A 144,179-nucleotide genomic window follows, 5' to 3' on the forward strand; every position below is an offset into this window, starting at 1 on the left:
AGGACTACATTTTAAGGGGACTAATTAGGCAATTATACATTTTGGGTGTTGACAGCTGTGTTCATCAAAGATTTTTAGGGTGGCTGAGATGAAAATTGCCTTTAGTTAGCATGTGTAAACTGCACAAAAATTGATGAACAGCACAGAAATGGCTTTTATGTGCATTCCTGTTGGGTGCTCTATTGGCTATGTTGATTTATGGCTGTGCGAATGTGCTATTATATACAAGTATGATGTCAAGGCCACTGCAATTCAGTTCATAGGTCAACCCGACCCTCATAACTGGCAAGATAAGCCCTGTTTGTGATGACAAACAGATATGGGGATGAGAGAGAAGACATCACAAGTCAAAGGCCATTTTCCTGCTCGTATGCGTTTTTATGATAGGCTACTTGAAAATGCTTCATGTAGGCTTAGTTCTTCACAGACTCTTTATGGTGTGGAACATGTGACATCTATTAAAGAACAATATATTTAAGGTTGATTTGGACAGCTCCAGCTGCGGTTTTCTAATTCTGGATAGCTGGATTTTGTGACTGTGTAGAAATGTGTCAACATATAGATTATATTACATTTCTAGTACAATAATTATACCATGGTATATACATTATATGCACTGTTAGAGTGATATAAATTCATTCAAACTGTAAAGTAAGATTTTGGTCATATTGTATTACTGAATGTATATACATCACTCTGTCTGAGACACACACACGCACACACACTATAGAAGACAGATGAAACACTAATGAGCTGTCTTTCCTGTAATTTTCAATCTTTATCTTCTCCTCCTAGCCTGGTCTCCAAAGGTTTATGGAACTGAGAATACTCAATTGCTCTTCTCATTTACTATAAGATGAATGAACCACAGCCAAACATAGAGACCACTGCAGACTGGGTCCAAGATCCTCTGAAGGATGAAAAACAGATGCTAAGGGAAGAAAATCTATAATGAGAGACCTGATAAACTGACATTTTACAGTCTTCCTAACACTTCAGAGCCCTTCCACCAGATTGCTTTCGACAAGTCCCCAGCTAAAAAAGCATCTTATGCCTGGTTCATATTACACGATTTTAGCCCAATCCGTTTGACGTAGGGTGTTGTGGGGATTCATAAATGACAACGGGCGTCGGGACGCAAGATTCGATCGTATCATCTCGTATAGTGTCATAGACATATACACTAGACGTCACCTTGGCTACGGCAGTTCATTGGAACGAATGCGTCAATAGAGCCGCCATCTTGAAACAGGGGAGCCCCTCCACTTTAATGCATCAGCGTCGTAGTAGACACAGGTCTAACGGAAATAAAATCACCATAAATCATCATGAATGCGATTTTTCTTGTTTTTTTTTTTTGGTTTGTTCCAACGGTCAGACAGGTATTTATCATTGATTCCAGAAAGAATTTTTTTTTTTTTCAAAAACATTCTTCCTAGTTCAGATTTCATCCGTGAACATCATACACTGCACAAAAGTCCGCCACCATCAATGAATTCGACGTAAAGGCAGAGATAGCAGCGTTACCTAGCTACTTCCTATGACAAGACCCCTGTTCCAAGATGGCGGCGGTTTTGACGCATGCTTAGAATCCCAAGGTGAGGTCTAGTGAAATCGACGTTGCGTCTGCGATAGCCTATTTCACGACATCACGACAAAAAGACTAGCATGTTTATTTTTTTTAACGGTCGCCCACGGCGGTTCTGTCACTTGTATGAGGTTGACCAATAGGAGAACAGAAGCTTCTACGTACACAACTTTCAAAAATGGCGAAACGAAAGAGAGATGATGGTGCTAACGTTAAAATTAAAAGTTAAAATAGGCTAAAAGAAAGCAATATTTTACCTCAAGTTCTCTTTGGAGAATTGACAGCCCATACTGTCCTCTTCGAGCAATCCAGGAACGTGTCCATCGTCGGGTTTTCTTTCTTTTTTTACTTTTTTTTTTCATCCATTGTTTGTTTACGTTCGTTTCCGGAAGTCACTCCGCCTTTATCTCGATGACATCACGCGCGCCGTTATAAAGACGGCACGCGATGACTGGTCAGGAATTCAACGTGTAGTCTGACATATGTCTTGTCCACGACGACACGACAATATTTTAGGAGTCAAAATCGAGTAGGCTAATCTGACACAGTGACTATCTAACCGACAAAAAAAAAAACAAAAAAAAAAACGTGTAATCAGAACCAGGCATTATGTCTTACCTGGTATAAGCTGGTCTCCCAACCTGACCAGATGACAAACGCCCTAGGCTGGTTTAATACTTAGCCTACTTATTTGTATACACAATATACACAATTATCTTAAGTGCAATTTTTTTATTGGTATGTTAACCACTGCATTTCATGAAATGTATTCCTCCAAATTATGGGTTTTGGAAAGCAATTCTGAAGAAGAGAAAAGTCAAAGACTGAGATCATTTTCATAAAGAAAATTTGATTAGAACTGCCGGATTAGTTTGCTGTTTATTATTACACATTTCACAATGGCTCCAGACAATGTCAGACATCCTCAAGGCTTTTGTTTAAACTGCACATAAAGCATCATACTAAAATATAATCGGCTATTCATGACAGAACATCGGAATAAGCTTGGATGATTTTGTTGTTGTTGTTGATCTGAATGTCTTTAAATACTGACAGTTTGGTCAACACTTGATGACCGAAGACACAAAGTTATGTATAATACCATTTAGCAAGCTTGCACACCTATGGCACATAACATAACATTTGGCACCATATCTTGGAATGTTTAGGCAATTTTCTTTGTTTCACAAGGCTTCTATTGTAAGGAAAGAGCCCTCATTGTTTAGTGAATGCCAATATAAAGCTGCCATGATTCAGTGCTGTGGTTTTACAAATAATAGATGAGTAACTCCAGTTTTAACTGGCTTTAAATGGATCTATAAGGCGTTCTGGTACTTATATATCTGCGGTATTTATCAAGATTAAATATTCCATATTTTTTGCTATTTAAATAGATATATTGACGCATTCTTAAATTAGATTTACTTACTACCACAGTATTTGTATAGCAAACTTTTCTTTGGACTGCACCATACATAAAAAGAACAGGTCACCATAAATAATATCACTAACACAGTCAGACAATAACGTCATAATTTCTTGGTGTCAGGATTTTTTTTTTAAATAGCTCATAAGGAGAAGTGCTCCGCACTCTGTCGCAGTGCATACTTTGAAGTTTCATTTGCTACCAGAGATGAAGAGTTCAATATTCTTCCCTCGGGTTTAAGTCCGTCCAGCGTCACCAAATGCTCAATGAGAGTCCTTGGTCACTTCTTGGTCCCTTTGAGTTGTCAATGATGTGATGGACTCACAAAACAGAAGCAGGATGGACACAACAACAAGACAGAAAGCTGGAGTGTACTACATAAGACGGAGACATCACGTTTGGACTGAGTGCTTATAGTTCACACAAATACAATGCTTCTTTGGACGCAAGAAGTCAAAGCTGGCTTCCAGAGGATTATGAGAAGGTGCTCATGGTTTTATTATGACCGTTTACCTCGCTTTCTTTGTCTCTTTCAGTTTCACACTTCCTGATTTTACACCCTTTTCCAGTCCACCCTTCTGAGTATCTTGCTATCGACAGCCGCAGCCCTCCACCACCATGTCTTGATAGTTTTTCAACACCACACGTTCCTCCTGGTCCAAGTAGAGGAGGGCGATAGGGCTAAGGGCCGTCGGCACACAGCAAGCCCGCGGCACGGCCCCGTTTACAGAGTTGACCAGCGTCTGAACCATGGCATGGCTAGATGAATTCATATGGTCAGCCAATGGGAAGCGGCACTCCCCAAGGCAAAAGAAAGCATCGTAACCGGATGGGGCTACGATCCATTTATTCCAGCCCACGTCTTTGAAGTCCACGTACAGCGGGTGCCGACGGCAGCGAGAGCGGGAGAGTCGTTTGAGCTTGGCGGCCCTCCCACCATTTCGTTTCACTCTCCTGTCGTTCCGTCCCACCCGCCAGCCTTCGTCAGAGCCCTGACCCCTATCACCCTTAAACCTGCCCCTGCCCCTGCCCTTGCCTCGCCTGCCGGCAGGGGTCCAATTTCTGAGGGGCACAAAGGGCTCGCTGCGTCCATCATGGTTGTAAGTCACCAGTAATGGCCTCTGCCTCGCCCAGCTGGGCTCATCTTGCCCCGAGTACCTGCGCACCCTCAGATGTCGCTCTTTAGGAAGACTGCTGTTATTATCAGCAATAACATCCAGAATAAAAGCCAGGCTCCCTGACCTCTTGGGTAGATTGTGAAACACTTCTCCATCCAGGGGAAAGGTTTCCCAAAGTTCTGCACCTTTTCTATCTCTAGTCAACCGGCGTGAATGGAGCAGTGTGGGTTTTGACGCTGGGTCATCGTCGGAAAGATAAAGTCTGGCCACGTGAGACCCTCCACTAAACCCGTCACGAAGGAAACGAAGCTCTGCCGACACCACACTCTCTTCTGACGGAATGGAGGACAGATTGAAGCCAATGTGAATGTTGTTCGGCTCTTCTGGAAGACTCAGCGCTGTAGACTCTGCAGAAGAAAAAAGAGAAAGAAAAAGTACTTTCTTTCCATCGTGATCAAACACTCGATCTCTACATAATGGCATAATTGTCCAACTAAATAATAATTGCACATCATTTGCTAGGAGCACTTATGAAAATTAGCCATGTTCTTCTTAACTTATTCCAAGGTGTCTACGCTAATGCCAAGACTTGAGTGAAAAATATCAGAATCCACAGGTAGCTTTTTCAGCGGGCATGTTGGCACCTAAGGCAGGTTAATTGAATTGTGTTTGCGGCAAAGTTAGCTTTTCATCACTGCCAAGGGAATTGGTGTTCTCTGTGATCTAGTACAATAGACGCTCATACCTGTGTGGTGAAAGCATCGAACTGTGTTGGCTCCTTGCACATGCTGGGAGGGGTAGGTAAACTCTGGGTCTTCAATGAGATGGTACTGTTGAGTGTGGAATCGATACAGGTCGAGAAGATACTGGGGCACCTGTGCCTCCTCACTGGGGTTGGGGTGTGACTGAAGGCCCAGACGGTTCAGCAGGAGGTTCTGAATGGTGTGGGCCAAACTAGGCTCTAGAGGGCTGGCCAGGTTTCCATGAGTCTGACTGGGATCCTCCTGGTGTCCTGATGAGGCTTGAGGTAGCAGCAGGATCATCAGAACCAGTAGGCTAGCAGGGAACATGTTGGACCTATGAAGAGAGCGGTAAAAAGATGAGCCATTTTGAGACTGCTGAAGATTATGTTTGTTTTTCTTTTCTGTTGTGGACCTCATTGACTTTCATTAAATGAGAAAATTTTGGGGTGAACTATCCACAAAACCTGTCTTGAAAATAATGTAATGTAGTGAAACCCATTTACCATGGTAGTTGACCATTTTAGCGTTAGCCCTTAAGTCTTTGATTTCCCTTATATGGCAGGTGATTTAATGCAGGTACTTTGGTTTGTGGCATGGCAAGGAACTTTCACTCTGTGTTTTTGTTGTTGATTTACTGGTTTTTGTTGTTTTGGAGACGGTAATCGCAGAAACAGCACCATAAGGAAACTACAGTAAAGTAGTTTTACAGAGATCATGGCCTGTGGTGTTTGATTTAGAGGTCTACAATAGGCCTGTTAGACCAATTCATTAGGCCTGTGTCTCTCAAGTTAATTTACCTGACAAATGAGAATAACCTAGGACATCCATCATTGATGCACTGTGTTCTTGAAAAGCACATGCCTAACTTACAGTACATTCAAATCGATATTGCATTATGCTAGGCTTTGTTATGCTACGTTATATTAAATTGCATTATTTAATTTACTGTTTCTAAAACGGTCGCGGTCATTTTAGGATGGTCGTGACTCGTGAGGCATATGTTCAATCTAACGTTGATGAAAGCAGATTTAAATTTTGCAGTTTGATTATGTGTCTTTGTTGACGCCATGCCGGTGACCCAAAGAGAGGGACTGGTTGTCATTTGTGTGTCTAAAACAGTTGCTTGAAAATAATCACTAGGCTAAAAGTTTACAGATTGTGTCTGCACTCTAATGGTTGTGACCAACTTAAAGTAAATCACCTTTCAAAAGTAATTTGAGACTGGGAGGTTTAGTGTTGCGATGGTTTATTGCTTGTTTTTTTTTTTCTTCATAGATTTATCCCAGTCATTTTGTGAGGTTTTGAAGAATAAAATAAAGCAACAAGCTTTTATTCATCAAGTTATTCTCTGATATAGTATGCAATATAGAACTCAAAACGGAAGTAGTCAGAATTTTTACAACTTTCATTTGGAAAGTTTCCTAGCAAACAAATTTAGGTTCTGGGAACATTCTTGGAACATTAGTTTTTGGTTCCCAGAACGTTCCTAGAACTTTCCCTGAAGGTTAGGGGAACATTCCCGGAACATTCTCCTTACCTTATAAAAATGGAAACTAAAGACAGAACTCAAAGAGGAAGCAGTAAGAAGTTTTATAACTTTCATTTGGAAAGTTTCCCAGCAAACAAATTTAGGTTCTGGGATTGTTCTGGGAACATTAGTTTTTGGTTCCCAGAACGTTCCTAGAACTTTCCCTGAAGATTAGGGGAACGTTCCCGGAACATTCTCCTTACGTTATAAAAATGGAAACTAAAGACAGAACTCAAAGAGGAAGCAGTAAGAAGTTTTACAACTTTCATTTGGAAAGTTTCCCAGCAAACAAATTTAGGTTCTGGGATTGTTCTGGGAACATTAGTTTTTGGTTCCCAGAACGTTCCTAGAACTTTCCCTGAAGATTAGGGGAACGTTCCCGGAACATTCTCCTTACGTTATAAAAATGGAAACTAAAGACAGAACTCAAAGAGGAAGCAGTCAGAATTTTTACAACTTTCATTTGGAAAGTTTCCCAGCAAACAAATTTTGGTTCTGGGAACATTAGTTTTTGGTTCCCAGAACGTTCCTAGAACATAAAAATAACCTACATGGAACGTTTCGTGGACAATTCGGGAACGTTGGGGGAACGTTCTGTGTTTGCTGGGTTAACATAACTTGTAAAGTCTGAATCTGGGCCTTGTCTATGTCACTGTCAGCCGCTCTGTTACCTGAAAGGAAAGACTGGCACACACATCTCCATCGTTTCAGTAAAATCTAATTTTTACATTCACATTTAGCTGACGCTTTTATCCAAAGCGACTTACAATTGCTATTTATGTCAGAGGTCGCACGCCTCTGGAGCAACTGGGGGTTAAGTGTCTTGCTCAGGGACACATTGGTGTCTCACAGTGGATTCGAACCCGGGTTTATTACACCGAAGGCATGTGTCTTATCCACTGCTCCATCACCACCCATAATTTTAACCATACCTGTAACCATAATTGTTAATAGCTGTCATCCATTAGTGGCAAAATCTTCATAAAAGGGAACTTTTCTTTCAACGCTAAGCCTACTTAAGCCTTCAAAGGGTCCTTTACAAATATGGTGGAGTTTGCAGGAGGTGTTTGGAAGACAAACAGCTTTGACTTTGAATCTAAGCCTGGCCTGTAGTCCTCCCTTATCACTGTAAACACACATTTTGTCTGATCTTACAAACTGAGGGATGAGTGGTTTTAAATGTATCTAAGGTTTTATCCAAGAAGACTCTTCGACAAGGTGCTGGGTGGTCTCACCGGGGCCAGACACACTTACATCTGAGTCAAACTAAGTGTTCTTTTGATGTAGAATCTGCTCAAGTCAGGACTTGCTGAGCAGCGACTCCTTTGGGAGTCTAGGATAACCCTCAACTACAGGTGTTAAAACGCACCGGAGAAGCGGATGAATACCGTCCTCTCGCTGTCCTCTGTCCCCTCCCACTTGCTCACACTCATTCACCAAAGTCCAGCCAAATCCTCTAAGGACACACAGGATAAGACAGTCCCCCACGCCCACAGCATCCGGCAGTAAAGTAGATTAAGTGGCTTTTACTCATCCACCCGATTGTCCCGCCCAATGGGACCCCTTCCCCTCTAAAACTTCATTAGACTCCTTCGCTTCTGTCTTCCCCGCAGTCCCTCCCACCCCATGCTGCATGCGTGTCATTGTTTCTGTTGTGATTGGATTCCACACTTAATAACTTCCTCTACAGGGAGAGCGCTAATCAGATGGAGGAGGCGGAAAGGGGCGTTTTTTAGACCCCAGAACAGACGGCAAGGGGTGACCCCGGCAGAGGAAAGGTCGGCCAGACTCGTGCCATTACCAGAGCGATGTGACTTCTGACCTCAGAGTGGAGGGCAGGGTGTCCTTGCATCCACTTATCTCGTTCAGCTTTGGTTCCACATTTTTTCCCCTATTTTTATTCTTCTTATCAGTTTTCTTCCTGTAAAGCAGGACTTCCAGAATTGATATATTGTTACATAGTTCTAGGAAAGGCCAGTTCTCTCTCTCTCCCTCATGTTTCCCCCCGTTGGATTTACCCAGAAGTCAGCAGTGAAGGGCCATAGGGGTCAATGGTGCCTCTGCTTGTTGCTGATTTATCCTCCACCGCTGTCTTCGTGTTTCACATTTCACTCCGTACCCCGATCCCTCCGCTCTCCTTTCCTGTTGTTCTTCCTTTCGTTCATTCCCTAGACTGCTTCTCCCCAGATCGCCCCTCCCAACACATTTTATCATTCTGTTCAAGAGGGAGCACTTTACTTTTTTTTGGATGCAAAGGGCACCCACATTAAGTTTGAGCACCTAAGGTATGGGAGAAGTCACAAATGGTCGAGCTGCGCCTCTGTTTGGCTGAATTAAAGAGATGAAATCATTAGAATAATATTGCAGGTAGGCCGTAGAGCGGTTTTATTGGGGGTAAATTAGCACAGACCTGTAATTTATCCCAGCTGGACCGATTAAGAGATAATGACAGCGGTCCAGACCTCAGATTGTGCCCCATAACATTCACTGGAACGGACACACAACAGACTGAAAGACACACTCCAGAAGTCACTGATACTGCTATAGAAACATACACAAACACACACCGTGAGCAGCTTGCCAAAAGTTCAGCTAAGAACAGACTCAAGTGGTCTCCAAGGATGAGTAGAGTAGACCAGACAAGACGAGACATTTCCTCCCAGAATCCTCCCCTAACCCCCACATAACTTTCTGTTATCAATTTGACCATTTTGGCGGTCCTGAAACCCTCAGACAGTTTGGATTATTATCTGGCAAACGCTGAATGATCTATTTTAGTGAACCCAACATTGTAACCTCCTTAAAAACGTACTTTTTAAAGCTCTGAACGTCCCCTTTTCTGCCAGATTGTGTCTTTTTGATTTATCCAGTTATCCAGTATTGGTTATATATTTTATCCCCCAAGCCAAGGCATCTACATCTACTCTCTATCTCTTCTTCTGAAAGCTCCAGCAAGGAGATTTTCGCAGCTTTTGCATGCTTTTTGCTTTTCATGGAAACACTGATCTGCCTGTTTCACATGTTCTGAGGAAGCATCTCCGCTATGAATCTGTCATTGGGTTTGGAGAGCAATGCATGTGAATTTTTAGCTCAGAGCAGGGGAACGTTAAATGAGTGGTTGGTTGACGTTCGAGTGAGTTTAATCAGATTTGAGTCACACATTGCAGAACTTGGCATCTTGTCTAGTATCTAAAAATCCTTAAAACAAGATAAATTGACTCGAGAAGACGAATTGTATAAGATAAGACTTATTTGTATGATTTGTGCTTAAGACACAAAGTAATATGCTACGTGTAAGAAAATAAACTTAAAGGAATAGTTCACCCAACTAAGAAATGAAATGAAACCTGTATGAATCACAAAATAAAGATATTTTGAAGAATGTCAGTAACCTTGATGGGCCCCCTCAACTTCTATAGTATTTATTTTCTTCTTCTTTTTTAACAGTCACACTGTAAAACATATTTTCAAGATTTGTAATCACAACATGTTTTCTTTTCTAAAATCACCATAATTTATTTAGTTCAGATAACTTATTATTTCCTTCATTGTAGTTCAATCAACTTAAAATTTTAAGGCAACCAGGTTACTTAATTTTTTAAGTTAAACCAACAATATTTTTTCCAGACATACAAAATAAAATAGTACAGTAGCGAACAGTAGTGTACGCGTAAACAAAGTAACCATTTATTATTTATTACCATATTCATTACCAACACCCCTACCACTCCTCACTACCATACTGCCAATATTGTATAGCTCAATTTTTATTGTCAGCACTCTCCAAAAATAAAAGATACCATGTTAAAATATTAGGTATTAAGGTATTTTTTTCCTCTTCTATTTACAAGTGAAGTCAATGGGCCCCATCAACTGTTTAATTACCCATATTGTGTTTAACAGAACAGAACTTGAGGGTGACAGAACTATCCCTTTCATTCAAGATATACATTTTTAAATGTCCTTAGCTGCTGCAAAGTCAATTTACATTCTATAAACCACGTTTAAACTGGAAAACAAGACCCGTGAGCCAAGATATAAGTGACGTTGCAAGCATCAAGGGTAGTACTCACGTCCAGGTGAAGTGGGAGGTGTGCAGAGTCCATGGTTTGTCCTTGAGCTCCAGCGTTACAGACCCTCTCCTCTCATTCGCTCCTGAGGACGGAGTGGACGGCGTCTGCCTCTGCTGGATTCACCTCTCCAGCTTGTCCTCAGGCACTCATCCTGAAGTGCACTCTTTAAAAACATCCACTGGTTTTCTTGTGGCTGACTGGATGCCGTTCTTATACCAGGACTAGGATGCAAAATAGCAGCTAAGTTTGTGCCGGCTAGTTTTCCTCTGACTTTCTCCCTTTCTCTCTGAATCTGTCTGTACTTCTCTTTTGTGCTCTCCTCCCCTTTTTCCTCTCTCGCTCTTGCTCTCTCTCTCTCTCTCTTTTACCAGCTGGTAAACTCAGTTAAACTCTAATTGACTTTCCTGTCCATTTGGATCCTCCCTGATAGTGATGTCACCAATGCCCCCTCCCTCCACCCACCCACCTCTTCAAACGTACAACACACACACACACAAACAAAGATAAGGTCAGGGCTGCTTTGGATACACAGTATAGGTCAGACTGCCATTTGCAACTTTGCATTCGGGTCTAAATGTTATTTCTTTTGCAGGAAACGAGAAAAAAAAAACATGAAAGATAAAGTCGAGCACACAATGGGCGGCACAGCCAGTTGATCTGACATTATCTGAGCGAGTGTTTACTCTGGAGTGAGTCACGAAAGGTGAAGGAGAACTAATGATGATACAAGATTAATTCACTGTCACTGGTGCTAATGAACAGCCAGAGGGTGCCAGGAAAACACATCGATCACCACGAATTGAGAGAGAGGGACGATGATAAGTGCGAAAGGAACTAGGAACGAGAGGGAGCAAGGTGCACTCGTCCTTCCGGTGGGGTGGACGGCATTGGTATGCATCTGGCAGGGCAATGAGAAAATGTCTGTAACCTCACAAGCATCGTCTGACAGATTGGATTGCATCTGTTGAATCAGTTGAAACACCCCCTTCTCAACACACACACACACACTCGTACACTCGTACAAGGACACTGCTTTCCAGAATCTTCTGTGGCATAGGAGTTTCGTGTCGGACGTCAAGTGCAAGTCAGAGTGAAAATCAGACATTGAAATTCATTAAGATGTATGTGCTGGACACTGTTATGACGTTTGTTTGTGGTGACTGACTTTTAGAATTTAGAATTTGTTGTTAATCTGAATTGTAAAATTCTCTAATTTGAATTGCACCTCGACTTTTTAGATTAAGTTCAAAATAGCAAACAGCCTAAAACTGAAAATTTTTGTCATTTTTATAACTCCATATGTAAACTGCACAGGCACGACAATACGCAATTTTTTTTTTTAACACAACAGCCTGAAAAACAGCCAACAAAACCCCAGAAATTGTCTTCACTGCAGGTTAAACCACAGTTAATGATGAAGTCAGGGTCATATTTTCTTTTATATTGTGTAGTTATAGTTTAATGTCATGCAACCTATAGTTCTCCAGACAGATTAATCTGCTGTAAAATGTCAAAGTTCGATTGGTCTCACGGCCTAGATACGGGACGAGTTTTCTCCTCCCTTCCTAAATGCATTTTGCTTCGTTTTTGCCCTTTCAAAAGTTTAATGTTCACTGTAAAAATGAATATGCTTTATCTTGTTGAATCAATGCTATTAACAATTAAGGCAGTTTTGAAGGCAAAAGGAGGTTCCATTCGGTACTAAGAAGGTGTCCGGTGAGTGTATTTTTACTATATATGCCTCACTATTCCCCTGTAATCACGGCAATCATAGATGTATTTATTTATTTTATTTATTGTGGCAACAGATTACAAGCAAAATTGAACAAATTAATACTTAATCAAAATATTCCTTAAAAGTTAACCATTTATAATGAGTAAAGTTTACACCAAAAATTAAACAAAAATATCTGAATATCAGAAAGATTAATTATTTTATATTATCTGCATTTTTATATTGCCAACATTGAAGACACCCGATGTTAAGCAGAATCACTGAAAGTGAAAACCGTCATTTTAAAGCAACACTGATCACTATAATGGTGACTTAAACAGACTTTCTAAAAAATGGTTAACTTTCAATGCATTCATTTGATTAATTATTACTCAATTTTATTGTTAAATTTAATTAATATTATTGCTTGTAATCTGTTTTTTTTTTTTATTAGAGAAAGTGCATTCATTTTTACAGTGTTGGAAAGACTCACCCAAAAGTTTGCTGTTGAGTGAGTGGGTTTGTCTAGAAATAAAAAGTGACTACTGTTGAATGATAAAAGTGAGGATCTTCCAGTAGACTTGCTCTGTTTGAAACAGAGAGAGATGTCATCGGAGTTGGGAGAGTCTTCTGCATTCCGGCATGGGTGGGGCATCCTGAATTAATTCATTTATTTATTGGCTGCGGTGTGCCTGTACTGATCTGTGAGAATTTATTCACAAACTATTCTTCTCTGTTGTGGCGTGCTGTTTCTGGCTTGTGGCCGGCACGAAAAAAATGACATATAACCGAATGCAACCCTCAAATGTCACTGGAAATATTTCTTCTTAATCCCTTGAATCTTTGTTGTTTGACTGTCACCATCTGCTCGCTCAATAAACTTTTCTTTTACTTGTATTTTCAGTTTTAGCACATACTGGCACACTTTCCCAATCCATTGAATTACTTAGCATAGGCATTTAGGGAAACCACGGGAGATTTATTGTTTAACTAATCGGAATTTTGAATTTGTCCAAATATGGTTATCAATATATGACTAATAATTTAATACGAACGGCTCTGTTTGGTGTCAGGTTGCCAAAACGGTCAAACAGCGCTCGTCAATTTCAAAAATAGCCGTTATCATCACTATAAAAAATGATTTATAATCACAACATTTTTTCTTTCGTCAAATCAACTTAGATAATTTATGTGGTTCAGATAACATAATATTTTGAGTTTCTGATGATTAAATCAATCTCCTTCATTGTATTAACTCAATTTTTCCTTTTCAATGAACTTAACATTTTAAGGCAACCAGGTTACTTATTTTTTTAAGTTAAACCAATATTTTTTTTACAGTGTAGTAATCACAACATTTTTTCTTTTGTCAAATCAACTTACATAATTTATTTAGTTCAGATAACATAATATTTTGAGTTTCTGATAATTAAATCATTCTCCTTCATTGTATTAACTCAATTTTTCCATTTCAATGAACTTAAAATTTTAAGGCAACCAGGTTACTTATTTTTTTAAGTTGAACCAACAATTTTTTTTGCAGTGTACATGACTCATGTCATGTATTTTGAAATTGACAACAAATTAAGCCCTTTTCGGCATATTAGACAGTGTACAATTTAGATTGAATGTGTGCGAATTTTAAAATAGAAATATTTGGAAGTAGTTCAAATGTTCAAAATTACTATTTTAACTATTTTCTCAGATTCATTCTAGGTTTTAGTAGTATTTGCAGACCTTCATCTGAAAACTGAACCATTTGAAAACAGACAAAACTACAATTGCAATTAAATGAGCTGGTGCATGCTGGGAGTTAATCCGAGTTATATACAGGTGAGCAACTTTCTCTCTCTACCTTCTGACAAACATATAGGGTACTTTGCATTTGATAGAAATTCCAAAGTACGTTCTGAGATAAGATTCCTTTCTTTTAAGGTCATTGTCTGTTGAGAGAGAGAGAGAGAGAGAGAGAGAGAGAGAAGGACAGAGAGAGGGATGAGATTAGGATAGGGGCGTCCCATACCTCATTCCCGTACGCGCTCATGAGCGAGACGATGAGAGTGTTAATCGCTGTTCTGCCAGCATATGCTTGGCTTCGCTACATTACATTACATGATAAAACACGGCTGGCCATTGTAGATATATAAACACACACAAACACACACTTACACATTGAATTGTCCTGATACTCCACCTCTCCCTCCTCCACAACACATTCCAATGATGTCATCAGTGTAAGTGTGTCGTCACATGGGTAAATGTGCACCAGGGTGTGTTTGTTTGTGTAAATTTGTGTTCGGGTTTGTAATCATTGCCTGTGATTTTGTCAATAATCAGAAGCTAGACAGAGAGAACAAAGTGCATTTGGCCCTTCGGCCTTCACCTTGACCCTTACAGGCCCTGATAGACAGATGGTGAAATTCATTTTTCACTTTCCCGCCAGAACGACCCCCCTCAGCCTGACTGAGTGGCAAAAGATGACTGGATTTAATAGGGGAAACTGCGAAAATGCGACTAAAACGAACAATTTGATCAATTTAAACTAAATGTTGGACTCAATATAGTGTTCCTTACAACTCCATGGATATTGACATGCAGCCAGGAATCGTGTCGCCTGACATTTATGTTTGCCTGATTTCGACACCGGGGAAATAAAAGCAATATAGACCTAAACATAAAGCAAATTTGACTGTGAACGCTTTATATAAATACAATATAGGTCTAAATCCGGGTGATCACTTGTATCAGCGTTATATATAGCCTATATATATATCATCATATTGTCCAGCCATAAAACTTTATAGTGTTTTTGGTCAGTGTTTATTAAAAAAACATCCAATAATGCAGAATATGCAATGATAAATATATAATTGATGAGTTGTTAATATATAAACCAATACATAATATATGGGTGTGGTTTTACAGCTAAATTCAGCATATTGACACAAAATGATCCACCTTTCGCAGACTGGAGTCCAGTTGTGAATCGCAGCGATCCATTTGCTCCTCTTTCTATAGCAGTCTGTAAAAATATACCTCGTCAAATCTAGTTGTACAGTCAATCGCAAAGCCCTTTCCCACTTTATATGTGTTGTGTTTGTTTTTCCCGGCATTCACACTAATAACAAATACAGCCGCTCAGTCTTTTTTGCCACTCACTGTGAGGAACTGCAGGCCGACGGTGACGTCACGCGCATCCCTCTATATGGACTAGAATCTCTGAGGAATGTTTCCAGCATCTTGTTGAATCAATGCTATTAACAATTAAAGGATTAGTTCACCCAAAAATGAAAATTCTGTCAGTATTTACTCACCCTCATGTTGTTCCAACCCCGTAAGACCTTCGTTCATCTTCGCAACACAAATTAAGATATTTAAGATATTAAGATCGCTCCTGCATATTAGTCCATAGGCTTCTTGAGGGATTGACTTGCTGTCCTTGAAAAGTCATTAAAGACATCGTTAAAATAGTCCAAGTGACTACAAGGGCTCAATCTTAACTTCATCAAACAACGAGAACACTTTTGTGCGCAAAAAAACAATGAAAATAACGACTTTATTTCAACTATTGGTTTATTTCCCCCTCTGCGCGAGTCAGGTTACTAGTTTAATAGCGTAAACTTCTGTTATTGTACGTCACACGCATCACACACATGACCAGCGTCGGCCAATAGTGAGCCTTCGTGTGACGTAGCTTTATGCAATCACACTACGTTAACTGACTACAGGCCCATGGAGAAGGAAGTGAATAGTTGAAATAAAGTCGTTATTTTTGTTTGTTTTTGCACACAAAATGTATTCTCGTCATTTGATAAAGTTAAAATTGAGCCGCTGTAGTCACTTGGACTATTTTAACGATGTCTTTAATGACTTTTCGAGGCCATCAAGTGTCATTCCCTCAAGAAGCCTATGGACTAGTATGCAGGAGCGATCTTAATATCTTAAATATCTTAATTTGTGTTGCGAAGATGAACGAAGGTCTTACGGGGTTGGAACAACATGAGGGTGAGTAAATACTGACAGAATTTTCACTTTTTGGGTGAACTAACCCTTTAAGGCAGTTTTGAAGGCAAAAAGAGGTCCCATCCGGTACTAAGAAGGTGTACCTAATAAAGTGTCTGGTGAGTGTATTTTTAATATATATGCCTCACTATTCCCCTGTAATCACGGCAATCAGATATGTAACAGAGCTGAAACGGTGTTGAAAACACACGCTCGCACTGTAATCACATATTCTTATCTCAACAGCCTCTACTGATGTGATCAACATTCTCAACACTCAGATAATATGGAAATAAATCTGCTCATTTCATCATATAGCATTGCTGTGAAAACGATTAAACTACTGTTAAACTGTCTCACTGTTTATCCTTCTGATAAGAACTCCAGTCAGGTGCCTTTTCTTGTAATTACCTGTCGTTTTTATAGTGATACGAGCTGTCATTCTAACACTCAATACATGACGATATAATCTAAAACTGTGTGCTCGGGCTGATATGCAGCCGTTTAGTCTAACCTTGTTGATTGCACAACCTCTACTTCTCGTTCTTCGGTGTTTGTGCGTGTGGCACGCGGCTGCAAAAGCCTAAGCTGTCAGTTTGTGCTCATAAACGCTAATCCTGCAATTAGCCGTTATCTAGTGGTCTTGTTTATCAGCGGTGGAGGCAGGAGGAGCATAAAGCATGGGCCGGCCCCGGGGGCGAGGAGGGTCGCAAAACGAGACGGATGGTTTTTCAGAAGAAGAGGAAGATTAGAACTAACAGGAAGAGCGCTCTCCTCTGTTCATGTAAACGTGTCTGGGTGACTGGACGGCTGAAATAAATAAATCGGCCTTGAGGGAGATGTCCGAGCAGCGGTGGAATTTTTCCCCCCCAAAAAAGAAAAAGTTCCGTAACACACACGCATACACACACAAACCCATGAGAATCCAAACAGGAACACCTGTGATTCCCTCCACCACATCCATGATCCGTCTCCATGACGACCATCCATATTGTGTGTAAACAGTTTACAGAAGACAACAGGACTGAACGAGGGAAGATAAAGAGAATTCACTTGTCTGAGGCAATCTATTGTTATTCTACCCATTCGTCCATTCATGCATCCATCCATATTGAACTTATTCCACCTTTGATGATCTTTACACAATTATTGAATCGAACTGAATCAACACTGAACTGATTTCAACTGTTTAATGACTGTTTACTATTGCCTTTTTAGAGCTGCTGGTAACACTTTACAATACGGGTGCACTAATATCCATTAATTCATGCTTAACTAATGCACAGATAATCATGAGTTAATGCATAACTAATGAAGAACTAAACCATTAATTAATGATTACTGCATCAACAACTAATAAAGAGTCTATATGATTAATAGATTAAGTAATATATGAATTGCTATTAATTCAATGTGTCATTGTGTATTAATTCCTTAATAACATATTTTATTAACTAATAGTGTAAATTAATGTGTTAATTACGACAATTAGTCAAAGCTGTGCACTTCAACTTCCAGTTGTCTGCTTTAATTAATCATTAGCTAATGATTTGCAAATGTATCATTATGTTATGACTTTACTTGATGGGGCACATCATTATTAACTAGTCATTTAGTAATTGTAGTAATTTGCACATGAATTTGCACTAACAATGAAGTAATTAATCATGTATTAATGCATATTAGTGTACCTGTCATATTATCTGTAGGTTGAAATACAAGGCTTTGGCTCATTCTGGTAATTAACATATTAATTAACACTATTAGTTAAAAAATTAGTTATTATGGAATTAATCCACAATTACATATTTAATACAAAACAATTCATGTATGAACTAATACATTAACCTTACAGACTCTTAATTAGTTCCTAATGTGGTAATCATTAATGAATAGCTTAGATAATCATTAGTTACACATTAATTCAGTATTAACTGTGCATTAGTTAAGCATGAATTAATGTTTATTATTGCACCCGCATTGTAAAGTGTTACCGAGCTTCTTTACAGCAGAATTGAATTCTGTTTGCATCATTGAATCATTATTTACCTGTTTATCACTGTAAAGGCCCTTGCCCATTGAGTCCGAAATTCGCGTCCGAAATTTTCGCACGTTTGAAAATAAATACGACCTCATGTTATGTCAATCATGCCTGCACACTGCTTCCGAAACTTTCATCCATCATAAAAAATTGAATCGATTTTCTACGATTTTCGCATCCGTAGTAAACAGTTTAAATAGTGTTTTGACAATTCCGAGCCACTGAATCACGAATACGAAAAAAAAAAACGCATACGAAAATTTCGGACTCCTTCCTTTGCAATGGCCTTAAAGCTGCTTTGAAACAATCTGTATTGTTCATAAAGATAGTGAAGTTCCAGCCCGTTCTCATCCCAAGACATCATCTAACTGAGGCTTTTGACCATACGTTAACATTCGACGTTTTAGGGTACCCTTTAACGTCAGTTAGATGATGCTATCTAATCCTAACCCTACCCCAGACCTAAACCTACCAACGTCATCAAGCTGACGGTAAAGGTAAAGCTTCAGTTGGATGACGCCCTAGGATCGTCATCTAACTGACGTTAAAACGTTGGAAATTGACGTATGGTCAAAAGCCTCAGTTAGATGACGTCTTGGGATGAGAATATGTTGTAAGTTCACAACGTAACCCTAATCTAATCGTTCAATTAACTGGCGGAGCAATAAAGCAGCCGCTCGCGTCCCTCCACCTCCCCAACTCTGCCAACACACTTTAGGCATCTTGTAACCATACTCCTCATCCGAGCATTAGTAGTCCCACTGAGGGGTTTATCTAAGGGTGCTTGCCCACCTGGATCGATTTGTTTTGTTCCGGAACAGATCCGAAACAGATCCGATACTTTGTTCAGAATCAATTTATTACGTCACTCTGTTCACACCACACTGTTGTAAAGTGGTCCAAATCGTACCTCCTTCCAGGGCTTTCCTTACGTCATTACGTCACTACCTTATGCGTGCAGGTCACGCATTCCATTGTGGGACATCACCATGACAACAGTAGCCTAACACAAAATGAATCGCGGGTTGACTTGGTGCTATTAAGAGGTGAAAAAGCGAGCAGTGCCGACCAAATGTGAAAAAACTCCGTCAGCATTACATAAAGGTACGAGACCACCTTGCCAAAAGTGGAGGTGCTTGTTCCAGTTCGTGGGTCGGTTGTGTTCTCACCGGAATCAAGCCGAGACCACCTCTTCTAGGCGGTTTCGGCTCATTGTTTTGTTCCGATTTAGAGTGCGATTGATGTGTTCACATATGACCAAACGAACCGGGCCAAAAGGGAAACGCCCCTTTGTTTCGGAACAACGTCTCCAATTGATCCAGGTGTGAAGCTGCTTCCTTGAGCCCCTCCATTGCGTACAGCAAGCCAAATACGCTTAACCTTATTAGCTCAAAGATTATATGGGCAAAGGAACTCATGAAATATTAATAATAATCAGAACGAACAATTATTCTGCCAGTTAAGTTAATTTATTGGCAATTTATGCTGGCGAATGCACACCATTCTGTATAATATGTGGGTACGAGCTCATCCAATCAGAATTCAGAGCTGTGCTAATGATATTGTAAATAACACAACAGTGTGCAACAGAATCTCACTTTCCTTCTGTAAGCTGGGATATGTTATGATAACTCTATAGAGACTGTAGACTCTCTTGCTGAAAAGTGTAAATCATCAGTCTCTCTTTTGTCCTCATGGGTGGCCTCTGGATTTAATGCACATTGCCAGAATCTGCCATTGGATATCGGATGGATATAGATTGCTCTCTAAACACATGGAAATTCAGCATAGTTTGGACATAGTTTCCAAAAGAAAGTTGGGTAGAACTCGTTATAGAAGTAAGAAATACTAAAAATCAACTGGCGATTGAAGTTTTCTTGGAAACTGTGTCCTTGTTCATGCAGGCGTGCCAGAGAGCCGATGGAATATGAAACACTGCAGCGTTTCAGTCTCAGATCTCCAATGCTGAATCCCATTGAAAGGATGTCAGTCTAATCCAATATCACTGGGATCAGGCGGCTTGTGAAAAACATCTCAAGTCGAGAAGATGATGTTTCATCTTCACAGATGGGGGGATAAAACACGAACAACCGAGATAAAAATGACAGAAGGCAGATCGAGGGGAATGACAGAGAGGGAGAGAGAGAAACAGCAGGTCGTAATTCACAGCGGAGCAGGACAGAGGGGTCCACATTGCTGGATGTGTTATTTATGTCTGGTGTGGAGGCAGGGCCTTGATCCGGGCCAGATGTGGACGGGTTATAGAGGAAAAAGGCCTGCAGGTGTTCAGATGCACATTCACAACACCTGTGCCCAGCCGACCTCCATGCATCCACAGGTCACATACGGGGCCTCCGAAAGGTCAAGATGAGAGCCTGTCCCATGCAAGACACACGGACCACAGTCCTAAAACAGGTGCCTGTGTGTTAAAGTAACACAATGTAGTTTTTCAACCTTCATAATATATTTCCAAGACCCTTGTGATGGTGCATCGACTTACATTAGGTTAAGTGACACGTTTGCCATAGCCTGGCGTGGTCTGTATCGCTTTTACTGGCACTATGTAACTTCGGATTTCGGGTTGTAACCGGAGCACAAAAAGAACTACAAAATTCGAATGCTTTATGGCATATGTCACATCCCCCACCTCTTTCCTCAAATTGTCTGTGGCCATTGCAGACATCTCCCAAGGGAGTCTCCCGCATATTGATAGCATCTCCCTGATGCCTGCAAATTAGTTCTCCCCGAATCTAGATCGCGCATGCGAGACAGAACTTGCGAGTGTGCCTCACGAAAGCTAGTCAACCCTGATCCACCGCCACCTCCCCCGGTCAACAATCCAGTCACCAAGATATCCCTCCCTGAAATGACTTCTTGCAGGTTGGGATGTCTGCCATTGTTGATTCCAAAGTTGTTGCTGGGATAATCAGTGCGACAGTAGGCTGCGGTAGGCTAAATTATTTACAACAGCGGAAATGGACAATTCCACTTCCAACCTGTAGGGCGACCGCAGAGGAAAAGTTCCTTGGTGTTGCTTTAAAGTCCAGTTCTTAGTTTTTAAAGCATTCTGGAATAACAAGTTTTCTTTCGACAGATTAAAATTCCCAGCAAGCAATTTTGCGTTTAAAAGACGTCTAATAGCCATCCAAACACAACCCTGATGTTTAAGCAAAAACAAGGCAAAATTTAGGCTGTCAGTGACGTCTAAACCATCGCCCAAGTCTATTGTCATCAATTAGATAACAAAGAAATGACAAGAGTGAAGAAATGAAACTAAACACCTGTTTACTTTGCTTACAGGATGGAATATCAAACATCCCGCAAATTAAAACGACAGGTAACCAAATTCAAGGTAATTTTGGCTAGAAGTGGGTTACTCAAAGGTGGAGTATATCGGATCTATAGTTACGTAACTTAGGTGAAAGGATGGCTATTGCTTGCTGGGTTGCATCACAGATGCTGCACAACAGAGCAAACTCATCATCTGTCAGAAGACCAAGGGACTCGCGTAAGTCCATTATTTTGAGGTCTTGCATCACTCGGGTTCATTTCGTGACAATGATCGGCTGACTGTACATTCTCTAAATTGTATGTGCAATTGCCTACGTTGTTACACAACATATCTGCAAAATGTAGAACCTCCCCCAAATGTTTTCATGGCCCTGATCACAAGTGGACAATGCTAAATACATGTTTAAACAGGGTCTAAGAGGCTGTTTACACGACACCGTTTTCAACTAAAAACATAAATCTTTCTGTTTTGGCCATTCGGCATTTTTGGAGCCTGAAAACACACTTTTGAAAATGGGTATCAAAGTGCAAGTTTCTGAAAACTGTCTCTGTGTAAACAACAAAATGCTAATCTCTGAAGACGATAATGTCTACTCTCCGTCTACTGACCTCATGCGTGAACATTATGGGAAGCATTCTTAGCCAGACGGGATCGGCTGAAGACCCAACATGACATCATGACTTTTGCATAAACGTACTCGCCACTTTCAATTCAAGTGGCGTGTTATCTATACGCATTTTGAGCTAAACGCTTTTATGCGTGTATGTCTACACCGTTAAATGTCCAAGTGATTCCGCGTGTATGTACACGCCGTTAAATGTCTGAGCAAAATGAAGAAAAATGTACATCTACATCTGGGGAGCGATATTTTTTTACTAGGATGGTAGGGGAACACTCATAAATGGTATTAACCCCAGTGATGGGTAGGTTTAGGGACAGGTTGGGGTAGTTCATGTATTTATATATACAGTAATGTGACGTTAAGTCAACGGCGTTCACAAACACGCTGAAATGCGATTATGCGTGTTGATAGCACGCCAAAAATGGAAATACGAATTGGAGTGTCATACATCAGTCTGGAAGACCGTTTTGTTTGAAGATGAAAAACATACCAATCACAATGTTCTCTCACCATTCCTGATCAGAAAGCAGATCAGAAATTAAAGCTGCTGCTCTTTACGCGTTCATAAGTAAATTGCGCTAGCTTATTTTGTCCATTAGATCGAAAGATCTGAAAGAGCCCATTCATTTACCCGCTCATAGACCCTCCCCTAGAAGAAATCAGGACAGAAGTGGTTGAAAGTGGACAAAAGAGACAGTGTGTCCCCCTCGTTTACTTGTGATCCTTAGTTATTGTGCAAATTATTGTACTTTGTTTTTTGCTCTCCTAATTTGGTAAGTATGAAAAGAAAGCAACCGTGGATTGACATGACAGTAATATGTTGCCTGTGGCTTATAGTGTTTATTATTTACAAATATTTGATCGATTGACCAATCAGACTCAAGTATTCCAGAGAGCGCATGATTTACATGGAAGGGATGCAGTGTTTCTTTTCCGTCAACCACCCACAATCCAGTTCAAGTAGACACTTTAAAAGAGCAGAAATAGCAATTTATTGGAATTAAGCCGTTACATAATTTGCAAAATTAGGTGCTAAAATAAACACAGACAGCATTCCTCCCTCCAAATCTAGAGTCTCATTCGACTGGATGAATATGAGTGTACGTGTGTATGCGTATCTGTATATGTCTTCAGTTCCTTATCTAGACCGGGTGTTTATTCAGATTCAGACTCACTGATAGGATCAGTAAATACGCTGGTCGAGAGAGAGACGTGTCCTGGGACCCTGCCAGCCCATCCCTTTACCTCTCCATCTTCCCTTATTTTGTCTCCTTCCCATCTCCCCCTTAATCATCCTCCGGAGTGCAGACAGATCCAGTCCCTAATCACGAATCCCGCCGCTCTTCCTCTTCTCCCCACCCGAGAGTGATTTGACAGCTCAGAACAGACAATGTCAGGTCGACCCTACTTAATTTGGGATGGAGACGGAAGTGCCGGTGTCCCACGGTGACTCTACTGTGAGCCGGCCTGATCATGACTCACACGCTTTGGCTGATGAAGGTCGGTGACCCCAATTTGCGAGAGGGGGCAGAGATGGGCGGTCACGTCTACGTCAGCGGCGCGACTAACGGGTGGATGTCCTTGTCCTGACTGACGTAAATCAAGCACTGGAGAAAACCGTCTCAGACGAAGGGAACAAACGGTAAAAGAAGAGAGAAGGAACAGTGTGTGTTCTTTGAGTCGTATAAGTCGAGATCTATTGTAAAAGCCACTGAATCAAAAGTCCACTTGTTTTAGAAGTAGTTTTGTATGTTGGTTTCTAATTCAAGACCTTTGAAATTAGAATATGTTTTTTCCCAAAGTAAGATTCCAGTATTATCATAGTTTTGCCATTTAGCGGTTGAACACACATTCTAGTTTTGGTATTCCAGCTATGAACATTTTTTTAAACCAGTTCAATTCTCATTTTCCCAGTATTGATACACCAATACCAGCTGAGATTTCTCCCTCTCTTCCGTTCTGCGAGTGAGTTGATACACACTGCACTGTGTATTTTAAAGGGGGGGTTGACTGCGATTTGACTTTTTTGATATGAAATAGTGTGTAATGTTGCTGTTGGTGCATGAACAGTATCTGCACAGTTGCAGCGCTGAAAGTTTAGAGTAAGCAGAGATATCGTCTTTTAAAAATCAGGAAGTATATTGCCAACAAAAACGAGTCGATTGGGACTACAGCTGGGTTTTAGACGTCACTGACCCATACATTTGCATCAACCCTCCCTCCGGAAAATGCAAAAAAGGCATGGCCATATTTCTGCGGCTCGTCGAGTGTGTTGTGTTCACCCGGCTGTCCCGTCTTTGTTCGGGCGGATGCTATACTTCCTCAACAATGGATACAATTTATGTTTGATTATGTTCCTGAAAATGACAATCGTAATCTAGGTCTCTGTGCTGCGCATTTACAGAAGACATCTTCCAAAATCTCCACGAGTTCAACACCGGATTCAACAAGAAACTGTTACTAAAACATGAAGCAGTTCCGACTTTAAAACCAGAGGCAGCAGTTGTTGGGCCACAACCTGTAAGTAGGCTAAGACTAATGTATTTGCATGTATAATTCCATGTATAATTTAATTTTTTTCAAATACCAGCGCTGGCTTTATAGCCACTAGGCTATCAGTTATGCTATTTTGTTTCTACGACAAACGTGTACGACCTGCATTTTGTATAAGTACTAATGTTTTAAACGTATATATGCTTTATGACGTTATTTTCGATTTGATCAAGAACGTAAACTTGCCAACGCTGTTTGTGTTTAACATTAGAAGCCAGTCAGATGCTATTGTTTCCAGTCAGATGCTATTGTGTAAAACAAACGTGTATAAAGTCAAAAAACGTAGCAAATTATCATTCAGAAACGTTTAGTAAGAGCCGTGTGTGTGTGAGGTTTGCTTGACTCGATTCATCGCCGCTTTCTCGGTCTGATTCTGCCTCAAACTGATTCTGCAGTTCGACACTATTATTTACATCTGGACCAGAGCTCATGACATGCACGTTTCGTGCATTCCAAGGTAATGAGCGTTAACCTTCCAGACAACGTGAGCGACAGATTGGCCAATCACAACACACCGGCCCAAACTAACCAATCTGAGCCCACTACGTGTTTCTGAGGGAGTGTTTTCATAGACTCATGAAGTCATACAGTCGTTCAAGGACAGAGGAGAACGCGGCTGACAATAAAGGTGAAGTTTTTGAAAAATACGATTTAAAAAAAAAGAAAAAACACGAATACATGTTATATTGCACCCCATAAACACAAACATGCAAAGAAAAAAAGCAGTCAACCCCCCTTTAATGAGTCTGATGCGCTGCGTATTTCAGAGTGAAGTGCGTCACTGAGTTCATTTACACATGATCCATGTTTTCAGCATCTCAGAGTGGCTCGCTTCACTTGTTATATGTATATATCATTATTGTTTTACCAACTTCTAACGTCCCCTGTCTCTTGCAGCGTCTCTTCTCTGATGATGTGGGCGGGGCAACCTGTCACTCACACGAGATCCACCAATAGCAAACCACAACAATCCAATCATTCCCTCACGGACAAATCAAGCCCCGCCCTACATTTGTTCTTGTTCTACAAGCGCTTGACTCGGATATAAGAGTGATTAGAAGACTTTGTCTATAAATTGACATCAACCAAGCCATAGAAATACTCACTATGAGTGAAAAGGGCCTCAGTCTCACTTACTGTTATCATATCTGCTATTGTTCCACCCAGTAAAGATTGTGGTCATGAAAAAAAGGATGAATGTTGGAGAAAGAGCGAGGAAGGGGAGGATGAGAGCAATGTAACAGGTTAGAGGACATGCGATGGGGGAATGGATTGTAATGAATGTAAAAATATGCACAGAAACTGTCAGCAGAATCTGTGCCAGAAAGAAAGAAGGACTCCTATAACATTTTTTATTTCATATTTGGCACAGGCCCACTTGTTCATTTGCAGTTGTTATTTATTACACTCCCTCATGCCATTTAAAACCTATATTACCACAAAACATCATGAGAGTCAATGGTGACAGATTATTTTTTGTTGCATCAGCTATGCGTTATATCTCTTTAGTCATTAAAATCTGTTCTCTCTGCAAACATACATTACTTTGAGATATATGATTGACCTTAGAAGCAGTTTTCATAAAGAAAACACACACACACACACACACACACACACTGTTCCTTTGTGTAGCCTGTCCACAACATTCCTAAAGTGATTCAATGTAACTACTTGAATAAATTGAGGGAGATTAATAACGTGTTTTGACAGAAAGCCCTTAAACTGCCTCTCACCAGAGAAGAATGCCGTTCAGCATCAAAATGAAAATAACTCTGGCATGGCAGGGTCCCAATTTTAGGACTTGGACCAACAACAAATGTACTGGCTTCCAACAGGAAACCACTCAATAGATATTGCTTGTCTACTTCCTGTTTTTGTCTAATTAGAGAATTATTATAGCAAATTCTTAACAGTTCTCATTGTCTGCCTGTCAGGCCTAATACTTTCAACATGAAACCCCCTAAAACCTGATCAATGAGGTCACTAAACACACACACACTGATGCTTTTGCCTAAGTCATTCTCCATAACTCACACTAGACGCTTGCATCAGTCATGATTGGATGCAAGATGAACAATGCAAAGCACGGGTGATATCGAAAAGGATGAATTTCAGATTTTTAAAAATATTTTCCATTAATTCTATTACTTTTTTCTTGTTATGTTTAGTGTGTTTTACTTATTTTTGTACATCAAGTTAAACTAAATGAGAAATGCTGTCTTGGCAACTATTTGCCACATCTTTAGCCTGTTTTGTAAATGAAATGGAAATAGAAATGGTTCTAATTAGAACCAGAAATGGTTCCATCCCCCGCTTCAAATATGGACCATTTTTTTTGGTAAAAAGTTCTATTGGCCCACTATATAGAACCCAGAGGAACCCTTTTTTAAGAGTGTATAGAACCTTTTAGGGGTTCCAAATACGTAGCGCTGATAGAACCTTTTAATGTTTTATATAGAACCTTTTCTTCTAAGAGTGCATTTCAGTTCTCGCAGACTAAAGAGATACTGACTCCATAGCCAGCTATCATGTTCCCATCGGATAACGCGTGGGAGAATGGTCAAGTGAGCTTCCCCATCAGAGAGAGTTTAATGTCATCTAAAGCAGCGCGGTCTCTCATTAGCACAATCTTCCTGTGTTTAATCCCAGAGGGGTGTGGGGAGAGACCCTCCATTTTGATTCAGATAAAAGCAGCTATCTCTCATCTCTTTATAATTAGGATCCGCTCTTGTGTCCAGTTCTTCCTGGCTAGACAGAGGCCGTGTGTCCCACCCAATCTCCACCTGTTTTGCCCAGCCGATGTGGCACAACAGCAGCGTGTCAGAGAGGAACATTTTGGAGTTTGCTAAGAGGAGCGTCTCTATTGCAATTGTTCGGATTTAGGCGCTGGCAGAGTTTCGAACAAACTCCTAATAATAATATTTAGTATGCATAGCACATTGTTTGTCTTCATCGTCATTTATGCTACTTTTACACATGTTATTTATGTGGAAATTTGAATGTTTTACTCAGACTTTGTACCTTGTATTCAATGGAATTTAAAAATTGTATTCCATTGAAAAATTAAAAAATGAATGAATGATGATGAAATGTGACATTATTATTTCGTTAATAATGAATTCGGGTTTCTGGAGTCCGAGACGGTGCGGGCCGCATTAACTCCTGCAGAGTCACAATCACTGGAGCAGCTCCAAAATTCTTTGAAAGCAAGTTAAACAAACCTCGAGTCGGCAGGGTCGAGGGTGACTCAGACCGACTCTGGCCTTCAAAACACACACACACACAAAAACCTCAGTCCGGCCCAGGTCAAAGGTTGTTCAGACCAACTCTGGCCTTCAAAACACACACACACACACACAAACCTCAGGCTGGCCTGGTCAAGGGTGACTCAGACCGACTCTGGCCTTCACAACACACATACACACACCTCAGTCCAGCCCGGGTCAAGGGTGACTCAGGCTGACTCTGGCCTACACACACACACACACACCTCAGGCCGGTTGGCTCGAGGGGGACTCAGACCGACCCTGGCCTACACACAAACACACACACACCTCAGACCGACTCTGGCCTACACACAAACACACACACACCTCAGGCCGGCCGGGCAGAGGGGGACTCAGACCGACTCTGGCCTTCACAATGGGCACATAAACATCCCTAAGAGATGGAGCCAACCACTTACACATTACACACAGGCCGAGCAGAAGTGTAAAATGCTTCTATAAAATGCATTTATATTCATTCATCAGTTCATATGATGTCATGACTGCAGCTGCCTGTGAATCACAGTGATGTTCAGATAATCTCAGAGGAAACGCTGGACTCCACTCGAACACAGAAATAGATGGATCGCTAACAATGCCGGGTGATAACGGAGAGTCGCGGGATGATGGACGATGGCGGGTTTCACATCGATCATGTGATCCCACTGAACACGTACATCGAGCTGTTACGCGCACACGTGACCTGAACGATTGTGTCCGTCCATTCAGCCGGCTGGTTTTACAGAGATGGTTCAGAGAGGGGCCGCTGGGTCTGTGATGTATTTTTGTAAGTTATCACAGACATGTTCCAGGAAGAGAGAGAGGGCTGCAAACAGGACGAACTGGAATGTGTTTCCTGCAGGCCAACGGCGCTGGACAGGGCAGATTTCTTATACCATCTCTGACACACACACACACACACACACACACACACAATCCTCGCTCCCTAAACCTCCAGCTCTCGGTCTAACACACTATCTCTCACACACACACACACACACACACACACACGTGCATGCACACTCTAAAAAATGCTGGGTTGTTTTAACCCAATTGTGGGTCAAATATCAAACTCAAACATTGGGGTAAAAATTGGGTTCAAATTAAAAAATATATAACCCAATGGCTGGGTTTGTCCATATTTGACCCAAAGTTGGGTTGAAACAACCCAGCATTTTTAAGCTAAACTAAAACTTGCATTCCAAACAATGCTGGGTTGTTTTAACCCAGAATTGGGTAAAATATGGATAAACCCAAATGTTGGGATAAAAATGTCATTTTAAAATTTTAACCCAACTTCAACTTTGACTGTACATTTTTTTAATTACATTTTTAATCCAAATTTGGGTTTGTCCATATTTGACCCAAACTTGGGTTGAAATAACCCAGCATTTTTAAGAGCGTGGACTCCTCTCTTATTCGGCATTTCCATATCCGTACGTTTGGATGCTAAACTATTTTGTATTATGTAAACTAGGCTTTATAAACTAAATCAATTTAAAGATAAACTAAAACTTGCACTCTAAACAATGCTGGGTTGTTTTAACCCAGAATTGGGTCAAATATGGACAAATCCAAATGTTGGGTTAAAAATGGAATTTAAAATGTTAACCCAACTTCAACTTTGACTTTCAACTGTACATTTTTTTAAATTACATTTACAACCCAAATTTGGGTTTGTCCATATTTGACCCAAACTTGGGTTGAAATAACCCAGCATTTTTTAGAGTGTAAAGCTAAACTAAAACTTGCATTCCAAACAATGCTGGGTTGTTTTAACCCAGAATTGGGTAAAATATGGATAAACCCAAATGTTGGGTTAAAAATGTAATTTAAAATTTTAACCCAACTTCAACTTTGACTTTCAACTGTACATTTTTTTAATTACATTTACAGTATAACCCAAATTTGGGTTTGTCCATATTTGACCCAAACTTGGGTTGAAATAACCCAGCATTTTTTAGAGTGGCATGGACTCCTCTCTTATTCGATATTTCCATATCCGTACATTTGGATGCTAAACTATTTTGTATTATGTAAACAAGGCTTTATACACACACACACACTCTCTCTCTCTCTCTCTCTCACACACACACATTTTGTGTTTTCATGTTTTATGGGGACTTCCACAGCAATAAGGATTTTTATACTGTACGGTATAGTTCTCTCCCCTTACACTAACTCTACCCATAACAGAAAACTTTCTGCATTTTTACATTTTCAAAAAATACTTCAAAGAGTTTTTATAAGCTGATTTCCTCATGGGGACCAAAGAAATGTACTATTTACTGCCATCTTTGTGGGCACATTTTGTCCCCATGATGTAGGGTTTACCACGACACACACACACACACACTCGACAAACAGCAGTCCAACACAGTCATTTATTTGGGTCCAAAAAGTTTTTTTAAGGGCGCACGAGTTTGTCCGTCGCGATTCTTCTAATGGAACGAGGAGAATCAATGACATTCAATCTTCTTAAAAGGTATGAGGTTATTTACCAAAGCCAGTTTTATTAGAATATCATTAGACATTGTTCAAAGACTGTGCCATTGTTGTTCACGTTTCCCTGGCAGAGTCTGGGCCTGATGACTCATCTCTAGTGGACAGACACACTGATCCCGTCCTGTTGTCAGAGCTCCCCGTAATTTAATCAGGAAGCTCACAAGGACGTGCAATGTTAATTTCATATTTCAAACCACGAACCGTATCCGCACTAGTCACTTTGCTCACCTAGTATCCGGCACCAGTAATCATGTTTTGAGATGCGGGTCTGCGACCGCTTACGTTAGAGGTTCATTGCTCGCATTTAATCATCTTTATCCCCTTCTTTACTTTAAATGTTTCATTGGATCAATCAAGGTACAAGTGAAGGACTAATGCAATGAAATAAAGTGCATCATATCGATCTACATTTCTTTGGATTGTTTTCCATTTGCAAAAGCTACTTACTGATTGGACTCTATTAGCATATTTATGTGAGGCATTCACACACACCTAAAGTGATTATGAGCAGAAGCTTTGAATCTTTTTCATACCACAAACCCCCAAAATTGATGATCGGCTTGCAATGTACCCCTAAAATATAAAGACAGGTATATATTTTCATGCATACAATACATCTATAAAATAGTTCTGCTCATAGATGCCATATTTATGTCTCCATAATACTTAATCACATGGCATTTATGGCACACATTTGTCACTCATTTGGATTAATAGCTTAAAAAATAGCATTTTTCAATAAGGTTCATTAATGAAATAACTAACATGAAATAACAATGAGCAATACATTTGTTATAGTATTAATCTTTGTTGATAAAAATACAATTGTTCATTGTTCATGTTAGTTCACAGTGCATAAAGTACTAATAATAAAGTATTAGTAAATAATGCTGAAGTATTGTTCTTTCTTAGTTCATGTTAACTAATGGACCTTCTTGTAAAGTGTTGCCAAAAATATTAAGGAATCTTTGATTATAAAAAAATCTGAATACAATTCTGAACATTGTAAACGTTTATTACAAACAACAGCATGAAAAACAAGTAACCAACGAGAAGGTTCTTTGAACCCATTAAACTTTCGTCATCATCGTCACACAATCACAACACGTGGTCCAGCGCCCTCTGGTGGCTCAGCTCAACCCTCACAGCTCAAACGAGCATGAAATCACATCCTGGCATCGCAGAAGAGCTTCTTTCTGAACACCGAGAGGAGTTTCCAAACCAGACACATGGAAGTTCAGGACGTCGATATCCGAGGCGCCGAACCTCGCGCGCACGCGCACTTTCTCGTGCATGTTAAACTCGACGTGTTTGTCCGTCATCAATAAGAGAGTCCGCAGAAATCTCTCGCGCAGATCTGAGCGCAGTCGCTGCTCCTCTTCATCAACAGCTCCCGATGAAGATGAGGAGGAGAGTGTTGTGGGACAGAGAGCGATGAAGCGCGGGGAGTTCGGGTCGAAGCCTCGGCTATTCGGGTCCGGGCCGCGGGGAAGCCGGAGAACACTGACGGGAGTCTTCATACTGATCTGATTAAACAACACACACATCACGAACTTGCATGTGCTAATGGTGACTTTACTTTAAAGATATAAAGTGGCATCCGTTGCCGCAACTGCTGTTTGTTTACGTACCTTGTTCAGTATGAGCGCTGTAACTGCATATATCCGGTTTTTGTTTTCAAAATAAAAGTCATAAAGCAGGGCAAAAAGAAGTCACTAGACAAGGCGTTATGAAATCAAAACGGAAAGTTCGTATTTTTTTAATGTGGAATATTGCTGTATTTATTATAAATTATATATGCATGCAAGATTGTTTTTCACATGTTTTAAAATAATTATTTTATTGAGTAATGAGTTTGATACAAAAAAAAAAAAATGAAAACTAGGTGCACTCTTCTACCATGAAATCAAAATAGACAATTTTTTTCAACGGAATATTGAGGTATTTATTTTGAATGACTTATCTGTGCACATCATTTTTTTTAATTCGTGTTCCTCTTAATCTTGAATCAGAAAATCTTTCCCTCCCTCTAGTAGCGTCTCTTCTCTGATGATGAGGGCGGGGCAACCTGTCACTCACACGGGATCCACCAATTGCATCCCACAACCACCCAATTAAGTAAATGTGTGTGTGTGTGTGTGTGTGTGTGTGGTTTAAAAAAAAAAATATTATTATTAATATTATTTTTTTTACAGTTCTTGTTCCAGAGATACATCACAATCGGGGCTTTCGCACCGGAAGTATACTTTAATAGTATCCTGACAAAACGTTCATGGTGTCAAAATTTAAACTAAGTAGCCTATGCAAATTGTACTGTTGTGATTCATAATCAGAGATATCTTACATCTTTTTCGGCATTGTGATCATACAAGAAAACTTGGGCAAGACATTTGCCAGTTCACTGTAAAACTAAATATATAAAGACGTTGAGCTTTATTTCAAGGCTGTTTTGCTTGTTTTTCCATTTTTTTTTTTTGAGAAGCAATATGAGAATATTTTTTTCTTTGCAACTTAATTATTTTGCTTGCGAAATATTTTGTCCACAAATGTAAAACTATTAAAGTTACCCCCATTTTTTTTTTCACTTTCAAAATGATATTAAGATCTACATCAAATCTTCACCTCTTGTAACAAAAAGGCTACTGAAACAGTTTTTGTATATTTTTTTCTACGTTTTTTTTTTTTAAATAATATCTTTATTTTTATTATTATTTTGTTTTATGGGTAGAATTATTTGTAATTGATACTTAATTTTTATCTTCTTTCTATGAATTCAAATGTGATGTCAGTCCCTGTACCTCTGGCTCTTTTTCTGGCTTATGGATCTTCACTTCTGTATCTCATTATTGCAGTCAAATAACTTTTTGTGAAAATTGTTCAATATTATACTTTTGGGGAAATATAGAAAAAAATAGATTTATGGTTGCGCTCAGTCTTCCGGAAGACTGAGCAACCATCCGTTTCCTATTTTTGTTATATTTCCATATTTCAGTTTCAATGTTATTTCCTTGTTTCTTGAACATTGAGTGAATAATTTATAATAAAAGTTAATTACAGATTACAATAATTAACCATACTTTATTTATTTACAATACAATAACCAAGACAACCAGACATTTTTACATCTTAAAATGATGCAAAAACAGGCTATAAGGAACTTTTTGGTATTTATTTGTTAATGATATAACAATATTTAGTAATTGAGTCCTATGTATAGATATGAATGCATGTTGAATGCAAGCGCATATGAAAGTGGCGCGTGAAAAAGCTTCCTACAGATGACTCATTTCTAGACTGCACTTTGAATTATTGACCCTGCCCATTTCTCATAACTGGGGGAATCCCAACAAAAGACGAAGTTTGAATGGAAATCGTTTAGTTTCAGTTTTCTGTAACCCATCTCAAGCAATGCACTGACTGGACTGCCTATAGTAAATCCAAATCAAAACTACACCCTTTTCTTCCTGCACTTCCTCTTTTTGTAAATGGTCTTCCTATATTTGTTTTTGTTATCATCATGATTTTGTTAAACGGCCATAAGTTATGTTGTCATGTGCATAATGACGCATCCGACAGTGTGAACTTCCTCAAATATCTTCTGCACCAGAGCCTGACGACTTGATCTCTCTTTACATCCTAAAACAACCGTAAGTGCAAATCTACTCACTGTCGAACATTTTACCAGTTAATTATGCTTTGAATATGATAATATTCAATATATTTAATATATAACGACAATGTTAACTTGCAGTATACTTCAAAAAATCACAAACTATTCAGGCTTTAAAAAAGTTAAAGTGATCCAGGAAAAAATGTGGAACTGATATCAACATTACGCAGACGACACTGTGCATGTCATACAGTTTCTTTCTATCGTGTGAAAATTACTGTTTCAATTGCAATTGCTGTAGTGTGCATGGTGTACGGTGCAGTACTGTAGCCTACAATATTGCATGTGCTTGTTGTAGTTTATACCGAGAAAGGATGGAGAAGAATGGAGGAAACCCACGCCAGCAGCATTATGGGTAAGTCTCAGTTTTGTGTTGCAATGTCCTGTCTATCATACATAAAGGCAGAAGTTAATCATTATAAGGCAAAATAAAGAGTTTAGATTGTGATAGCGGGACCACAAGAAGATACCGACATTACGACAGCAAAAAAAGTCAAAGGAACCAAAATTTACATAAAACTATTTTGAGCTGTATAGTCGTCGCTCAGGATATTGCGGAGCAAAACAGTGGACACATGATAACACTGTGTCATTATGGGACATATTACAACACCAATACAGTGATATACACATTACTGTAACTTGACCTTTTTTTATACTATTACTTGACCTTTGCGAATGTCTTTTTTATTTTTAATATTTCTTTGGAACATGTGAGACTCTTTTCATGATTCATTGATGAATAAAATATTAAACAGCATTTATTCAAAATAGAAATCTTTTCTAACTATAAATGAATGAATGAACGAATGAATGAATACATTATTGAACAACAACAATCCAGACAAAGTGTGCAAAAGGATAAAATCACAAAACACCCCCAAAGGATTGTGGTCCTTAAATAGATATAAATCTTTATTTTTTTATTTTAACACATCCTTTCTGAATAAGTCTTAATTTCTTTCAAAAATAAAGAAAACAAAATACAAACATTTGAATGGTATATTATTGTGACATATCATATATATATATATATATATATATATATATATATATATATATATATATATATATATATATATATATATATATATATGCTGTTATTTTAAACACTTTTTATTAATCAAAAAATCCTAAAAAAAAAAAAAAAGTATCAGAGGTTATAAAAAAAATTAAGCAGGACAATTTTTTCCAACATTGTTATTAAATCTCATGATTTCTGAAGGATTGTGTGACACTGAAGATTGGAGTAATGATGCTGAAAAATCACCTTTGCATCCCAGAAATATTTTATTTTAAAGATATTCAAATAGCAAACCATTATTTTAAATTGTAATAATATTTAACAATATTAAAGTTTTTTTCTGTATTTGTGATCAAATAAATTAACATAAAATAATACATACATAATGAAAAACATTAGAAAACAAAAACAACAACAAGCATTAGATATAGTAATGATCCCAAACTTTTGACCATCGGTACTTCATACATTTTATATATTATATGCAAAAATAAATGATTTGAAAAATATTTAAAATACATAGAAACCAGGTAATGAAAATGCAGGGTTGTTTTAACGCAACTTTGGGTCAAATATGGACAAACCCAGCCATTGGGTTATTTTTTTTTAATTACATTTTCAACCCAACGTTTGGGTTTGTCCATATTTGACCCAAAGTTGGGTTAAAACAACCCAGCATTGTTTAGAGTGCATGCGTCTGTGTATTACATACACACTCTAAAAAATACTGGGTTGTTTCTTCAACCCAATTTTGGGTCAAATATGGACAAACCCAGCAATTGGGTTACATTTTTAAATGACATTTATAACCCAATGTTGGAATTCGTCCATATTTAACCCAAAATTGGGTTGAAACAACCAGTGTAGAGGTTGATGATTCACTTGTTTTCCAGGCTGGTTCCGTCAGCGTTTTGGAAAGCAAAGGAATGAGTCGAACCAAAGCAAAGTAAGCACATGTTCTCAGGAGTGCTCATCTGGACACTCCAACACCACATCCATCTCCTCTTCATCCTCTTCCTCATCTACACCTTCGACGTCAGCGAAACCGTCCGCTTCAGAAAAGCCTCTTCCCTCAGTGCTCTTCTCATGCTCACGCTCATCTCGCAGATATGACGTGTATCTGTGTCACACTGAGAAGGACTTCGATCTAGCACAGAGTTTGGCCGCTTTCCTTGAAGATCCCTGTAAAGGCCTGCGCTGCTTCCTGCAGGACCGGGACTGTCCTCTAGGCGGCGCTGTGTCCACTGAGATCCTGCAGGCCGTGCGGGACAGCCACTGCTGGGTGCTTCTGCTCACCCCACACTTTCTGAAGGACGAGTGGTGCTTATATCAGATGCACCAGGTCCTGTCCGAGGGACCCATGTCCCAGAGGATCATCCCTGCCTTTATAAACATGCCCAGATCCCAGATCCCGCTGGAACTGCGATACGTCTTTACTGTGGATCTGAATGCGAACAAAGAGTCTGGCTACTTTCAAGTGTACACGGCCGTGCTTCGATGTAAGTAGAATATTGTGTTGGTCTATACAAATGAATCGGCGACTCTGTGTTTTTTGGATTATACACTCTAAAAAATGCTGGGTTGTTTTAACCCAATTTTGGGTCAAATATGGACAAACCCGAAATGTTGGGTTAAAAATGTAATGTAAAAATTTAACCCAACGGCTGGGTTAGTCCATATTTGACCCAAAGTTGGGTTAAAACAACCCAGCATTTTTTAGAGTGTATATATATATATATATATATATATATAGGGCCTATATATATATATATATATATATATATATATATATATATATATATTTAAAAATATCTAGGCTTACAGATACGATTTCTGAACTGCATATAAAATTGCCATCCCTTTGGATTACACAGTTTTAACATAATTATATACATAATGCATGTTTGTCAGTCAAACATAAATGAAACAGGTAAGATTTCTGCGATAGTACTCTGCATTTTAAAAACAATAACCACATTTATCATTAATAAACCCAAGTTTGTTTCCAATATATTCAACTGGACATATTTTACCCACTTTCATACTTTTTAATGGAATAAATGCAACAATGAACTGTCACGTTTCTGGTGTGTTAATCACACTACACTCAAGAAAGTGCGGACACAAAAACTTCAATCAAAACATATTGGACAGATATGCCTGGACAGAAAACTGATCAAAAACACTCGAAACATTTACATTTCTTTATTGATAAATTGAAAAAAAAATTGAGCTAAATTAATTAAAAAGATTAATTTTGTTCATATATATTTAAAGCCGCTCTGTGATGTCATCATCCAGCTCAGTTCTAACGGCGTCAATGCAGGCATATCAATAATATTGTTGAATATTAAAATACATTTTAAATTAAAGTAATCTATTGTAATGCAACTCATGTGCAAATTATCGAATTATATAATAATGAAATAAAATAATAATTTTATTAACTAAAATATTTACCTGTTCTCCTAACGTGTCATGCTTTTACACTTCGAACCGTACCACAAATTAGTATTTAAAAAAAAAAAAAAATGTTGCACAGTTTGTTTTCCTTCTGACTCCTTTCTCTTCTAGTGGAGAAAGTGTTTTGTTGTGACCAAAATTTTCTCCCATCAGAGATAAAGCCTCATTTCTGTAAACCAGAATGGTAAAGTTTATATTTATATATTTTTTTTTTTTTTTTTTACACAGATTTGAAGGACATGTGTGAGAAGGAAAAGCCCAGCAATGAGTCCAACAGCTGAGAAGACACTACCAACATTCATTGCATTCACCGCAATGACACTATTCTTCACTTCCAAGAAGTGACATGCAAACAAGTATATCCTCCTTTTGTTTTCCATATCATGGGTGTTACCCAAGAAGACTTCATGTAAACATTTGTATTGCATTAAAACTATCTTGTGAAATGAGCTCTAGATGGCAATAGAAAGTCACAATGCATGAGCTCAAGCATAAAATAGTTTCCCTTGCTGTTTTTAGGTCAAAGTCAGATTAGAGAAAGTGCTTATGTAACATACCCAACCAAAAATTATTTTAAAATTATGCTCTCATTCAAACACACCCACACATGCATATGCACAGAAAGAAATGAAACCAGATATAAATGACACGACAGGCATTTATAGCCATGAAGAATCTCATACCTGTATTAAGTATAAGTGTTTACATGCAGATATGATCTTAAGTTAACCACAGAGAGCTCATGTTTGCTTGTCATCTGTGGTTGAAAAAACTGAGGCTTGAAGAAGATGCTTCACTGGCATTTCAATGCTTTCAAAATGAGTTTATGTAAACCAACAGGACACCTCAGAGAACTGCAGCTATGATTAAATGTCCTCATCGACAAATGCACTCAACACAGTTATAAAGTCTGCATTAAATTGGTTGAAAAATCCACAAACAACTGTTTGCATGCTTGTACAAAACTACTTTACTGCGGGTTCACGGATGAAATCGGAGAAGTGCAAGTATGTGCATCTCAGCAAAACCTTGCAGAGAGAATAACCACATACTTAGACAGAGCTGGTTTGTTTGGAGGATTATATACTGTACGATTATGTTGTATTTAAAATTAAGCCCACTTTCATACAATGCTCATTGTGTGTGTGTGTGTGTGTGTGTAGTGTTGTAACATGTGGTCAGTTCAGGAAAGAGCTGTGATGATGTCATCAACACTCTCACATCAGCCTTTTGAGGTCACAGAAAAAGTGATGTTACTCTATAGGCAACATTGCAAATGTTGTGACCAAAAAAAAAAAAAAAAGATCTTTAGGAATTAAAGTATTATTATTTTTTTTGCCTATAGCAATCATTTAATAGATACAGTTTTTGAAGTAGCTTTCTCTCTAGTTTCATACTAACTTCAAACCCACATGCTAAAACTGTTAACCAAGTTATGACTGTTAAAGGGCGGGGATAGTTAATAAAGATAGTTAATTAAAAGTGTTACTAACCCATTATGAGTTTTTTGTTATTCGTGGCAAATAGATTTGTGGCAAATATGACTCATTGTTTATGAGTCGGATCAAAATATTATCCGCCTCAGTTTAACTTTTTTTATTTGTTGCAGACAGTGATGCATCAATGCCAATGCTCAAACAAAAGGTGTTTCTTTCATCCCCGGTCTCTCTCTCTAATATATATACACTCACCTAAAGGATTATTAGGAACACCACACTAATACTGTGTTTGACCCCCTTTCGCCTTCAGAACTGCCTTAATTCTACGTGGCATTGATTCAAGGTCCTGAAAGCATTCTTTAGAAATGTTGGCCCATATTGATAGGATAGCATCTTGGAGTTGATGGAGATTTGTGGGATGCACATCCAGGACACGAAACTCCCGTTCCACCACATCCCAAAGATGCTCTATTGGGTTGAGATCTGGTGACTGTGGCGGCCATTTTACTACAGTCAACTCATTGACATGTTCAAGAAACCAATTTGAAATGATTCATGGTGCATTATCCTGCTGGAAGTAGCCATCAGAGGATGGGGACATGGTGGCCATAAAGGGATGGACATGGTCAGAAACAATGCTCAGGTAGGCCGTGGCATTTAAACGATGCCCAATTGGCACTAAGGGGCCTAAAGTGTGCCAAGAAAACATCCCCCACACCATTACACCACCACCACCAGCCCAACAGTGGGAACAAGGCATGATGGATCCATGATCTCATTTTGCTTACGCCAAATTCTGACTCGACCAACAGAAATCGAGACTCATCAGACCAGACAAGATATTTCCAGTCTTCAACTGTCCAGTTTTGGTGAGCTCTTGCAAATTGTCGCCTTTTTTTCCTATTAGTAGTGGAGATGAGTGGTACCCGGTGGGGTCTTCTGCTGTTGTAGCCCATCCGCCCCAAGGTTGTGTGTGTTGTGTCTTTGCTGCATACCTCGGTTGTAACGAGTGGTTATTTCAGTCAAAGTTGCTCTTCTATCAGCTTGAATCAGTCGGCCCATTCTCCTCTGACCTCTCGCATCAACATTTTCGCCCACAGGACTGCCGCGTACTGGATGTTTTTCCCTTGAAAATCCCAGTAACTGAGCAGATTGTGAAATACTCAGACACCAACAACCATTGCTTAAATCACCTTTCTTTCCCATTCTGACATTCTGACCAGGACCACACCCCTAAATGCATTGAAGACACTGGCATGTGATTGGTTAATTAGATAATTGCATTAATTTTAAGACTTTTGCAGAGATAGTTCACCTCTTTATCTTTAATAGAAATAAGGAGAAATAAAGAGAGAGATAGATATAGATGGATCAATTTGTGGACTTTGGGTCTTCTAGCAAGGCCCATGCAGGAGACGGTGATGAGAATAATATATGTTGATTAACATTTTCTGCAAGCCAGGATGAAGTGCTATTACCAGCTAAAATGAAACCACAGCCACTGAAGATGACTGATTATAGTCGTGTCCAACAAAAGCATGGAAGAAATGTCTCCGGATAATATTTGTAAAGTGGAGTTGGTTTTTCCAGCTATTGACGTAATGACTTGTGCAATACTGTTGCCAAACCACCCCAGTATCTCCTTTTTTGCTTTTTCACCTCAATTCAAATTTTAACTAAAGAAATCAATATTTTTGAAAACACTCACTTTTTGTTCAGTTTTGAAGGTTTGAAGGCTAGAGTTTCAACACGGTAAGTCCTCTCTCATCGCATTTGTTTTTTAAGGTAATGTATCTTATATTGATGATGATACAGAACAGGACTAAAAACAACTTTTCCACTGCCCTCCTCAACTCACTTATAGTCCTATAAAAACAAATTTACTGTTTTTTAATATTAATCTTAGGCTTTTAACAATGAAAACGTAACTGCTTTTGGAACTTTGTTTAGCTCATTTTGTGTGTCCAAATTATATGATATCGAATTGATTAGTTGCAACATAACGAAGGAAGACTTGAGCTATTAATATATATATATATATATATATATATATATATATATGAAGAGTTCAGATGCAAAACCCTCTAAGTGCCATTTGAAATTTTCTTCTAGAATGATAATTTTTTATCAAGCTTGTATATTTAAGTTCAGTAATTTCACTTAAATTACAATTAATAGGTAATGTTCATTGCAATTTAAGTGAAATTACTGAATTAAATATACAAGCTTGATACAAATTATCATTCTAGAAGAAAATTTCAAATGGCACTTAGAGGCTTTTGCATCTGAACTCTTCTTATATATATATATATATATATATATATATATATATATATATATATATATATATATATATATTAAATGCATAGATGTATAAAGTACTAAAAACCCGGACTTGAGTAAAACTACAAGTGCTCTATCAAAAAAGTAACTTGAGTAGAAGTTGAAGTGCTCTTTAAGCACCACACTTAAGTAGAAGTACTGAAGTATTCAACATTTGTTGTACAGTATTGCAAGTAGTTTATTTTAAAATTAACTACTTAAGTACTAAAAGTAAAAGTACAAGTATTTGTGTCATGTAATTATTAAAGAAAGCAGTCAAAAGTTTGAACTAGCAATCAAATACGGCGCTTTGGCGGGATACAAATTTGCTTTGGCGGCCGCCAAAAAAACATTGCAGGACAACTCCTGCATTAGTTGTCAATGTGTGTGTCCATCAATACCATTACCCTATAAAACTGGCGTGCGATTTATGCAGCATGAAAGCCAACTTGCAACGAATGATTCGTAAAATTTTTATAATTGTACTGTACTGTATAATTGTACTGTACTGTAATTGTAATTTTTATAATTGTACTAGTAACTCAGAACATTAAAAAAAGTATCGAAGTAAATATTAAATTAATCGAAAGATCGTAAAAGTAGAAGTATGAGAAAAAAACGATACTCTAGTAGAGTACTTAAGTACAGTAAGTAGTTCTACTTCGTTACTACATCTCTGATAAAATGTGTAAGAATATGTGGTGGAACAATTCTAATTTCTCTAAAACACTCTAAAAAGGGGGAAGTTATTCTCTAAATATGGCTATTTAGAGAATAACTTCCCCCTTTTTTTAGAGCGTTTACACTTTGCAGTAGATGTTAGTTGTGGTTTTGCAGGGCTGCCAATTCTCCCGCTCTCACAGCACACCATCGATTTCTCTAAAGTGTCATGCCAGTCAGTAAAATACCTGAAAGGGTCTATAGATCCACCAGTTGAGCCACTCGCGATCGACTAGTTTTACCGCAAATTAGTTAAAATATCCTCTAATCTAGAGAGCGATCGTGCATGCGAGACAGATGTTGAGCTCCTTACGGCGCGGACGCAAAGTCAGGACTGGAGTCAAAGCACGTTCCTCTCTGCACTCTAAGCGTTATGTTATCACTCCGCTGTAGTCCATTACGGGTTTTCCATTCTCACTCACAGGAAAAACTGCTCCGTGTTCAATCGATTTTAAAAGATAATCTTGTTTTATTTTATATATGCCTATACATATATATACATACACACACACACACACACATATATATATATATATATATATATATATATATATATATATATATAAAACTGCTCCGTGTTCAATCTATTTTAAAAGATAATCTTATGTTATATTTTTTTTTATAGGCTATCACAAACGTCTGAATTTGTAATACTATATGTAATGGCTTGGAAAGTATTCTACACGTTTAATTCATTTTCCAGCTGCCTTTGCTTGTGCGCACCCAGGTAAAAAGAACAATTTTACAAATTCTACAAACACTTTCAGAAGTTTCTCACACAGCCACCCAGCAGTCGTTCGCGAATGCGCATGCGCCGGAGGACAGTCTTCAGCGGGTACTGGGGAAGGGTACACACTGTGCAGTACAGTGATGAATGGTGGTGACCCCACTGAAGGAGCCTCTCGAAAACAGCGACCGCAAGATTTTAATGTTGTTTATCAGCGATTGTTTTCATTCTGGGGTTTTCAACGTGACTCTGAAATCAGTGAAGTCATCTAACGGCGCTTCCCATTTGAAGAGCAAAGACGCCCGTGCGCGCGCACCGCATATCTCAACTTTCCCCGTATGATGTGAGATGTGACAGTACAGCGAGCTCGACCTGGGGGGAGAGGGGGGACTCTCCGGACAATCCACTTTCACTTTTCGGACTATCATTGTGCTTTTATCTATATCTAGATACGTGCATGCTGGTAAGTTGATTTACGTCTCATCTAGTAAGTTTAGCTCTTTGAGCCATGTCTCAAAATCTCCTGCGCTGCCTTTATACTCCATGTTGATGAGACCCGAACATGCTGTCTGTGTGGGCAGTTCACTAAGTTTTGAGACATAGTCTACATCTGTGGCCTCGAGTTGAAACTGGAAAATAACACTTAAGTGATTTGTGAGCAGTTCTTAACTTTGTTTTCGACATAACAACATCAGACTGTTACTTTGTTTCCAGTCTAACATAGAACGACATCATAGAACGTACTTCGAATATTACATAGTTTCCAATGTTACAGAGTAACATCATCAACGATCTCGTATATATCTTTTTTTGTTTCATGTAGAACTAAGATTTATCTGGTAAGAACATATTAGAGGCGTCGTTGCCAGTTTATGATGCAATATCAGTCCGTTAAGTTAGTTGGTGATGAAGTTGTGTCTACGCTTGATTCATTACCATAATCTTCATTTTAAAATGAATCATAGCTACATTATTTATTCACCTTAGTAATGAACCTGTATTTAGTAGCTCTTGGTCATCTGGAAGATATTACAAAATATTACTGATAACGAACTACGACATGCAATTTAGCGTGTGTTAATTGTGCGTTACTCATTTCTTTCTTGTGTTATTCATAAACGACGGAACAGTAAGATGGTCTTAACTGGTCTTGTTGGTCTCTTTATCTGGCCTATCAAAAAAGTCAACAAACCCCTTTAAAACCAGCCAACGGACCAGTAAAAATCATACTTTTAGATGTTTTTCTGGTCTTTGCTGGGTTATGTTGGTCTACTCTCCCAGCTGGCCAAAAAACTGTTCATCTGGTCTAACTGCTATATCTGGTATTCAGAACATCTCTAAAACCAGGAGACGACCAGCTTCAGTTTTTAGCAGTGTACTCTTTGCAAAACTCATTATTTAATGTGTACAGTACGCTGTTAATGCAAACTGTGAATCAGCTGAAATTAAGCCCATGCAGTTTATGGCATTTTTTCAAGCCAAATGTAAAAGATGGTGATTTGCAAATATGCTTGTTTGACAGAAATGCAAAAAAACGGATAAGGTTATCTAGTCATAATATAGTTGATTTTATTCAGTGTGATGTTATTACCTGCAGTCCTTGAAATCATCGCAGAGTCATATCGGGAATTTGTGTGACCTCCGGTGTCATCCACACTTTGTTTAGCAGTACAAAAGCAGCCTTTTATGCTGCTTAAAGGGATAGTTCACCCCAAAATGATAATTAGCACATGATTTACTGACCCTGAAGCCATCATATGACATTCTTCTTTCAGACGAATACAATCAGAGTTGAATTTAAAAATGGCTCAGTGTGAGCGTCAGTTCTTTTTCATCTCGTTTTAACAAAACCGTGATAATATTGATAATCACAATAATGTTGGTCACTATAATCGTGAATCCGATTATATAATCCTGGATGAGCCGGGACATTTTTTTTAATATATATATATATATATATATATATATATATATATATATATATATCTCCGATTGTATTCGTCTGAAAGAAGAATGTCATATGATCTCTTCAGGGTGAGTAAATCTTTAATTTTTGGATGAACTATCCCTTTAATATTGCAAACTGGTATTTCTTTAGAAATAGAATTACAGTATTGTATTCATCATCTCATTGGTGTTGCACAAATAGTTTGTAGCACTTATTACAGCGAATTATTTAGAAGTCTCGCACATTCACACGAAATAGTCTTGTTGCAAAATAAGATGGATAGCAGACAAATGTTAGTGTCAAAACTTTTTAGAGTTTGTTACTCATCAAAACATTTGTTTAAATACGATTTTTTTTTTACTTGAGAAGTTGCACACAATGTGTGGCTTCTTCCCTCTTGCCTGATTTCATCAGTCTTCTGGCTAAGATTTACAGAACATGTAAATGTTACGTAATGATCTTAAAGGCATTTCAATGTATTGCACAGTAATGTATTTGCAATGAGGATTTGAGACGTTTGACGTTGATCCTCCTTTGAACACTTTTAAATCCTTGTTATTGCTCAATGACGTCTGACTCTGTTAAGTGTTGTAATGTTTGCAAACCGGATCAAAAGTGCAGATTTTTATGTTTCATGGATAAAAATGTTTACAAGAGAACATAGTTTCAGGTCTACGCCTTACTTTAAAACTTAATAACCTGCACCATTGTGATCATCATCACACACTCCTAGTACACACGCATGGAGGGATTTGAAATAGTTATCAAATGGTCATGCATACATTGACCACATCAATGTTTTGCTCATGAAGAATCACAAGTTCTTCAAATGTCAAAAGTCTAGTCCTTATCCTTAAATAGTTCATTCATTGCGCCATTTTCTCAGGATCCTGCTGATAAAGGGCCGAGCTGTGCATGGTTGAAGAGATAATCATGTGGCAGTTTAGGGTGTTTTCAGAACACAAGACGTGAGTTTGTGACAGTTCAACTTGCCCTTCTTCCCATTTCTCAAATACTTTAGTCAGCTTTCTACGTACTAAGCAGCACTGTAAAAAAAAATATTGTTGGTTTAACTTAAAAAATTAAGTAACCTGGTTGCCTTAAAATTTTGGAAAAAGTGAGTTAATACAATGAAGGAGATTGATTTAATCATCAGAAACTCAAAATAATAAGTTATCTGAACTAAATAAATTATTTAAGTTGATTTGACAAAAGAAAAAATGTTGTGAAAACAAATCTTGGAAATATATATATATATATATATATATATATATATATATTTTATTTTTTTTACAGATCTTAAAGATATAGCATGTAAGTGACTCGCATAGCTTCCGTCAACTCTTTCCGTCAACTCTTACCCACATTCTGTTTGTGTAATGTTTGTTCATATCTTTTTAGGGCCCCTAATATGTTTTTTTCGTATATTCCCTTTCATGCACAGTGTAATATAGCTGTTTGTGAATGCAGACGTTATAAATTCAAAAGTGCACAATGAATAAAGTTATTGCATCCCAAACGACAGAGGATTTTAGAGAGACTGATTCACTCAGAGATTTGAGAATCATTGAAAAATTAGGTATTGTGCAATTAAACCTTTGATGCGTGTAAACCTGTTGTAAGAGACTCCAAAACAACATTAGGAGCCTTTAAAATAGCATAATAGGGGCTCCTCAAGAGACCCTTGCCTTTTTTTTTTAAATTTTTATCAAGCTTATTATTACCAAAGTCCTTTTAGGCAAGTCCCGCCATCTTGGCAACGCCTGGCAACACCAGGCAACTATCTAAATGAATGGGCAGAGAGTCAGAACTGCACTTTCACAGGTCACCGGGACATAAAAACTGCTTGCCTAGAAACTAGAGCCCGACCGATAAAGGATTTTGAAGGCCGATACCGATACAAATATTTTTTGGTTTTAAAATCCGATATGCCGATATATCGGCCGATATTTTTTTTTTCGAAACGCGCAACAAAACATTAACAGATTTCCTTAACATAAGTTATTTGTAGTTATTTATGAGTTTTAACTAAAAAATTATGATCATGCGTTTTAAAAAGAAACTTTTGTTCTTTTAATTGTTATTCAAGCAAAGTATGTCTCGTGACCAACTCAACGAGTGTTGCCAACAGGAATGGTGTAGAGTGCCCTCTGGTGGAAAAACTATATGATATGGTTCAAGCGTGTTTCGTCCGTTTTTATTTTATTTTTGAAATATTCATTTATCGGTCATTATAACTGCCGATACCGATAGTTTGGAAAATGCCTAATATCGGCATGCCGATATATCGGTCTGGCTCTACTAGAAACAGCAGTAAAATATGATAAAAATCGCTGAATAAGTTTGATGACTTTGCCCTAAAATAAAGTTTAAAAGCTCTTTTCGCTTACGGGTTATCCATTTACTACGCATACGCAAGGGTTCTCGTCTCCGCTGTCGCAGACATCAACTGTGCGCGTGCGTCAGTGACACGATACGATAGGCTTACATGTTTCCCAGCTTGACTGTTAAAAGCAGACGATTGGCTTTCCAGCCATAGGGGCGGGGCATGTGCATACAACCGCCATCTTTGGCGTTACGGGTTTTCCCTATTTAGTTGTGTTAAGGATTGAAGAAGTGGAATGTCTCTATTTATACTACAGGGCTGTTGAATGCTTGATTCTGATTGGTTGAGAACGTTCTAAGGTGTGCAGTTATTTTCAGAGAAACGCGCGGCTAAAGTAGTTCCGGCAGGTTTGACCGCATCACAGTTCCATATCACTGCGCCTGGTTAACTGTAATAACGGAAAATAGTATACAATTCATAATAGAGCCCGACCGATTTTGAAGGCCGATACCGATACAAATATTTTTGGGTTTTAAAATCCGATATTCCGATATATCGGCCGATATTTTATTTATTTATTTAATTATCTGGACATGATAGTCACAAATGTTTTCATGCTTATTTGAGTTAAGAGAACTGATGGGGATGTTCTTTTAATTGTTATTCAAGCAATGTATGTATAATGACCAACTCAACGAGTGTTGCCAACCGGAACGGTGTAGAGTGCCCTCTGGTGGACAAACTATACAACTCCAACACTCATGACATGGTTCAAGCGTGTTTCGTCCGTTTTTATTTTATTTTTGAAATATTCATTTATCGGCCATTATAACTGCCGATACCGATAGTTTGAAAAAATGCCTAATATCGGCCGATAATATCGGTCTGCCGATATATCGGTCTGGCTCTAATTCATAACAAGAAAAACATGCAGCCCCATGCGCTTGATCTGCAATTTACAATGTCTAACTTCACAATCAATGGACACATACAGTTTAATTTGAATAAATAAACTAGTCCTGTCTATAATTGGCTAAATATGAATAAATTGATAGTCCTGTTGCACGGATTTTCATAATTATTCCAGATAATATAACATTATTGATAGGCCTACTTGTTAAAAGGGCGTTGTGTGTTTCATTTATTGGGTTATCTACTGTCAAATATAGAAAACACGAATGATCAAATTTAAATAAAACAAATTTAATTAATTAATAAATAATAATATTGACGCATATGCTTTCTCTCTCATTATTTCAACATCTCTCTCTCTCTCTCTAATAACTGCATAAAGCCGGGACACACTTAGGCCTACTAAGGCCAGTTATGAATGTAATTCGATAATTATGATTGATCACTGATCATGCCTAAGTGTGTGTTCACAGTCGGTGTTTAATAAGAGTCGATGGAAACAGTCGGTCTTCGAATATCTCAGCGAGTCGTAAGTGTGTCCCATCATTAGTCTGCTATCAGTGGCTTAAACCTCCGTTACTAACTCTAAAATGATGGTAAGAAATTAGTCCTACATACAAGAGCGTTTTAACTTGACAAACGTCTTGATATGCATCATCTGATTCTGAACAATGTTTTGGGGTGTGGTAACTGTGGAATCAATGACTTTAGACCGTTGAATTATTAGAAAAATAATGCACAACCGAGGTGTAACGGCTCTGGTATTACTCTTCGAAGTGCAGAACTACACTGCATTGCAAGACTTTCATGCCTCGACTCTCACATGAAAATTTCATAAGCTAAGCACTTTTTACCATTAAGTGTTAGTGCCATGAATACACACACACACACACGCACGCAAAACCATGATATCAATATTATACAGCTAGATGAAGTTCACAATACTGCTGCAGTGCTCTTACCTGGTGTCAGACAAAATATGGTTTGGCCTTGCCAGCCCACGTCTTTACCACTAACCCACCACCACCACCCCTTTTTCCGTTCGCTCTCCGTTTTGCCACACAGGCCACCATTGTTTGAGAGGTTGTGGTGGATGGTGGGCTCTCGGCCCTGAGGCATGTGGAGCTCATTAGAAGCACCTTGAATGCACCTCTGTGTTTTTTACATTGGAAGTGTGCAGAACAGAATGGACGGCTTGAGCGATCCAGAGAGGTGATAGGGTTAGGTGTAATCACATGATTTGGGGATGGGATTGATGCTAAAACTTCAGTTTCGTTAAGTTGGGTGCGTTTCAGTGGTTATAATTTTAAACATCTTAAAATGTCCGCTGACATTTCAAATGAGATTGAAGAAACATTAACTAAGATGCAAATCCTAAGAACTTGTTATTTAGGGATGTTGGTGGAAATCAAGTTTTTAATGTTGTTTATATGTGCCGAAAGACAAACCATGTGCAAATTCATAAGTCAACACCAGAACTGAAATGGCGAATGGTTTGCATAACATTAGCAACACATTATTAGCTGTATAATAACATAGTCAAGCCATGACTAATCATATCTTTACTGTAATGTGCCTGGCGTTGTACACTATCAAAACAAAAGCTACAAAAGCTGTCACTGGGGCTGTACCTTCTCAAAAGGTACACTTTTGTACCCAAAGGCTGCATATTGGTACCTTAGTGGTACATATTAGCACCTAAAATGTACATATTAGGACCTAAAATGGACATATTAGCTCCTGAAATGTACATATTAGCACCTAAAATGTACATATTAGGACCTAAAATGGACATATTAGGACCTAAAATGGACATATTAGCTCCTAAAATGGACATATTAGCTCCTAAAATGGACATATTAGCTCCTGAAATGTACATATTAGTACCTAAATGTACATACAGTATTAGCACCTAAAATGTACATATTAGGACCTAAAATGGATATATTAGCTCCTGAAATGGACCTATTAGTACCTAAATGTACATATTAGCACCTAAAATGTACATATTAGTACCTAAATGTACATATTATTAGCACCTAAAATGGATATATTAGCTCCTGAAATGGACCTATTAGTACCTAAATGTACATATTAGCACCTAAAATGTAGATATTAGCACCTAAAATGTACATATTAGTACCTAAATGTACATATTAGGACCTAAAATGTACATATTAGCACCTGAAATGGACAAAAGTGACAGCTTTTGTACCTTTTTTTTGCTGAGAGTGTAGAGACGAATATATAAAATGCATTATCATTCTGATATATCGATTTGCAGACGACCCTGTGTAATTAGCTCGCCCTTTTCTTCTTCTGGTTCAAACATACAGTATATGGCTGAATTAAACCAATATTTCCACTTGCCATTGTGAAGCGTTTACTAGCGTTACTCAATCGGGGACTAGGACCTTGAGGCGGGGACTCATTTGCATATTCATGGCTATGTTTGCTTGTTAATCGATTCTTACTTAGAATCGCATGTTTCAGAGAAAGTCTTTAATGCTGAGCATGCTGGGACACAAGGACTTTCCTCTGACTGCTAAATGTTGTCTGTGTGTGGACACAGAGCCAAGGTTAAATAGGGTAAACAGCAGAGCCGTGAGCTCAGGCCTATCAAGATTAGTGGATTCTGTTTTCATGTTCATCTCTCATGTTGGGAAAGTATATATATCAAGGGTTCAGATGCAAAAGCCTCCAAATGCCATTTGAAATTTTCTTCTTTAATGATGATTTTTTGTCAAACTTGTATATTTAAGTTCAGTGATTTCACTTAAATGGCAATGATATTAATTGTTATTTAAGTGAAATTACTGAACTACAAAAATCATCATTAAAGAAGAAAATTTCAAATGGCATTTAGAGGCTTTTGCATCTGAACTCTTCATATATTTACTTAAGTATTGAAAATAGCCATTTAATTCTGATTTCTGCTTATTTAGATGTTCTTTAGAGGAGTTGCATCTGAGTCCCCCCAATAATTGTATCCTTTAAAACTCATCTTTGAACACCAAAATTACATATTTGCATCATGCAGACATTACAGAGAAGCATAAGTATTTTAGTTGAGAATATAGCACTACGGGATCCAACTACAAAAATAACTAAATAAACAGCCTACTTTGCTTTTAAGTTAGTTAAAATAATGTTCAAAATGAAGACTATTCGCCAACTGGCTAATGTTTAACAAAAGGGACGCTTCTGTCATTATTTACTCACCCTCATTTCTGTGGAACAAAGGATGTTTATTGTGATTGTGGCGATCACATAAATGTATAACTAGAGCAATAAACAAAAAAGGTTAAGTTAAAGGCTTACAAACACACCTTTCTGTAAATTTCAAGCAATAAACTAGATTTGATTCTCATCTGTGCTCATTACATCTGCTTATAAACTGGGAGAATGGGGAATGAATCACTGAAAATCATTAGAGAAGTTATAGAGAAGCATATATTAGAGAAGATAGAGAAATTAGAAGCACAAGTACTAATAATCAATTATTATCAAAACGGATTTACCATCACAGGATAGTTGCAGAGGTCATACAATCCAATTAGGAACATGTAGATAATATATGCTTTTCTTTTGTACAGAACTGGATTTTGGCTCTAAATGTTTTTTTGTGGTAACAATAAGGCTGACAACTTAATATTGTCTGTATAGAAGCACAATGCTCATGAAGATGTCGTGTTAAAGCACTGGAAACTCCAGGTGCTGGTCATGTGACACCTTGATATTTTTGTTCAAAGACGAAATGCATATCCGAACCAGGATGAAACACGTGTCCTCTACTGCAAATATTAGTCGTGCAAATGACAAACACTTTTGTTTTATTAAACTACTGTGTATTGAGAGACAGTTGGGCAAAATGCAAATTTTCAGTATGCTTTATTGCGTGGCGCTTTAGCGTTTTGTTGACTTCCTGGCCTTGAATGTTGTGGTGAGCGTAAAGTTTGCTGCATCCTGGACTCACCCATGTTAATAGCATTACACTTATTTGATGAGAACCTCAGGCTGTTTGGTGAGCTGGAGAGCTTTTGTATATTCTTAATGCTGTCCTTTTAATGTATTGCTGTTTTGAGTTCCTGAATATGAATTGAGGAAGCAAGACATGATTCAGAGAAATTCAAGTCTTTTAAAATTTATCATACATGTGGGGTACTTCCAGAAATAACGTTTTTTTTTTTTATAATATAATATAATATAATATAATATAATATAATATAATATAATATAATATAATATGGATGTTAAATGATTAATTACGATTAATCGCATCCAAAATAAAAGTTTGTGTTTACATAATATATGTGTGCGTAGTGTGTATAATTATTTTATATATATATATATATATATATATATATATATATATATATATATATATATATAAATAAATAAATAAATAAATAAATAAATATATATATAAATATATAAATATATATATATATATATATATATATATATATATATATATATATAAATACATATAAATATATATATATATAAATACATATAAATATATAAATAAACATATGCATGTATACATTTAAGAAAAATGTGTTCTTAATGGATCAAATATTTATATTTATGTATAATATTAATTAATATATATAAAGTATATACATGCAAATTTTTCTTAAATATATAAATTACATGCATGTGTGTGTATTTATATATACAAAATAATTATACACACTACACACACGTATATTATGTTAACACAAACTTTTATTTTGGATGCGATTAATCGCGATTAATAATATAATATAATATAATGGAGAGTACTACAGATTTTTCCTATAACATATTTTAGTAATCATCATAAGTTAGGAACGCTTAGGCACTCTAAATTCATCCTGTATTTTGAAATTGGACGTATGTAAATGGTACTTTTAAAGGGTTAGTTCACCCAAAAATGAAAATTATGTCATTAATTATGTCATCCCAAACCCTAAAGACCTTCGTTCATCTTCGTAACACAAATTATTTCAATATTTTTGATAGAATCCGATGGCTCAGGAGGGGCTCCATTGACAGCTATTTAATGGACACTCTGAAGGGTTTGCTGGTCAGATTCAGAATTATTTGCTCACTTGGTAAATATGATCAAAGATGTCTGGAAAAAATAAATTTACATTATTTATCCTTTTGATATTTTATTACAAAAAAAAAAAAAATCACATACTGAAATAAATGTTTTTCTCCAACAAACAACAATTATTTGCCCCTTAAATACTTTATTTGCAACCTCCTGTTGCTAAAATAACAGCTCTGATTCTTCTCCTATAATGCCTAATGAGTTGATTAGAAACCATTCCTACATAGGCAAGGCACTTTTATTTGTAAAGCACGTTTAAAACAGCCTCTGCTGTACAATTAAAAAAATATCAAATACATAAATACACCAACCAACACAAACACAACATGAAGCGCATCATACAATTACATTTGACCAAACGCCAAATAAAAAACTGCTTTAATCTAATTTCATTGTCTAAATGACCCCATGGGAGTATTCAAGCCTCACTGAGTCACTAACCTTCCTCTGAAATGCTTCAGAATCACTGAAAAGTGACACATGCAGTCTATAACATGTTTAATACATCCCTGTGAATTGGGAAAAAAGTCAATCACTTGTGTTGCAAATATTTCTTTGGTTGATTGGAGAACAATACACATTTTTTTTTTTCATTTATTTCTAACAAAGGAAACTGGAAACCAAATTTGGGTGTGTAGGTTTTCATGCATTTGCATGTGTGCAGTTTTCGCTAATCTCTCTCCTATAGTCTTTTGAATGACATCAATGGCTTTATTATGTGATTTGCTCAATCTCACCATCACACAAGTGTCTGTTAGATTAATCATTTCTTCGAGCTCCCTGCACTCCACCTCCAACACAGATAAACAAACACACTTTTTAGGGTGGAAGCATTAGACATGGAAAGAGTGAGGGAGTGAAATGTTCACAACGGGCAGAAGACATGCTTGATAGACACTTTTGCTCTCCCTGTTTGCCTTCTTTGGCTTTTTACCTTTTTTTCTGTGGTGGGAGGAGGGAGATTGTGACAGTATTGCTTCTACACCATACGACTTTGTGTTTTATCAGGAGAACAGAATGGACCGTTCAGAAATCAGAGGGCTAAGGCATATGTGAAGATGACCTTAAAATCAGTCAAAAGTAAGTACATGCATCATCAGGATGACACGTAATCTAGAATGTTTATACATGCTTTCTATGTAATCTCATATTAATTGATAGGTTAGAACAAACTTTGGTGCCAAAAGAGCTACAGGTGGACCACAATCAAAAAATTAGGAACACAAATATAATAATATTCAAAAGTAGGTCTAGTCTAGTCTGTTGTTTTATGGAAATGATTCTAGATGACTAACAATGCTGATAGTAATAGTAATAATAATAATAATTATTATAAATATTTTTTTTTTTAGTGTCCAAAAGTAATGTCCAGTGGTGATATGTTTTTATGGCCTTTTCAAATAGACACGCAAAATGTTTTAAATGTGAGGGAAAATCAAAACACTGAACTTGGTTAAGGTCTTTATCTATTAGTAATTAATAAATAATACTATGTTAAATGGTGTTTATGTTAATGCAATGAAACCATTATGCCAAATTATGCTGACATTATTTTTGGCCAGGTGGTCACACATAACTCAAAAAACAAGAGAGAACCAATGGAGTATTAATATCTGATTATGTTGTTTTTCTATGTATTGCATAGTAAAATAAAACCTGTAGCTGTAGTTTGTAATGCAAATAAGACCTTACCCAAGATTAGTGTTTTTTTATTCCCTCATATTTAACATCTGAATTTTTTTTAAACTGTAATGCTATTAAATGAAGGGTTTAGCAGTTTATAACTGAACAAATCTTACAATATATGTATTTTAATTCATTAGCTGTCTCTCTCTCATTCTCGTTGTATTCTAGCATGGTTTTTTAGACTCCTCCCGCTTGTGCTGTTCTTCATCTGTTACTATTGCTCCCAGTTCTACTTTGAGAGGTTAGTACTGTCACCTGCTCTCTTTTGGTATAAAGGCTTTTTTATTATTTTATTTTCTCAGGCTGAAACATGCAGACGCTTTTAAGGTGTATGTATGCTACTACTGAAACTATCTTTCTGTCTTTAAGCTATGGAGGAAGCGGAAAGTCCATTGAACCCACTGTCTCACTGTGTCACAACTATCGCTTGCAGAGGAAGTGGGAGAGTCTTAAATTTAAGTATGTGACCTTGTGTTGTGGAAACTAATTTGAAACTGAATGTTTACCGAGCTTGAAAATTGAATATGAAAATTCTGTCATCATTTACTCTCTAGGATTTTCTTTCTTCTGTGGAACATAACATAAGATGACATACATTATGAGTAATCATGTAAAACATTTATTTTGTTCATACAATGAAAGTCAATAGCCAAAACCTAAGTGTTACCGAAATTTTTGAAAAGAGCACGAAAGAAAGTAAATGATGAAAGAATTTTAATTTTTTTTGAAAAGCAATATTTATCTTTCTTTTCTTTTTTTATTAATCTTTCTTTCTATCTTTCTTTCTTTAGAAAAAAATATCAAAAAACGTCCCCGCAACGTCAAAAAATCTGACTGTAAGCGTTACTAGTAAATCTAAAAAAAAAAACACTTTTATATTCAGTACATATACAGTATATATACAGTATATATATATATATATATATATATATATATATATAAAACTATGTAATAAATGTATTATTAATATTGCAATATTTTCATAAAATTTTTTGACCATCTTTCAGATTCTAATCTCAACCAATTACCTCCTAAATTCATAAAGTTTCAACTTATAGAAGTGTATAATTTTACTGAAGAGAGGCTCCATAATTTAAAACACCCAAATGTATAAATATTTTGTTACTACTTTAGTTATTTAATTTATTTAGAAATAATTAGGGCTGTCAAATGATTAATCGCGATTAATCGCATCCAAAATAAAAGTTTGTGTTTACATAATATATGTGGGTGCACTGTGTATAATTATTTTATATATATAAATACACACACATGCTTGTAAGAAATATTTTCATGTACATACTGTATATAGATTTATATATAATTTATATTATTCATAAATATAATTATTTTACATATAAATAATATTTTTTTCTTAAATATATACATGCATGTGTGTGTATTTATATATATATAAAATAATTATACATAGTGCACCCACCCATATTATGTAAACACAAACTTTTATTTTGGATGCGATTAATCGCGATCAATCATTTGACAGCCCTAGAAATAATACAAAGTTACACTGTCAAACAGCCTAGGGTTGACCCTTCGTCACTTAGGAGGCTTAGGAAAAGCTTATGAGGGTTAAGTGGTATTTGAACAGAATTATCACAAAGTGTGTGCTTCTCTATTGTCGCATCATCAGTGTTATTAGTTTACACAGCTGGCCATTCCCTCTCTGATCTGAGCATGTTGAGCCTTTTCATTCCCCATCTGGAGACTCATCTTTTGCATTCAGTTGTTTGTTTATTCATTCACCAGAACAATAGAGATTTTGCTGCAAGCATTGTAATCTCAACATGGTTAATGTCAGGTACTGTATGTTTAAGGATTTACCAATCATCCCCCATTCATGTTGCGGTCAGATCTAGAAAGTCTAAAATGTTATTGTCAAAGCAAATATCATTCCCTAATGGTTTAAATCCATGTTTGATTGAATTAAATTAAATCCAATTTGATTGGCTGCTGGTGGCCTTGTTTTTTGAAGTAGTAGAGGATATGTCAGACGTCCACCAATGAAGATACACACCACTTCTCAACTTCATGAATCATACGGTTTGTGTAGTTACAGTGTTTTTTCAGGTGTATTTGCAGCTTTTTATAATGTTTGTCATGGGCTGGATCACTCGTCCATAGGCTTCTAAGGGATTGAAACTTGCCGGCCATGAAAAGTTAAAGACTTCGTTGAAATAGTCCGAGTGACTCAACCTTAAGTTGATTAAGCGACGAGAATACTTTTTGTGCGTAAAAAACAAACAAAAATAACAACTTTATTCAACTATTCATTTCCTGTGGGCCTCGAGAAAGTTCACGTAGTGCAACAGCTGGATTGTTCTGGGAGAAATTACTGACAGAACTTTAATTTTTGGGGTGAAATAACCCTTTAATGCAAATACACCCTTATGTTCCCGTCCGTAATTTTTAGATTGAGTTCTGAGGGTTTGCTTGTACTATCTACTGTTGATGGTAGGACACACTCCCAAAACATCCGCTCAAGACCTTTAAGACTGAACTCAAAACTAATTTATTTACAGCATGTTTGGTTAACTTTGATCATCAGATCCTTACTAATGTTGGCTATTGTCTTGTTTGTTATGATCTCCGTGCTATAAATAAAACGTATTATTATATCACTTTTGTTTACACGGACAGAATATCGATTTCCGGGTGAAAAAGGACAGCTCTTGCTCTTAGAAATCATCGTGCCGCTGTACTCAGTGGTGTAGCCAGAGAATAACAGGGCACTTAATGGAAAAAGGACACTCACGGGCAGTGGGAGTGTGTAGACGACTGGCAGCACTGTAAAACCAACACATCGATGTGTAATGATTGGGCTGGGCTCCACTGCACTGTTATGACAGACTAGCATGGTTTAAACCAACATGTCAATCTCAAGCTTTTGAGCTTTAGACAAGGACAACACAGCCAAACAGTCATCGCCACTTTTGCCTTTTCACAATGTAACTTCACCTACATTTTAAATGATATGCGTTTTGTGGCGGAAATGATGATGTAAATTGCCAACTCTAACTCAAAGGCTAGTTTCATAGGTAGCATTTTATGCATCCTAAATGAATTGTAAAAAACATAGGATACTTGTTAAACGTTAAATAATATGTTTGCATAATTTGACTGGCCTGCTGCAGGGAAGACTAATTCACCAGTGCTTCCCGCCAGTTTTTTTCCCTCCAGAGTTTAAAATGTTTTTTTTTCTTTCAATTTATGATTAAAACAAAATGTGATATGAAACAAATCTTGACTAAACTTAGAAGAAACACTCTTAGAAGAAATGGTTCTATTTAGAACTAGAAATGGTTCTATCCCGTGCTTCATATACAGTATGGAACTCCAAAATGGTTCTATATAGAACCATTTTTTGGTAAAAGGTTCTATTGGCCAAGTACGGAACCCCATGGTTCTATATAGAACCCAGAGGAACCCTTTTTTAAGAGTGTATAGAACCTTTTAGGGGTTCCAAATATGTAGCGCTGATAGAACCTTTTCTTCTAAGAGTGTATGTCAACTGCACTCATTCACACCCCAAAGGTTCTTATCTAGTTACTGTTTTTTTTTTAAAAAAAATAAACATTTGGGAGCTAAACATTTTGCAACTTGGGAGCAAAACGTCCTAAGTATTGTCAAGTCATTTTTACCACCGACCTTGTCTCAAAACCATAACACAAGCGTTAATTTACACAAATCTGGCTCTGTCTCCGTTTCCCATGGGATATGGGATCTTCTAATCTATATTCTTCCTCTTGGATACACAAATCTTATCTTTCTGCCCAATACTGGTTTTCCTCCCCCTTCCATCACACAAGATTTCAAAGTATGGATGGCTAAATCCCTGAATACCACCAGCCTAAACATAAATAAATAAAACTTTTTAAAACCCATAAACTCTAAAAAAAAAAAAAAATGCTGGGTTGTATTAACCCAACTTTGGGTCAAATATGGACAAACAGTCACTGGGTTAAATTTTTTAATTACATTTTTAACCCAACGTTTGGGTTTGTCCATATTGACCCACAGTTGGGTTAAAACAACCCATCATTTTTAGAGTGTACAATGCATCGTTGAGGAAATCAACTACACTCTAAAAAATGCTGGGTTGTTTTAACCCAATTTTGGGTCAAATATGGACAAACCCAAAATGCTGGGTTAAAAATGTAATGTAAAAATTTAACCCAACGGCTGGGTTAGTCCATATTTGACCCAAAGTTGGGTTAAAACCCAGCATTTTTTAGAGTGTAGCTAGTCACGACTGTTTCCTGAAACCATATTGTCGCAAAATTGGTCATTCAACCACGTTGAATAATGATTTCATGCAGGTGTTGGAGTAATAACTACTCTAAATGAATCTGTTTGAGATTGAATTACACTATAAAAAAAAATGCTGGGTTGTTTTAACCCAACTTTGTGTCAGATATGGATTGGGTTAAATTTTTACAAATTTTTTTTAAATACATTTTTATTTTGGGTTAAATAGTAACGTTTTGGGTTTTGGGTAAGTTAAAACAACTCAGTATTTTTTAGAGTCTACATCATTCATAACATGTTTAATAGTTAACAAACAAAACTGTTCATGTTCGTAATGTGATGCATTTCTAAAAAAAAAAAAAAAAAAAAAACATAAAAAATATAATCCTAAAGAAAGCTTTCAAATTGTATCATTAGAATTGCCTGGATAATGAAATTCAGTTATAAATTAAATAAAAAAAATTAATAATAAATTAATTAATTAATGTAAAATGTAGAATGTTACAAAAAAAAAATATATATTTTTAACCCAACGTTTGGGTTTGTCCATATTTTACCCAAAGTTAGATTAAAACAACCCATTCAGAGTGTAAGGGAAATCTCGAGGGAACCACTGGCGAACTGTTTTTGACATCATCCCTGCAGCACAATTGGAAATGATGCACAATACATATTGATATTTTCCTTGAATTGTTTTTTTGTCACTGACCCTGTTGTGTCCTTGGTAACCAAGTACACTTGAAATGATGCCAAAACGGAGAAACAAAGCATTATACGTAGTGTAATTTTAGAGTCTGTCTTTTGTTTTACCGAAACAGCATGAGCCGAAAGACTGAGCTCTTTCTAAAGCTTGAGGATTTCTTCTGGAGGCAACATCTGTCAGCTGAAGCCCTGCCCTATGGTATTAAAGGCAGCGGTACGTACAGCTTCTGTTGGCCCTCTCTGTTATAATCTGTCCTTTAATACAATGGTAAATCTAGAGCAACGCCATTAAGCGAATGCTTATGTTAAATCTGGCCTAAGTACAGTACATGATCACTTAAATCTGGTTGCTGAGACCTTACATACCCTTGAAACCTTCCAGTCAACCTAATATAAAGAAGTTTGTTTGTTTGTTCTGCGGTCAGCATGCTTTCACTGCAAAACGAGCATTCTGCATGCGATCCATTCACGTTGACAGGTTGTTTCAAAGACGTTCCTCTTTCTCTCTGCAGAGCTCCTGCTTCTGAAGGTCTTGGCAGTGATTGCCAGCTACACAATGCCAGCAAACATTGAGAGGTAAAGTACGGCTGAGCATCTTTCCCAAATATCTAGATAAACCATTCCGCTCATTTGCTTTAGTTCCTTATGACATGCTGTGGTGTGGCATGAATTACCACATGTATTAAAAATAAATTACAACAATGTTCATGCTCATGATCAAAATTATCTTGGTTACCATTGGGTAACCACTAAAATGATGCAATGACTATTTGACGGGTTTGTAAAAGGAGAAGTAAAACCCTGTTTTTTCAGTTTTTTCTCCCTCGCTCGTTTCGTTTTCTGGATGAATATGGTTAGTGTTACAGGGGTTGAATTTCGACGTGAGCATGTTTTGCATAATTTTGCTCAAAGTCCCGCAGATTTTGTGCTCACACCTAAAATGCGCACACATGAAGCCGCCTCTAAGTATTAAATTAAGTTTGTTTTTGTGGCTTATTGCACTTAAAAAGTCAAATACACACAAAATAATGTCAAAATGCTAGTTTTGGCGAGTAGAAAGCACAGTAGGTGAAGTGGACGAATTTGGAAGAAAGGCAATGACGGGTTGCGCAGATTACGATAAAAACATAAATGTTGTAATTTTACTTTCTGATTTCAAATCACATAATATACATATACAAAAAAAAAAAACCATAATTTAAACTAGGGCTGTCAAACGATTAATCGCTTCCAAAATAAAAGTTTGTGTTTACATAATACATGTGGGTGCACTGTGTATAATTATTATATATATATAAATACACACACATGCTTGTATATATTTAATACTGTATATAGATTTATATAAAATTTATATTATATATAAATATTTTATTTATAAATAATTTTTTTTTTCTTAAATATACATGCATGTGTGTGTATTTATGTATACAAAATAATTATACACAGTGCACCCACATGTATTATGTAAATACAAACATTTATTTTGGATGCGATTAATCGTTTGACAGCCCTAATTAAAACATGTTTGTTACATAGACTACTTGTATATTTAATTGACTATTTGCAGTTATTAATTGACTATTAACAGATTTGTAACCGTCATTCAGTATGAAGATAAATGTTGATGTGTATGTTTCCTCACATAAATGTGTCCTTATGAGCAGTCTCATATCGTGCGCTTTCTTTCCCATGCACGACTGAAGAGTAAACATTCCTGAGGTAAATAAAGTCAAGTAAAAAAATGATAGCACGCCTCAGGCGCTTTTCCACACCTTGTTTACATAACTATTCATACAATAATCAAGTCAACTTCATTTACATAGCTCTTTTAGCAAAATATATTGTTTCAAAGCAGCTTTACCATGATGTTACTGTAGGAAATTAAAGTAACAGAGATTGTTTGGCTTTATAGCAAAGTTATTGTCCAGCTAAAGTTACTGATTGATTCACTTCTGTTCATCAGATATTAAAGGATTAGATTGTCTTTGGTCATGTCTTTCTTTCTTCAATTCAAGTTTTTTGAGGAAAACCATTCAGGATATTTCTCCACACAATGGACTTCAATGGTAACCAAATTATTGAAGTCTAAATGAATGCAGTTTCAAAAGGCTCTGCATGATCCCAGCTGAGGAATAGAGTCTTAACTTTTGGTCTCATTTTCCAATTTTTTAAAAATGTATACTTTATAAGCACAATAGTTCATCTTATGCTGGAGACATGCCTGGCATTACATAATCATGTATACCGCCCCATTGTTTTAAACATCCATGATACGCACACGAACGGACCATTGTAAACAATAAACTGACTCAAATACATAAATATGTCTATAAAATTTGAACGATCCTCCTTCTCCACACTTGTAAACAATGTGGCATGACCTTTCCAACATGAAATACGTAATGTTCTTACGCAATCAGTTATTTTTAGGTGAACATAAACAGTTGAGAAAGAGTTTCATACGCGTTCGTGACTCTCCTTTTCGAACTCGTTCATAAAAATGAACAAATCTTTTTCCGAGTCATTTGGCTCATTCAACGAACGAAACGAATGAATTGACTCGGGAAAAGATTCGTTCATTTTTATGAACGAGTTCGAACAGGAGAGTCACGAACGCGCATCACAGAACAGCAAGGCGAGCATTTGAGCTTATAAAACTTAAACTTTGTTATTTATTTATTTTTTAAATGAGCGATCGTTTCGCTTGATAAGACCCTTATTCATCGTCTGGAATCGTTTAAAGCCCTTTGAACAGTTTGCAGTTTGCACTGAAACTCTCATTTGGACCTTGAACCGTTTGGTCCCCATTGAAGTCCATTATATGGAGAAAAATCCTGGAATGTTTTCATCAAAAACCTTCATTTCTTTTCGACCGAAGAAAGAAAGACATGGCGTGAGTAAATTATCAGCAAAAGTTTTTTCAAAAATGAACTACTCATTTAATGCCAATCCCTCTTTACAGTGTATTTCATTTCATTGACTATTTGTTGAAAAAGTAAAAATAAGAATCATTTTTTAAGCGCTATTGTGTGCCTGTATTCATGAAAAATGCCTTTTTTTGTGCCAGCAGTTTAGATTGCAGGACATGTGCAGTCATTGGAAACGGCTTTTCCTTAAAAAACACTTCACTGGGGGAGATCATTAACAAATACGACGTGGTGATCAGGTAAAAAAAAAAAAAAAAAAAAAAACACCTCCTCCTCTCTTTGACCTCTTTCAGCGTTTCTATGACACTGCTTTCATTTAGATTTTACTAGTCCTCATTCTTTAAAAAAAGTAATGTTTATATCCTCTTTTTTACATTTCTCAGAAAGTTATAGGTTGTGCTTTGCAAGCTTTTTAATTTCATTTCCCTCCCTATCTCATTTTCCATCTCCATCCATCCATTGAATATATTTTTCTTTCGGTCTACAGAGCGTTAGCCTTTCCAATAGTCTGGCTTGTATTTTGCAGTCTTGTTTTATTGTAAGTCTGTTGAGTGGCAAATAATAGGCTCAATACCTCCTGCAATTAGAGCGCTGCTTGGCTACTGTTTCTCAACCTTTGCTTCTCAAGCCGATTTATAGCCTTGGAATGAACTAATGCCATTTTATGTCTTGTAAGCCTCTAACAAACGGCAGAATTTGGCTGATTGTATTTTTCCATGGCCTCCCCCTCCTCGCCTGTTCTCAGAAGCTAATCACGGCGGGGGAGGAGAGTCCAGCCGCTTGACATTTGGTGTCGAGTTACAAATCCTGATGCTTCGAAGTCTCCATTAGTGAGCCGAACACCGACTCCTCTCTAATCTCGTTTGTGAGAACGAGGCGGTTTTCCTACATGGGTTCACTCCCATGAAAAATGAGTTGATAAGGATGCATTTGTAGTGTCTGTAAAGTTCATGAAGGAGTGAGAATTGAAACATTTGGTCTCTTCTACTGCTTTTATTTAATTTGTTTAACATATTACAATTGACTCATTTGATATGCCAATGTGTAGTTGTTCCTAAATCATCCCTTCTGAAAAACAAGTGTCTATATTATACATTAATTAGGGCTATCAAACAAAATAAAGTTTGTGTTCACATAATATTTGCGGGTGCACTGTGTATAATTATTTTATATACATATAAATACACACATACGTTTTTGTATATATTTAAGAAATATTTTCATATAGATTTATATATAATTTATATTATATATAAATATAAATATTTTATATATAAATAATATTTTTTCTTAAATATACATGCAGCATATGTGTGTATTATATATATATATATATATATATATATAATATTAATGAAATAAATAAATAAATAATATAATGTTAATGAAATAAAATTGAATAAACTCTCATTACTATGTTTCTTAAAACACTTATAAAGTGCACTTTTGGAATAATGGCAGGACAAAGTTTTACTTTAAAGTACATTTTAAATAATCTACGTTATGTTGATGCGTTGACTAACATACTATGTAAAGCACTTGATTATAATTTTAATTTATTTTATGATTTTAATGTAAATGTTATTAGTCAATATATTTAAATGTAATTAATTGCAACTTCATTACAAATGTGTAAATGCAAATATTTTTAAATGCATGACATGCAAGTTTCATTGAATTGACATTAAAATATATTTTAGTTTATTATAAACACTTGTCACTAAATTCAGCACAACACTTTAACCATATAAATAATGATGAAATTACATATCAAGATTTACTAAAGTCCTACTTAAACTAAGTGCAATATAAATATAATATACATTTTAACTACATTTTTAATATAATATAAAATAAATTCAATATAAATTTTAACTACATTTTTATTTAATTATAAATAACATGCATTTGAGTGTCAGTAAAGATTGCATTTAGTTCACACAGTTTTTTTTCACAAGGTGTGGCTCTTTCCTTTTTATGAATTTCTATTGAATGTTTAATCAAACCCTCCCTTCCGGTGATGGTGGATGTTTTAGCAGTGAATGCTCTTCTAGCATTGATGTTGTTTACATCACAGGCTTGGCTTTGCCTCAAGAATGTCTTGGTTTTGAAGAATGTCGGCTATTGTAATCTAAACACTATTAGGCCAGACACACTGGCTAAGTGGCTAAGTAACTGTTGTGTGGCGGCTGCGTTGCGTTTTCTGTGTCTTTGCACACCAGAAACGTGTCTGACGCTGCAGCTAAGTGACATAGAGGGACTGGATTAGCGGTGTGTTGCTCTTGCCTTTACGTCAACAATTCGTCCAAAATCCGAAAAATAGAGAAATGGGCTGTGTGTTTATTTCAATAACTTTAACACATTTTGTGTAGCTTTAGGCCTTGTTCACACTACTTGATTTTAAAACGTCAGGCTGAACTGTGCGGTTCACACTACATGACTTGCTCTCTGTGAAATGTTCACACCACACGACACGTGATTGATTCACACCAGGAGGTGATGCCCTACACGAATTGACAACGCACTACATAGAGATACAACCACGATCGGATGATAAGAGCAAATCATTTGTGACTCTGAGAGCTGTTTCAGTACTATGGTACGGTCTAAATCCTGAAAATAATCAAATAAATAATGAGTTGACAACAACTCTGTCAGCCAACGATTCTATCTTGTCTAAAAACCACGTTTTGTCACGAAAAACCACGCAATAAAATGAACCAGAAATGACGTGCGCCAATACCCAGCGAAGAAGACACGGCAATATGGACATCGGACAGAAAAAAAGAATAGATGTGTTAGGCAATTTCAACTTACTGCCAAATCAGGAAGCTTTTTTAACACTAGTGTAGCAAAATCAATGGCAAATAAGGTCTGTAATTGTCTTTATTATGTATTTTAGCATTCTCTTGCTGCCACAGGGAATAAGGGGACATGCAATTTGGCTGCTCTAGCCTATCACCTCATAAATCGGGTAAATGAGTAGTGCTTTCTGGCAAGCTTTACCACTATTCCTCATCAACAGAGCACAAATTGTGTACAAACTACACGGCACAGTCAGTATTTCACAAAACCAAGTTGTTTCTGCCATTATTTCTTAACTGACACAAAATCGCATTATTGTGGTGCATTGATCAATGCTTATTCCAACATGATTTGAGGTCAACATGTACAGTATACCCGGCTCTGATTTGCCCTTTGACCTTAATATCTTTGTGTGTCAGGCTGAATGACGCCCCGGTGAGAGGCTTTGAGGAGGATGTGGGGAACAAGACCACTTTGCGTCTGTTTTATCCCGAATCCGCCTCCTATAATCCGGGTATCCACAATGACCCGGACACTCTGCTAGTCCTGGTTCCTTTCAAACAACAGGACCTCCGCTGGCTCAAAGAGATCCTATATGACGAGAAGCGGGTCAGTCCGTCTCACTTATGTTTTTTCTAACCTGTGCCGATTTCCCAGTAATCACGGTTAGCTGTTTTGTTTCTGTGCCGGATTTAGGGTCGAAAGGGTTTCTGGAAGCCCCCTCCCCAGATCTGGCTTGGCCGGACCAGTCAGATCCGTGTCCTGGACCCATATTTTCTTCGGCTAACAGCCAGCAAGCTTCTGCAGATTCCTCTGCAACCACGCCGACAACAGGTGAGATCTCCACACACTCTTACTTTGGCACAACAGATGTGGATATAATTTCAGATATGGAAATTGTGGCATTTGCATATTTGATTGTAATGCATCATACATTAAAGGGATACTCCACTTTTTTTGGAAATAAGCTCATTTTACAACTCCCCCAAAGTTGAGTTAAACTGTTTTACCGTTATTGAATCCATTCAGCCGATCTCCGGTTCTGGCGGTACCACTTTTAGCTTAGCTTAGCATACATCATTGAAGTGCACAAGACCATTAGCATTTCTCAAAAAAAAAAAAAAAAAGACCAAAGAGTTGATATTTTTCCTATTTAAAACTTGATTCTTCTGTAGTTACATCGTGCACTTAGACTGATGGAAAATGTAAAGTTGTGATTTCCTAGGCTGATATGGCTAGGAACTATACTCTCATTCCTGTGTAATAATCTAGACACTTTACCGCCGTACCATGAGTGCAGCAGGCCAGAGCCCGTCGAACGGAGAGCCTATTAGCCCCGTTGTGTATCACCTTGGTTGCAGTTCCATTAGAATTCCACTGGAGGTGATCACGGGCGAGAGCAGAATGAATGGGAGTCTATGGGGCTAAACGGCTAAATGTGTCTCTTTCACCTGCTTGTCGTTAAATCAAAATAAATTTTATTGTTGATTCCGCAAGTTCAATATAGATTATAGGCCAAAAGTCGAATTAACGAGTACTTATGTCCTTTCGATTTCTTACAGGTTACACTCTAAAAAATGCTGGGTTGTTTTAACCCAACTTTGGGTCAAATATGGACTAACCCAGCCGTTGGGTTAAATTTTTACATTACATTTTGAACCCAACATTTCGGGTTTGTCCATATTTGACCCAAAATTGGGTTAAAACAACCCAGCATTTTTTAGAGTGTAGGCTGTTGTTGGCCGTACCACGCTAGCATTCTGCTATTGTGTGACGTCATCACGTGATAAGTGAACTTAAAAATGCAATTTTCAGCTGAGTGTATTTTCTTAGCCCTCCCTTTTGAATGCAACTTTCAAAAAATTACATCCTGAGAAAAGTGGATTTCTGGGGGTGAAACCCCATTGACTCCCATTCATTCTGCACTCGACCGCGAGCGCCCCCGCGTGGACAGAGACGCGTTACTGCAGCCAGTCCAGAACCTGGAAGTAACCAGCCAGTGCCAATTCTCTTCAATTTGACATATCATTGAGCCTGCTCAGAGACTAACAGAGCGTGTCAAAAAAGGCAACAATCCTTCAAACGTGATGAATAGAAATAAAATCCCTAAAATCCCAAGTCTTCTCTTGAACCTCGATGGGTAATATAAACGATTCCAAAGGAGAAGGCTAAAAGACACCAATCTGTTCGGTTCAACCATGCATCCTCCTTTTTTACCCAAGAAGGCCTTCCTCCACAAGGTGCTCTCCTATCAAAATAAAAGTCCACTTTGCCAACTACAGGATGTTTCTGCACCAAATATAAAAGTCCCACATACAAAAGACAGAACGTAACTATGGCATGAAACCAATTGAATCCCACCTTTACTTATTTTACAATCTTTTATCCTCCTTCACATTTGTAAATTAAGTCTATTTCTCTTAGCCCTAATTTATTAGTGTCACAAGCCAATTTTATTTGAAACAGAAATCTTCTATGACATGTCTAAACAAATGCATCCTTGCTGAATTATAGTCAATTCCTTTAAAAAAAAAAATCCTATTGACCTCAAACACTTGTATTTATTATTTGCAGTCGGGAAGGTCAGACTATCGTTCTACGGATCGACTTGTTGATGCTATGCTGTTTCTAATCAAATTAACCTCACCAGGGCCAAGTTTCACTCACGTGTGTTATTTTTATTTCTTTTTTTTTTTTGTGACAGCCAAGATATATGTTTGTATGGTCAATTATCTGTGGCGACAGTGTACAGCCAAAGAATTATTTTAAGAAATGCGTCTGGTACATGTCACTCCCTCTTTATCATTTTGTTATCTATAATTTTAAACTTAGCACAGTTTCAGTCAGGCTAAAACAAACACATACATCCTCTTTCCTGTGTTCTTATGTATTTCTTGGGAGGCACATCCCTCTACATATTTCTGTCAGTTTGCTGAGCTTGTTTGGAGGGCTGTGGTTGGCCAGACACCGCAGACACACTTCTTTATATTCCTCGGTCTGCTTAAGAAGAAGGTTGTCCTCCCCTGTTCCTCGCTGACAGGAACCCCTGCTAACTCTGGGCCCACAGCCAGAATCACAGAGACATCATGCAAACAGAGCCGTACTCGGTCAATAAACATGGGGGAACACACGTGCACATCCACGCTCGCTTCTGGAGCTATTAGTCAAAAACTGAAACAGAGGGATGTTTTTAGTCAAACATCAACACAATGCTGGCCAAACTAGTTCTTAACCTGGACGCTTACTGTACTACTAACACACACACACACACACACACAAATGTTAGCGGAACCACTGGCATCTAAAATTAAAAGCAGAACAAGAAAACGGAAAATAACTGACTAAATCTTTTGTTGTTTATTCAGGGTTCACAGTAATACACAGGCATTTATATATATATAAAAAAATCATTTACATTAATCAAATCTTTAAAGTGTCAATTTTGTTTATTTTACGATTAATTCAAAATTGTATTATCTAGAATACAATCTAGCCCTGTTATTATTAGTAATATTATAATTCAATCCATTGTCCAAACCATTTATCCTCTGTAGGGTCGTGGTTATTATTACCATTTTTAAGGCACACAACTTATTATTTACGGGGCAAAAAAAACAGTATTTGGACACTTAAAAAATTATATTAATATTTTAAAATTTAACCGAGTGATTTAGTGAGCCATTTTGACTTTTAATCAACTGCTGTTTTGGTAATATACGGTACACTGTAAAAAAAAAAAAAAATCTGTTAAATTTACGGGAAAACTCCGGCAGCTGTGGTTACCAGAGTTTTCCCGTTAAAAGTACGGTAGCAACATTTTAGGTTTTACAGACATTGACCGTATTTAATTTTACAGCAATAAACCGTATTTCATTATTTGATAAAATGTTAATTTACTGACATTTTGAAGTATTAATATCTGTTTTGTTCAATTGCAATACACCGACAGCCATCAATCACAGATATAATGAGAGTCAAATGATCAATCAAAGCTCATCATTATCAGCTCTTCCGCAAGAAAGTTCATACAGCTGCACAGTGTCATTCACACAAACATTAAACACCATCATGGTAACATTTTGAAATTTAAAAAATGAAATAAGAATTAATTTAACAATGTTAAATGGAACATAAAACCCTAATGAACATAACTGATAAGAAAAAAAAACTATGCAAATTATGAATAAACAGTTAAAACACATTAAATGTGAAGTGTCACGCAGGGAATTGTGGGAAAGTCAATTTGATTTCTTTTTCACTTCCAAAAACTGTAAATTTAATGGTATTTTACAATAAAATTACATTAAATGTACCATTATATATATATATATATATATATATATCACAGTTATTTACCGTATATAGTCAGGAAACTTTCTGTTAACCAATTAACAGTTTTTCACTGTAGCATTTTTACAGTCTTTTACTGTTAAAATCACAATCATTTTTTACAGTGTACAGTAGTTCATCTGTGAACATATTCTACTACCATTCTGTCTTTAATGTTGAATACATTTTGTTTAATCATTTAAATCTTATCAAGCTTGATATTTGTAAAATGTTGTATACGAGTAACACAGAGCACAGTGGCAAATGTTCACATTTGGAAAGGAAAGACCATTAACCCTTAAACTGTGTTTTGGACAAATGTGGGCAAAATAGTTTTGATATATTTTTTTAAAAACACTTCCCTTGATCTGAGCGGTACAAGACTTGGCTACTTTTCCTAAGTTTGCCTCCTGAAAACATACAATTTTTTTTTTTTACTTATTTTTACAAAGTTAAGTGGGTGAAAAAAAAAACTAACTCCTTAATCTTGTATTTGGGTCAAAAATGGGCACCCATAGAAATGAACGGGAAAAACTAATTTAGAGCATTGTAAAATAAGCCAAAATAAGCCACCAGGTGACAGCAAAGTCACTTCATCTTTAGGTTTTAGCTCTAAGAACTTATTGGAATGATATTTTAATGTAGTAAAAATAAAAAATAAAATAAGCATAATTTCCACAGAAAATATGGTACTTTTTGAAGTAAATAAATTAAAAAATACGCCCAAAATTAAAAAAACACCATAAATGGATAGACAAAACTTTATCGGAGACAGTGATATAACATTTACAATAAACAAAAATTAGGATCACACCTGAGTCCAGGATTAAGGGCTATAAAGTGAATACAGTTTGAGGGCTACCGAGAAGAAGAAAGTAGGAAGTCTCTTGTTTTAATTTGAGCATGATGTGAAAATGGTGACACTGTTGTTGAAATGGATGAGATTCGCATCTTTGAGGAGATGTATACAAGTGTGTTTAGCAGTGGCGGCTGGTGAAAAATATTGGAGGGGGGGCTGAATAAGAGGGGGGTCTGGGGGTACCCCCCCAGAAAATTTTGAATTAAGTAGATGTGATTTCCTGCATTCTGGTGCATTTTAGGCCTTAGGCCATGCCCTTACCTATACCAATAAAATAACTTAAACCAGTCAATACCAATGGTCAAATAATACAATAATAATAATAACAGTTTGACAGTTACTGATAATGAACAAGTTGTTTATTATGCTCTGTGTGCTGACAAAAAAAGTGCAAACGCATAATATTGATAAAATATAGCTGCAAGCAGCCATTACCGGGGCCAAGCGCAAGAAGCGGCAACATATGCCAAAATGGCAAGGAGTGGCAGACCAACTGCAGCAAGGAGCAATTAAGGGCATTTTGAGAGAACTTTGGGCAAATGGCTAAAAAAATCACATAAACATTAACTTATAAGATGATTTAATGGGTTATCACTTTCGAACAATAGGTGGCGCAGTTACGAAATAGATGTGATGTGGTCAGAGGGAGGTGACAATGACACATGCAAAGTTTGGTGTCAAAATGTGAAGGCATTGCAGAGATAAAGCCTAAATAGTAATTTTGGCAGCATGCCTAAACTTTGATGCTGTGGTATACGAAAACGGTTTTGTCTATCATCGTGCAATTCATAACTTTTAGTCGGCACGGTCTGGAGATGATGCGATTAAATTTTCGTGAAAATCGGACAAACGGTCTAGGAGGAGTTCGAAAAAGAAGGCTTTTCAAAGAAATAAAGATGGCGGACAGGAAGTTTGGCTGATTATGCAAAACCTGATATCTATGTTTTCGGCATAACCCAAGGAATCTATTAAGATCAGTTTCATTGCAATAGGCAAATTTATTCAAAAGTTATTAGCGTTCTCAGAAATTAATTATAACTTTTGACCAACAGGTGGCGCTGTCTCAAAATCTTTTGAGTACCTTCAGGGCATGCTGCTTATGGCACACACTGAGTTTCGTAATGTTAGACCAAAGCATTTGTTTAGTATAGCATTGTATTTCACAAAACTGTATTGAAGTCAATGGGAATTTCACGTTTTGTTCTATTATAGCGCCACCAAGAGGCTCAGTCCCACAATTTTTTTTATGTGTCCTCAGAGTGACCCCATACATATGTGTGTCAATTTTGGTGCAAATATCTCAATTTACTTCCGAGTTATAAACATTTATATGAAAAAACACGTAAAAAATGACTGACACATGACTTTGTTTGAATTTTACTACCCCTTACTATCAATATTTACGCATTTGGGCATTAGCGTGTAGTTAACAAGCTATGATTCCGTGTTTCTGGCGGTGGTTTCGTCTCGATCGGAACAGCGGTTTTGAAGATATCGCCAAGTGTTTTTTTCGCGCTAAATCGCTACGCTACGCCATCCGTGAGACGAAACCCGACATATTTGGTATCGTTGGACTCGGCAACGATTCAGGACCTCAAAAATATGACTCCCGTGAAAATAAGTGTACCACACCCAAAGTTATAAGCGTTTGAATAAAACAATTCACCACTAGGTGGCGCTGTTTCGAAACTTCTCAGGCTCCTTCAGGGCATCGTACTGATGACCCATACCGAGTTTCGTAACAATTCGTTCATGCGTTCAAAAAATACAGCATTTTAGCACATAATTCAAAATGGCCGACAGCCAAAATGGCCGATCTGGGAAAATTGGATATCACTCGACTCGGCATGATGCCCTGAATCTAACGAGATGAAGTTTATGATTTTTGGACAAACCGTTCAGAAGTTACGAGCAAAAATAGCCATTTTTCATATCTCCGGACCACTAGGTGGCGCTGCGCCGAAACGCAGCACGTAGCCTCAGGTCATGCTTGTGATAACACGTACCAAGTTTGGTGTGAAAACGAGTAAGCGTTGCGGAGATACAACCTCACGTCTGTTTTCGCAAGCGCTACGTAAATTTTGTTTACGCGTTTATCGAAAACGGTTATTCGAATCATCTTGAATTCCATAACTTTTTGTCAGCACTGCCTGGAGATGATCCGGTGCGGTTTTGGTGAAAATCGGACAAACCGTCTAGGACGAGTTTGCAAAAGTAGGTTTTTTGGAAAATTCAAAATGGCGGCCGTTTTTTAATGACGGAAAATGACGTCATAGGGTGCGATCGAATCGGCATGAGCTCAGGAACAAGAGGAAAAAAGAATTTTGTTGATAGGCCTTACGGTTCAAAAGTTATTAGCATAATAAAAGTGAAACTTTGGACAGTTGGTGGCGCTAGAGGGAATGAGTTAGAGACACCAAAATTGGTGTATTTAAAGTTGGGACTGTCCTCTATCAGAATGTCAAACCAAAACAACTTTCCCGCAAACCGGTCTATGGGCTGCCATAGACGCCCAGTCGGAAGAAGAATAATAATAAATATAGCTGCAAGCAGCCATTACCGGGGCCAAGCGCAAGAAGCGGCAACATATGCCAAAATGGCAAGGAGTGGCAGACCAACTGCTGCAAGGAGCAATTAAGGGCATTTTGAGAGAACTTTGGGCAAATGGCTAAGAAAATCACATAAACATTAACTTATAAGATGATTTAATGGGTTATCACTTTCGAACAATAGGTGGCGCAGTTACGAAATAGATGTGATGTGGTCAGAGTGAGGTGACAATGACACATGCAAAGTTTGGTGTCAAAATGTGAAGGCATTGCAGAGATAAAGCCTAAATAGTAATTTTGGCAGCATGCCTAAATTTTGATGCTGTGGTATACGAAAACCGTTTTGTCTATCATCGTGCAATTCATAACTTTTAGTCGGCACGGTCTGGAGATGATACAATTCAATTTTCGTGAAAATCGGACAAACGGTCTAGGAGGAGTTCGAAAAAGAAGGTTTTTCAAAGAAATAAAGATGGCGAACAGGACGTTTGTCTGATTATGGAAAACCTGATATCTATGTTTTCGGCATAACCGAAGGAATCTATTAAGATCAGTTTCATTGCAATAGGCAAATTTATTCAAAAGTTATTAGCGTTCTCAGAAATTAATTAAAACTTTTGACCAACAGGTGGCGCTGTCTCAAAATCTTTTAAGTACCTTCAGGGCATGCTGCTTATGGCACACACTGAGTTTTGTAATATTACACCAATGCATTTGTTTAGTATAGCATTTTATTTCACAAAACTATTGAAGTCAATGGGAATTTCACGTTTTGTTCTATTATAGCGCCACCAAGAGGCTCAGTCCCACAATTTTTTTTATGTGTCCTCAGAGTGACCCCATACATATGTGTGTCAATTTTGGTGAAAATATCTCAATTTGCTTCCGAGTTATAAACATTTATATGAAAAAACACGTAAAAAATGACTGACACATGACTTTGTTTGAATTTTACTACCCCTTACTATCAATATTTTCGCATTTGGGCATTAGCGTATAGTTAACAAGCTATGATTCCGTGTTTCTGGCGGTGGTTTCGTCTCGATCGGAACAGCGGTTTTGAAGATATCGCCAAGTGTTTTTTTCGCGCTAAATCGCTACGCTACGCCATCCGTGAGACGAAACCGGACATATTTGGTATCGTTGGACTCGGCAACGATTCAGGACCTCAAAAATATGACTCCCGTGAAAATAAGTGTACCACACCCAAAGTTATAAGCGTTTGAATAAAACAATTCACCACTAGGTGGCGCTGTTTCGAAACTTCTCAGGCTCCTTCAGGGCATCGTACTGATGACCCATACCGAGTTTCGTAACAATTCGTTCATGCGTTCAAAAAATACAGCATTTTAGCACATAATTCAAAATGGCCGACAGCCAAAATGGCCGATCTGGGAAAATTGGATATCGGTCGACTCGGCATGATGCCCTGAATCTAACGAGACCAAGTTTTTGATTTTTGGACAAACCGTTCAGAAGTTACGAGCAAAAATAGCCATTTTTCATATCTCCGGACCACTAGGTGGCGCTGCGCCGAAACGCTGCATGTAGCCTCAGGTCATGCTTGTGATAACATGTACCAAGTTTGGTCTGAATAGGATTAAGCGTTGCGGAGATACAGCCTCACGTCTGTTTTTGCAAGCGCTACGTAAAATTAGTTTGCGCGTTTATCGACAACGGTTCTTCGAATCATCTTGAATTCCATAACTTTTTGTCAGCACTGCCTGGAGATGATCCGGTGCGATTTTGGTGAAAATCGGACAAACCGTCTAGGACGAGTTCGCAAAAGTAGGTTTTTTGGAAAATTCAAAATGGCGGCCATTTTTTTATGACGGAAAATGACGTCATAGGGTGCGATCGAATCGGCATGAGCTCAGGAACAAGAAGAAAAAAGAATTTTGTTGATAGGCCTTACGGTTCAAAAGTTATTAGCATAATAAAAGTGCAACTTTGGACAGTTGGTGGCGCTAGAGGGAATGAGTTAGAGACACCAAAATTGGTGTATTTAAAGTTGGGACTGTCCTCTATCAGAATGTCAAACCAAAACAACTTTCCCGCAAACCGGTCTATGGGCTGCCATAGACGCCCAGTCGGAAGAAGAATAATAATAATAATAATAATAAGAACCGGCACAGATACAATAGGTGCCTCCGCACCTTCGGTGCTTGGCCCCTAATAAATATAGCTGCAAGCAGCCATTACCGGGGCCAAGCGCAAGAAGCGGCAACATATGCCAAAATGGCAAGGAGTGGCAGACCAACTGCAGCAAGGAGCAATTAAGGGCATTTTGAGAGAACTTTGGGCAAATGGCTAAGAAAATCACATAAACATTAACTTATAAGATGATTTAATGGGTTATCACTTTCGAACAATAGGTGGCGCAGTTACGAAATAGATGTGATGTGGTCAGAGTGAGGTGACAATGACACATGCAAAGTTTGGTGTCAAAATGTGAAGGCATTGCAGAGATAAAGCCTAAATAGTAATTTTGGCAGCATGCCTAAACTTTGATGCTGTGGTATACGAAAACGGTTTTGTCTATCATCGTGCAATTCATAACTTTTAGCCGGCACGGTCTGGAGATGATACGATTCAATTTTCGTGAAAATCGGACAAGCGGTCTAGGAGGAGTTCGAAAAAGAAGGTTTTTCAAAGAAATAAAGATGGCGGACAGGAAGTTTTCCTGATTATGCAAAACCTGATATCTGTTTTCGGCATAACCCAAGGAATCTATTAAGATCAGTTTCATTGCAATAGGCAAATTTATTCAAAAGTTATTAGCGTTCTCAGAAATTAATTATAACTTTTGACCAACAGGTGGCGCTGTCTCAAAATCTTTTGAGTACCTTCAGGGCTGCTGCTTATGGCACACACTGAGTTTTGTAATATTACACCAATGCATTTGTTTAGTATAGCATTTTATTTCACAAAACTCTATTGAAGTCAATGGGAATTTCACGTTTTGTTCTATTATAGCGCCACCAAGAGGCTCAGTCCCACAATTTTTTTTATGTGTCCTCAGAGTGACCCCATACATATGTGTGTCAATTTTGGTGCAAATATCTCAATTCACTTCCGAGTTATAAACATTTATATGAAAAAACACGTAAAAAATGACTGACACATGACTTTGTTTGAATTTTACTACCCCTTACTATCAATATTTTCGCATTTGGGCATTTGCATGTAGTTAACAAGCTATGATTCCGTGTTTTTGGCGGTGGTTTCGTCTCGATCGGAACAGCGGTTTTGAAGATATTGCCAAGTGTTTTTTTCGCGCTAAATCGCTACGCTACACCAACCGTAACACGAAACCCAGCATGTTTAGTATCGTTGGACTCGGCAACGATTCAGGAACTCAAAAAGATGACTCCCGTGAAAATAAGTGTACCACACCCAAAGTTATAAGCGCTTGAAAAAAACAATTCACCACTAGGTGGCGCTGTTTCGAAACTTCTCAGGCTTCTTCAGGGCATCGTACTGATGACCCATACCGAGTTTCGTAACAATTCGTTCATGCGTTCAAAAAATACAGCATTTTAGCACATAATTCAAAATGGCCGACAGCCAAAATGGCCGATCTGGGAAAATTGGATATCAGTCGACTTGGCATGACGCCCTGAATCTAACGAGATGAAGTTTATGATTTTTGGACAAACCGTTCAGAAGTTACGAGCAAAAATAGCCATTTTTCATATCTCCGGACCACTAGGTGGCGCTGCGCCGAAACGCAGCACGTAGCCTCAGGTCATGCTTGTGATGACACGTACAAAGTTTGGTCTGAAAACGAGTAAGCGTTGCGGAGATACAGCCTCACGTCGGTTTTTGCAAGCGCTACGTAAAATTAGTTTGCGCGCTTATCGAAAACGGTTATTCGAATCATCATGAATTCCATAACTTTTTGTCAGCACTGCCTGGAGATGATCCGGTGCGATTTTGGTGAAAATCGGACAAAGCGTCTAGGACGAGTTCGCAAAAGTAGGTTTTTTGGAAAATTCAAAATGGCGGCCAATTTTTTATGACGGAAAATGACGTCATTGGGTGCGATCGAATCGGCATGAGCTCAGGAACAAGAGGAAAAAAGAATTTTGTTGATAGGCCTTACGGTTCAAAAGTTATTAGCATAATAAAAGTGAAACTTTGGACAGTTGGTGGCGCTAGAGGGAATGCATTAGAGACACCAAAATTGGTGTATTTAAAGTTGGGACTGTCCTCTATCAGAATGTCAAACCAAAACAACTTTCCCGCAAACCGGTCTATGGGCTGCCATAGACGCCAAGTCAGAAACGGAAGAAGAATAATAATAAATATAGCTGCAAGCAGCCATTACCGGGGCCAAGCGCAAGAAGCGGCAACATATGCCAAAATGGCAAGGAGTGGCAGACCAACTGCAGCAAGGAGCAATTAAGGGCATTTTGAGAGAACTTTGGGCAAATGGCTAAAAAAATCACATAAACATTAACTTATAAGATGATTTAATGGGTTATCACTTTCGAACAATAGGTGGCGCAGTTACGAAATAGATGTGATGTGGTCAGAGGGAGGTGACAATGACACATGCAAAGTTTGGTGTCAAAATGTGAAGGCATTGCAGAGATAAAGCCTAAATAGTAATTTTGGCAGCATGCCTAAACTTTGATGCTGTGGTATACGAAAACGGTTTTGTCTATCATCGTGCAATTCATAACTTTTAGTCGGCACGGTCTGGAGATGATGCGATTAAATTTTCGTGAAAATCGGACAAACGGTCTAGGAGGAGTTCGAAAAAGAAGGCTTTTCAAAGAAATAAAGATGGCGGACAGGAAGTTTGGCTGATTATGCAAAACCTGATATCTATGTTTTCGGCATAACCCAAGGAATCTATTAAGATCAGTTTCATTGCAATAGGCAAATTTATTCAAAAGTTATTAGCGTTCTCAGAAATTAATTATAACTTTTGACCAACAGGTGGCGCTGTCTCAAAATCTTTTGAGTACCTTCAGGGCATGCTGCTTATGGCACACACTGAGTTTCGTAATGTTAGACCAAAGCATTTGTTTAGTATAGCATTGTATTTCACAAAACTGTATTGAAGTCAATGGGAATTTCACGTTTTGTTCTATTATAGCGCCACCAAGAGGCTCAGTCCCACAATTTTTTTTTATGTGTCCTCAGAGTGACCCCATACATATGTGTGTCAGTTTTGGTGCAAATATCTCAATTTACTTCCGAGTTATAAACATTTATATGAAAAAACACGTAAAAAATGACTGACACATGACTTTGTTTGAATTTTACTACCCCTTACTATCAATATTTACGCATTTGGGCATTAGCGTTTAGTTAACAAGCTATGATTCCGTGTTTCTGGCGGTGGTTTCGTCTCGATCGGAACAGCGGTTTTGAAGATATCGCCAAGTGTTTTTTTCGCGCTAAATCGCTACGCTACGCCATCCGTGAGACGAAACCCGACATATTTGGTATCGTTGGACTCGGCAACGATTCAGGACCTCAAAAATATGACTCCCGTGAAAATAAGTGTACCACACCCAAAGGTATAAGCGTTTGAATAAAACAATTCACCACTAGGTGGCGCTGTTTCGAAACTTCTCAGGCTCCTTCAGGGCATCGTACTGATGACCCATAACGAGTTTCGTAACAATTCGTTCATGCGTTCAAAAAATACAGCATTTTAGCACATAATTCAAAATGGCCGACAGCCAAAATGGCCGATCTGGGAAAATTGGATATCGGTCGACTCGGCATGACGCCCTGAATCTAACGAGACCAAGTTTTTGATTTTTGGAGAAACCGTTCAGAAGTTACGAGCAAAAATAGCCATTTTTCATATCTCCGGACCACTAGGTGGCGCTGCGCCGAAACGCAGCACGTAGCCTCAGGTCATGCTTGTGATAACACGTACCAAGTTTGGTGTGAAAACGAGTAAGCGTTGCGGAGATACAACCTCACGTCTGTTTTCGCAAGCGCTACGTAAATTTTGTTTACGCGTTTATCGAAAACGGTTATTCGAATCATCTTGAATTCCATAACTTTTTGTCAGCACTGCCTGGAGATGATCCGGTGCGATTTTGGTGAAAATCGGACAAACCGTCTAGGACGAGTTCGCAAAAGTAGGTTTTTTGGAAAATTCAAAATGGCGGCCGTTTTTTTATGACGGAAAATGACGTCATAGGGTGCGATCGAATCGGCATGAGCTCAGGAACAAGAGGAAAAAAGAATTTTGTTGATAGGCCTTACGGTTCAAAAGTTATTAGCATAATAAAAGTGAAACTTTGGACAGTTGGTGGCGCTAGAGGGAATGAGTTAGAGACACCAAAATTGGTGTATTTAAAGTTGGGACTGTCCTCTATCAGAATGTCAAACCAAAACAACTTTCCCGCAAACCGGTCTATGGGCTGCCATAGACGCCCAGTCGGAAGAAGAATAATAATAATAATAATAATAAGAACCGGCACAGATACAATAGGTGCCTCCGCACCTTCGGTGCTTGGCCCCTAATAATAGGAAACGGAACAGATACAATAGGTGCCTCCGCACCTTCGGTGCTTGGCCCCTAATAAATATAGCTGCAAGCAGCCATTACCGGGGCCAAGCGCAAGAAGCGGCAACATATGCCAAAATGGCAAGGAGTGGCAGACCAACTGTAGCAAGGAGCAATTAAGGGCATTTTGAGAGAACTTTGGGCAAATGGCTAAAAAAATCACATAAACATTAACTTATAAGATGATTTAATGGGTTATCACTTTCGAACAATAGGTGGCGCAGTTACGAAATAGATGTGATGTGGTCAGAGGGAGGTGACAATGACACATGCAAAGTTTGGTGTCAAAATGTGAAGGCATTGCAGAGATAAAGCCTAAATAGTAATTTTGGCAGCATGCCTAAATTTTGATGCTGTGGTATACAAAAACGGTTTTGTCTATCATCGTGCAATTCATAACTTTTAGTCGGCACGGTCTGGAGATGATACTATTCAATTTTCGTGAAAATCGAACAAACGGTCTAGGAGGAGTTCGAAAAAGAAGGTTTTTCAAAGAAATAAAGATGGCGAACAGGACGTTTGTCTGATTATGGAAAACCTGATATCTATGTTTTCGGCATAACCGAAGGAATCTATTAAGATCAGTTTCATTGCAATAGGCAAATTTATTCAAAAGTTATTAGCGTTCTCAGAAATTAATTATAACTTTTGACCAACAGGTGGCGCTGTCTCAAAATCTTTTGAGTACCTTCAGGGCATGCTGCTTATGGCACACACTGAGTTTTGTAATATTACACCAATGCATTTGTTTAGTATAGCATTTTATTTCACAAAACTCTATTGAAGTCAATGGGAATTTCACGTTTTGTTCTATTATAGCGCCACCAAGAGGCTCAGTCCCACAATTTTTTTTATGTGTCCTCAGAGTGACCCCATACATATGTGTGTCAATTTTGGTGCAAATATCTCAATTCACTTCCGAGTTATAAACATTTATATGAAAAAACACATAAAAAATGACTGACACATGACTTTGTTTGAATTTTACTACCCCTTACTATCAATATTTTCGCATTTGGGCATTTGCATATAGTTAACAAGCTATGATTCCGTGTTTCTGGCGGTGGTTTCGTCTCGATCGGAACAGTGGTTTTGAAGATATCGCCAAGTGTTTTTTTCGCGCTAAATCGCTACGCTACGCCATCCGTGAGACGAAACCCGACATATTTGGTATCGTTGGACTCGGCAACGATTCAGGACCTCAAAAATATGACTCCCGTGAAAATAAGTGTACCACACCCAAAGTTATAAGCGTTTGAATAAAACAATTCACCACTAGGTGGCGCTGTTTCGAAACTTCTCAGGCTCCTTCAGGGCATCGTACTGATGACCCATACCGAGTTTCGTAACAATTCGTTCATGCGTTCAAAAAATACAGCATTTTAGCACATAATTCAAAATGGCCGACAGCCAAAATGGCCGATCTGGGAAAATTGGATATCACTCGACTCGGCATGATGCCCTGAATCTAACGAGATGAAGTTTATGATTTTTGGACAAACCGTTCAGAAGTTACGAGCAAAAATAGCCATTTTTCATATCTCCGGACCACTAGGTGGCGCTGCGCCGAAACGCAGCACGTAGCCTCAGGTCATGCTTGTGATAACACGTACCAAGTTTGGTGTGAAAACGAGTAAGCGTTGCGGAGATACAACCTCACGTCTGTTTTCGCAAGCGCTACGTAAATTTTGTTTACGCGTTTATCGAAAACGGTTATTCGAATCATCTTGAATTCCATAACTTTTTGTCAGCACTGCCTGGAGATGATCCGGTGCGGTTTTGGTGAAAATCGGACAAACCGTCTAGGACGAGTTTGCAAAAGTAGGTTTTTTGGAAAATTCAAAATGGCGGCCGTTTTTTAATGACGGAAAATGACGTCATAGGGTGCGATCGAATCGGCATGAGCTCAGGAACAAGAGGAAAAAAGAATTTTGTTGATAGGCCTTACGGTTCAAAAGTTATTAGCATAATAAAAGTGAAACTTTGGACAGTTGGTGGCGCTAGAGGGAATGAGTTAGAGACACCAAAATTGGTGTATTTAAAGTTGGGACTGTCCTCTATCAGAATGTCAAACCAAAACAACTTTCCCGCAAACCGGTCTATGGGCTGCCATAGACGCCCAGTCGGAAGAAGAATAATAATAATAAATATAGCTGCAAGCAGCCATTACCGGGGCCAAGCGCAAGAAGCGGCAACATATGCCAAAATGGCAAGGAGTGGCAGACCAACTGCAGCAAGGAGCAATTAAGGGCATTTTGAGAGAACTTTGGGCAAATGGCTAAGAAAATCACATAAACATTAACTTATAAGATGATTTAATGGGTTATCACTTTCGAACAATAGGTGGCGCAGTTACGAAATAGATGTGATGTGGTCAGAGTGAGGTGACAATGACACATGCAAAGTTTGGTGTCAAAATGTGAAGGCATTGCAGAGATAAAGCCTAAATAGTAATTTTGGCAGCATGCCTAAACTTTGATGCTGTGGTATACGAAAACGGTTTTGTCTATCATCGTGCAATTCATAACTTTTAGCCGGCACGGTCTGGAGATGATACGATTCAATTTTCGTGAAAATCGGACAAGCGGTCTAGGAGGAGTTCGAAAAAGAAGGTTTTTCAAAGAAATAAAGATGGCGGACAGGAAGTTTTCCTGATTATGCAAAACCTGATATCTGTTTTCGGCATAACCCAAGGAATCTATTAAGATCAGTTTCATTGCAATAGGCAAATTTATTCAAAAGTTATTAGCGTTCTCAGAAATTAATTATAACTTTTGACCAACAGGTGGCGCTGTCTCAAAATCTTTTGAGTACCTTCAGGGCTGCTGCTTATGGCACACACTGAGTTTTGTAATATTACACCAATGCATTTGTTTAGTATAGCATTTTATTTCACAAAACTCTATTGAAGTCAATGGGAATTTCACGTTTTGTTCTATTATAGCGCCACCAAGAGGCTCAGTCCCACAATTTTTTTTATGTGTCCTCAGAGTGACCCCATACATATGTGTGTCAATTTTGGTGCAAATATCTCAATTCACTTCCGAGTTATAAACATTTATATGAAAAAACACGTAAAAAATGACTGACACATGACTTTGTTTGAATTTTACTACCCCTTACTATCAATATTTTCGCATTTGGGCATTTGCATGTAGTTAACAAGCTATGATTCCGTGTTTTTGGCGGTGGTTTCGTCTCGATCGGAACAGCGGTTTTGAAGATATTGCCAAGTGTTTTTTTCGCGCTAAATCGCTACGCTACACCAACCGTAACACGAAACCCAGCATGTTTAGTATCGTTGGACTCGGCAACGATTCAGGAACTCAAAAAGATGACTCCCGTGAAAATAAGTGTACCACACCCAAAGTTATAAGCGCTTGAAAAAAACAATTCACCACTAGGTGGCGCTGTTTCGAAACTTCTCAGGCTTCTTCAGGGCATCGTACTGATGACCCATACCGAGTTTCGTAACAATTCGTTCATGCGTTCAAAAAATACAGCATTTTAGCACATAATTCAAAATGGCCGACAGCCAAAATGGCCGATCTGGGAAAATTGGATATCAGTCGACTTGGCATGACGCCCTGAATCTAACGAGATGAAGTTTATGATTTTTGGACAAACCGTTCAGAAGTTACGAGCAAAAATAGCCATTTTTCATATCTCCGGACCACTAGGTGGCGCTGCGCCGAAACGCAGCACGTAGCCTCAGGTCATGCTTGTGATGACACGTACAAAGTTTGGTCTGAAAACGAGTAAGCGTTGCGGAGATACAGCCTCACGTCGGTTTTTGCAAGCGCTACGTAAAATTAGTTTGCGCGCTTATCGAAAACGGTTATTCGAATCATCATGAATTCCATAACTTTTTGTCAGCACTGCCTGGAGATGATCCGGTGCGATTTTGGTGAAAATCGGACAAAGCGTCTAGGACGAGTTCGCAAAAGTAGGTTTTTTGGAAAATTCAAAATGGCGGCCAATTTTTTATGACGGAAAATGACGTCATTGGGTGCGATCGAATCGGCATGAGCTCAGGAACAAGAGGAAAAAAGAATTTTGTTGATAGGCCTTACGGTTCAAAAGTTATTAGCATAATAAAAGTGAAACTTTGGACAGTTGGTGGCGCTAGAGGGAATGCATTAGAGACACCAAAATTGGTGTATTTAAAGTTGGGACTGTCCTCTATCAGAATGTCAAACCAAAACAACTTTCCCGCAAACCGGTCTATGGGCTGCCATAGACGCCAAGTCAGAAACGGAAGAAGAATAATAATAATAATAGGAAACGGAACAGATACAATAGGTGCCTCCGCACCTTCGGTGCTTGGCCCCTAATAAATATAGCTGCAAGCAGCCATTACCGGGGCCAAGCGCAAGAAGCGGCAACATATGCCAAAATGGCAAGGAGTGGCAGACCAACTGTAGCAAGGAGCAATTAAGGGCATTTTGAGAGAACTTTGGGCAAATGGCTAAAAAAATCACATAAACATTAACTTATAAGATGATTTAATGGGTTATCACTTTCGAACAATAGGTGGCGCAGTTACGAAATAGATGTGATGTGGTCAGAGGGAGGTGACAATGACACATGCAAAGTTTGGTGTCAAAATGTGAAGGCATTGCAGAGATAAAGCCTAAATAGTAATTTTGGCAGCATGCCTAAATTTTGATGCTGTGGTATACAAAAACGGTTTTGTCTATCATCGTGCAATTCATAACTTTTAGTCGGCACGGTCTGGAGATGATACTATTCAATTTTCGTGAAAATCGAACAAACGGTCTAGGAGGAGTTCGAAAAAGAAGGTTTTTCAAAGAAATAAAGATGGCGAACAGGACGTTTGTCTGATTATGGAAAACCTGATATCTATGTTTTCGGCATAACCGAAGGAATCTATTAAGATCAGTTTCATTGCAATAGGCAAATTTATTCAAAAGTTATTAGCGTTCTCAGAAATTAATTATAACTTTTGACCAACAGGTGGCGCTGTCTCAAAATCTTTTGAGTACCTTCAGGGCATGCTGCTTATGGCACACACTGAGTTTTGTAATATTACACCAATGCATTTGTTTAGTATAGCATTTTATTTCACAAAACTCTATTGAAGTCAATGGGAATTTCACGTTTTGTTCTATTATAGCGCCACCAAGAGGCTCAGTCCCACAATTTTTTTTATGTGTCCTCAGAGTGACCCCATACATATGTGTGTCAATTTTGGTGCAAATATCTCAATTCACTTCCGAGTTATAAACATTTATATGAAAAAACACATAAAAAATGACTGACACATGACTTTGTTTGAATTTTACTACCCCTTACTATCAATATTTTCGCATTTGGGCATTTGCATATAGTTAACAAGCTATGATTCCGTGTTTCTGGCGGTGGTTTCGTCTCGATCGGAACAGTGGTTTTGAAGATATCGCCAAGTGTTTTTTTCGCGCTAAATCGCTACACTACACCAACCGTAACACGAAACCCAGCATGTTTAGTATCGTTGGACTCGGCAACGATTCAGGACCTCAAAAATATGACTCCCGTGAAAATAAGTGTACCACACCCAAAGTTATAAGCGTTTGAATAAAACAATTCACCAATAGGTGGCGCTGTTTCGAAACTTCTCAGGCTCCTTCAGGGCATCGTACTGATGACCCATACCGAGTTTCGTAACAATTCGTTCATGCGTTCAAAAAATACAGCATTTTCGCACATAATTCAAAATGGCCGACAGCCAAAATGGCCGATCTGGGAAAATTGGATATCGGTCGACTCGGCATGACGCCCTGAATCTATCGAGACCAAGTTTTTGATTTTTGGAGAAACCGTTCAGAAGTTATGAGCAAAAATAGCCATTTTTTATATCTCCGGACCACTAGGTGGCGCTGCGCCGAAACGCTGCATGTAGCCTCAGATCATGCTTGTGATGACATGTACCAAGTTTGGTCTGAATAGGATGAAGCGTTGCGGAGATACAGCCTCACGTCTGTTTTCGCAAGCGCTACGTAAAATTAGTTTGCGCGTTTATCGAAAACGGTTCTTCGAATCATCTTGAATTCCATAACTTTTTGTCAGCACTGCCTGGAGATGATCCGGTGCGATTTTGGTGAAAATCGGACAAACCGTCTAGGACGAGTTCGCAAAAGTAGGTTTTTTGGAAAATTCAAAATGGCGGCCATTTTTTTATGACGGAAAATGACGTCATAGGGTGCTATCGAATCGGCATGAGCTCAGGAACAAGAGGAAAAAAGAATTTTGTTGATAGGCCTTACGGTTCAAAAGTTATTAGCATAATAAAAGTGCAACTTTGGACAGTTGGTGGCGCTAGAGGGAATGAGTTAGAGACACCAAAATTGGTGTATTTAAAGTTGGGACTGTCCTCTATCAGAATGTCAAACCAAAACAACTTTCCCGCAAACCGGTCTATGGGCTGCCATAGACGCCCAGTCGGAAGAAGAATAATAATAATAATAAATATAGCTGCAAGCAGCCATTACCGGGGCCAAGCGCAAGAAGCGGCAACATATGCCAAAATGGCAAGGAGTGGCAGACCAACTGCAGCAAGGAGCAATTAAGGGCATTTTGAGAGAACTTTGGGCAAATGGCTAAGAAAATCACATAAACATTAACTTATAAGATGATTTAATGGGTTATCACTTTCGAACAATAGGTGGCGCAGTTACGAAATAGATGTGATGTGGTCAGAGGGAGGTGACAATGACACATGCAAAGTTTGGTGTCAAAATGTGAAGGCATTGCAGAGATAAAGCCTAAATAGTCATTTTGGCAGCATGCCTCAAATTTGATGCTGTGGTATACGAAAAAGGTTTTGTCTATCGTCACGCAATCCATAACTTTTATTCGGCTCCGTCTGGAGATGATACGATTAAATTTTCGTGAAAATCGGACAAACGGTCTAGGAGGAGTTCGAAAAAGAAGGTTTTTCAAAGAAATAAAGATGGCGGACAGGAAGTTTAGCTGATTATGCAAAACCTGACATCTATGTTTTCGGCATAACCCAAGGAATCTATTAAGATCAGTTTCATTGCAATAGGCAAATTTGTTCAAAAGTTATTAGCGTTCTCAGAAATTAATTATAACTTTTGACCAACAGGTGGCGCTGTCTCAAAATCTTTTGAGTACCTTCAGGGCATGCTGCTTATGGCACACACTGAGTTTTGTAATGTTAGACCAAAGCATTTGTTTAGTATAGCATTGTATTTCACAAAACTGTATTGAAGTCAATGGGAAATTCACGTTTTGTTCTATTATAGCGCCACCAAGAGGCTCAGTCCCACAATTTTTTTTATGTGTCCTCAGAGTGACCCCATACATATGTGTGTCAGTTTTGGTGAAAATATCTCAATTTGCTTCCGAGTTATAAACATTTATATGAAAAAACACATAAAAAATGACTGACACATGACTTTGTTTGAATTTTACTACCCCTTACTATCAATATTTACGCATTTGGGCTTTTGCATATAGTTAACAAGCTATGATTCCGTGTTTCTGACGGTGGTTTCGTCTCGATCGGAACAGCGGTTTTGAAGATATCGCCAAGTGTTTTTTTCGCGCTAAATCGCTACGCTACGCCATCCGTGAGACGAAAGCCGACATATTTGGTATCGTTGGACTCGGCAACGATTCAGGACCTCAAAAATATGACTCCCGTGAAAATAAGTGTACCACACCCAAAGTTATAAGCGTTTGGAAAAAAAAATTCACCACTAGGTGGCGCTGTTTCGAAACTTCTCAGGCTCCTTCAGGGCATCGTACTGATGACCCATACCGAGTTTCGTAACAATTCGTTCATGCGTTCAAAAAATACAGCATTTTAGCACATAATTCAAAATGGCCGACAGCCAAAATGGACGATCTGGGAAAATTGGATATCGGTCGACTCGGCATGATGCCCTGAATCTAACGAGACCAAGTTTTTGATTTTTGGACAAACCGTTCAGAAGTTACGAGCAAAAATAGCCATTTTTCATATCTCCGGACCACTAGGTGGCGCTGCGCCGAAACGCTGCATGTAGCCTCAGGTCATGCTTGTGATGACACGTACAAAGTTTGGTCTGAAAACGAGTAAGCGTTGCGGAGATACAGCCTCACGTCTGTTTTCGCAAGCGCTACGTAAAATTAGTTTGCGCGCTTATCGAAAACGGTTATTCGAATCATCTTGAATTCCATAACTTTTTGTCAGCACTGCCTGGAGATGATCCGGTGCGATTTTGGTGAAAATCGGACAAACCGTCTAGGACGAGTTCGCAAAAGTAGGTTTTTTGGAAAATTCAAAATGGCGGCCAATTTTTTATGACGGAAAATGACGTCATAGGGTGCGATCGAATCGGCATGAGCTCAGGAACAAGAGGAAAAAAGAATTTTGTTGATAGGCCTTACGGTTCAAAAGTTATTAGCATAATAAAAGTGAAACTTTGGACAGTTGGTGGCGCTAGAGGGAATGAGTTAGAGACACCAAAATTGGAGTATTTAAAGTTGGGACTGTCCTCTATCAGAATGTCAAACCAAAACAACTTTCCCGCAAACCGGTCTATGGGCTGCCATAGACGCCCAGTCGGAAGAAGAATAATAATAATAAATATAGCTGCAAGCAGCCATTACCGGGGCCAAGCGCAAGAAGCGGCAACATATGCCAAAATGGCAAGGAGTGGCAGACCAACTGCAGCAAGGAGCAATTAAGGGCATTTTGAGAGAACTTTGGGCAAATGGCTAAGAAAATCACATAAACATTAACTTATAAGATGATTTAATGGGTTATCACTTTCGAACAATAGGTGGCGCAGTTACGAAATAGATGTGATGTGGTCAGAGTGAGGTGACAATGACACATGCAAAGTTTGGTGTCAAAATGTGAAGGCATTGCAGAGATAAAGCCTAAATAGTAATTTTGGCAGCATGCCTAAAATTTGATGCTGTGGTATACGAAAACGGTTTTGTCTATCATCGTGCAATTCATAACTTTTAGTCGGCACGGTCTGGAGATGATACGATTCAATTTTCGTGAAAATCGGACAAACGGTCTAGGAGGAGTTCGAAAAAGAAGGTTTTTCAAAGAAATAAAGATGGCGAACAGGAAGTTTGTCTGATTATGGAAAACCTGATATCTATGTTTTCAGCATAACCCAACGAATCTATTAAGATCAGTTTCATTGCAATAAGCAAATTTATTCAAAAGTTATTAGCGTTCTCAGAAATTAATTATAACTTTTGACCAACAGGTGGCGCTGTCTCAAAATCTTTTGAGTACCTTCAGGGCATGCTGCTTATGGCATACACTGAGTTTTGTAATATTACACTAATGCATTTGTTTAGTATAGCATTTTATTTCACAAAACTCTATTGAAGTCAATGGGAATTTCACGTTTTGTTCTATTATAGCGCCACCAAGAGGCTCAGTCCCACAATTTTTTTTATGTGTCCTCAGAGTGACCCCATACATATGTGTGTCAATTTTGGTGCAAATATCTCAATTCACTTCCGAGGTATAAACATTTATATGAAAAAACACGTAAAAAATGACTGACACATGACTTTGTTTGAATTTTACTACCCCTTACTATCAATATTTTCGCATTTGGGCATTAGCGTTTAGTTAACAAGCTATGATTCCGTGTTTCTGGCGGTGGTTTCGTCTCGATCGGAACAGCGGTTTTGAAGATATCGCCAAGTGTTTTTTTCACGCTAAATCGCTACGCTACACCAACCGTAACACGAAACCCAGCATGTTTAGTATCGTTGGACTCGGCAACGATTCAGGAACTCAAAAAATGACTCCCGTGAAAATAAGTGTACCACACCCAAAGTTATAAGCGTTTGAAAAAAAAAATTCACCACTAGGTGGCGCTGTTTCGAAACTTCTCAGGCTTCTTCAGGGCATCGTACTGATGACCCATACCGAGTTTCGTAACAATTCGTTCATGCGTTCAAAAAATACAGCATTTTAGCACATAATTCAAAATGGCCGACAGCCAAAATGGCCGATCTGGGAAAATTGGATATCAGTCGACTCGGCATGATGCCCTGAATCTAACGAGATGAAGTTTATGATTTTTGGACAAACCGTTCAGAAGTTACGAGCAAAAATAGCCATTTTTCATATCTCCGGACCACTAGGTGGCGCTGCGCCGAAACGCTGCATGTAGCCTCAGGTCATGCTTGTGATGACATGTACCAAGTTTGGTCTGAATAGGATGAAGCGTTGCGGAGATACAGCCTCACGTCTGTTTTTGCAAGCGCTACGTAAAATTAGTTTGCGCGTTTATCGAAAACGGTTCTTCGAATCATCTTGAATTCCATAACTTTTTGTCAGCACTGCCTGGAGATGATCCGGTGCGATTTTGGTGAAAATCGGACAAACCGTCTAGGACGAGTTCGCAAAAGTAGGTTTTTTGGAAAATTCAAAATGGCGGCCATTTTTTTATGACGGAAAATGACGTCATAGGGTGCGATCGAATCGGCATGAGCTCAGGAACAAGAAGAAAAAAGAATTTTGTTGATAGGCCTCACGGTTCAAAAGTTATTAGCATAATAAAAGTGCAACTTTGGACAGTTGGTGGCGCTAGAGGGAATGAGTTAGAGACACCAAAATTGGTGTATTTAAAGTTGGGACTGTCCTCTATCAGAATGTCAAACCAAAACAACTTTCCCGCAAACCGGTCTATGGGCTGTCATAGACGCCCAGTCGGAAGAAGAATAATAATAATAATAAATATAGCTGCAAGCAGCCATTACCGGGGCCAAGCGCAAGAAGCGGCAACATATGCCAAAATGGCAAGGAGTGGCAGACCAACTGCAGCAAGGAGCAATTAAGGGCATTTTGAGAGAACTTTGGGCAAATGGCTAAGAAAATCACATAAACATTAACTTATAATATGATTTAATGGGTTATCACTTTCGAACAATAGGTGGCGCAGTTACAAAATAGATGTGATGTGGTCAGAGTGAGGTGACAATGACACATGCAAAGTTTGGTGTCAAAATGTGAAGGCATTGCAGAGATAAAGCCTAAATAGTCATTTTGGCAGCATGCCTCAAATTTGATGCTGTGGTATACGAAAACGGTTTTGTCTATCGTCACGCAATCCATAACCTTTATTTGGCACCGTCTGGAGATGATACGATTCAATTTTCGTGAAAATTGGACAAACGGTCTAGGAGGAGTTCGAAAAAGAAGGTTTTTCAAAGAAATAAAGATGGCGGACAGGAAGTTTGGCTGATTATGCAAAACCTGATATCTATGTTTTCGGCATAACCCAAGGAATCTATTAAGATCAGTTTCATTGCAATAGGCAAATTTATTCAAAAGTTATTAGCGTTCTCAGAAATTAATTATAACTTTTGACCAACAGGTGGCGCTGTCTCAAAATCTTTTGAGTACCTTCAGGGCATGCTGCTTATGGCACACACTGAGTTTCGTAATGTTAGACCAAAGCATTTGTTTAGTATAGCATTGTATTTCACAAAACTGTATTGAAGTCAATGGGAATTTCACGTTTTGTTCTATTATAGCGCCACCAAGAGGCTCAGTCCCACAATTTTTTTTATGTGTCCTCAGAGTGACCCCATACATATGTGTGTCGATTTTGGTGCAAATATCTCAATTTACTTCCGAGTTATAAACATTTATATGAAAAAACACGTAAAAAATGACTGACACATGACTTTGTTTGAATTTTACTACCCCTTACTATCAATATTTACGCATTTGGGCATTAGCGTATGGTTAACAAGCTATGATTCCGTGTTTCTGGCGGTGGTTTCGTCTCGATCGGAACAGCGGTTTTGAAGATATCGCCAAGTGTTTTTTTCGCGCTAAATCGCTACGCTACGCCATCCGTGAGACAAAACCCGACATATTTGGTATCGTTGGACTCGGCAACGATTCAGGACCTCAAAAATATGACTCCCGTGAAAATAAGTGTACCACACCCAAAGTTATAAGCGTTTGAATAAAACAATTCACCACTAGGTGGCGCTGTTTCGAAACTTCTCAGGCTCCTTCAGGGCATCGTACTGATGACCCATAACGAGTTTCGTAACAATTCGTTCATGCGTTCAAAAAATACAGCATTTTAGCACATAATTCAAAATGGCCGACAGCCAAAATGGCCGATCTGGGAAAATTGGATATCGGTCGACTCGGCATGACGCCCTGAATCTAACGAGACCAAGTTTTTGATTTTTGGAGAAACCGTTCAGAAGTTACGAGCAAAAATAGCCATTTTTCATATCTCCGGACCACTAGGTGGCGCTGCGCCGAAACGCAGCACGTAGCCTCAGGTCATGCTTGTGATTACACGTACCAAGTTTGGTGTGACAACGAGTAAGCGTTGCGGAGATACAACCTCACGTCTGTTTTCGCAAGCGCTACGTAAATTTTGTTTACGCGTTTATCGAAAACGGTTATTCGAATCATCTTGAATTCCATAACTTTTTGTCAGCACTGCCTGGAGATGATCCGGTGCGATTTTGGTGAAAATCGGACAAACCGTCTAGGACGAGTTCGCAAAAGTAGGTTTTTTGGAAAATTCAAAATGGCGGCCGTTTTTTTATGACGGAAAATGACGTCATATGGTGCGATCGAATCGGCATGAGCTCAGGAACAAGAGGAAAAAAGAATTTTGTTGATAGGCCTTACGGTTCAAAAGTTATTAGCATAATAAAAGTGAAACTTTGGACAGTTGGTGGCGCTAGAGGGAATGAGTTAGAGACACCAAAATTGGTGTATTTAAAGTTGGGACTGTCCTCTATCAGAATGTCAAACCAAAACAACTTTCCCGCAAACCGGTCTATGGGCTGCCATAGACGCCCAGTCGGAAGAAGAATAATAATAATAATAATAATAAGAACCGGCACAGATACAATAGGTGCCTCCGCACCTTCGGTGCTTGGCCCCTAATAACTAGAATGTACATTTCCAGAGGAAAATGTGAAGTGGTGCTTGCAGTGGCAAAAAGCTCGCTCGGTTGCTAGGGTGTTATGGGTGGTTGCTAGGGTGTTCTGGGTGGTTGCTAGGGTGTTGCTAGGTGGTTGCTAGGGTGTTCTGTGTGGTTGCTAGGGTGTTGCTAGGAGGTTGCTAGGGTGTTCTGGGTGGTTGCTATGGTGTTGCTAGGTGGTTGCTAGGGTGTTCTGAGTGGTTGCTAGGGTGTTGCTAGGTGGTTGCTAGGGTGTTATAGATGGTTGCTAGGGTATTGGTAGGTGGTTGCTAGGGTGTTCTGGGTGGTTGCTAGGGTGTTGCTAGGTGTTCTGGTTGGTTGCTAGGGTGTTGCTAGGCGGTTGCTAGGGTGTTCTGTGTGGTTGCTAGGGTGTTGCTAGGTGGTTGCTAGGGTATTCTTGGTGGTTGCTAGGGTGTTGCTAGGTGGTTGCTATGGTATTCTGGGTGGTTGCTATGGTGTTACTAGGTGGTTGGTAGTGTTCACATATGGTTATTATAGAGTTTTTATATTGTTCATGGCATGATTTAGCACTTAGCTAATCAATATTAGCATGTAGCTATTCACAGCTAGCATGTTTAGCATTTTGAAAGTTCTATGTGCTAGCATGAGTCAAAAGACCCAACCCCCATCGTGATACAATGTTCTGATGCTGAGATATAGCTGTTACAAAATGGTTGCTAGGGTACTCTGTTTGGTTGCTAGGGAGTGGCTTGGCAGCTTCCAATCATGAAGCTCCAAAGTCAATGTGAATGTATAAACCAACCCCCATCTCTATACGATGTTCTGATAAAGAGATGTAGGCCTTGCAAAATGGTTGCTAGGGTACTCTTTTTGGTTGCTAGGGAGTGGCTTGGTAGCTGTCAATCATGAAACTCCAAAGGCTGCTTGTCAGTATGAATGATATAAACCAACTCCCATGCCTCTATGACATTCAGAATGGAAGATATCCCTCTTTGGATTTTGGTTGCTAAGGTGCTCTACAATGGTTGCTAGGGCATGGCCAGAAATTGTTGAGGTGATTCAGGATTGGCTGTTTGCTGGCCCAAGTCAAACGAGCCCACCCTCATGTTTCTATGACACTTATATCCTGAGATATCCCTTTGATCTCTTTTAATGGAAGTCTATGGGAGTTGTTGCTAAGGTGCTCTAAATGGTTGCTAGGGCGTGGCTTAATAGCTTCACAATGATGCTGAGAGACTGATTGGTCGTCTGAGTAAAATGAGCCCGCCCCCTTGTCTCTATGACACTGTGATCCAGAGCTATGTTCAATACAAAATCCCTATGCAATTTACCATAGTAGGAAAAACACTAAAAGTCTATGGGACTTTTTTACCCAATGATTTGCCCCTGGGGCGAACACCGTACCCCCGATCGCTACGAAAAGTCACAGCACACCTCTCCTCAATAATCCGCACAATTTGACGCCTCAATCAGGGGTCTGTGATGTCGGCGTGTATTTTTTAACAGATGATTACTATTTAGTCTCTAAAATGAGTTTTTATAGAGTTTTTATAGAGTTATTTAGTATGGCACGAGGCCTGCGGCCTCGTGCCTATTGCCCACGGTTGCTAGGGTGCTGTAACTGGTTGCTATGGTGTGGCTATGAAGATTTTAGGCCATTACTCATTGGCTGCTTGATAAATTAAATCCTCCTAGGGAGAGAGAGACGTCTGCCTGACAGCAGGGCTGTCAGGCCCTTTTGTGTCTGTGAGAAAGTGACAGTTGGGATTTGAATTTTTGAAAAATCCCCAATGTAAGTCAATGGGACTTTTTTGGCCGCTTTTCGGTCCGCTGTGCGAACATCGTACACCCGATCTCTTAGAAAAGTCATAGCACACCTCTCCTAAACGAGCCGGTCGATTTGACACCACTCTCATGAGTCTGTGACAAAAGCTGCGGGAGGAGTAGCGCGCCGAAGTTTTGTGTGGAAGAAAAAAAAGATTAATAAGTATGGAGGATAACAATAGTGTTGCTTTGCAAGCACCACTAATAAGAACCGGCACAGATACAATAGGTGCCTCCGCACCTTCGGTGCTTGGCCCCTAATAATAATAATAAGAACCGGCACAGACACAATAGGTGCCTCCGCACCTTCGGTGCTTGGCCCCTAATTATAATATAGGTAATACAAAAAATAATAGATAATACAACAATCTAGTTTAATCAATCCCCAGCTGTAGATTACATATTTTTGACAAATTGACAATTGGATAATGGATAACAATGTGTTGATACTAGAGAAAGAGAGAGAGAAAAGGCTCTGAAAGAGAGGATGGGACAACATTCTTGAGGGTAACACCCAAGTATGAGAAGAAAGTTGATTTTAACTAGTATGAAACACAGTAATCTAGCTCAGAACTTAAAAACATCAAAAACAAAGCAAACACACAGGTATTAATATTCCTATAACTATTTTAATATCAAATGTGTGTGAAACAGTGTTTATGTGTGTGTGAGTGAGTGAGTGAGTGAGTGAGTGAGTGACAGAGACAGACAGGTCAATTCCCACGACTTACTTTACATTATTTCCACTCGACGTCACTGACGCTGCCATTCTGCTCTCATCTGAGGTAAAAAAAATGTCCCGTGGTGCGCGTGCACGGTGCACTCCCCTAGTCTGATACTGTGGGCGATATTTTCAGCGCCCCCAAACCATAAAATTTGACGACGCTGATTGGCGAAATATAAACTTTTTTGCATAGCAACCGGGGAACTATTGGCTTAAATTCCAGCACTGTGGGGCTGAGCGAACTGGCGCCCTGAGAAGACAGCCTATTGGCTATACTACTACACCAACATGATAAAAGTAACGAAAGTGAATGCAAATATCATTCTGGTGAGTTCAAAACACTTTTCAAAGTAAAACCATTATTAGCATATGATTAACATTGATTATTTTTCAAAATTATAAATTATAATATATATTAAAAAAACAGACAGACAGGTCGGAGGGAGGGCGGCGCCCCAGCGCCCTCTATGGGCGAGCCGCCCCTGGTGTTTAGAGAGGATATGTTGTGTGGGACTGAACGGATCAGTAGCTGCGGAAATCATGGAGCAATGCGGAAAAGCTAATGACTTGGAAAAAGAGAGAAAGATGCAACTTAAGCAGTCACGGCTGGAAAAAGCCAAGATGCATTACTTTCCACAGCGTTCCACTAAGCAGACATTTTCCAACATGCAAAAGGTAATTTCTGGCAAAAGTTCACAGCGAATACATCTTATGTGATTTATGGCATTGGTTTTATTCCAGCTTAGGTGCGTGTTCGACGATTTTACAATGCTTATAAAATGAGAAGAAGTTTAAAACCTCATAAAAATGTTCTGTCCGATGTTCACATACGTACGTCCTATTAAGGTTTGTGCAGACATAATGGCTATGACGGTCGGTCGTTGGTGGACCTTAGTGGAGAGACAGCATTTGATTGGACTTATTTGCATAGAAAAAAGTTGGTTATAGATTCATAGATAACTTGGGCTAAAATCCAGGATAGTTAACTTTGAAATTAATTTTTGATATGTTTTAGCAGCCTCGAGGGCATCCAAGATGTAGGTGTCTTTGTTTCCGCAGTATTTTCAATTTTGATATTTTTATGTCAAACCGTTCGTGTCTGTCATTCATATAATGGAGGTCTATGGTCACCACCTCAAAGAGCAGCACAGAGAAGTCCAAATTAAACATGATTTAATGACTCGTAAATGTAAGTACACATTGATGGCCTAAGACACGAAACGAGTGGTTTGTGTGAGAAAATGAACAGTATTTATATCGTTTTACCTCTTGTATACACAGCCATAAAGCACCCACGCCCTCAGAGTACTTACGATATAAAACGATATAAATACTGTTCATTTTCTCACACAAACCACTCGTTTCGTGTCTTAGGCCATCAATGTGTACTTACATTTACAAGTCATTAAATCATGTTTAATTTGGACTTCTCTGTGCATGCTCTTTAAGGTGGTGACCATAGACCTCCATTATATGACTGACAGACAAGAACGGTTTGACCTAAAAATATCAAAATGGAAAATACTGTGGAAACAAAGACACCTACATCTTGGACGCCCTTGAGGTAAGCTAAAACATACCAAAAATTAATTTCAAAGTGAACTATCCCTTTAAGTATTCATAGGAAAGTTAAAGCTGTGTTCAGCCGCCCCCTGCAGGAGGACAAACACTATTAAACAGACGTTATCTAAACTGCACTTCCTCTGTTTCTCCGTCAGAAACCAGTCCATCCCACCACTGGTATTCTGGCAGTGTTTGTGGCATTAAACTACTGTGACGTTGTGCACGTCGCTGGATTCGGATATCCAGAGTTCCGAAACCAGAAACAGCCCATACACTATTATGGAAAAGAAACAATGAAGTCCATGAAGGTTGGTTTTTGTAATTAAAACAAAAAAACTGGGCTGTATTTCGATAGTCCACTTCAGTATTAGTAGACGTTCTGCTTTATATCTGCTAACACAACAGACATTCATCTGACTATAATTAACTTTGCAAATTCATGTCAACTCATTAGAGTATTAGTAGACTGTTAGGGTTAGGGTTAGTAGAAAAAGACATTACTTATGATCAGTTGAATGTCTGTTGAGGAGCATCACATTAAACTGTTAGCAGATATTAATCATCAGTCTACTAATACTCTATGACTGCTAGTTGGCGTAGTTTCAAAGTTGCTATTGTGTACAATCGAAAAAAAGTGGTACCAATGAATTAAAGGAGTAGTTCACTTTTAAAAAAATCTTTTGCTGATAATTTACTCACCCCCATGTCATCCAAGATGTCCATTTCTTTCTTTCTTCAGTCGAAAAGAAATTAAGGTTTTTGATGAAAACATTCCAGGATTTTTCTCCATATAATGGACTTCAATGGGAACCAAACGGTTCAAGGTCAGTGCAAACTGTTCAAAGGGCTTTAAACGATTCCAGACGATGAATAAGGATCTTATCAAACGAAAATCGATCGCTCATTTAATAAATAACAAAGTTTAAGTTTTATAAGTTCATTTGTGACTCTCCTGTTCGAACTCGTTTATCAAAATGAACAAATCTTTTTTCGTGTCATTTGGTTCATTCAACGAACGAATTGACTCGGGATAAGATTTGTTCATTTTGATGAACGAGTTCGAACAGGAGAGTTACGAACGTGCATCACAGAACAGAGCAAGGCGAGCATTTGAGCTTATAAAACTTAAACTTTGCTATTTATTTATTAAATGAGCGATCGTTTCGCTTGATAAGAGCCTTATTCATCAACTGCAATCGTTTAAAGCCCTTTGAAGCTGCACTGAAACTCTCTTTTGGACCTTGAACCGTTTGGTTCCCATTGAAGTCCATTATATGGAGAAAATCCTGGAACCTTAATTTCTTTTCGACTGAAGAAAGTAAGTGAAAGGTGAGTAAATTATCAGCAAATGTTTTTTTTTTTAAAGTGAACTACTCCTTTAAAACAAATTGATGAATTAAACCTAATTCTATATAATGATCCCATGATCTGCCTGACAGAACCCTTTTATATTGAACCTTTTCTTCTAAGACGGTGTAACATTGCTTTGCTTTACTGGATGTCCTTGTTGTTTCAGAATTCCTACCACGATCTCAACCAAGAGGGTCAACTCCTGAAGAGACTGGAAGACCAGGGGGCCATTTTATGTCTTCATCCTCATTCTTGACACCCAACATGAACATACACGAGTGCATGTAAATACAACACCAGAAACAATATCCTCATCTTCGGACTTCACACAAGCCTTATTTCCAGCTCTCACGCTGCATTTCTATGTGATTTCCACACTTTGGTCTTTTTTTTTAACAATGATTTTTTTTTTTCCTTTCATGATTTTTATTTGATTTTTTTGATTTTTAAAAATCACCACTAGATATTTTGTGAACCTCATTAGTATTTAATAAAATTAAATTAAATCTTGTTTTTCATTGGTAATATTTAATGGAGAATAAATGGAGATGTATATATCTCCTGTTTCTTGTTTCTCCTTAGAAAAAGATCCTAGTGATCTCACACGTGTCTCCTATATGTCCTCATGTTCAAAGTTAAATGTAATGAACTCACTTAGAAGTATCATCTAAACTTTTACAGTGAGCCTATTTCAGTTTAGAGATTCTATATTTAAGATACAATTTGTGGTAACACATGTACTTACCATAGTAATAATTATGCATAATTGCATGCAATTTACCCTCAACCAAACCCTAAACCTACAGTAAGTACATGTAGTTCATTAATATTACACCTTAAAATAAAGTGTAACCCAATTTTTGAGCATATGTGATTGTGTCATCCCCGAATATCTGTGGCAATACCTGGCACAGCCTGAAGAGGGCGATTCATCTACATGACAGTGTGAGCGAGCTCTGTTTACAGGGAGACTAAATGCTTGCACTGAAGCACATCACATGTACATGATGGCCGTATGTTCACTTTCTGCTTTATGGATATGGTTTCTACTTGAATTTGGGGGAGCTGCCTTTTTTTTTGAGTCATATTTATTACTCAGAGCTTCACAGAGGAAGGAACATCTGGAGATTTGTCAGTGCCCGAATACACTGCCAGATTGGAAGGCCTCATTTGGACTCGGCAGCCCAATCCAGCAAACAGTACCTTGTGAGATGTGAACTTTTGGTGTCATTCAAATGAATGATGCAAACCATGCACCAATGGCTTTCAAAAATCAGACCCATAATTGCAGGCTGCATTTAGTGATGTATGTCTCGAGACCACTTTTACGTGGTCACGGCCTTGACGGTCTTGTCTAGGTCTCGCTGTCTCAGATCGATATAGCGAAGACAGTGCGGTGTGCGCGAGCCCCGCGAGAAAACACCGTATCCGTGCCACTGATCGCAGCGGCAACGAGCACTTTGATCACTTGATTTAAAAAACAAATATCATGTACAGTTTTTGATGTATTAATATTTAGTAAAACGCATATCAGTGACATGATGGGTTTTAACTTCATTCAGGAGATTTTGGGTAACTGCACAACCGACAGATGACTTTGAGCACACCGCCAACTGCAGGTGTGTGTGTGTGTGTGTGTGTGTGTGTGTGTGTGTTACCATAGCGACAAAACTTTCGGATCCTGCACTTAAGCTTATAATTTAGTTTTGTTTTTAAATTTAATTATGTATTTAAAAGTTGCAGAATGGATTCATTTGGAGACTTGGTCTGCGTCTCGACTTGGTCTCGGTCTTGGTCTTGATACCCTCTGGTCTTGGTCTCGACTTGGTCTCGATTTCCTCTGGTCTTGGTCTGGACTTGGTCTCGGTCTTGATACCCACTGGTCTCGGTCTTGGTCTCGATACCCTCTGGTCTTGGTCTCGATACCCTCTGGTCTTGGTCTCGACTTGGTCTCGGTCTTGGTCTTGATACCCACTGGTCTTGGTCTCGACTTGGTCTCGGTCTCGATACCCACTGGTCTTGGTCTCGACTTGGTCTCGGTCTTGGTCTCGACTTGGTCTCGGTCTCGATACCCACTGGTCTTGGTCTCGGTCTTGGTCTCAATACCCTCTGGTCTTGGTCTCCACTTGGTCTCGGTCTTGATCTCGACTTGGTCTTGGTCTCGATACCCTCTGGTCTTGGTCTCGATCTTGGTCTCGATACCCTCTGGTCTTGGTCTCGGTCTTGGTCTCGACTTGGTCTTGGTCTCGATACCCTCTGGTCTTGGTCTCGATCTTGGTCTTGATACCCTCTGGTCTTGGTCTTGGTCTTGATACCCTCTGGTCTTGGTCTCGGTCTTGGTCTCGATACCCTCTGGTCTTGGTCTTGGTCTCGACTTGGTCTTGGTCTCCTCTGGTCTTGGTCTCGGTCTTGATACCCTCTGGTCTTGGTCTTGGTCTCGACTTGGTCTTGGTCTCGATACCCTCTGGTCTTGGTCTCGGTCTTGGTCTCGATACCCTCTGGTCTTGGTCTCGGTCTTGGTCTCGATACCCTCTGGTCTTGGTCTTGGTCTCGACTTGGTCTCGATACCCTCTGGTCTTGGTCTCGGTCTCGATACCCTCTGGTCTTGGTCTCGACTTGGTCTTGATACCCTCTGGTCTTGGTCTTGGTCTTGATACCCTCTGGTCTTGGTCTTGGTCTTGATACCCTCTGGTCTTGGTCTCGTCTTGGTCTCGATACCCACTGGTCTTGGTAGTGTCTTGGTCTCGGTTTAGGTGGTCTTGACTACAAGTCTAGTTGTATATGAAGGCATCACATGTACACACCAGAAACAAAGACTGTTCTAGAAGTTAAGGCTCTTCTATTTGCTGACTGGCAATCTCACAATAGATTGCGAGTTTCATGAATAAATGCATCCAAAATGGTGGACAAAGTGGGAGAATAATGATAAATTTACTATTTCATGCAATGTTGTATAGACAAAGAAATAGTTAGTACAATAATAAAGATGATATTTATACAAAATATTTGTGTGTGATGTTTGCTTTTATGCTTCTTAGAACTACACCGTTAGCTTAGCGACAAGCTAACATGTCCAAGCAATGTCCAATTGTTATGAAATCATTTGAATCAGTTCTGTTCAATCACAGATGTGTATAGACCTTATGTAGCCCTCCCCCTTTTTAGCATTGCACTTTTTGTGCTCTGTCTTCTGTTTTGTATTTCCACAGCATCTTATGAATTTCTGAATGAACCGCTTGTTTTATAAACTTCACAGTCTATTGACATTTGTTATGACATCTGCTTTAAATATTACAATGCTCATGGTAACTTTCAGTCGAGTCAATCCACTACACTTATCCACTTATAGAGCACTATTTGAGGGAACAGCCATTTATAGTGGTGTCTGAAACCATAGTGGACGTTACCGAATCCCACAATGCAAAGCAACAATGAGTTTACAATCGTTGTATGTTCAACAGCTAGAGAATACCCATAATGCACTGCGAGAGTCGCGTGCTAAATTAATTCCCGCGTCTGACCAGAAGATGGCGCCCGCACCTGAATCATCCATCCATTAATTTTCCAAACCGCTGGTCCAATGTGGCGACAGCATGATATCATACAGGTATACATTCCTTTTTTAACTGACTATTTAAATTATTATAAACAGCAAGCACAAACTATGCAAAAGTGACAGCTTTTCCCATTCCAAAGAAATGGGATTGTGTTTTTATGTATTTTGTTTGTACGATGTTTTTGTAGGTATTTATATTCATATATGCGTCTAATGGTTGTAGATGCTCAGTGGACTTGCTTCGAAATGTTCGCAGACTGGCTTTGACCCTTCCAGAATGGCGGACGGCTTAATGAATAGCAGCCCATAGAGACATAGAAACCACTAATGAGGCATATACACTCACCTAAAGGGTTATTAGGAACACCACACTAATACTGTGTTTGACCCCCTTCAGAACTGCCTTAATTCTACGTGGCATTGATTCAACAAGGTGCTGAAAGCATTCTTTAGAAATGTTGGCCCATATTGATAGGATAGCATCTTGCAGTTGATGGAGATTTGTGGGATGCAAATCCAGGGCACGAAGCTCCTGTTCCACCACATCCCAAAGATGCTCTATTGGGTTGAGATCTGGTGACTGTGGCGGCCATTTTACTACAGTCAACTCATTGACATGTTCAAGAAACCAATTTGAAATGATTCATGGTGCATTATCCTGCTGGAAGTAGCCATCAGAGGATGGGGACATGGTGGCCATAAAGGGATGGACATGGTCAGAAACAATGCTCAGGTAGGCCGTGGCGTTTAAACGATGCCCAATTGGCACTAAGGGGCCTAAAGTGTGCCAAGAAAACATCCCCCACACCATTACACCACCACCACCAGCCCAACAGTGGGAACAAGGCATGATGGATCCATGTTCTCATTCTGTATACGCCAAATTCTGACTCTACCAACAGAAATCGAGACTCATCAGACCTGGCAACATTTTTCCAGTCTTCAACTGTCCAATTTTGGTGAGCTCTTGCAAATTGTCGCCTCTTTTTCCTATTTGTAGTGGAGATGAGTGGTACCCGGTGGGGTCTTCTGCTGTTGGAGCCCATCCGCCTCAAGGTTGTGTGTTGTTGTGCTTTGCTGCATACCTCGGTTGTAACGAGTGGTTATTTCAGTCAAAGTTCCTCTTCTGTCAGCTTGAATCAGTCGGCCCATTCTCCTCTGACCTCGAGCATCAACAAGGCATTTTGGCCCACAGGACTGCCACATACTGGATGTTTTTCCCTTTTCACTCCATTCTTTGTAAACCCTAGAAATGGTTGTGTGTGAAAATCCCAGTAACTGAGCAGATTGTGAAATACTCAGACACCAACAACCATTGCTTAAATCCCCTTTCTTTCCCATTCTGACATTCAGTTTGGAGTTCAGGAGATTGTCTTGACCCCTAAATGCATTGAAGACACTGCCATGTGATTGGTTGATTAGATAATTACATTAATGAGAAATTGAACAGGTGTTCCTAATAATCCTTTAGGTGAGTATATGTATCTACGTATGTTAAAATAATCTAGTAAAAACATTGGAATTATTAGTTTAAACACTGGACTAAATTATACTTTTTTGACGTAGATCTGCCTCCAACGTTTCAAAGTTTCAATGTCCGAGAACCCCCTCGTAAAAACATAAGTGTACTTAACTGTATTGAATGTGCACTTGCAGTGTACTTCAAATCTTAAAAGTATATTTATAAAATATTAGGCTACTTGCATTTACTACAAAATTAATGAAAAAGGTAGGTCTACACTTTAACCATATTTCAAAGACAATATAATTATGAAATCGCTGTATGTCAAAACACTCTCAAGGCCATTCAATATGCATTTAAACTCTAATCAATTTAATTTTAATTGTAAATAACACCCAATTAAGAATCTCCGAATACCCTCAGTTTATAATTAGGCTAAGTATGAAGAGTTCAGATGCAAAAGCCTCTAAATGCCATTTGAAATTTTCTTCTTTAATGATGATTTTTATCAAGCTTGTATATTTAAGTTCAGTAATTTCACTTAAATAACAATTAATAGGTAATTATCATTGCCATTTAAGTGAAATTACTGAACTTAAATATACAAGCTTGATAAAAATGATCATTCTAGAAGAAAATTTCAAATGGCACTTAGAGGCTTTTGCATCTGAACTCTTCGTATATACATTAAAAGTACATCATCAGGACGAGTCTGATTCGTGAAGAGACGGGGCACTATGTCTTGGATCTGGTGTGTAATCGTAAGGATTATTAAGATGCACAAGTTATTCTTCTCCACATTCTCCAATGTTTGAGTTCTGCTTCTCTCTGTATATAGGCAAGGATGGCCACTTGTGATTGTGAAGTAGTTAAGGGCACAACAGAGTCATTCAAGTGCGTCACTGGCCCTCTTCTTCACAGGCTGGAGTGTCTGAACAGTGGCGGTTTCATTACCCCTGCAGAATCAGTGCAGAACCACAGTGCATTGCTTTGTCATACCTGATTGGTCATCCTAGTGTGTGTTATGCAACGCGCAGTTACATAATCAAAGAATATCTGTTTATATGACGACCAAAAACAAGGTCAGTGCAAGTTAGCGCATGGGACACCTCGTCAAACATGCCTGTATAAGATTGCTAGCTTGATGCGATACGAGTAGCATGTTTTCACATTTAAAATTCAGGTATAAATGACCCATCGGCTGGTAAATGGCAGATTTGTGTGATATTTAAATGCGCCAGTAATCGCTGTCGGTGCCTCGCATGAAAAGTGTATGCAAATGATAGTAGAGCTGCTCTTAAATAATTTCCTCCTGCAGTTCGATGCTGCATCATCATGATGCTTGCGTGTAATTTACCATAATTGCAATAGCAAAATCAGCTCTGTTTACACACTTGAACTGTTTCCATGTGCCAAGTGCCAACAAATCTGTTGCTTTTTAATGTTTGCCGACAGCGTTTGAATTCTGAAACTATTCGTGAGAGCTAAGATATCGTTGAGCGCAGATAATGTGAACGCTGTGTTGTGCTCAGCGCACCCACACTCTCTTAAAAACTGTGCCAATCCTGAACTGGTCTTTCCTTCCCACACGATGTGAAGTGCAGGTAAGAGCACACACACACACACACAGATAGCGCGGCACATTTCGGTGAAGAGGTAGATATGGGGATCTTTTTGTGCACATTCATCAGCAGCGGTTTGTTTTGATGTCTAAAGATGGAGACATCTAACACACAAGTGAGAGAAACCATTTTTATCATCTAGCTTAAGGTCAGATTAGTTGCAGATGCATTTATAAGTGATTACAAATGAGCAATTTGCCTTCTTTCTACCATTTTCTCGTTTGTCTAGGTAAAAACGATATAAATACTGTTCGTTTTCTCACACAAACTGCTCGTTTCGTGTCTTAGGCCATCAATGTGTACTTACATTTACGAGTCATTAAATCATTATTAATCTGGACTTCTCTGTGCATGCTCTTTAAGGTGGTGACCATAGACCTGCATTATATGACTGACAGACACGAACGGTTTGACCTAAAAATATCAAAATTGAAAATACTGCGGAAACAAAGACACCTACATCATGGTTAAGATAAAACATATAAAAAATTAATTTCAAAGTGAACTATCTCTTTAAAGATGGTGTGCAAAGCAAAAGCTTGTATCATTTCATCTACATTATGTACATTTATGCATTTGGCAGATGCTTTTATCCAAAGCGACTTGCATTGTATTTCAAGGTACACATTTTCGTCTGCGTCCATTGCAAATCGCACCGTTTAATTTTCGTTTTATTTGGGTTGTCGGGTCACTTTAAAAAGAAGATGCAAGGCAGTCATCAAAAAAAAAAAAAAAAAAAAAAGGATATGGTTAACACATTAGATTTGGGTATCAAGACCTGCAGTGCAAACGCTGCCTTAGCAAAATTTTGTAAAACAGCAGAGATTTGCTATAACAGCATTTTTAATTGCCTATCACGTCCTAAAAGTGTTTGTAACTCTACGACTCTGATGCTGGTAGGTTTGCACAGGGTTTTCCCTGCTCCGTAAACTACCAGATGACAATCTTTGTCTACATGTCAACACACACGTCTATCTAGCTGAAGATCTGAATCTCATATCGTATAGGTTTATGCAACTCACTGCACGAGTGTCCTCAGCAACCGGTTATGAAATCAGTGCTTGGATTGGAGTCAGCGGGCATCTCCTCTCGGGTGTGTTTGTCATTAGTTGGTGTGTGTTCACTGAGGTGTAGCGCTGTGACACTGAGCCCAGCTGTTCAGGCGGATTGCCCTCATGTGTTTGTTCAGTACACATCGTTTGTACACACCTGAATGAGAATGAACAATTACGGACCGCCACTGCCCTACATCACCACACACACACACACACACGTATATCATGTGCGCATGACTTACTATTCGTGAAAATCGTATGTTTTCAGCTATACATGTGTAATGTGCGTATGTGCATTGACTCACTCAAATACTTCACTTGTTTTATTATTATATGAATCAGCGTTTTTGAACGAATCTCTTGAATGAATGATTCAATGGCTTACTCAAATACTTAACTTGTTTTATTATTATATGAATCAGCGTTTTTGAACAAATCTCCTGAATGAATGATTCAATGACTCACTCGAATAGCCTACTTCACTTATTTTATTATTATATGAATCAGCATTTTTGAACGAATCTCCTGAATGAATGATTCAATGACTCACTCGAATAGCCTACTTCACTTGTTTTACTATTATATGAATCAGCGTTTTTGAACGAATCTCTTGAATGAATGATTCAATGGCTCACTCAAATACTTCACTTGTTTTATTATTATATCAATCAGCGTTTTTAGCGAATCACTTGAATGAATGATTCAATGACTCACTCAAATACTTCACTTGTTTTATTACTATATGAATCAGCGTTTTTGAACAAATCTCCTGAATAAATAATTCAATGACTCACTCAAATACTTAACTTGTTTTATTACTATATGAATCAGCGTTTTTGAACAAATCTCCTGAATGAATGATTCAATGACTCACTCGAATAGCCTACTTCACTTGGTTTACTATTATATGAATCAGCGTTTTTGAACGAATCTCTTGAATGAATGATTCAATGGCTCACTCAAATACTTCACTTGTTTTATTATTATATCAATCAGCGTTTTTAGCGAATCACTTGAATGAATGATTCAATAACTCACTCAAATACTTCACTTGTTTTATTATTATATCAATCAGCGTTTTTGAACGAATCTCTTGAATGAATGATTCAATGACTCACTGGAATAGCCTTCTTCACTTGTTTTATTATTATATGAATCTGCGTTTTTGAACGAATATCTTGAATGAATGATTCAATGACTCACTCAAATACTTCACTTGTTTTATTACTATATGAATCGGCGTTTTTGAGCTAATCTCTTGAATGAATGATTCAATGACTCACTCAAATACTTCACTTGTTTTATTACTATATGAATCAGCGTTTTTGAACAAATCTCCTGAATGAATGATTCAATGACTCACTCGAATAGCCTACTTCACTTATTTTATTATTATATGAATCAGCATTTTTGAACGAATCTCCTGAATGATTTAATGACTCACTCGAATAGCCTACTTCACTTGTTTTACTATTATATGAATCAGCGTTTTTGAACAAATCTCCTGAATGAATGATTCAATGACTCACTCAAATACTTCACTTGTTTTATTATTATATCAATCAGCGTTTTTGAGCTAATCTCTTGAATGAATGATTCAAAAACAAATACAGTTGTTGATATGTATTTGATACAATTTTTAGTTACTTTGAAAAGGTGATTTTACTATTTAGCGCAGTCTCATCCCAAGACGTCTTTTGAACATACGTCAACATCGGTTAGATGACGTTATCGGATCCTAACCCTACCCCAGACCTAAACCTACCTGACGTTAAAGGTAAAGCGTCAGTTGTATTACGTCCCAGGATCATCATGTAACTGACGTTTAAGGGTACCCTAAGACGGCGGATGTTGACGTATGGTCAAAAGAAAAGACGTCAAAAGACGTCTTGGGATGAGACTGTGTTAACTTTACACATCCGTGTTTACATCCAAACTTTTATTGCAGTTTTTCTGAGATAATTTGAATAATAATTGTAACACAGAAACACTGATACTGTGGCTAGAAAGACGGTTTGTCTAAACATGACAGCAACGCCAACACAGATCTGAGTGTTCTCTGTGATCGTAGGCTACTTGTCAAAGGTTTAATAGACAGAGATGAATCGCTGTCATTTAGGAATAAGATCGCGTGGGTGTTTGGACCAATCCTAACTATTAATCATGCAGCTCTTGGTCCAATTCATATTGTTGTATTGGATAAAATTCACATTGCTGACAAGTGCATATCTACTGAATGATGCAACAGATGGGCTAAAGCCTAAAATCTGTCTTCTGGGAACCAATTAGGTCAAATGAACGAAATTAAGAGGTTATTTTAAAAATGAATCTGTTTTGCATCTATATTATAGGGATCTCTGGGAAACTCCTACCATCAGTAACAGTAAGTAAAGGGTCTCGAAAGGTCTCCTGCAATTCACATGCCAAACAAATGAGAAGTTGAGGCTCCTTAAGGAAGTCAGAGATGTAAATACATTCAGTTCTCATAGGCATGTGATCCGTAACATGCTCCTTGAAGCTCTTTGTGTGTGGCCAAACACGGTGTCCTGAATGCAATATGTTGACTGTAAATGGATTTTCTCTGCTGATGCCAGGCTCTGATTCCCTGTCATGGCACCGCATGTTCTGCCGCGACACTCGTGATCATGAGCGTTCAGGTGATGATGGGTTATCCCATAACAAGACAGATGTCCTATATCTAAACAAATGCTGCAGTCAAGGAGTGCACGGAGTTCAAGAAGGAGTTTTAATAAAGCTTTTATTTTAAGTGTGACGGGGTGACTGCAGTGCTTTAAGTGGACATCAACCCTCAACATATGCCCAGGAAAGCTCTCACTGTGCATATATCTGTTATTTTGTGGCACAACATGGCACTAACAACACCAAGGTCATAAGTTCAATTTACAGGGAAAGCAAGAGCTAATAAAAAGTGCATCAAGAATGCAATGCAAGTCGCTTTGAATAAAAGCATCTGCCAAATGCATAAATGTTGGGGATGCACGAGATATCGGCCAGCATATCGGTATCGGCCGATATATGTTCATTTTTAATGTTATCGTTATCGGCCAAAATGTGGCCGATATATTAAATCTGATAAATTTAAGCTTCAGCTGAGACACTTGTTGAACCGAACCGTATTTTCATTTTTTGAAGAGATTCATTCTTGAAATATGATTGAAATCTCTTCAAAAAATGAAAATATGGTTCGGTACAACATGTGCAGCACAAATCTGTCATATCGGCTGTACAACACTATAACATGGACATGGATTTAATTTTGAGACACTTTTGTTTTTGTAATCAGGCTCTCAAAATTAGGTATTAATTTGGATTTAAGTTTATCGGCCGATATATCGGTTATCGGCTTTCAAATATAAAGCGTTATCGGTATCGGACAAAATTTTCATATCCGTGCATCCCTAATAAATGTACAGTATTTATCTAAAGTTTTCATGCAACCCGGCCCAGATCCAGACCAACTGTGGATTCAACGCGTACCGGATCTGGACCGACACTATGTTGCTGTCTGGGGTCATGCATATTACTGGATTGTCTTCGTGTCTGTGAGATTTGGGGCAATTGTAACATAAGTTAAGGGAAAAAATCTTTCAAATACATAATGAACATTATTTCATTCCATTGTGTTGAATCAAATACATTAAAGTTATGGACATTATTTTTATTCTCATTTCAAATGTATGTCAAATTAATCACATCAACATACTAACCCAATCTGTGTCAGAGGTTAGGTTCAGCTGACTTGTATTAATCTTATATGAAATGAATAAATCTCATAATTTACAGTAAAAAAAGTGTAAATTGACATCCTCATAAATCTATGACAGCTGACTTTTTATAATTATTGTTGAAATAACTCCCCGCATCCCATCATTTCTATACATTAGGGTTTCATGTTGCATCTAATGTTGTTTAATTAATGTTTGTTGAATTATTGCAGTGTCATGTGTGTTACCATGATGGTGTTTTATAACTGATTCAGCATGATGATGAAAATGATGAAATTTGGCACACTTATAGTAGTGGTCCTGAATAGTAATCAGACCAAATGTGGGGTCTCTGGGACCAACTCTATAGCGCCACCACCAGTTAAAAAAAACAACAACACTTTTTAAAATAGTTGGTCTAACTTTTAAACCCCTTGTCCTAGAAACAAATGTATTTATTTAATTGAATTATTGATACTTGAATACTCTACTCATTTTGATCACATTCAATATCTTACATTAAGACTCAATATTTTAAAATGATATGCAGCTTGCATCTATGTTTTTCTTCTTCTGATTTTTTCCATATATTTTGTATTTTTAGATTTTTTTTTTTTTAATGTTGCTACCGTTTTTTTTTTTTTTTTTTTTTTTTTTTAGACCCCAGATATAAAACATGAATATCTGTCTATTTATCTGACGTAACTCCGAAGGACAGATTGAATAATTCATCTTTTGGACCTTTACTCCTTTTTTCCTCTCTCCCGTGGCTGGAGTCCCAGGAATACGTGCCCAAGAGGTTTCCAATACACGGAAAAGGAGAGAAAGAGAGAGATAGTCTCTGAGGACATGATGGTTATCCTGAGGGAAGAGACACAGAGATACATCTGCAGGACAGAAGTCCCTGAGCTCCTGGACTAATTTACACACACAAAATCCACACCCAGTGGCATTCATTGTGAAAATCCAGCTCTTACTGACGCATTTCAGGTTATTGATTATAAACGGTTTCATCCTATTGAATTCCACTCCATTATAACTCTTCGTAAATGCTGGAGGACTCATCCATTCTGAATACTGAACAATAACTGACACATCCAATCTGCTTTAACGTGTTCTGCCATCGCAGCCGCCGAATACACACACAGCTCTGCGATCCCAGGGGATAGTCTTTATCACTTTGTTTTTCTGTTGATTTTCTGGGAAAGGAATGCAAGTTGAATCACACTGATACATCAAGCTAGAGTTTGAAATATGTTAGCTATACTGTCAAAAAAATAAGATTTTGGATATTTTACTGCAAAAATCCTGCATATTGTACCTTTAAAGTTGTCTCAAGCGTTTCAGGGAAAGCTGAGACGTATGGCAACGTACACAGTGACGTAACAATGTCATTCGCTGGGTTCTCTAGTCCGTGGAAAACAAACACAAGTTGAACCAACTTTGAACCAGCACCAGTTCCGAACCAGTTATTTTTTGGTGGAAAAGGGGTAATAGTCCACTTAAGGCCGTGTGTCCACCAAAGCGTTTGTAGGCAGCTGAAAATGCTAGAAGACGCCATGGTTTGGGCGCTTGCGAGCGTTTTGGCAGTGCAGAGTTTTTTCTGTTGAGACGTTTCGTTGCTATGATACAGAATATCCGCAGCACAGTTTGAATGTTGTGACAGTTGGTCAGTGTGGTTTAGTCCCGCCCCTCCTCCACTGTGATTGGACGGCTGGGTAAAAAGTGACTGTGATGAGCGCTGCGTTTTATCCAAAGTTGAACATTTTTCAACTCTCGGCGACCAGTAAAAAACGCCGGGCGCTCTGCGCTTCAGCGTGAAAAAAACGCTCAGCGACTCGTTAAAAAACGCGGCGCTCCCATTGAAAACATACGCTAGGCGCATGGAAAAACGCTTTGGTGGACACACGGCCTTAGACATTTTGCTAACTTTACAACTACATGTCCACTAAGCCGAACCCTAACCTAACCGTCTACTACTCTAATGAGTAGGAGTGTCACGATTCACCAAATCCTTGATACGATTACATTTTCGATTCTAAGGTCACGGTTCGATTCGATTCTCGATTTTTATCAATCGGCCAATCAGGAAGCTCTCTGTCTTACACACACACACATGCAAGGTCTCTCGCTCTTGCTCGCTCACTCTAGATTTTAACTAATTTGCGTGCATCAGGGAGCCGCTATCTCCTGGAACTTCCGCGAGACTTGGGATGTCTGCAAACGGTGGCTTTTTTGACGCACGAACGTGTCAACGTAACTCACTGGAAATACAAAACACTTCCACACCTGCGACTTCAATGAAAGAGGAGGGGGTTCACGTTCTGTCGTTGGGTTTCCAGTTGCAATGCTATCTTTTGAATGGCTGTAGCTAAGTTAGAGGAGGTTGACCACAGACTCGCAGCAAAATAACGTGCGTTTTTTCCGTGGCAGCATCGATGATTCCATTTTTTAATTCGAAGTTCGAGATTGTGAATTAATTTCGATCGATTTCGATTTAAAATCGAAAATGTGACACCCTTACTAGTGAGAGTTCTTAGTAATACAAGCAAAGTGAGAAAATATGTGGGGGCTCGACCACCCCGATTAAGCCATAAGACCCCCTGAAAGTCTCAAAAGCAAAATTTGAAGGGGGTCTCAAATGTTGTCAAAAAAACAAAACAAAAAAACCTTATTGAGACTAATGGTCACTAAAATATCTTTACATGTATACAAGGTTAAGTATAGTAATGAAGCAGAGTTCTTTACACCGTTGTGGAGGAGTGGAGACTCATATTGGTTTTGAGTTCTGACGCAATCATGAAGGTCCCAGAACAATACGTCCACTACCTGTTGACCCTTGTGTTTGATGCGTCAGAAGAAATATTGGATTTTCTGCAAGCTGTTCCTCACAGAGGGATGTCTACAGTTTGAAGTGTTTGGCTCCGGGCTACCTGTGTTCCTCTCCTACTCGTTCGGCAGCTCCACCTAATGTGTGTGTGTTCTTAAACAATTCTGACCTGTCGGGGGTCTGAAGACATTTCTACATTTCTACATTTTCCAACCATCCATTTATGCCAAATGGAGTGTAGCATTGAGGTTCTGTAAGTAAAAATCACAGTGATTTCTTCATATGGAAATGAAGTTTGGATAACTCTTAAACTGATAAGACAGACATCTACCTTGAGCTACATTGCTAATGCTTTAATGAAGCATGTATTTGTTAAATAATCATGTTTAAAAGTGCTAGTCCTGGTTAGAAACAGCATTACTCATGACTCTGCAAAGAAATCTCAAACGATCAGAGAATCAAAACAAGAAAGTCAAACCAAAAGCCCGCCCACTCCCATGCAGCACTGCGAATAATGTTTTTACTTTTATACGTGCACGGTTTGCATTAAATATAGAATATATTGTTTATATACATGTAATTTTTTAATTAGATTATATCACTTGCAATTCTTCATGTGATTGTACATTCTAAAAAAATGCTTTGTTGTTTCAACCCAAATTTGGGTCAAATATGGACAATCCGGGCCCGTTCTCAACCCAAAGCGCCATATAGGACGCTAATAATATCCAACGCACATGGCACCCTTTAACGTAAAATGAGACGCAGTTATATTTGGGCAGAAGGCTCCACCTAGTGGTCTAACCCTTACCCTACACCATACCTAAACTTAACCATAACCGAAGCGTCTCATTAGACGTTAAAGGGTGCCATGTGCGTTGGATATTTACGCTTTTGCAAAAGCGTTGTATATGGCGCTTTGGGATGAGAATGCGTTGCAAACCCATATGTTGGGTTAAAAATTAACCCAACTTTCACCTTCAACTGTAAAATTTTTAATTACTAAAATTTTAATGTGTCGTCCTGGCAGAAGTAGAGGAATGTTATAGGGAGAACACTGTGGGCCCACATCCATCTATTGATGTTGTAATTAAACTTTAACCAGCCTCAGTTTGACTGCTGAGTGAAATTTCATTTGCGAGAAAGGGGAAAAGGGAAAAAGACAGATTGAAAGACAATCTCTTTCTCTCTCCCCCTTTCCTTTTCTCTTTCTGACAGTGACACTCAGTCCAACTCCAGTCTTGTCGAAATGTAATAAAGTTATTCGACCTCTGGCTCTGGTTGGGGTCACGATAAGTTTGTGATGAGTTTTGTGACTGCGTACAGTAGTTGCTTTTCAGCAGAAGAATGATTTTATGAAGAGGTTCTTCTAAGAAAAACTGACAGTATATTGTCTTCAAACTGTCATTTACTGTACTTTAGGTCCTACAGATAATCTCAAACTAGGACAAACCACCTCACAGAAACACAGTGACTACAAGAGGGAAAGTAAAACGTTTTTATAGAATCATATAATTGAAAAAAGTCAAAATAAATGGTATTCTTTTGCACTTTATCCTGCTTTTATATTTCTGTTCTCTGTGTAACTGTGACTCTTTGGGGAATTGAAGCAGCAGATGCTGAAACAAGCTAATATCTTCAGAATAAACAGGCCCAGGGCATTGTTTTTGAGAGAGAGAAGAGAAAATGGTTTGTGTGTGTATGTGTGTGTGTGTGAGAGAGACATATATTAGAAGTTTAATAAAACCTTATATTGTGATCACGTATACACTCACCTAAAGGATTATGAGGAACACCATACTAATACTGTGTTTGACCCCCTTTCGCATTAATTCAGCGTGGCACTGATTCAACAAGGTGCTGAAAGCATTCTTTAGAAATGTTGGCCCATATTGATAGGATCGCATCTTGCAGTTGATGGAGATTTGTGGGATGCACATCCAGGGCACGAAGCTCCCGTTCCACCACATCCCAAAGATGCTCTATTGGGTTGAGATCTGGTGACTGTGGCGGCCATTTTAGTACAGTCAACTCATTGACATGTTCAAGAAACCAATTTGAACCAATTATCCTGCTGGAAGTAGCCATCAGAGGATGGGGACATGGTGGCCATAAAGGGATGGACATGTTCAGAAACAATGCTCAGGTAGGCCGTGGCATTTAAACGATGCCCAATTGGCACTAAGGGGCCTAAAGTGTGCCAAGAAAACATCCCCCACACCATTACACCACCACCACCAGCCTGCACAGTGGGAACAAGGTATGATGATCCATGTTCTCATTCTGTTTACGCCAAATTCTGACTCTACCATCTGAATGTCTCAACAGAAATCGAGACTCGAGATGATACTCAGACACCAACAACCATGCCACGCTCAAAATTGCTTAAATCACCTTTCTTTCCCATTCTGACATTCAGTTTGGTGTTCAGGAGATTGTCTTGACCAGGACCACACCCCTAAATGCGTTGAAGACACTGCCATGTGATTGGTTGATTAGATAATTGTATTAATGGGAAATTGAACAGGTGTTCCTAATAATTCTTTAGTTGAGTGTCTAAATATAGGACCTATACCCCAACCCCGTCGCAAAACCTACCAGTCACTGGGGTTAATACCATTTATTAGTCTTCCCCTAAAATATAAAAAAAAAATATCGCTCCCCAGATGTAGCTCTACATTTTGCTCCATTTCGTTCGGACATTTAACGGCGTAGACATACACACGGATAGCTGAAAATGCATATAGATAACACGCCACTTGACTTGAAAGTGGCGCGTATGTTTACGCAAAACTCATGAAGCATGTTGCTCTTCAAGTGTGTATTCAGCGCCATCTGTACAAGAATAAAGTTATATAAAATTATGAATAAAGTCAAACACAACCCATTGAATCATTCACTCAAATGATTCATTAACAAATGTGGATTCATTTAGTGACCACTCGAAAACGCACAACTTTTCTGGAGTGTTTCCGGACGTAACTCGCGGCTTCACTACCGTATACGATGCATCATTGAAGAACTCAACTATTCACGACTTTTTCTATAAATTACAATCATGACATCTGAGGACTATTTCTCATTTATTTTGCTTTATTTCCAGATTCAGCCAGTCTCGTTCTCACACAATTGAGCTCGCTCAAAAAACGACGCTTTGAATCGCTTGACCATCTAAAAGACGTAAATTACATTTCTATGTATTTTAAATAAAAGACACAGATTGTACTGAATGTCAGCTTGCTTATTTTGCCCAAGATCAGGATTTATTGAGTCAGGAAAGCAAGAAACTCTGATTTAATCACAGGCCGATATCTGTCGTTCAAACACACAACTCTGCGATGCGGTTTGCGAATGTTCGTTACAACGATGGTTTCGGTAAACGCGACTCATCAACTATGCTGGTAACGACGGAACTTGCGACCATACTTTGCTAACAATGTTTTGGGAAACACACTCCGGCTGTGCGTAAATAAAAAATATATATATTTTATTTGGTGAAAACAAACTGGACAGTTCTCTTACTGGGATATTCTCATCATTTCAGTTCAGTGCTTATAGTAGTGAATGTAGGAATGGCTTATGTTCCATAATCACTGTCTTGGATAAGGCATATGGTATTACATAACTCAGAAGCCACAGAAGAGATTAAATCTCTCTATAAAAACTGTGAAAACAAAGAAACCAAGACAAAAGGGCTGGCAGTGCAACCAATCAGTCTAGGTCTCTTTCGTTTCATTTTCTTTGTTCATTCATCCCAAAAAGAGTCCATTACCACAAATAAGTGTTTTAAAAATAACTGTGATCTGTAGATATCTGAAGAGATAGTAAGTGTGGGGTGCAGATTTTACACACGAACCCCTGACAATGAAGATCTCAGCTGGATTTAATTACCTTTCTGCCAATGAATAGGTAATGCCTGTGAGACCGAGGTCAAAGATAGCCATAGGGGAAGAACATGTATGGTTTTTAAGGGTCTAACAACGCAATTCTGATGTGACAAGAGGAACTGAGTCTCTAAGGACTTTACAGAAATACAACAGCAATGTGAGCTCTTAGGAACCATAAATCACAGCTGTACATTTCTTGGTGGAGTGAGTTTTTCAGAAATGTCTTATAGCTGTAGTCTGAACTCTTTCAGTTGTGTGCACTGTCTTCAGGCAACCAATTAAAAAAGCCATATGTGATTTTATTTTTCATTTTGAGTGCTAATTCCGCATATCGTTTAATGAGCTTTTTGAGCCATATAAAATATTGGGTTGTTTTAATCCAATTTTGGGTCAAAACCCAGCCATTGGGTTACATTTTTAAATAACATTTTTAACCCAATGTTTGAGTTTGTCCATATTTGACCCAAAATTGGGTTAAAACAACAGCATTTTTTTTGAGTGTAACATATTTCACGTTTATTTTATAACCATGCATAATTAATGTCCTCGAATTTTTCTGTTTTTGACTATTTTTTTCTTCGATTGAGCACAAACACTGCTGAGAGCTGAGACTGTGCTGTTTGCTTCAATAAAAGACACAAAATCAACATTAAAGTAATGCAACTTGTCCATTCAATATATTCTAAGTCTTTTCAAGCCAGTGTTTTTGTGAGAAACAGATCGAAATGTAATTACCTCACTTTTTTCTTTGGGACATTTCCCTCTGCGGTGGGTTGTTAACCACCATGACTGAGGCTAAAATCGAGATCCATATAAACAAATCTTTCAGATTTGAACCAAATAAAGTGATTCACTGAAAAGATCCAACTCAAAAGAATGATTCATTTATGAACCTCAAACCTGTTCATATCTGATGAACTGATAAATAATGAGAGATAGGGCTGCTGCCAACTTCAATTTTGGTAAATTTGTCCAAAATAGACCAAATCATCCTGTAACATACCATCTTGAATTACAAAAAACAGAATGAAATCATTGTAAAGAGGTAGGGTACCATCCGTTGAGTTTTGCAGTGATTATATTTAAGTGCCAGACAAGTAACATCTAATGTGTTCACCCTCCACGCAAACACATACCATATTTACATATAATTTGTATGATAGAAAAACCTGAGTTTCCAACGCAGTTTGTCCCAAGTCCAGCGTTCTCAAAGTCAATGATGGTACGATGATTTCAGTCAATCAATTTCCACAGGAAGTTCCACCGGTTCAATCAATTTAAAGATGACAGACTCAGTCAATAATCCATTGATAATTCCCACGCGCACTCAGCGGTCGAACTTAGAGTAAAACAGTCCAATGGAAAAACTTGTCTCAGAACATTAGGCTTAAATGAGTAGCAAAGAAAATAACAATTTCTCCTCAAAAACTCAACCACAGGTGAATACCTTGAGCTAATGCTCACATCTCTGTTTTTGTCACCCCCTCCTAACTTCACTTCTTCTCTGCTTATTTCCACATCCTCACCTTCAGAAGTGAGGACATCGCCCCCTAGTGAAGTGGCAAAGCACCAGTAACAGTGAACTCATCACCCCAGAACTTTTACACTCCCACCCCTTTAGGAGAAGGCTGGACAGTCCCGTAAAATGGTTTCAACTTTTCAACATGACATGTGTCAATACTACCAGGATTCTCAAGCATTTTTACCTTATAGTTTACCCTGTTAACTTGTGCCACTATTTCAGCAGGGCCTTGCCATTTGGCCGCTAACTTTGCCATGTAAGCATTCGCTGCACAAGACAATGGGTGGGTTAGTATCTAAACTAAGTCTCCTGCTTGATACTGTACTGACCTCCTACGTAGATCATAATACCGGGCTTGTCGTTCTTGTGCTTTACTCACATTCCCCTTTACCCTTTCTAGCATCACTTGCCGTTCTAGAAAATTATATGCCGGTTGGTCAGGATTTGGAGGTTTCCGCACCAAGCGTTCGAATGGCCCTTTCAATTTCCGGCCCAAGGCAATCTCAGCTGGAGTATGGTCAGTACTCTCCTGCCAGGCGGAATTGATGGCATATCGAAACTCGGCAATCCATCTGTCCCATTGTTTGTGATTATCAGGGACATAAGAGGCAATCATCATTTTAAGGACCTTGTTGACATGCTATGTAAGATTGGTCTGGGGATGGTAGGCGGTGGTAAGTTTTTGTATCACTCCCCACTGTTTACATGTCTCATTTAACAGCTGGGAAGTGAACTGCGGTCCCCTATCTGACACCAGATACACGGGTGTCCCCCACCTTGTGAAGATGTCTTTAATTAAGATGTTGGCTATAAAAAGGGTCTTTGCTGATCTCATCGGGAACATTTCTACCTACTTGCTGCAGTAGTCAACTACCACCAATACGTACTCATTCAATCGATTGCTTTTGGGAAATGGTCCCATCAAGTCGATCCCCAGCATGTATCCTGGTTCAACCACTGGTGTAGACTGCAGTCAACTTGCGAGCTTGGTAATACGCGGTTTATACTTTTGCCATACTTCTTACATATCCTCCAGACATCTTTACGAATCTCAGGCCAGTAAGTCACTTCCAATAGCCTCCTCAATGTCTTCATCCGTCCCAGATGACCACTTAATGGGTTGGCGTGTGCGTATTGCAAACATTGTTCACGAAACTGGGTGGGCATGACAACCTGTAAATTCTGGCATCTGTTCTTGTCCATAGTACTTCTGAAAAAGGTAGGCATTTAGGGTAATATAATGTAATCGGTTAGAAGACTTCACCTCACTCTCATTTACCTCACCCCACAGTGGCTGGAGAGTAGCATCTTCCTTTTGTTCACGGCCAATATCTCCCCAGCTCACCGGTAAGTCATAGGTTACACTGTTTGCATGGGATAGAGCTATAGTGCCTTGACTTTCTTCTTCCACTCCCTTTGACAATGTATCTGGAACCAGGTTACATTGGCCTTTCTGATACTTTACAATAAACTCAAAGCTCTGCAGTCTGATCTTGTGAGACGAGAAGAAGTTTGGGGATGATTAAATACCCAGCCCCTTGTAAAAGCCTTGAAGCGTATGCAACCACATGGTCCCCCCTTGCTACGTATCTTGAGTAAGCACCGCTCCAAGTCCTACATTACTAGCATCAGTCTGCACTCGAAAGTCTTGACTAAAGTCAGGAGGTCGCCGTATTGGAGCAGTCTGAACAGCGCAGTCTCATCCCAAGACGTCATATAACTGATGTCTTGGGACGTCTTTTGCCCTCACGTCAACATCCGCCTTTTTAGGGTACCCTTAAACGTCAGTTAGATGACGTTATCGGATCCTAACCCTACCCCAGACCTAAACCTACCCCGTCACCTAACCGACGTTAAAGGTAAAGCGTCAGTTGTATGACTTGTATGTAATGCAGCTCCTTGTATTCGGGGAACTTATATGATGTGGTGGAAAAATCCAACTTCACGCCAGAAAGAGTCAGAAATTCAAGTCACACGACGAGAGGAAATGCCAAATCACAATTTCGCATCACGAATGCTCTTAAAGAATAAACTTTGCCATACACTATACACTGTGCATGTTGAATATGGCCATTTGCTAGGGAAAATGTCTGACCCTTACTTGACTGTAAAACCTCCCCTACATGTTTGATTTGATTCCATAAAGACTCTTGGATCAAACAATAAGTACTACCTGTATCAACAATTGCCTCCAAAAGTTGTTTTCAAATATTCAAAGGCAACAATAGAGTAGACAGGGAGGATTTAGCATACATAGCAATGTTATGGTTGTTCGACCTCCCTCGATCAGACTTTCCTCCTCCACACAAATTTGCTTGTTCAGCTTGCCTCTGCCTCCAGAAAACTCTCTCCTCGTTCAGGTCCCGTTCCACCAGTGTGCCCACACGAACTAGTTCCTCTATTGTGGATACCGTCCCTCTTAAGATGCTGGCATGGTATCATGGTTGGCTTTAACCTCAAGCACAAAGCTCTATACTGATAGACAAAAGATCCAATGTCCTCACCCACTCCCTGTTTTCTTTCTCTGATCCTTCTCTCTGCCTCCACCTCGTGATCGTCAGGTAAAAATGACTTAAGAAAAATTGTGTCCAGGTCTTAGTACATGCTTTCTCTGCTATCCACCAATCCTTAGCCATATGGGTAAGCACAGATGACAACATAGACAAGGTCTCAGCACTACTCAAAGGTTGGATAGCAAGATACTCTTCACACTCTCACATCTTCTCCATCCAGACTACTGAATTTAGGAAACTCAAGATTTATGGGCGTTTTAAACTGAATGGAGCGAGAATACATTCCCAGCAGGGGAGTTGAATGCTTAACTGGTGTAGAGGTAGCATCTCTCCGTTTGAGGCACTCCATAACTGCACGTCCCAGATCCTGCATGCTCTACTCTAAGACTTGCTTCACCTGCTGACATTCCTTCTTGGACTCTGAAATTACCATTTCATCTCGTTGTCTCACAGATCTTTCACTTTTGAAGAACTGATTCTCTTCTGATAGATATCTAAACTATCCAGCAACTGGGTTTCAAACTTATCAAAACGGGTGTTCAGTTTTTCCTCTACCTCACTCATCTTATCTTCCAAATATCGAACTCTGTTAACCAAAACCATAGAGATAAGGCTCTACGGTAGGCGGGGGAAGTGGTAATTGCGAAATGTCCTCAACCTCATTGGCCTCGTCATCCTGCTCCTGTTCTAAATAAGATTGAATCAAACCTCGTATGGGCTCTCGATGCACCTTAAATGCGTCTGCACTATAATTAGGTGCTCTTTGATTCTTACTCCCATCCTTCTCAAGATCAACCATTTGGAAATATAACGCGGAAGTAGAATTCTCAAGAGGGTAACACACCAAATTTACACACAGCAACTTACACCAATTTGCTGTTGCATAAACTAAATATAAACACTACTTTCACTCAACATAATCCAGAAGGTCCCTGTTCGGGCGACATTAATGTAACATACCATCTTTAATTACAAAAGACAGAATGAAATCATTGTAAACAGGTAGGGTACCATTTGTTGAGTTTTTCAGTGATTATATTTAAGTGCCAGACAAGTAACATCTAACGTGTTCACCCTCCACGCAAGCACATACCATATTTACACATCAGTTCAATCATTTGTATGATAGAAAAACCTGAGTTTCCTACCCTATCTCACGACCAATTCGTACGAGTGATTCAAAAGTGGCTAATTCGTACTAATTCACACGACCTCACTCGTACGAATTTGTACGATTTGTCTAAACCCACGTGACGGTTATGTTTAGGGGCGGGGTCAGGGGTAGGTCATTCGTACCAATTCATACGAATTGGCTAATTCGTAAAATATGTACGATTTAGCAAAATCGTACTAATTCGTACGAGTGAGGTCGTATGAATTGTTACGAATTAGCCACCTCGTAAAATTCGTACGAATTCCCGTGAGATCGGGTTGGAGTTTCCAACGCAGTTTGTCCCAAGTCCAGCGTTCTCAAAGTCAATGATGGCACGATGATTTCAGTCAATCAATTTCCACAGGAAGTTCCACAGGTTCAATCAATTCAAAGATGACAGACTCAGTCAATAATCCATTGATAATTCCCACGCGCACTCAGCGGTCGAACTTAGAGTAAAACAGTCCAATGGAAAAACTTGTCCCAGAACATTAGGCTTAAATGAGTAGCAAAGAAAATAACAATTTCTCCTCAAAAACTCCACCACAGATGAATACCTTGAGCTAATGCTCACATCTCTGTTTTTGTCACCCCCTCCTAACTTAAATTCTTCTCTGCTTATTTCCGCATCCTCACCTTCAGAACTGAGGACATCGCCCCCTAGTGAAGCAGCAAAGCACCAGTAACAGTGAACTCATCACCCCAGAACTGTTATTAGGATACATTACAAATCCGTAAATGATTTACTGTTATCAATAACCTTAAATACTAATGTGAACTATTCCTTCAACATGTTCTAGAAACATTACACTTCAGCAAGAAGAAACTTATGTAAATTATAACGAAATTCTTCTGAAATTGGACAGATTTCCCTTTAGTGTACAGTTGCATGGTTTACGCAATGCTTTCAAATGCAAGCGAACGTAACTGATCATTTGTAAATGTCACTCTGCTCCTCTGAGATTCAGGCTTTTCATGGACACTTATATATAGAGTGAGGAAACGAGGGATCCACTCGATCAGAGAGAGGGCTTTTAGAGAGATATTTTTATTCATAAATAAGGCTCTTAGTGCCTTTAGCCGAGCTGTAGAGGTCTGCCTAACCCACTCCCACGTACAGTATACTCCAAAACAACTTTCATAACACACACTCACACATACACACTTATAAACAGTCTGACTCATGCTCTCTGGGCCCAAACTGCATCTGGCGGTCCACAACTTTTGTGTTTATAATAGCCCTACACACACACACACACACACACTCACACATGAATACACTCATGTTTTGAGAAACATCTAAGCCATGTTCTGAACCATCCTGCAATATATATAATAATAACAAATAAATAATAGTAACAAATACGTGTAAAACACACACTCTAAAAAATGCTGGGTTCACTGTAAATAAATATTGATGGTTTAACTTAAAAAGTAAGTTAGCTGGTTGCCTTAAAATTTTAAGTTGATTGAACTGGAAAAAGTGAGTTAATACAATGAAGGAGAATGATTTAATAATCAGAAACTCAAAATTATATGTTATCTGAACTAAATAAATTATTTAAGTTGATTTGACAAAATAAAAAATGTTGTGATAACTACACTGTAAAAAAATATTGTTGGTTTAACTTAAAAAAGTAAGTAACGCCTTAAAATTTTAAGTTGATTGAACTGGAAAAAGTGAGTTAATACGAATTTATTTAATCATCAAAAACTCAAAATAATAAGTTATCTCAACTAAATAAATTATTATAAAGTTGATTTGACAAAAGAAAATATGTTCTGATAACAAATCTTGAAAATTTATTTTACAGTGTTGGGTCAAAAAGGGACAAACCCAAACATTGGGTTAAAACTGTAATTAAAAAATTTCAACCAAAGGCTGGGCTCATCCATATTTGACCCAAATTTGTGTTAAAACAACCCAGCATTTTTTAGAGTGAAAGAAAGAATGAATGTATTGTACATTATTTATAAGCTAACCCCCCCCCCCCCCCTCTCTCTCTCTCTCTCTCTCTCTCTCTCTCTCTCTCTCTCAGACTCTGTTTGGGCTCGAGGCTCTGATCTTTCATCCATATCTAGTTTTCTCTCTCACCCCTTCCAGCCATCAGCTTGTACACACGTTCTTCCCCTCACATTGTTTTGGAGAAAACTCACGAAGTCCACACCAGCAAACACACGGAGGAAGACTCAAACCCGCTGCTCTCCCTCTCTCGTCGCTCTGCTTTCTTTTGAGAGATTATTGCCGCACTATTGATAGAGGTTTTCCTTCTCAGCTCAGCCATATGTTCTCGTTCCAAGATTGATGGAGCTGCGAGAGAAACCCTGAAAATCATCCCAATTTTCTGTTTAGTGCAGCCATTTCCCACAGATGCTTTTGTCCTCGGCACAGTGTGAAAACCATCTCTGCGACGGATCAACTCATGTTGCGTAATTCTGCATGTGGCGCTTGAAATCCATCAATTTTGGCAGTCAGATTGAAGAGTACCTGTCTCTTTCAACACTCAATTAACCATAATGGATGTTCAGACGAGCGCAGTCTTTATTTCAATGGTTTAGGATTTGAATCCAGTCGATCTGTGCTCTGTTATATAAACTGCATTGTTTGCATCAAGCATGCTTTTTAATGCTATCAGAACAGACCTGGAACCAGAGAAGAGCTGCAGATCTCTTCTCTGTACAGATGCGGCCTTACGAACGCGTGCTGTTCGTGATAAGACTGAGAAATCATGTTCCAGCAGGAAACTGCAGTGGGTGTCAGATTACTTTCACTCCGTAGATAAACTTCTAAATGCTCATCCCGAACAAACACATCCTCACTGCATCATAATGATGTGTTGGAGATTCACTGACAATATGTCTAATAAAAATGTAAAGCGAGTTAGTGAAATGGAGTGAAATGAATGCCATGTAAGCATCAAGTGAAATGAAGTAACATATTTATAACATTTGTTCTACACCTTTTGTGAGTGTAACTATATTGAACATTATTTCCCCTCTCTCTCTATATATATATATATATGTGTGTGTGTGTGTGTGTGTGTAGAATCTCACTACATGAATAAACCTTGCATTTCTATAAAGAGTGAAACTGGGGCTGTCAAACGATTATTTGTGACTAATCGCATCCAAAATAAAAGTTTGTGTTTACATAATATATGTGGGTGCACTGTGTATAATTATTTTGCATATATATAAATACACACACATGCATGCATATTTAAGAAAAAAAAATATTTATATATAAAATATTTATATTTACATATCATATAAATTATATATAAATGAAACTATTTCTTAAAATAATTAAATAATTATAATTAAATAAAATGTAATTTAATAAAATTTAATTAAATAAAAATAATAATTAAATAATTAAAATAATAAAATAATTATACACAGTGCTCCCACATATATTATGTAAACACAAACTTTTATTTTAGATGCGATTAATCGCGATTAATCGTTTGACAGCCCTAATTTATACAAAATTAATATTACACATTAATATAAATATTTGATATATTAATAACACATTTTTCTTACATACATGCATGTGTGTGTATTTATATATACAAAATATTTATACACACTTACACACACATATATTATGTAAACACAAACTTTTATTTTGGATGCGATTAATCGCGATTAATCGTTTCTCAGCCCTAATATACATATATATATATATATATGTGTGTGTGTGTGTGTGTGTGTGTAGATTCTCACTACATGAATAAACCTTGCATTTCTATAGAGTGAAACAGATTAAATGAATGTTTACTCTCGACAACAAATGCCATTTAAAATGAATGCACATCTTTTAAATTGAATTTTCATTTTTGACACTTGAGCAAATAGTGCATGATCAGTTTTGATGTTTGTCTATAATAACTGGCTGAAATGTCTTGAGTGACTGAGCAGTTTTCTGAGCTCTTGGAAAACAATGGTTGTTTTAAGACTCTCAAACAGATCTCAGCATCAGAAATGTCTGGAGGACTGCAGAAGAAACTTTCCAACGTGGGAGGGTTAGACTTGACCGAGGGATTTGATCTAGGACTGTTGTATAAGTCTAACACATGATGATATGATGCATATGGACTGATCCTGCAAATCTCTGATAGAGAAACCAATCGGGTTCAATTCTCAGGGAACACCAATGCTGATAAAAAGGACTGTAAATTATGTTGGATAAAAATGTTTAGTAAATGCATGCATGTAATTGCAGAAGAGATGTGTAATTATGGTAATACACTCTAAAAAATTCTGGGTTGTTTTAACCCAATTTTGGGTCAAATATCGACAAACCCAGCCATTGGGTTACATTTTTAAATTACATTTTTAACCCAATGTTTGAGTTTGTCCCACTGTAAAAAAATATATATATATATATATATATATATATATATATATATATATATATATTTTCATGATTTGTAATCACAACATTTTTTCTTTTGTCAAATCAACTTAGATAATTTATGTAGTTCAGATATCATAATATTTTGAGTAAATCACCTTCATTGTATTAACTGAATTTTCCAATTTTCAATAAAATTTCAATGAACTTAAAATTTGAAGGCAACCAGGTTACTTATTTTTTTAAGTTAAACCAACAATATTTTTTCACAGTGCATATTTGACCCAAAATTGGGTTAAAACAATTCAATTAAATTCAGTTCAAATTTATTTGTACAGCGCTTTTCACAATACATATTGTTTCAAAGCAGCTTTACAAGTAAATTTCAGAAATGTACATGGAAAAATACATTTAGTTAATCATGTAATAATTTAGGCCATAACATCTCGCCGACGTCGAGTCGTCTCTTCACAGGCGTTTAGTCGTCTCATCGCAGCTGCATTTTGTACTAACTGTAGCTTGTTTATTGAGGATGCAGGACAACCAGCTAATAAAGCATTACAGTAATCTAGTCTCGAGGTCATTAATGCTTGAACTAACTTTTCTGCATCAGAAACAGATAGCATGTTACGTAGCTTAGCAATGTTTCTAAGGTGGAAAAACGCTTAAACAACCCAGAATATTTTAGAGTGTAGGCCACTCTTTCATGTCAGAATTAAATCAGATACCGGCCCATTACTTGCACATCTCTGCATGATTAAGAAAAACCCATTAGCATCTAATTCAGAATCCATGACCATCAGTTATACCAAATCTGACTTTTACTGAGGTCAAGTGTCGTTTGACTGTGATCCGATCATTGTGAACGCATGTTAACTGCAGGTTGTGATGATCCCAAATATTTTCTCTCTCAATCCGATGCAGAGTCGCTGGCTCACGGCGGTGCATTTCCCTCCCTTGCCAACTTAAATTTGCACAAACAAACAGCACTAACAAGTCTGTTCATTGCATTTCTTAATAGTGCATGACTTCTTGACAACACAACAGTCTGCGCTCTTTCTTTTCATTCGAATCCTCTTAGAAAAGAGGAATTTACAAGGAAAATATCATTTCTATTGGACGGAATGTTCCAATTGTTAAATTGCTAATTTTATAATCAGTTGAGTTCTGTTATCCAGGAGTATTCGTCATCCGTTTCTCATGGCCAAATATGGCAATGAACTGGGAATCGGGAACAGCCCTAGACGCCGTCATCGATATTTGTTTTGAAACAACGAGAAGAGAAAGGAAGACCAGCATGTTCTGATGAACTGTGACGTATCCATGCATACAAATCCATATTGTTGTATAAATACAGTACGTACATCCTGACACCATTGGACAGCATGTTTTCATATAAATATATACCTCTGAAAACCAGCGGACGTATGTATGGTGGCCCTGTTCTCAGTCTAGCTGGACTATTTGTTGGGTGAACATCACTTCCAGAGGCCTGTACGTCTCCAAAAGCAAATCTAATGCATCATATAACAAAGTGTCAAATCATGCTATTTAGTTTAAAGAAAGATAACAAGCACTCCACACACACAAACATGGACAAACCCAAACGTTGGGTTAAAAATGTAACTAAAAAATGTAACCCAATGGCTGGGTTTGTCCATGACCCAAAGTTGGGTTAAAACAACCCATCCAATTTTGAGAGTGTATTTATTTTAAAGAAAGATAACAAGCATTCCACACACAATAAAAGACACTCTAAACAACGCTGGGTTGTTTTAACCCAAATTTGGGTAAAATGTTGGGTTAAAAATGTAATTTCAAATTTTAACCCAACTTCAACTCTCACTTTAAACGGTACATTATTTAATAAAATTTTTAACCCAACATTTGGGTTGAAATAACCCAGCATTGTTTAGAGTGAACGATTGATTAAAAAATTATTTCTTTGCATTTGTTTAGAAGTCTAGCTGTAACCAGCATGCTAATACACTCTAAAAAATGCTGGGTTGTTTTAACCCAATTTTGGGTAAAATATGGACAAACCCAGCCGTTGGGTTAATTTTTTTAATTACATTTTTAACCCAACGTTTGGGTTTGTCCGTATTTTACCCAAAATTGGGTTAAAACAACCCAGCATTTTTTAGAGTGTAATAAAACAAGACGATAATAGTTTTGATTGACATTTTTGACACTATTGATAAAAATGTAAAGGAGAGACTGTTTTGGGAAGATGATGAGCACATTTTTCAAAAATTTGCTGTTAAAATGAACACTGGTGACAGCTGACGGATAATAAAGAATCAGGGATATCTGATACCGATCTGTTAAAACATGAACATCCCGATACCATCCTCTGACCGGCTCAGGACAGCCCTATGTGTATTAGACATGGTGTCTTTAATCATATTTTTTATAAACACAACTTTTGTGCACATGTATTAAAGAAATATCATAGTCTGGAGGATTTTAGGCTTTCTGGTAAAATCATTGTAACGCAAAAATACATTTTACTGAGGGATTACGCTGCTTATTTAAGTTTCACAGGCAATATTGCTTGTATTGTGCAAAGAGATGAAATACCATCCTATTTTAGATGCAGCGTGACAAAACTGTAAGCAGTCTGGCGTTTGAACCGTTGCATATTGTTCTTATTAAACTATTTTTTTGAAGACGGATGATGAGGAACATAAGCATCGGTTAAACTCAGAGGTATTATGAATTGATATGTGTTCCCAAAACGCAGTCAGTCGTATCACACACACACACACACACACACACACACACACACACACTAGGGCATTTTCCTCATACATTTAGAGAAATGTAAGTAACTTTTATGTGACCCAATTTCTGCAGATAACTAATTTTCTCTCATCTTTGAATAATGCATATGCACGTGGGCAGAAGGAGCACCATAACATATGGCCGGAACAAAGCATATTGTTAAAAATAATTAAGGGAACAAAACTTCTCAGAGCCAAGCAGAAAAACTGTAAAAAAAAAAAAAAAAAAAGAAAGAAAAAAAAAGTGTAGTCTGTTTGTCCTGAATACACTCTAAAAAATGCTGGGTTGTTTTAAATATGGACAAAGCCATTGGGTTAAATGTTTAAATTACATTTTAACCCAACATTTGGGTTTGTCCATCTTTGACCCAAATTTGGGCTAAAACAACCCAACAGTTAGTAATAAGAATGTAATAGTTAATAAATAAAAGAATAAATAAATGAAATAAAAAGTGATTAGCACACACATGCCCTGACATTTGAAACCTTGAAGAAAATATATTCCGATAAACTTGAATTCAACTTGAAACAAAATGCGGGAAATTATATAAAATCAAATATAGCTCCATAAACAAACAGCACAAAAAAACCTAAATGTGTCCTGTTCGATTTTACGAAAAAAAAATTATATAAAAAATTATAATATAAAAAAATATATATATTTAGATTTCTATGGCTGGGTTGTTTTAACCCATCTTTGGGTCAAAACATTTTTTAATACATTTTTAACCCAATGGTGGGGTTTATCCATATTTGACCCAAAGTTGGGTTAAAATAACCCAGCATTTTTAGAGTGTCAATAATATTTAAAAACAGTGATATAAATCATCATCATAATCATCATTTATCAACTGCTCTACACTATAAACAATGTTTTGAATTGTTTTAACCCAAATTTGGGTCAAATATGGACAAACCCAAATGTTGGGTTACATTTTTGAATACATTTTTGACCCAATGGTTGGGTTTGTCCATATTTGACCCAAATTTGGGTTAAATCAACCCAGCATTTTTAGAGTGTCAATAATATTTAAAAACAGTGATATAAATCATCATCATCATCATTTATCAACTGCTCTACACTCTAAACAATGGTTTGAATTGTTTTAACCCAAATTTGGGTCAAATATGAACAAACCCAAATGTTGGGTTAAAAAATGTAAAAATAAAAAAATTTACAGTTGAAAGTGAAAGTTGAAGTTGGGTTAAAACTTTAAATTACATTTTTAACCCAACATTTGGGTTTGTCCATATTTGACCCAAATTTGAGTTGAAACAACCCAGCATTGTTTAGAGTGTAACTGAACCACACACATCTTGTTTTAGGTTATTCCACATGTACAAACAACAAAACCAGTTTTCAATTATAAGTTTCTTTATTCATTTTATTTATGTAAATTGCCTGCATATAATATTATTCAGTGAAAATGACTCTAAACTGCAGATCACCTCTCAGCAGGGGTGAAGGGGTCTTCTGTGAAGTCTCTGCTGGAAGTGGAGCTTTCCTCTCACCTTCATCCATAATTTAGTTGTACAATGTTTGTAGAAAGCATTTGTGTTTTTGAAGTCTGCATGCCTTATAGAAAATACCCTGTTCAGAAAGTGTATAGAACTGGCGTTAGGGTTCATGCTTTAAAGCAGTTCTTCGGACCGCTTGGAAATAGGACTGACAGTCTCACGCGCGCGGCCTCAAACTTGCACGCAAATCAAATGTGATAGAGACAAAACACGAGTCCAGGAGTGCGGACAGGGCAAGACTGAACTCAGCAGCTCCACCGATCCTTCACAGAGACACTGATGTGCAATATTTCCATTCGTCGCCGATATTTTACTGTACTGCAGGTTTGTGCTTTTGTCTGGTGCACCAGAAAACATTTCCCAGCCTTCAAACGGTCTCAAATTCAAGCTGAAACACATGCATTAATGCACTTCAATAAGAGTCAAGGCCCGCTCACACCAAAGACGATAACTATTATAAAACTGTAATGAATATTATCCTCTCGGAAGGATTTTTTTTTTCCAGCTAATGAATGATAAAGTCATTGTCAGAGTTTGACATAACATGTGTGGATGCTAATATAGTTATCATTGGTGACACTTTACTTGAAGATGTGTGCATAAGACACCTTCATAACCACGACATGACATATGTCATGAATATGAAATAGGGTATATGCATGTTTATGATAACTGTCATTAAGTGTCTTTCGCTCAATAATGACATTTTGAATACAAATATGACATTGTTTGAGATGTCTTTGTCATGACAACATGACATTAAATTGAGTTAAACGGTCATGTGGTTGGCTTTGACATTGGCTGTCATGAGGCATTATAAGTGTGTCATGAATTTTGACTTGCCCTCTCGTAACTTCTGCATCATTGAGCTCGGACTACAAAATCGGAGCGAGAAATAATAATGGCGGATTGCTCGAAGTGTTGGGCCGGTAGTCGATGTCCTTATTTGGCAGTTCAGCTGCAAATACGGTGACGTTGTAGTTCAAAAAACGTCATAGAAAACCGAAAAATTTGAACAGGTTGAAAAATATGACCAAAACAGAATATAAAGATATAAACGAAGCACCTGCAGAGAATAATTTCATCTTTTCTGTACTTATAAACACTCCAAATATACAACAAAATGCATTTAAGGGCTAAAAAAGTGGATTTTGCATGATATGTCCCCTTTAAATAACGCATTTAATTGACAGCCCAGGTTATGATGTATTGGTTTATGTCAAGGTGTCATAACAAAGACATCTCAAACAATGTCATATTTGCATTAAAAATGTCATAATTGAGCGAAAGACACATAGAACTTCCTTCATTTTAATAACATAGGTCATGGTTATGACTACCCTATCTCACGACCAATTCGTACGAGTGATTCAAAAGTGGCTAATTCGTACTAATTCATACGACCTCACTCGTACGAATTTGTACGATTTGTCTATGTTTAGGGGCGGGGTCAGGGGTAGGTCATTCGTACGAATTCATACGAATTGGCTAATTCGTAAAATATGTACGATTTAGCAAAATCGCACTAATTCGTACGAGTGAGGTCGTACGAATTGTTACGAATTAGCCACCTCGTAAAATTCGTACGAATTCCCGTGAGATCGGGATGGGTTATGAAGGTGTCATGCTAGTCTTATGCACACCCCTTCAAGTAAAGTGTTACCTCATCATTATAGTTATTTGTCTTGGTGTGAACGGGCCTTTTGGGGAAATTGATCATTATAATGCAGATAAAACATACAATTAAAGAAACCAACACCGCCGTGGTTAAATACACAAGCTCTGCGTTTGGCTTGATGTTTCTCGTACGAGTCTTTGCGTCGGCATCTATAAAAGCTGCTTTTCTGTTATGGTTTGGATTAAGAGGTTCGTCCATTAGCGGTGGGACTGATGTGTACGATATATGGCTACTATTTCGTCCTTGAGGTACAGGGCGTTGATCGATACCATGAAAATCTGCACGACAAAGTTTATAAAGCTAAAATACAGTATGTGTAGGCGTCAGTAACGTTGTTGGCGTATAAATATATCTGTTTGTGCGTCTAACCTTGATCTACACATCAGCTCGGCTCTCTAGAGGGTCGTATTGCATGGATTTCGCAAGGACGTCTCTCCATGCGAGGGGAAAGAACTACCGGTTTCCCTCAAGGGTTCTCCTCTAAACGCTTGGCGGAGCCATTGTTTGTGTCCGCCGGCTTCTCGCCGTCCGTCTCCGTGTCGTCCCGTGAGGTTTGGGTGGAGAAGGGGTCTGCCGTGTGTTGCCTGAGGTCGGGGCTGAGGAGAGGCAGGTGAGGGAGGAGCGGGCTCTCTTTTAATCGAGCGGACAGTTCTTTAGCGCTACAGGTGGGGGTGTTGGTCTCGTATATGTCGTGAAAGTTGTTGTAGTCCACTTCGTAGAAGCCCTTTTCCAGGGACAGCACCGGGGTGAAGCGGTAGCCCCACAGCACTTCCGAGTCCAGGTAGGAGCTGCGCGCCTGACACGTCATGCCTGGACACATGGAGGGGGATATGGGCGATACACACAGAGAGAGAAAAGAAAAAAAAGGCAGAGAGGGAGAGAAAGAAATTATTTATGAGACAGGCTCTCCATGTTTACAGTAGCTGTGCCGGTCAGATGATATTGCAGTTACACGTTTTTTTGCGGTGAGATATGGGCCGTATCAGTTCGTGAGCTGCATTTCACATTACGCTGCCATTCATTTTAGAGCCGAGTAATTACTAGTTACTAATTACCTCTTCAACAGTGTAATTAGATTACTGTATTAATTACTTTTAATTACTAATTACTATTATCAATAATACAAGGATAGACATGAATCTGTTTTAATTCTTTCAAATAAATACTATAAGATTGCATGAATTATCCTTAAACTGACCAAGGTGGAGAAGGTTACATACTTTTTAGTAGGGCTGGGTAATAAATATCGATTTTTTGATATTAATCGATTCTCATTTTTACGAACCGATATCGATACTTAAATCTCAAGAATCGATTAGTCATCCTGTTTCGTTTGAATGAATGGGACATTGTAACGCGGCTGCGTGCATCGAAAAAAATCGCAATAATATTTGTCCTTTGTTACTGTTGATATGAAACAAAGTCTCAATTTTCAAATTACGTCCATTTTCTTATGAAATTCAAAAACATAAATAGCGTTTTGGCGCTGTGGCGTGAGATCGCTCTGGAGAAGCAGCAGCGCTGATCTCTCTTCCGGCTTAATAATACCAGTTACAGCGCCAAATAAACATGAATGTGCATCTGAAAGTGTGTTAAAGATAGAGTACAACTTATCGAAATCCGTATCACGTCACATTGATTCGCTCAATTAGCGTTTCAACCGTGGAAAGACGTCAGTTAAACAGCTTGTAATCAATGTCATGTATCGTCATATTTACCTCAGAAAACCCACATCAACTCGTTAGTCAGCTTGAAAAAAATAACTCCAGAGAGGAGCATTTTGCTAAATATATACACCATATTACATATGCATTATAATCTTAAATGTTCTTCAATATTTAATGTATATTTGAATAAATCTGGCAAGTTTTTATGACAGCCACCATTTAAATGTTTATATTTCATATAATCTTCTTATTATAAAAATAAATAAAAGTGTAATTTAAGTGTTTGTAAAGCTACAAAACAGTTCATTATTACCTTCATATTAGGCTAATGAAGTCTATAGGCTACAACTAGACTCTTATAGTTTACAGCATTTAAGAGAATTGATTCCCTTGAGAAAAAGGGCCATTTATTGTAACTGATATCCAAAATAATCGATATTGAATCGAATCGTAATCGAAATCGAATTGCAAGCTTGTGAATCGAAATCGAATCGAATTGTGAAATTTGTCTCAATACCCAGCCCTACTTTTTAGCATCAGACAATACATTTTGATGTTAAACCCACTATTGTTTTATGTCTGATCTCTTGACATTTCACAGTTTTTTCATACATATTTTACAATAATTCATTCGAATTTGTACGAGTGCGGTCGTAATATTTAGACACCTCATAAAATGCGAACGAATCGCTGTGAGATCGGATTGATCTATACACGGTATTTACCTCAATTACATCATAATTAAATCACAGATAAATTAAGAGTAATCCCTTACTTTACATTTTCAAGGGAAAAGTAATTTAGTTACACCCAACACTGATCACATCGCAACATTGATTTTGCTTTCTGTCTTTCAATAATTTGTATTTCAATGACACAATGTTCACATTTCAAAAAAATACTATGTTGGCTTTAATTAACTTTTTTTATGTTTCCAGGTTCCATAAATTATTATCATTTTTTTTTATGACAACAGGTTCCACATAACTGGGTTATGTTAAATAAACATAATTTGTTCATACTTCAACATCATGGAATAAGTCATTTTAAGCGACCAAATTCAGCTCTGAGCTGAGTGTTAAATGAACACTGAAGCAGTGTCAAAATTGATGAGATAATTAAGTGAATAAATGAGTGATAATTGAGAATTATTGAAGACACCTCAAATTTGGATTTCACTGAAAAGGCAAAAAATGGTATGTGCTACAGTGACAGTGCTGCTATAATCCAGAAAATAAACATCACTCAGAAATTGGGTTTTATATGAGTTCAGTGAATTCAGGTCAAATGAGTGTGAAATAACAATTATGTTAAACATAACCAGCACCATCAGATTAGCTTTTCTATTTGTTCATCTGGCTGTTATAACTCTTGTACAGTAGCCCAACAAAAGTTAATGATGTGAGTGTCTAAAACACACACTGATCACCATAATGGTGACTAACAAATTCCAGTTTTCCCCTTCAGTGATTCTGCTTGTTACCAACAGGTGTCTTCAATAAAGATCAATCATCCCTCAATTATTCACTTAATTATCTCATTAACTTTAACACTGCTTCAGTGTTCATCGCTTAAATTAATTCCATTACGTTGAAGTTACATGAACAAATTATGTTTGTTAAACATAATCCAGTTAAGTTAATTAAAGCCAACATATCATTTTTTGAGCGTTCTCTTCTCTCTGCGATAAAATGATATTCTGTGGATATCGAATTCCATCAACGTATTCGCATGGGGGTAAGATGTGCCACTTTTTACAAGCTTTATGTTGTCTTCTGGGCAACAGGAAAACATCTCGATTATATTGCAGGATGTTTGTTATATGTTAACTTTATTTTTATTGCTTTGTTTTTAAAACATGCATCCTGAGATATAATTGAAAATTTGCTGCATGGTTTATGAATATGCAAATAAAATGCAGCAAAATAAAACATGCTTTATCTAATCAGTAGAATTGTGGCAACAGATTACAAGCAATATTATTAATTAAATTGAACAAATTAGAATTGAGTAATGATTAATCAAATTATTCCTTAAAAGTTAACCATTTAAAATGAAAAAAAAAAAATTAAACAAAAATATCTCACTAACAGACAGATGTCAAAGATTAATCAAGAACTCGTTAATTTATATTGCCAACATTGAAGACACCTGACGTTAACAAGCAGAATCACTGAAGGAGAAAACAAACGCTGATCACCATAATGGTGACTTCAATTTATGTTTTTTTTTTTTTTTGGTTGTTGTTGTAAGTTTTACTCATTTTAAATAATGAATTAATTTAATTAATTATTACTCAATTCTAATTTGTTACATTTAATTAATAATATTGCTTGTATCTGTTGCCACATTTTTTTGATTAGATAAAGCATATTCATTTTTTTTTGCAAATGTATTAATTCATTTATAATAAGCAAATAAAACACAATGCAATATGCGTATAGTAAATGAGAGAGTAGTTTTGCACAGGAGCGTTGCGGTTCTCAGACTCGTCACTAATTCTGGGTTTGTGCCCAAGGGAAGTGAAGTGAAGTTTGTAAAGCGGATTGTTTTACATTTCCTTTCCTGAACGGTTTTGGGTGTGATGAGCTGGAAGCCAAAGCAATTACAATGATCAAACGGCATATTTCATTTACTATTTGGTGCAGTGTGTATATCTTCAGTTACGCTGATTTGAAAATAGCTTGAAACAGAATTGTTGGCCCATATCACTAAGTTGTCATGTAAACCTGAGTTGATGTGCTGTGTGCTTCCTACTTCCATCCATCACGTCCATTATTCATAAAGATGCAAAACACAAAAAAACAAGACCTCAAGATGATCATTATCATACACACTCTCTAAAACACAAGAGGACAAAAGGAAATTCCCTAAATGTGTGTCTTGCGTCACCTCAGCAATTTATGTTTTGCCTTATTGTGACTTTTAGTGTAGACCTGTAATTACGGAAAAAGTCCAAGTTGTTAATCACTGCATTTATGTTTTTGCAAAACATTAAGAATAATACTAGACTAAAACCTCATGATTATAGGTGTGATGTCATATAATATAGATACAACTGTAATTAAAGATTATAGAGAATTAAACCACGACAGCATATTGTCACAATCCACGTCAACTGGTGCGTCAAAACCCCCAAATGGGTTGCAGACCCGTCACTGAAGGGAAAAAGTCACACTGTAAAAAAATATTGATGGTTTAACTTTAAAAAGTAAGTAACCTGGTTGCCTTAAAATTTTAAGTTGATTGAACTGGAAAAAGTGAGTTAATACAATGAAGTAGAGTAATTTAACCATCAGAAACTCAAAATTATATGTTATCTGAACTAAAGAAATTATTTAAGTTGATTTGACAAAAGAAAAAATGTTGTGATTACTACACTGTAAAAAAATATTGTTTGTTTAACTTAAAAAAGTAAGTAACCTGGGTTGCCTTAAAATTTTAAGTTGATTGAACTGGAAAAAGTGAGTTAATACAATGAAGAAGATTAATTTAACCATCAGAAACTCAAAATAATACGTTATCTCAACTAAATAAATTATTATAAAGTTGATTTGACAAAAGAAAAAATGTTGTGATTACTACACTGTAAAAAAATATTGATGGTTTAACTTAAAAAAGTAAGTAACCTGGGTTGCCTTAAAATTTTAAGTTGATTGAACTGGAAAAAGTGAGTTAATACAATGAAGGAGATTAATTTAACCATCAGAAACTCAAAATTATATGTTATCTGAACTAAAGAAATTATTTAAGTTGATTTGACAAAAGAAAAAAATGTTGTGATAACTACACTGTAAAAAAATATTGTTGGTTTAACTTAAAGTAAGTAACCTGGGTTGCCTTAAAATTTTAAGTTGATTGAACTGGAAAAAGTGAGTTAATACAATGAAGAAGATTAATTTAACCATCAGAAACTCAAAATAATACGTTATCTCAACTAAATAAATTATTATAAAGTTGATTTGACAAAAGAAAATATGTTGTGATAACAAATCTTGAAAATATTTTTTACAGTGCAGAATTAATATAATCATGTTTTGGTAAAAAAAAAAAAAAAATCAGAAAAGGTACTTTTAAAAGATTCATCAAGATCTACAAGTACATTTTTACCAAACTTAGTGCTGTTTTGGGTCACCCCTTGATGTAAAATCTGACTCCTGAAGCAAAACCAATTGAAAACCACTGATCTACAATGTTGAATTGATTGAAACGTAAATGAACGTAACGCTCTGAGAGTCCCTGACTCCCCCTGCTTTTACTTCACAGAGCGGCTCGCGTGTGTGGGAGTGTGTGCAACTCATTTAGCATTGTTGTTTACTCTCTTTCTCTCTCTGTGCGTGTTTGAGTGAAAGACATGGAGAGGGTGTGTTGATCACAGTAGCCTAGCAAAGGCCGGTTTCATGCACGAAGATGCTTTTCAGATCTATAAATAAAGGCACAGCACCTCAAGGCCAGGAGTTCCTATGCCTATTTGTGGAGAACAACGGTGACACTGAAAGCTACTGACACATATGAGTACTATCATTTCTCCTCTGATAAGAAGTACCAATATAGGAGCTGCTGTTGTCTTTGCCATTGTCATCATCGTACTACGTTATGATGATATTATAAATCTGTGTGCATGGATTAGTACACAAAATATAACTCACCTGGGTGGTTAAAGGAGTAGTTCACTTTAAAAAAAAAAAGAAGAAGACGGTAACAGTTTATTTCAATAGTCCACTTTAGACATTAAAAGTAACTTTTCAACTACATGTCAACTAACTGTCATTAGAGTATTAGTAGATTGTCAGCTTAATATCTGTTTACACTTTATTTTGTTGGTCCCCCAACAGACATTTAATTGACTATAAGTAATTTGGCAACTACAAGTCAACTTATTCTCCTAACCCGAACCCTAACACCTAACCATAACCTACCAGTCTACTATAATATAATACTCTAATGAGAGTTAGTTGACATGTAGTTGAAAAGTTGAACGTCTAAAGTGACTATCAAAAAAAAAAACTTTTGCTGATAATTTACTCACCCCCATGTCATCCAAGATGTCCATGTCATTCTTTCTTCAGTCGAAAAGAAATTAAGGTTTTTGATGAAAACATTCCAGGATTTTTCTCCATATAATGGACTTCAATGGGGTCCAAAAGGATTCAAGGTCCAAAAGACAGTTTCAGTGCAAACTGCAATCTGTTCAAAGGGCTTTAAACGATTCCAGACGATGAATAAGGGTCTTATCAAGCGAAACGATCGCTAATTTAATAAATAAGTAACAAAGGTGAAGTTTTATAAGCTCAAATGGTCGCCTGGTTCTGTTCTGTGATGCATGTTCGTGACTCTCCTGTTCAAACTCCTTTATCAAAATGAACGAATCTTTTTCGGAGTCAATTTGTTTGATTTGTTCGTTGAATGAACCAAATGACTCGGAAAAAGATTTGTTCATTTTGATTTGAACGAGTTCAAACAGGAGAGTCACGAACGTGCGTCACAGAACACTGAGCACTGAAACTGTCTTTTGGACCTTGAACCGTTTGGTTCCCATTGAAGTCCATTATATGGAGAAAATCCTGGAATGTTTTCATCAAAAACCTTAATTTCTTTTCGACTGAAGAAAGAAAGACGTGGACATCTTGGATGACATGGGGGTGAGTAAATTATCAGCAAAGTTTCTTTTTTAAAGTGAACTACTGCTTTAAACAAATCAATAGCGCTTATTATATTGTGAAAACCACCGCCAGAATTCTCCACAGGTTTGTCTGAGCTTTAAACGAAAATCCCGCACTAATAGTCAGCGTTAAATTTTAAACTGTTCAAGCACACATCAATAACCTTTAAACTGCCTCCGCAGTTCCTCCCTTAATCAACACACCAGCTCATAAAGCCAGCCTTTAAAAATCGATATTAGTTATAGAACATTAATTCAAAGCAAGGTCTTTTCTGTGGGTTTGTGACTCATTAATAGCAAAATGAATGGAAAGTTAATGGGATCTACTTAAAACACAGAGAGGCCTATCTGAATGCCATCGGACATGTTTAGTAGATGCTGGTTGGTTATGAGCACTCAATGGGCCGCTTTGTTTTAGGCATTTATTATGCTGATGAGAAGACGAGCAAGGTTATTTTTTCTCTAATAGGAAATAAACCCGATTGATTTGAAATCCATATTGTTAGACATTTGTGATCTGCTTTTAAACTTTCAGTGTTAATTGTACGGCATAATAGGCAACCCAGAAGATATACCAATGATTAATTTTAAATTCCCCATGTAGGCATCAAGTACTAATATGTTGGCTTAAAGATGTTGCTAAAATATCATATCAAGCACATCAAGAACAGTCAGATTAAACATTTGCTTTTTGCTGAAGAATTGTTTTGATAATCAACATTTCATGGCGATGTTATGCAATCCTTGGTAAAGAAGGCATCTTAAGAGGTAGCATAATCAAAGCTCACTCCAGAATAAAAAAAATCCTGATTATTTACTCATCCCCACATCATCCAAGATGTTCATGTCTTTCTTTCTTCAGTCAAAACGAAATGAAGGTTTTTGAGAGAAACATCCCAGGATGTTTCTCCATATAATGGACTTCAATGGGGTCCAACGGGTCGAAGGTCTAAATGTGAGTTTCAGTGCAGCTTCAAAGTCTCGACACGATCCCAGACGAGGAATAAGAGTCTTATCTAGACAAACCAGTGGACATTTTCTAAATAAAATAAACATTTAACTGAACTTACACTAGCACAGTGATGCGCCACACATTACGTAATCACGTTGAAAGGTCACGCGTGACGAAGGTGGAAGTTCAGACCTAGTGTTTACAAAGCCAATGTGCAAAGACCCAGTCAAACGCCCTTTAGAAACAATAAACAAAAAGATAAACCAATGATGTCAGACGATTTTGATGAGATTACATTTTCCGCTCATGTCACGTTACCCCTGACATCATTGGTTTACCATTTGTGGTTAAAAAGTATGTGTTTTTATTAGAAAATGAGTGATGTTTGTCTAGATAAGACTCTTATTCCTCGATTGGGATCGTGTCGAGACTTTGAAGAGGCACTGAAACTCTCATCTGGACCTTTGACCCGTTGGACCCCATTGAAGTTATATGGAGAAACATCCTAAAATGTTTTCCTCAAAAACCTTAAAGGAGTAGTTCACATTTAAAAACAAAAACTTTTGCTGTTAATTTACTCACCCCCATGTCATCCAAGATGTCCACGTCATTCTTTCTTCAGTCGAAAAGAAATTAAGGTTTTTGATGAAAACATTCCAGGATTTTCTCCATATAATGGACTTCAATGGGAACCAAATGCTCTTCAATGCTCTGTTCTGTGATGCGCGTTCGTGACTCTCCTGTTCGAACTCGTTCATCAAAATGAACAAATCGTTTTCCGTGTCATTTGGTTCATTCAAGCAACGAAATGAATGAGTTGACTCAGGAAAAGTTTTGTTCATTTTGATGAACAAGTTCGAACAGGAGAGTCACGAACGTGCGACACAGAACAGAGCAAGGCGACCATTTGAGCTTATAAAACTTATTTATTTATTAAATGAGCGATCATTTCGCTTGATAAGACCCTTATTCATCGTCTGGAATCGTTTAAAGCCCTTTGAACAGTTTGAACTGAAACTGTCTTTTGGACCTTGAACCGTTTGGTTCCCATTGAAGTCCATTATATGGAGAAAAATCCTGGAATGTTTTCATGTAATTTCTTTTCGACTGAAGAAAGAAAGACATGGACATCTTGGATGACGAAGGGACGAAATTTTTATTCTGAAATGAACTAATCCCTTAAACTGCTGCCTAATTAGTCAGCTCACTATAGCGTTCGAGTGTCTTGTTCGTTCAGGATCAAGCACATTTCTGAAATGAAAACTGCTTATGTAGCAACAATTATATGATGCAAATTACATCTAACCATCATTACAGTCTCGTCACGTTCATGCAAATTGCAAGCGGTACTCTCTACAGGACTCCTGACCCTCACTACTGGAAAAATAATAGACTAGACCAAAGCGGCTATCCATCATCTCTGACACACGCCAGGGCTGAATTAAAGCATTGCTAAATTTGACAAATCAGACAGCTGGATATTTGTGACCTTATTACACTCACCAGGTCATTAGCTCTCTGTACTGCGCATCTAAAGGAAGCCATCATCCCTCATTAGCAATGACTTCGATCTGGTCAGCGAGGCTATTTGTATAGGCTTATCCTGGCCAACAGGACTCTGATCTATACCTGGTGGTCTGTCGAAGGCGTAATTTACACAGACTTCAGGAGATCAAAAGCGTCATAGCACATAGGCATATCTCTAAAGCGGAAAACATTGCAAAGTGACAGGAAGGTTGAGGAGACGGCTGATATGTCATATGGCGTCTAGGGCCCAGAGCAAGGTTAAATTCTTCCCATTAGATCCTTGGATAAATCAATCAACGAGAATTGCATGTTTGTGGAATAAAAAAACCTGCAAACATGCAACATTTTTGCATTATGAATGCTTTTCACCTTTTCTTTGCTGAATCCTCATTGGTATTCACTGCAAAAATTGGACGCCTTCATGGGGAAGCATGTATAATGAATCGGATTTAGATTAGCAGTGTAAGTTCTTTTTGGACAAAGTCCCAATAGGTAATTTGAATTGCAAACATTCACCTGATATATCTGATAAACCATGGGAAATGTTTCAGCGTGGGAATGAATCTGCAATTAGACAATACAGGCCATTTATTCCCCAAACAGCCCCAAGAATAAAGAAATCTTCTCGAATCAATATCGCACACAGTGTTCTGCAAGGTTAACCAAGTAGCTGAGAATGAGATCTCTAGATAAATCCATCCGCTTTCATATGTTCAGATGGCATATGTTTGCTGCTAAAGCCCAGTTATTAAACTGGTAATGCTCAACCTAGTACACAATGTTCCTAAGTCATATTACATTGGTTGCGTTAAGCAGACTATGACACATTTTTTTTAAGTAATGGAAAAATTAGACGGCCCTGAAAACTGAACAAACTGTCTCAGGACTGGTACCGTACCTCCACATTAATAGCATTATTAATAATCAATCTGAATGCCACAACACCCTGGGCTCGCATTAGGCTACGTGCACACTGCAAGCCTTAATGATCAGTCCTGATTTATTGTTCAGATCCCATTTTTGTTTTGTTTGAATATCAGATTCAAGTGGTCCTGAACTGACCCGCATGAACAAAAGAACGACAACACAAATTACGTGTTTATTTATAAGGTTTTGTGCCGCAGAAGCCAAGCCTCAAACATTTTTCCTCAAACAGTTTTTCCTCAAGTTTTGCTTGAATAAAGCCGTCACTGTGATAATTCAACATATTCTCATCCTTTGGCGTCATATAGGTGACGCCATATGACATTTCGTCGAAATGCTACGCACATGACACCCTTTAGCGTCAATATAACACGCATTGTTATGGGTATGTTTAGGTCTGGGGTAGGGTCTGCGTCTCATATTGATGCTAAAGGGTGCCATGTGCTTAGCATTTCGACGAAATGTCATATGTGTCACCTATATGATTTCAAAGGATGAGAACGGGCTCGATAATTATGAGTATAACAGCTCACCCATCAGCACAGAATTGTGACGATTGTCAATCTACACTCTCAGTAAAAAGGTACAAAAGCTGTCATTGGGGCTATACCTTTTTTAAAAGGTAAACTTTTGTCCATTTCAGGTCCTAATATGTACAATTTAGGTGCTAATATGTCCATTTCAGGTGCTAATATGTCCATTTCAGGTGCTAATATGTAGATTTTAGGTGGTAATATGTACATTTTAGGTGTTAATATGTACATTTTAGGTACTAATATGTACATTTTAGGTGTTAATATGGACATTTAGGTGGTAATATGTACATTTTAGGTGGTAATAATATGTACATTTCAGATGCTAATATGTACATTTCAGGTGCTAATATCTACATTTCAGTTAGTAATATGTACATTTCAGTTGGTAATATGTACATTTTAGGTGGTAATATGTACATTTTAGGTACTAATATGTACAGTTTAGGTGTTAATATGTAAAGTTTAGGTGCTAATATGTACATTTCAGGTACTAATATGTACATTTTAGGTGCTAATATGTCAATTTCAGGTGCTAATGTGTACATTTCACGTGGTAATATGTACATTTCAGGTGCATATATGTACATTTTAGGTGGTAATATGTACATTTTAGGTACTAATATGTACATTTAGGTGTTAATATGTACATTTCAGGTGCTAATATGTACATTTCAGGTGTTGATGTGTACATTTTAGGTGTTAATATGTAAAATTTAGGTGCTAATATGTACATTTCAGGTGCTAATATGTACATTTTAGGTGCTAATATGTGCATTTCAGGTGCTAAAATGTACATTTAAGGCGCTAATAAGTACATTTTAGGTACTTATATGTACATTTTAGGTGTTAATACAGTATGTACCACTAAGGAACCAATATGCAGCCTTTGGGTACAAAAGTATACCTTTTGAAAAGGTGACAGCTTTTATACCTTTTTTTCCGAGAGTGACGTAAAAGTCGCATGAACTCTGATACAGTATGACTGAGGTCGCATTGCAAAACATCCGACCAACATCTGATTTAGGACCCAACCCGATCTCCTGAAACGCATCTCTTCTATAGCACGCGTTGTATTTATCATG

At 38.0% G+C, this 144,179-nt stretch overlaps 5 protein-coding genes across 10 annotated transcripts in view; 2 read left to right on the forward strand and 3 right to left on the reverse strand.

Annotated features, from left to right (window-relative positions):
* Positions 1-2,448: 2,448 nt before the first annotated feature.
* On the reverse strand, positions 2,449-118,067 carry bmp16 (bone morphogenetic protein 16). 2 transcript variants are annotated; one of them, XM_089135265.1, is made up of 4 exons: positions 117,472-118,067; positions 10,477-10,716; positions 4,878-5,209; positions 2,449-4,539 (listed from the first exon to the last, which is right to left on the reverse strand). In XM_089135265.1, the coding sequence occupies exons 3-4, from the start codon at positions 5,200-5,202 to the stop codon at positions 3,605-3,607; spliced, it is 1,260 nt and encodes a 419-aa protein (XP_088991391.1). In that variant the 5' UTR covers positions 5,203-5,209; positions 10,477-10,716; positions 117,472-118,067; the 3' UTR covers positions 2,449-3,604. The 2 variants fall into 2 exon arrangements, with proteins under 2 accessions (XP_088991391.1, XP_039503563.2); XM_039647629.2 differs by lacking the exon at positions 117,472-118,067 and adding an exon at positions 12,684-12,766.
* Positions 31,466-32,213, reverse strand: gemin7 (gem (nuclear organelle) associated protein 7). The gene is made up of 2 exons (XM_039647635.2): positions 32,103-32,213; positions 31,466-31,997 (listed from the first exon to the last, which is right to left on the reverse strand). Exon 2 carries the CDS (start codon positions 31,989-31,991, stop codon positions 31,614-31,616), a length of 378 nt encoding a protein of 125 aa, XP_039503569.1. The 5' UTR covers positions 31,992-31,997; positions 32,103-32,213; the 3' UTR covers positions 31,466-31,613.
* tirap (toll-interleukin 1 receptor (TIR) domain containing adaptor protein) lies at positions 33,728-39,117 on the forward strand. The gene is made up of 4 exons (XM_039647634.2): positions 33,728-34,118; positions 34,440-34,496; positions 36,059-36,664; positions 37,857-39,117. The coding sequence occupies exons 2-4, from the start codon at positions 34,466-34,468 to the stop codon at positions 37,907-37,909; spliced, it is 690 nt and encodes a 229-aa protein (XP_039503568.2). The 5' UTR covers positions 33,728-34,118; positions 34,440-34,465; the 3' UTR covers positions 37,910-39,117.
* Positions 40,721-98,676, forward strand: st3gal4 (ST3 beta-galactoside alpha-2,3-sialyltransferase 4). Of its 4 annotated transcripts, none has more exons than XM_039647631.2 (11): positions 40,721-40,819; positions 54,132-54,203; positions 54,978-55,050; positions 55,179-55,268; positions 59,894-59,991; positions 60,290-60,353; positions 62,848-62,946; positions 65,932-66,121; positions 66,209-66,346; positions 96,971-97,123; positions 98,332-98,676. In XM_039647631.2, the coding sequence occupies exons 2-11, from the start codon at positions 54,182-54,184 to the stop codon at positions 98,419-98,421; spliced, it is 1,017 nt and encodes a 338-aa protein (XP_039503565.2). In that variant the 5' UTR covers positions 40,721-40,819; positions 54,132-54,181; the 3' UTR covers positions 98,422-98,676. The 4 variants fall into 4 exon arrangements, with proteins under 4 accessions (XP_039503565.2, XP_088991392.1, XP_039503564.2 ...); XM_089135266.1 differs by having other exon boundaries at positions 62,851-62,946; XM_039647630.2 differs by lacking the exon at positions 40,721-40,819 and adding an exon at positions 42,938-43,299.
* Positions 118,068-129,996: 11,929 nt separating the features above from the next.
* Positions 129,997-144,179, reverse strand: part of kcnj5 (potassium inwardly rectifying channel subfamily J member 5) — a 66,894-nt gene continuing 52,711 nt past the window's right edge. For both annotated transcript variants that reach the window (XM_039647437.2, XM_039647435.2), the window contains exon 4: positions 129,997-132,639. In XM_039647437.2, the coding sequence (XP_039503371.2) occupies positions 132,296-132,639 (344 nt within the window). In that variant the 3' untranslated portion in view covers positions 129,997-132,295. The remainder of the gene's footprint in view (positions 132,640-144,179) is intronic.

This window comes from Pimephales promelas, chromosome 10 (genome assembly GCF_988280905.1).
Source record: "Pimephales promelas chromosome 10, fPimPro1.hap1.1, whole genome shotgun sequence".
In the NCBI taxonomy this organism is placed as follows: domain Eukaryota; kingdom Metazoa; phylum Chordata; class Actinopteri; order Cypriniformes; family Leuciscidae; genus Pimephales; species Pimephales promelas.

Bases quoted from the DNA above. Each gene is read 5' to 3' on its own strand.
- st3gal4 (XM_039647631.2), top strand. From the start codon at position 54,182: ATGACCTTAAAATCAGTCAAAA. The intron at 62,947-65,931 runs GTAAAAAAAAAA...TTTGTGTGTCAG, and splicing joins AAATACGACGTGGTGATCAG to GCTGAATGACGCCCCGGTGA. The intron at 66,122-66,208 runs GTCAGTCCGTCT...TGCCGGATTTAG, and splicing joins TCCTATATGACGAGAAGCGG to GGTCGAAAGGGTTTCTGGAA.
- tirap (XM_039647634.2), top strand. From the start codon at position 34,466: ATGGAGGAAACCCACGCCAGCAGCATTATGG. The intron at 34,497-36,058 runs GTAAGTCTCAGT...CTTGTTTTCCAG, and splicing joins CCACGCCAGCAGCATTATGG to GCTGGTTCCGTCAGCGTTTT. The intron at 36,665-37,856 runs GTAAGTAGAATA...TTTTTTACACAG, and splicing joins GTACACGGCCGTGCTTCGAT to ATTTGAAGGACATGTGTGAG.
- bmp16 (XM_089135265.1), bottom strand. From the start codon at position 5,202: ATGTTCCCTGCTAGCCTACTGGTTCTGATGATCCTGCTGCTACCTCAA. The intron at 4,540-4,877 runs GTATGAGCGTCT...TTTCTTCTGCAG, and splicing joins TCGATGCTTTCACCACACAG to AGTCTACAGCGCTGAGTCTT.
- gemin7 (XM_039647635.2), bottom strand. From the start codon at position 31,991: ATGAAGACTCCCGTCAGTGTTCTCCGGCTTCCCCGCGGCCCGGACCCG.